This window comes from Pseudopodoces humilis, chromosome 14, assembly GCF_049639895.1.
Source record: "Pseudopodoces humilis isolate 2021_Gansu_Grassland_sample_001 chromosome 14, ASM4963989v1, whole genome shotgun sequence".
NCBI classification, from domain to species: Eukaryota; Metazoa; Chordata; class Aves; order Passeriformes; family Paridae; genus Pseudopodoces; species Pseudopodoces humilis.
This window is the reverse complement of record NC_142213.1, coordinates 6,396,734-6,498,836: the sequence shown is the minus strand read 5'-3', so window position 1 is coordinate 6,498,836 and position 102,103 is coordinate 6,396,734. Positions and strand designations below refer to the sequence as shown.

The 102,103-nt window shown below is 53.5% G+C and overlaps 11 protein-coding genes across 25 annotated transcripts in view; 4 read left to right on the top strand and 7 right to left on the bottom strand.

Annotated features, from left to right (window-relative positions):
* Positions 1 to 802, bottom strand: part of CETP (cholesteryl ester transfer protein) — an 8,140-nt gene extending 7,338 nt beyond the window's left edge. The window contains exon 1 of the mRNA XM_005526405.3: positions 605 to 802. Coding sequence (XP_005526462.2) covers positions 605 to 749 — 145 coding nt within the window. The 5' untranslated portion in view covers positions 750 to 802. The remainder of the gene's footprint in view (positions 1 to 604) is intronic.
* An 18,274-nt stretch (positions 803 to 19,076) lies between these two features.
* Positions 19,077 to 25,819, bottom strand: HERPUD1 (homocysteine inducible ER protein with ubiquitin like domain 1). Its single transcript, XM_005528216.3, has 8 exons — positions 25,679 to 25,819; positions 24,380 to 24,457; positions 24,218 to 24,292; positions 23,074 to 23,195; positions 22,485 to 22,607; positions 21,514 to 21,861; positions 20,707 to 20,812; positions 19,077 to 20,123 (listed from the first exon to the last, which is right to left on the bottom strand). Exons 1-8 carry the CDS (start codon positions 25,808 to 25,810, stop codon positions 19,956 to 19,958), a joined length of 1,152 nt encoding a protein of 383 aa, XP_005528273.2. The 5' UTR covers positions 25,811 to 25,819; the 3' UTR covers positions 19,077 to 19,955.
* Positions 25,820 to 26,126: 307 nt separating this feature from the next.
* Positions 26,127 to 34,842, top strand: PARD6A (par-6 family cell polarity regulator alpha). Of its 3 annotated transcripts, none has more exons than XM_088062245.1 (3): positions 26,127 to 26,251; positions 30,881 to 31,103; positions 33,832 to 34,842. In XM_088062245.1, the coding sequence occupies exons 2-3, from the start codon at positions 30,908 to 30,910 to the stop codon at positions 34,617 to 34,619; spliced, it is 984 nt and encodes a 327-aa protein (XP_087918371.1). In that variant the 5' UTR covers positions 26,127 to 26,251; positions 30,881 to 30,907; the 3' UTR covers positions 34,620 to 34,842. The 3 variants fall into 3 exon arrangements, with proteins under 3 accessions (XP_087918371.1, XP_005528272.1, XP_014112599.1); XM_005528215.3 differs by lacking the exon at positions 26,127 to 26,251 and adding an exon at positions 29,492 to 29,591 and having other exon boundaries at positions 33,835 to 34,842; XM_014257124.2 differs by lacking the exon at positions 26,127 to 26,251 and adding an exon at positions 29,492 to 29,591.
* Positions 34,843 to 36,424: 1,582 nt separating this feature from the next.
* Positions 36,425 to 48,164, bottom strand: ENKD1 (enkurin domain containing 1). Of its 3 annotated transcripts, XM_088062180.1 has the most exons (10): positions 48,058 to 48,164; positions 45,544 to 45,655; positions 43,910 to 44,038; positions 43,415 to 43,639; positions 42,127 to 42,299; positions 39,899 to 40,060; positions 38,676 to 38,845; positions 37,666 to 37,802; positions 37,006 to 37,180; positions 36,425 to 36,686 (listed from the first exon to the last, which is right to left on the bottom strand). In XM_088062180.1, exons 3-9 carry the CDS (start codon positions 43,992 to 43,994, stop codon positions 37,020 to 37,022), a joined length of 1,113 nt encoding a protein of 370 aa, XP_087918306.1. In that variant the 5' UTR covers positions 43,995 to 44,038; positions 45,544 to 45,655; positions 48,058 to 48,164; the 3' UTR covers positions 36,425 to 36,686; positions 37,006 to 37,019. The 3 variants fall into 3 exon arrangements, with proteins under 3 accessions (XP_087918306.1, XP_014112616.1, XP_014112617.1); XM_014257141.2 differs by having other exon boundaries at positions 36,425 to 37,180; XM_014257142.2 differs by lacking the exon at positions 45,544 to 45,655 and having other exon boundaries at positions 36,425 to 37,180; positions 48,058 to 48,148.
* Positions 48,165 to 49,308: 1,144 nt separating this feature from the next.
* On the bottom strand, positions 49,309 to 61,647 carry GFOD2 (Gfo/Idh/MocA-like oxidoreductase domain containing 2). 4 transcript variants are annotated; one of them, XM_088062179.1, is made up of 4 exons: positions 61,564 to 61,647; positions 56,215 to 56,554; positions 50,781 to 51,593; positions 49,309 to 50,062 (listed from the first exon to the last, which is right to left on the bottom strand). In XM_088062179.1, the coding sequence occupies exons 2-4, from the start codon at positions 56,471 to 56,473 to the stop codon at positions 50,040 to 50,042; spliced, it is 1,095 nt and encodes a 364-aa protein (XP_087918305.1). In that variant the 5' UTR covers positions 56,474 to 56,554; positions 61,564 to 61,647; the 3' UTR covers positions 49,309 to 50,039. The 4 variants fall into 4 exon arrangements, with proteins under 4 accessions (XP_087918305.1, XP_087918304.1, XP_087918303.1 ...); XM_088062178.1 differs by adding an exon at positions 60,379 to 61,236 and having other exon boundaries at positions 49,309 to 51,593; positions 61,564 to 61,592; XM_088062177.1 differs by having other exon boundaries at positions 49,309 to 51,593.
* Positions 61,648 to 61,867: 220 nt separating this feature from the next.
* Positions 61,868 to 68,005, top strand: LOC106628429 (uncharacterized). The gene is made up of 7 exons (XM_014257120.2): positions 61,868 to 63,985; positions 65,238 to 65,501; positions 65,871 to 65,921; positions 66,257 to 66,361; positions 66,837 to 66,883; positions 67,183 to 67,373; positions 67,479 to 68,005. Exons 1-6 carry the CDS (start codon positions 63,898 to 63,900, stop codon positions 67,366 to 67,368), a joined length of 741 nt encoding a protein of 246 aa, XP_014112595.1. The 5' UTR covers positions 61,868 to 63,897; the 3' UTR covers positions 67,369 to 67,373; positions 67,479 to 68,005.
* Positions 68,006 to 69,611: 1,606 nt separating this feature from the next.
* On the bottom strand, positions 69,612 to 75,167 carry CIAPIN1 (cytokine induced apoptosis inhibitor 1). The gene is made up of 9 exons (XM_014257131.2): positions 74,968 to 75,167; positions 74,500 to 74,681; positions 74,053 to 74,205; positions 73,119 to 73,195; positions 72,704 to 72,872; positions 72,428 to 72,501; positions 71,984 to 72,099; positions 71,376 to 71,445; positions 69,612 to 70,865 (listed from the first exon to the last, which is right to left on the bottom strand). The coding sequence occupies exons 2-9, from the start codon at positions 74,654 to 74,656 to the stop codon at positions 70,755 to 70,757; spliced, it is 927 nt and encodes a 308-aa protein (XP_014112606.1). The 5' UTR covers positions 74,657 to 74,681; positions 74,968 to 75,167; the 3' UTR covers positions 69,612 to 70,754.
* A 1,457-nt stretch (positions 75,168 to 76,624) lies between these two features.
* Positions 76,625 to 83,640, top strand: COQ9 (coenzyme Q9). Its single transcript, XM_005528211.3, has 9 exons — positions 76,625 to 76,746; positions 77,466 to 77,637; positions 78,218 to 78,353; positions 78,713 to 78,855; positions 79,117 to 79,201; positions 80,382 to 80,486; positions 81,656 to 81,811; positions 82,188 to 82,241; positions 83,530 to 83,640. The coding sequence occupies exons 1-9, from the start codon at positions 76,689 to 76,691 to the stop codon at positions 83,563 to 83,565; spliced, it is 945 nt and encodes a 314-aa protein (XP_005528268.1). The 5' UTR covers positions 76,625 to 76,688; the 3' UTR covers positions 83,566 to 83,640.
* A 49-nt stretch (positions 83,641 to 83,689) lies between these two features.
* On the top strand, positions 83,690 to 88,390 carry POLR2C (RNA polymerase II subunit C). 2 transcript variants are annotated; one of them, XM_005528210.2, is made up of 9 exons: positions 83,690 to 83,833; positions 84,039 to 84,088; positions 84,316 to 84,384; positions 84,553 to 84,605; positions 84,712 to 84,840; positions 85,474 to 85,525; positions 85,984 to 86,152; positions 87,146 to 87,220; positions 87,889 to 88,390. In XM_005528210.2, the coding sequence occupies exons 1-9, from the start codon at positions 83,748 to 83,750 to the stop codon at positions 88,031 to 88,033; spliced, it is 828 nt and encodes a 275-aa protein (XP_005528267.1). In that variant the 5' UTR covers positions 83,690 to 83,747; the 3' UTR covers positions 88,034 to 88,390. The 2 variants fall into 2 exon arrangements, with proteins under 2 accessions (XP_005528267.1, XP_014112605.2); XM_014257130.2 differs by having other exon boundaries at positions 84,493 to 84,605.
* A 1,228-nt stretch (positions 88,391 to 89,618) lies between these two features.
* Positions 89,619 to 94,933, bottom strand: DOK4 (docking protein 4). Of its 4 annotated transcripts, none has more exons than XM_088062225.1 (9): positions 94,879 to 94,933; positions 93,650 to 93,857; positions 92,678 to 92,785; positions 92,345 to 92,459; positions 92,129 to 92,248; positions 91,850 to 92,039; positions 91,409 to 91,547; positions 91,132 to 91,320; positions 89,619 to 91,053 (listed from the first exon to the last, which is right to left on the bottom strand). In XM_088062225.1, exons 2-9 carry the CDS (start codon positions 93,713 to 93,715, stop codon positions 91,009 to 91,011), a joined length of 972 nt encoding a protein of 323 aa, XP_087918351.1. In that variant the 5' UTR covers positions 93,716 to 93,857; positions 94,879 to 94,933; the 3' UTR covers positions 89,619 to 91,008. The 4 variants fall into 4 exon arrangements, with proteins under 4 accessions (XP_087918351.1, XP_005528266.1, XP_087918349.1 ...); XM_005528209.3 differs by having other exon boundaries at positions 89,619 to 91,105; positions 91,197 to 91,320; positions 94,879 to 94,925; XM_088062223.1 differs by lacking the exon at positions 94,879 to 94,933 and adding an exon at positions 94,764 to 94,807 and having other exon boundaries at positions 89,619 to 91,105; positions 91,197 to 91,320.
* Positions 94,934 to 95,673: 740 nt separating this feature from the next.
* On the bottom strand, positions 95,674 to 101,875 carry CCDC102A (coiled-coil domain containing 102A). Of its 4 annotated transcripts, XM_088062454.1 has the most exons (10): positions 100,152 to 101,875; positions 98,820 to 99,022; positions 98,596 to 98,704; positions 98,216 to 98,332; positions 97,923 to 98,132; positions 97,496 to 97,666; positions 97,204 to 97,307; positions 96,307 to 96,461; positions 96,062 to 96,179; positions 95,674 to 95,980 (listed from the first exon to the last, which is right to left on the bottom strand). In XM_088062454.1, the coding sequence occupies exons 1-10, from the start codon at positions 100,662 to 100,664 to the stop codon at positions 95,701 to 95,703; spliced, it is 1,980 nt and encodes a 659-aa protein (XP_087918580.1). In that variant the 5' UTR covers positions 100,665 to 101,875; the 3' UTR covers positions 95,674 to 95,700. The 4 variants fall into 4 exon arrangements, with proteins under 4 accessions (XP_087918580.1, XP_087918579.1, XP_005528265.3 ...); XM_088062453.1 differs by having other exon boundaries at positions 95,674 to 96,179; XM_005528208.3 differs by lacking the exon at positions 96,307 to 96,461 and having other exon boundaries at positions 95,850 to 95,980.
* Positions 101,876 to 102,103: the final 228 nt, after the last annotated feature.

Below are 102,103 nucleotides of genomic sequence, written 5' to 3'. Positions count from 1 at the left end.
CCAGTGCTTTGCTTTGTTGCTGCTTACTTGTATTGCAGTCAGCTCTTGGGTCTATAAAGAAAAAATTCTGAAAAAGTTTCTGTGCCCATTTTCCTAACGTTAGACAGCCCATTCCAGCCTCAGGCACATGCTTGTACAGGACATTTTCCTTCCAGAGATACCCTCTGTTAGTTCAGCCCAGCATGAATACATCTTTCTCTGCAGGTACCACAGTCAGATGGGACATGACAGAGCTGTTCCCACCCTCCACAGAAGAATTAAGTTCCTCCCCCATCTGCAAAGATCCCAAATCCTTGCAAATAAGCCCACAGCAGGAGAGAACCTGTTTCCCCTCCCCCTTCTGCATACCGGCCCCAAGAGATGAGATTGCAATGAGGAGAGAAATCAAACACACATTTTTTCGAGCTCTTTCCTCACGCCAAGCCCCAACAGGAACAACACTAAATCCTTGGGCTGAGAATAATTTTCTAGCTCCTTTGCCTGTTCATGTTTTAACCTGTGCTCCCAGGCAGGTGCTTACACAAGAGAGAAGCAAGAAACTCCCTCACTTGGCTGATGTGCCCCTCTGGGAGGGATGGGGCAGGCACAGCCCCAGGGCACTTACACAGCAATGCCGCGGGCTTGGTCATCCTGCAGACGATCCCTGTGGCTCTGTAGGGGAAGGGCCCAAACTCACAGGCTGCTGCTGCCTGGACAAGCACTAGCAAGATGCTGAAGGTCCCCAGCATCGTCCTGCCAGCCCAGCACATCCTCAGCCGGAGCAGAGAGCGCTGATGAGACCGAGTGGTTCTTGGCGGAGGCAGAGGCTGCTTTCATACCCCCAGCAGAGCCCACTCGAGGCAGGACATGACCTGCTTCCTCCACTTATCAAAACTCATCACACATTTCCTAATCTTCCTATAGCTTCCTTGACACCATTCACGTTGCACGCTGCCTTCCTCCCTCAGCAGGAGTTTGGGCTGCAGGGCTTGGTGCTTCTGCCAAGACTGCTTTAACTCAGGACATGCTCACACCAGGGCGGGTGGAAAAAGCTGGAGGGGGATGGAGAGTGGAAGAGGATAAAGACAAGGGAGCAGCCTCACATGCTGCCTCAAGCTACTTCATAATTTTTTTCCCATGTAGAAATATTCCTTATTTTGTATTCCTGCAGTAATTCCCTAGCAAAGCCCTGTTTGAAAGGCACATCATTCACTGCTCCCCCTTCCACTGATTTTATACACGCTGTGAGGAAACTGAGGCACGCTCCTGGGAAGGGGGTGTTTCCTGTTACCACTGGGTGAACTCACATCTCCCACACCCCTGGAAAGCTCCATGACCACAGACACCATATGTCTGTGGATAACACCACTGGGATGCTTTTTGCCTCTTGTCTGGGTTTGTGAACAATCTGGTTTGCCACCACGCCACTAAGGCAGAGCTTTTCATGCACCCAGACTCTCAGCTGCTGTTTGGGGAACATCAGAGAGCAGTTCACACCTTGTGCACACCTGCCCTGTGTGCCACTGTCCTCCTGCACCTCTGCTGTGCTGCTGAGGCCCATCACGACCCCAAAGCAACCTCCAGCACAAAACAGACTGGGGTTATTTCAGAAAGGAGGCTCACAACAACTCCCCTGAACCTTTTTGCCAGAAAAGACTGAGGGAGAAGGACAGGTGAGAACTTGGCAGTGCTGCAGGAGCAGCCCCAATGCCCTGAGCGAGACGAGGTGCCAGCCTCCCTCCTCTCCCTGGCAGATGCCTCATCCTCCCTGTGCAGGGTGAGCACATTTCCTGCGGGGTCCCCTCTGTCCAGCAACCCCTGCCCTGCCGTGCTGTTTTCTTCCTGAGTTGAGAAAGTGAACGGCCTCGGGTACCCCGGGGAGGCACTCACGGTCACTGACCCTGAGGGAAGCCGAGCATCTGCAGCTTCCTCCGGGCTGCTCCAGGAGAGCAGCGTGGTGGCCATGGACAGACTGCCTGCTGCCAGCCCAAAGGGCTTTATAAATGAACAGCTAACTGCTGGGAACACAACCTACACAGACAGCAGCCGCTTGAGCAGCAGAGCTCCCCCGTGGCATCACTTCAGCTGCCCCAGCATCCCCACTGCCCTGGCCAGGAGAGCTCTTCCCAGGGCAGCTGCACAGAGCACGGACATGTTACAAAAGGACTGGGATTCAAGAGGATTTAACCGTGTAACAGCTCCATTTTCTGTCCTCAGCTCAAGTGAGCACAGCGGCCAGCACCTGGCATAAAGGGAATTCTGCAGGCCCCAAGAGGGCACAGCCACCTCTTCGACCAGGACAGCAATTCACACCTGCATGGGAGAAAGGGAAAACCAGCACTTTGATACAGGGGTATTTGTCACCAGGGTAGATAAAGGCAGAAAAATCCAAGTCCCCAGACCCATTATGCTGGTCCTGGTAGATCCAGGGCATTCACAGCCCCCTTGCAGGCCAGCTCCCCTGCCCCAGCACGGCTGCTCTCAGCAGACAACCAGAGCTCAGAAAAGAACAGGGAACTGCCGGGCATTGACCTCCAGTGGGAACAGGAAAGCTGGAGACTTTCTGCCTACACAAGCAAAAGCATGTGGAACAGAGATGCTGTGAGCATCCTTCGTCCTGGAGTAACCAGGCAGAGGCCAAGGTAGCAGGGGCACCACAGCCCACCCTCCTCCCAGTGCAAGGTCAGGCTAGGACAAGTCAGGTCAAGTTTAAAAGCCTAAGGAAAGGTTAATTTTGGCTAGCAGGAGGCAGGGCAAGCTTTAACCCCCAAAGAAAAGTTAAACACCCAAACTGCAAAGGGGATGCTGGAAGATGTTTTGATAAATATTTGCTGTGTAAGGCTTTTTATGAAGGCCACGCACGCACACATGTACTCACCACCTAGCTGAGGACTGTCCTGTAACTGGGGTTGTTTTTCCCCACGCTGTCCAGGGCAGAGGTACATCACAGTGCCATTAATCTTTGTGCTACATTGACCAAAACAGTTGGTGTTACCCTGCAGATGCTTCCTGAGAGAGCCTTCCAGGTAAGCTGGCTGCACCCGTCAGCAGGATGGGCTCCAGCACCACTGCCAGGATGCACACAGCAGCTCAGCCCTGGGATACCAGTAGGGGCAGCCCAAAGATGGAAGCCCTGCTTCCATCTGTCCTAGACATTTATACAATTGAGACAAATAACATTCAAGTAAGATTTATTTTATAAACCAAATCAATTAAAGCTATGTGATATTTGAATACAGATTTGTGATGCCAAATGAAATTGGTATTACCTGAGCTATTCTCAAAATCTTAGAAAGCAGGAATAACCTGGAATCCACCATCACTCAATAAAGTGAGAGCTCTTAACCTCAAGGAGTCTCCTCAAGTGATGTCCTGACCCCAGGGGAGGGTTGCTTCACTGCAACTCCAAATTCTTCTGGAGCCAACTCAATTCCTTCTCTTCTGTACCAGTATCATCCATAACAACCTCTAAAAAGAAAAAATAGGCTGGCACACACAGGTGGCCCTAACTCAGCCCAGGCTTTTCACAGCTGAGGGTGCCCAGGGCAGCTGGGCTAGAGCTGGAAGTGCAGCCAGCTGTATTTCTGTGACCCTGCACCAGCAAATCCAGACTGAAAGAGCAGCAAATACAATTTTCAGTGCTACTGTAAGAAACTGGGGAGCTTCTTCTGCAGCACAGGCCACTGAGCAGACACAAGACATGAGCCCAGAAGCAGTATTTCCCAGGATTTGTCCAACCCCCCAGGCAGGCAGCTGAACATGAGCTGATCTCAAACCCCTCACCACAGGTTTGAGGGGCTGTCACACCAGAACTGTTCACCCCCATGATATCACCCCATTTGAAATCCACACCACATTACACACTAGCAGGCATTTCAAGAGCTATTCTTATGCAGCAGAAGGGCTGGAGAGAGGTGATGAAGATGCAGTTGGTACATTTGGTAGCACAGTGGGGATGTAGCTGGGATGGCCTCTGGGGAGACACAGTTTGTATGTGCTGCTTGCAAACCCCACCAGAGTCACAGCTAGAAATGGATCACAGGACAAAGACCAGAGGGAGGCTGTAACACTCAGCTGGGCACTTGCACAGCTTTTGGGATGTCCCTGGCTGCTGTGAACAGGGACAGCAGTCAAGCCAGTGCATAAATGAAACAGCTCTTCAGAGAAAAGGGGAAACTACACACAAACAAACACACCATCACCAGCTTATCTGCTCAGCAGCAACCTCATTCTCATGAGATTTACATTCCAGGAGCTGAGGACAGGACCATATCCATAGTTACAAACAGGACTTGAGTGGTTCCTCAAGTAAGCAGCCTGTTAGGAATTTCCACAGCAAGAACAAAAGTGTCTGAGAAAAACAGACTACATTTTTCCCTGACTTACTTCTCAGTGGGGACAGAGAATGGTCTCAGCTAGGAGCAGCTGTCAGAGTGTATCAGGGGAGACAGCAGCAGAGGAACTGGCTTTATCCTGCTGCTCACTTTGCCACCCTGTGGACCTTCAGAGGACTTTCACTGCCACAAGCTGCCTGCTCTCAGGAGCCCTACACAGCACATGCTGAACAGGTTGGGTGCTGCAGCTCACAAGAATGCAAAAAAGCTAAACCAGCAGCAGAATCAGCTTTAAGTGTGAGCCAAGGCAAACTCAGCCTCCTAAACCCACAAGCCTCAAGGCCCCTTCTGGTCTCTCAACTTGTGTCCCAGTAGAGACGACAGTCTTGCTCTGGAAGATTCAAGGCTCATGTTTGCCTTATGTCTAACCTGGAATCTCTCGTTTTCAGGGTCATGCTCACTGGCACCCAGGCTCTATCCCCTTCCTTGCCCTCCCCCTTACATACCTCACTGTTTACACTGACATCCCCCCAAACTGAGCTGCCTCAGTTGTCTCTGCTTGCTCCCAGGGTCTCAGGCAACAAGAGGCATCCACTGGGCAGGGCTCAGGGACAGGGTTAGGGCCACCCCAAACTTCCAGCTCCATAAATGCCAGGCTGGCTTAGTCACAGGTGCTTGGAGCCCTCAGGCAGGCACTGCTCCCTCACATCCCAGTGCTCCAGCCTGGGTACACACCATTAGCAGCTGCCTCTTCAGGATTACACAGGATTTACTTCCACATTATGTGTCCTCTGCTGCTGTCACTGCTCCCCTCCACCCTACTGGCAGAGGTTATATGTTTCACAGTACCATTAAGGAAATGTTCTCTAAGGTCCAGGACTCTGCAGTGGCATTAGCTACACTTCATTAGTTTTTCAACTAATTTTAAACCGATCTGCCTGCTCCTGGAAACAGCAAAAGCTGCAAGACAACATATGTTTTGCTGTCTCTGATAAATTGTCAGACTAGAGATTTCACAAGTAATCCAGCACTATGTGCTCATTAACTTAACCATATCAAACCAGTTTATTTCTGGCTGCCAGGAACTGCTCTCTCCTGCTAAAACTGAGCACAGGCACAGCTCGGTTAAATTTAGGCACTTTGCCAAGATACCTGAGTGATGGTTTGCTGCACACTGAGGGAGAAAAATCCACACTGCAGTGTGAGCTACAGCTGTGTCCAGGGTGGGGAATGGCTGTCACCAGGCACCCACCCTGTGCCTACCACAGGGACAGGGACACAGCCTGTGAGGGTGCAAAACACCTGGGGATGCCTTTTTTGGTGAGTGAAATTCCCAGAGCAGCACTGGACCATTAGTAAGGCAATAAAGAGTGGGCACCTCCTCCAGGAACATCCTCAAAGGCTTATGTGCAGGATATATCTAGGGTAACAAAACTGACCTCCTCTCAGATTATTTAATTTTAAATACTTTAGAAATATTTTACCTACCCATCCTCCAGCAAACTGAAGAAATGGCAGAAAAACAAGCGTGGAAAATAATTTGTTCAAATCAAAAACAGCACCAGGATTAAATGGCTTCCACAGGTAACACCAACAAACCCTGTCCAACATTAGTCTGACATGGCAAGATCAAGCATTACCGGCTACAACTGCTTGTCCCAACTGATGTGAGCTGGCCCTGCCAACAATCCTTAAATTGTCCAGCAATCCCAAGGGAGCAGGATGAGACCCGAAGGTGCTCAGCACCATCCCGAGGGTGCTCAGCACCATCCCGAGGGTGCAGGATGAGTCCCGAGGTTGCTCAGCACCATTCCGAGGGTGCTCAGCACCATCGCGAGGGTGCAGGATGAGTCCCGATGTTGCTCAGCACCGTCCCGAGGGTGCTCAGCACCATCCCGAGGGTGCAGGATGAGTCCCGAGGTTGCTCAGCACCATCCCGAGGCTGCTCAGCACCATCACGATGGTACAGGATGAGTCCCGAGGTTGCTCAGCAGCATCCCGAGGGAGCTCAGCACCCTCGGGACCCTTGACCCTGTTCCCTTTGATCCCAGTACCTTTTTTCCCAATTTCCGTTTCTCCCATCATTCCCTTTTTTTTTCTTTATTCCTGGTTTGTTGTTTTCTTTCCCGGGTTTTTTTCCCGATTTCCAGGGTTTTTTTCTTTATTCCCGTTTTTTCCCCGATTCCCGTGATTTTCCCGATACCCAGTTTTTTCTTTATTCCAGTTTCCCCCCCCCCCCCCCCGATTCTCGGTTTTTCTTTTCCTGATTCCCGGGCTTTTCCCTATTCCCCGTTTTTCTTTATTCCCGGTCTCTTTTCCCCATTCCCGATATTTTTCCCCCCAATTCCCATTTTCCTGATTCCCGCCTTTTCCCCCAGTTGCCGATTTTCCCCCGATTCCCGTTTATTTATTGTGCCGGTGTTAGCAGCGGGGCAGAGACAGGCGGGTGCCGTGTGCCGGCGCCGGGCGGCTTCGCTGGTGGACGCGGGGACGCGAAGACGCACGGCGGGGAGCGGACAGTGGCTGGGCCGGGCGGTGGCAGAGGCGACGCGGGTGTCAGCAGTTGTAGAGCCGGGGTCCCGTGCCCGTTCTCTTTCTCCCCCTCCGCGGTTTGAGAGGCTGGCACGGGGGGGTGGCACGGGGGGCCCGGGGACGGCGGCGGCAGGAGCATCGGCGCTAGAAGCGGTGACTGCGCATGCGTGGATGACGTCAGCGCCGCAGGGCAGCACGGGGGAGCGGTGGACGGCAGCGCCAATTTCGGATCGGCCCGCGCCGCACAGATCGGTGTCGCTGCACGGCGGCGGCGGGGCCGGCGGCCCCACGGGCGCCGGGAAAGCGGAGCCCGCGGGGCACCGAGGCGGCGCGGGCGGCACGGAGGGGGCGTAGGGGAGCTGAGCTGCGGGAACCGCGATGCCGAGGGCGGGCGGGGTGGCGGAGCCGGGAACCACGGTGTCGGCGGGGGAAGGCGGGACCGCGGGGACCGCGCCGCCGGGGGCCGGCGGAGCCGCGGCGGCGGCGGGGCCCATAGCCGCGGGGACGGTGGAACGGGGCGGGACCGCAGCAGCGGGGGAAGCTCGGACGGCAGGAGGGGGGCAAAAGCGGGGGGGGGCGGTGGGACGGGGAAGGCGGGGGGAGGGGTGGGAACGGAGCGTGCCGGGACTGGGGTAGGGGGAACGGGGGCCGCGTGCTCGGGGGGCGGGGGCACACCGGTCCGAGCGGGCAGGGAGGGAGGGGGGCCGGCGGCGGCCGTGGGTACGGGGGCCGCGTGCTCGGGTGGAGGGGTGGGAAGGTCGGGGGTCGCGGGCTACGGGGGGCTGGTCGCGCGCGTTCTGTATTCGCAGCACACATTTCTACCAGTGCTCTGCAGGCTGGCTGGAGTTTAGCGGCTGCCATATCTCGGCGGGAAATGTTATTAAAAAGCTTCTTACCGACTGTGTCCCAGAAATCTCTAGTGAAAAAATCTGAGCGTTTTGCCTTTGGGAAATTAACTAGAGTCCAGGTTAGGAGGGGTTTTACTTCTCGTTTAGGCAAATTACTTTGGCTGGCTTTCAGTAACAATTGGAGTTGCTTATACAGCTTTTTGTCTGGGGTTGAACAGTTCTGACCCGTGATAGACTGCTTTGTGACTCACCTCTTATTTAACTGATGTTGGCTCGTCTCTCAGAGCTCGGGCGATGGCTGCTGGCCAGGCACCTCCCGTCCCTTCTCGGGTGTCACTTAGTAATACTCGCACATAACCACGCTGCAGAGTCGTCGGAAAGCTACGGTTTGGACACTGCAGCGGAAACACTTTTAGAGAGATCGGGGTGCAGATGCTGTGGCAGCGTTTGCCCCTCGCTCGACCACGTAGAGGCTTTCCCCGCCGCTTAGCCCAGGTGGGCCGTCGCCTTGCAACGCCCCCCTGAGCTCCACGGGGGCTCCACGGAAACCAGGGGTGCAGACGCTGCTTGGCAACCTTCACCCCGAATAAACCACGCAGGGGGGGTGTCCCGTGTAGCACAGGAGAGACGTGGCTTCGCCACCCCTCTCAGTGCCACAGGGCCCTGCAGCAACCAGGGCTGCAGAGGTCGCTGGGCAATCTGCGCCCCGAATAAACCACGCGGGGGGGGATTCCCTTGTAGCACAGGAGAGATGCGGCTTCGCCACACTTCTCAGTAGCAAGAACTCAACCTGCACCCACGGGATGGTGCTGAGCATCCTCGGGACTCATCCTGTACCATCGTGATGGTGCTGAGCAGCCTCGGGACGGTGCTGAGCACCCTCGGGCCTCATCCTGCACCCTCGGGATGGTGCTGAGCACCCTGGGGATGGTGCTGAGCAACATCGGGACTCATCCTGCACCCTCGCGATGGTGCTGAGCACCCTCGGGATGGTGCTGAGCAAACTCGGGACTCATCCTGCACCCTCGGGATGGTGCTGAGCACCCTCGGGATGGTGCTGAGCAACCGCGGGACTCATCCTGCACCCTCGGGATGGTGCTGAGCACCCTCGGGATGGTGCGGAGCAAACTCGGGACTCATCCTGCACCCTCGGGATGGTGCTGAGCACCCTCGGGATGGTGCTGAGCAACCTCGGGACTCATCCTGCACCCTCGCGATGGTGCTGAGCACCCTCGGAATGGTGCTGAGCAACCTCGGGACTCATCCTGCACCCTCGGGATGGTGCTGAGCACCCTCGGGACGGTGCTGAGCAACCTCGGGACTCATCCTGCACCCTCGCGATGGTGCTGAGCACCCTCGGGATGGTGCTGAGCAACCTCGGGACTCATCCTGCACCCTCGTGATGGTGCTGAGCACCCTCGAGATGGTGCTGAGCAACCTCGGGACTCATCCTGCACCCTCGCGATGGTGCTGAGCACCCTCGAGATGGTGCTGAGCAACCTCGGGACTCATCCTGCACCTTCGTGATGGTGCTGAGCACCCTCGAGATGGTGCTGAGCAACCTCGGGACTCATCCTGCACCCTCGTGATGGTGCTGAGCACCCTCGAGATGGTGCTGAGCAACCTCGGGACTCATCCTGCACCCTCGTGATGGTGCTGAGCACCCTCGAGATGGTGCTGAGCAACCTCCTGACGGTGCTCAGCACCCTCAGTATGGCGCTCAGCACCATTGGGACTCATCCTGCACCCTCGGCACTCATCCTGCACCCTCGGGATGGTGCTGAGCACCCTCGGGATGGTGCTGAGCACCCTCGGGATGGTGCTGAGCAACCTCCTGACGGTGCTCAGCACCCTCAGTATGGCGCTCAGCACCATTGGGACTCATCCTGCACCCTCGGCACTCATCCTGCACCCTCGGGATGGTGCTGAGCACCCTCGGGATGGTGCTGAGCAACCTCCTGACGGTGCTCAGCACCCTCAGTATGGCGCTCAGCACCATTGGGACTCATCCTGCACCCTCGGCACTCATCCTGCACCCTCGGGATGGTGCTGAGCACCCTCGGGATGGTGCTGAGCAACCTCCTGACAGTGCTCAGCACCCTTAGTATGGCGCTCAGCACCATTGGGACTCATCCTGCACCCTCGGCACTCATCCTGCACCCTCGAGATGGTGCTGAGCACCCTCTGGATGGTGCTGAGCACCTTTCCGAAGGTGCTCAGCACCATCCCGAGGGTGCTCAGCACCATTGGGACTCATCCTGCACCCTCGGCACTCATCCTGCACCCTCGGGATGGTGCTGAGCACCCTCTGGATGGTGCTGAGCAACCTCCTGACAGTGCTCAGCACCCTTAGTATGGCGCTCAGCACCATTGGGACTCATCCTGCACCCTCGGCACTCATCCTGCACCCTCGAGATGGTGCTGAGCACCCTCTGGATGGTGCTGAGCACCTTTCCGAAGGTGCTCAGCACCATCCCGAGGGTGCTCAGCACCATCCCGAGGGTGCAGGATGAGTCCCGAGGTTGCTCAGCACCATCCCGAGGGTGCTCAGCACCATCGCGAGGGTGCAGGATGAGTCCCGAGGTTGCTCAGCACCATCCCGAGGGTGCTCAGTACCATTCCGAGGGTGCAGGATGAGACCCGAGGTTGCTCAGCACCGTCCCGAGGGTGCTCAGCACCATCCCGAGGGTGCAGGATGAGTCCCGAGGGTGCTCAGCACCATCCCGAGGGTGCTCAGCACCATCGCGAGGGTGCAGGATGAGTCCCGAGGCTGCTCAGCACCATCCCCAGGGTGCTCAGCACCATCCCGAGGGTGCAGGATGAGTCCCGAGGTTGCTCAGCACCATCCCGAGGGTGCTCAGCACCATCCCGAGGGTGCAGGATGAGTCCCGAGGTTGCTCAGCACCATCCCGAGGGTGCTCAGCACCATCCCGAGGGTGCAGGATGAGTCCCGAGGTTGCTCAGCACCATCCCGAGGATGCTCAGCACCATCCCGAGGGTGCAGGATGAGTCCCGAGGTTGCTCAGCACCATCCCGAGGGTGCTCAGCACCATCCCGAGGGTGCAGGATGAGTCCCGAGGTTGCTCAGCACCATGCCGAGGGTGCTCAGCACCATCCCGAGGGTGCAGGATGAGTCCCGAGGCTGCTCAGCACCGTCCCGAGGGTGCTCAGCACCACCCCGAGGGTTCTCAGCACCATCCCGAGGGTGCTCAGCACCATCCCGAGGGTGCAGGATGAGTCCCGAGGGTGCTCAGCACCACCCCGAGGGTTCTCAGCACCATCCCGAGGGTGCAGGTTGAGTTCTTGCTACTGAGAAGTGTGGCGAAGCCGCATCTCTCCTGTGCTACAAGGGAATCCCCCCCCGCGTGGTTTATTCGGGGCGCAGATTGCCCAGCGACCTCTGCAGCCCTGGTTGCCGCAGGGCCCTGTGGCACTGAGAGGGGTGGCGAAGCCACGTCTCTCCTGTGCTACACGGGACACCCCCCCTGCGTGGTTTATTCGGGGTGAAGGTTGCCAAGCAGCGTCTGCACCCCTGGTTTCCGTGGAGCCCCCGTGGAGCTCAGGGGGGCGTTGCAAGGCGACGGCCCACCTGGGCTAAGCGGCGGGGAAAGCCTCTACGTGGTCGAGCGAGGGGCAAACGCTGCCACAGCATCTGCACCCCGATCTCTCTAAAAGTGTTTCCGCTGCAGTGTCCAAACCGTAGCTTTCCGACGACTCTGCAGCGTGGTTATGTGCGAGTATTACTAAGTGACACCCGAGAAGGGACGGGAGGTGCCTGGCCAGCAGCCATCGCCCGAGCTCTGAGAGACGAGCCAACATCAGTTAAATAAGAGGTGAGTCACAAAGCAGTCTATCACGGGTCAGAACTGTTCAACCCCAGACAAAAAGCTGTATAAGCAACTCCAATTGTTACTGAAAGCCAGCCAAAGTAATTTGCCTAAACGAGAAGTAAAACCCCTCCTAACCTGGACTCTAGTTAATTTCCCAAAGGCAAAACGCTCAGATTTTTTCACTAGAGATTTCTGGGACACAGTCGGTAAGAAGCTTTTTAATAACATTTCCCGCCGAGATATGGCAGCCGCTAAACTCCAGCCAGCCTGCAGAGCACTGGTAGAAATGTGTGCTGCGAATACAGAACGCGCGACCAGCCCCCCGTAGCCCGCGACCTCCGTCTCTCCTACCCCTACACCCGAGCACGCGGCCCCCGTTCCCTCGGTCCCCGCCGGCCCCCCTCCCTTCCTGCCCGCTCGGACCGGTGTGCCCCCGCCCCCCGAGCACGCGGCCCCCGTTCCCCCTACACCAGCCCCCGCTCGCCCCGTTCCCACCCCTCCCCCCGCCTCCGCCGTCCCCCCGCCCCCGCCCGCCTTTGCCCCCCTCCTGCCGTCCGAGCTCCCCCCGCTGCTGCGGTCCCGCCCCGTTCCACCGTCCCCGCGGCTATGGGCCCCGCCGCCGCCGCGGCTCCGCCGGCCCCCGGCGGCGCGGTCCCCGCGGTCCCGCCTTCCCCCGCCGACACCGTGGTTCCCGGCTCCGCCACCCCGCCCGCCCTCGGCATCGCGGTTCCCGCAGCTCAGCTCCCCTACGCCCCCTCCGTGCCGCCCGCGCCGCCTCGGTGCCCCGCGGGCTCCGCTTTCCCGGCGCCCGTGGGGCCGCCGGCCCCGCCGCCGCCGTGCAGCGACACCGATCTGTGCGGCGCGGGCCGATCCGAAATTGGCGCTGCCGTCCACCGCTCCCCCGTGCTGCCCTGCGGCGCTGACGTCATCCACGCATGCGCAGTCACCGCTTCTAGCGCCGATGCTCCTGCCGCCGCCGTCCCCGGGCCCCCCGTGCCACCCCCCCGTGCCAGCCTCTCAAACCGCGGAGGGGGAGAAAGAGAACGGGCACGGGACCCCGGCTCTACAACTGCTGACACCCGCGTCGCCTCTGCCACCGCCCGGCCCAGCCACTGTCCGCTCCCCGCCGTGCGTCTTCGCGTCCCCGCGTCCACCAGCGAAGCCGCCCGGCGCCGGCACACGGCCCCCGCCTGTCTCTGCCCCGCTGCTAACACCGGCACAATAAATAAACGGGAATCGGGGGAAAATCGGCAACTGGGGGAAAAGGCGGGAATCAGGAAAATGGGAATTGGGGGGAAAAATATCGGGAATGGGGAAAAAGAACCGGGAATAAAGAAAAACGGGGAATAGGGAAAAGCCCGGGAATCAGGAAAAGAAAAACCGAGAATCGGGGGGGGGGGGGGGGGAAACTGGAATAAAGAAAAAACTGGGTATCGGGAAAATCACGGGAATCGGGGAAAAAACGGGAATAAAGAAAAAAACCCTGGAAATCGGGAAAAAAACCCGGGAAAGAAAACAACAAACCAGGAATAAAGAAAAAAAAAGGGAATGATGGGAGAAACGGAAATTGGGAAAAAAGGTACTGGGATCAAAGGGAACAGGGTCAAGGGTCCCGAGGGTGCTGAGCTCCCTCGGGATGCTGCTGAGCAACCTCGGGACTCATCCTGTACCATCGTGATGGTGCTGAGCTCCCTCGGGATGCTGCTGAGCAACCTCGGGACTCATCCTGTACCATCGTGATGGTGCTGAGCAGCCTCGGGATGGTGCTGAGCAGCCTCGGGACTCATCCTGCACCCTCGGGATGGTGCTGAGCACCCTCGGGACTCATCCTGCACCCTCGGGATGGTGCTGAGCACCCTCGGGATGCTGCTGAGCACCCTCGGGACTCATCCTGCACCCTCGCGATGGTGCTGAGCACCCTCGGAATGGTGCTGAGCACCCTCGGGACGGTGCTGAGCAACATCGGGACTCATCCTGCACCCTCGCGATGGTGCTGAGCACCCTCGGGATGGTGCTGAGCAAACTCGGGACTCATCCTGCACCCTCGCGATGGTGCTGAGCACCCTCGGAATGGTGCTGAGCAACCTCGGGACTCATCCTGCACCCTCGGGATGGTGCTGAGCACCCTCGGGATGGTGCTGAGCAACCGCGGGACTCATCCTGCACCCTCGCGATGGTGCTGAGCACCCTCGGGATGGTGCTGAGCAACCTCGGGACTCATCCTGCACCCTCGTGATGGTGCTGAGCACCCTCGAGATGGTGCTGAGCAACCTCGGGACTCATCCTGCACCCTCGTGATGGTGCTGAGCACCCTCGGGACGGTGCTGAGCAACATCGGGACTCATCCTGCACCCTCGCGATGGTGCTGAGCACCCTCGGGATGGTGCTGAGCAAACTCGGGACTCATCCTGCACCCTCGCGATGGTGCTGAGCACCCTCGGAATGGTGCTGAGCAACCTCGGGACTCATCCTGCACCCTCGGGATGGTGCTGAGCACCCTCGGGATGGTGCTGAGCAACCTCGGGACTCATCCTGCACCCTCGGGATGGTGCTGAGCACCCTCGAGATGGTGCTGAGCAACCTCGGGACTCATCCTGCACCTTCGTGATGGTGCTGAGCACCCTCGAGATGGTGCTGAGCAACCTCGGGACTCATCCTGCACCCTCGTGATGGTGCTGAGCACCCTCGAGATGGTGCTGAGCAACCTCGGGACTCATCCTGCACCCTCGTGATGGTGCTGAGCACCCTCGAGATGGTGCTGAGCAACCTCCTGACGGTGCTCAGCACCCTCAGTATGGCGCTCAGCACCATTGGGACTCATCCTGCACCCTCGGCACTCATCCTGCACCCTCGGGATGGTGCTGAGCACCCTCGGGATGGTGCTGAGCAACCTCCTGACGGTGCTCAGCACCCTCAGTATGGCGCTCAGCACCATTGGGACTCATCCTGCACCCTCGGCACTCATCCTGCACCCTCGGGATGGTGCTGAGCACCCTCGGGATGGTGCTGAGCAACCTCCTGACGGTGCTCAGCACCCTCAGTATGGCGCTCAGCACCATTGGGACTCATCCTGCACCCTCGGCACTCATCCTGCACCCTCGGGATGGTGCTGAGCACCCTCGGGATGGTGCTGAGCAACCTCCTGACGGTGCTCAGCACCCTCAGTATGGCGCTCAGCACCATTGGGACTCATCCTGCACCCTCGGCACTCATCCTGCACCCTCGAGATGGTGCTGAGCACCCTCGGGATGGTGCTGAGCACCTTCGGAAAGGTGCTCAGCACCATAGGTGCTCAGCACCATCGCGAGGGTGCTGAGTGACGAGTGCACCATCGCGAGGGTGCAGGATGAGTCCCGAGGTGCTCAGCACCATCCCGAGGGTGCTCAGCACCATCGCGAGGGTGCAGGATGAGTCCCGAGGTTGCTCAGCACCATTCCCGAGGGTGCTCAGCACCATCGCGAGGGTGCAGGATGAGTCCCGAGGTTGCTCAGCACCATCCCGAGGGTGCTCAGCACCATCCCGAGGGTGCAGGATGAGTCCCGAGGTTGCTCAGCACCATCCCGAGGGTGCTCAGCACCATCGCGAGGGTGCAGGATGAGTCCCGAGGTTGCTCAGCACCATCCCGAGGGTGCTCAGCACCATCCCGAGGGTGCAGGATGAGTCCCGAGGTTGCTCAGCACCATCCCGAGGGTGCTCAGCACCATCGCGAGGGTGCAGGATGAGTCCCGAGGCTGCTCAGCACCATTCCGAGGGTGCTCAGCACCATCCCGAGGGTGCAGGATGAGTCCCGAGGTTGCTCAGCACCATCCCGAGGGTGCTCAGCACCATCCCGAGGGTGCAGGATGAGTCCCGAGGTTGCTCAGCACCGTCCCGAGGGTGCTCAGCACCATCGCGAGGGTGCAGGATGAGTCCCGAGGCTGCTCAGCACCATTCCGAGGGTGCTCAGCACCATCCCGAGGGTGCAGGATGAGTCCCGAGGTTGCTCAGCACCATCCCGAGGGTGCTCAGCACCATCGCGAGGGTGCAGGATGAGTCCCGAGGTTGCTCAGCACCATCCCGAGGGTGCTCAGTACCATTCCGAGGGTGCAGGATGAGTCCCGAGGCTGCTCAGCACCATCCCCAGGGTGCTCAGCACCATCCCGAGGGTGCAGGATGAGTCCCGAGGGTGCTCAGCACCATTCCGAAGGTGCTCAGCACCATCCCGAGGGTGCAGGATGAGTCCCGAGGATGCTCAGCACCATCCCGAGGATGCTCAGCACCATCCCGAGGGTGCAGGATGAGGCCCGAGGATGCTCAGCACCATCCCGAGGATGCTCAGCACCATCGCGAGGGTGCAGGATGAGTCCCGAGGTTGTTCAGCACCATCCCGAGGATGCTCAGCACCATCCCGTGGGTGCAGGATGAGTCCCGAGGGTGCTCAGCACCGTCCCGAGGCTGCTCAGTACCATCCCGAGGGTGCTCAGCACCATCCCGAGGGTGCTCAGCACCATCGCGAGGGTGCAGGATGAGTCCCGAGGGTGCTCAGCACCATCCCGAGGATGCTCAGCACCATCCCGTGGGTGCAGGTTGAGTTCTTGCTACTGAGAAGTGTGGCGAAGCCGCATCTCTCCTGTGCTACAAGGGAATCCCCCCCCGCGTGGTTTATTCGGGGCGCAGATTGCCCAGCGACCTCTGCAGCCCTGGTTGCCGCAGGGCCCTGTGGCACTGAGAGGGGTGGCGAAGCCACGTCTCTCCTGTGCTACACGGGACACCCCCCCTGCGTGGTTTATTCGGGGTGAAGGTTGCCAAGCAGCGTCTGCACCCCTGGTTTCCGTGGAGCCCCCGTGGAGCTCAGGGGGGCGTTGCAAGGCGACGGCCCACCTGGGCTAAGCGGCGGGGAAAGCCTCTACGTGGTCGAGCGAGGGGCAAACGCTGCCACAGCATCTGCACCCCGATCTCTCTAAAAGTGTTTCCGCTGCAGTGTCCAAACCGTAGCTTTCCGACGACTCTGCAGCGTGGTTATGTGCGAGTATTACTAAGTGACACCCGAGAAGGGACGGGAGGTGCCTGGCCAGCAGCCATCGCCCGAGCTCTGAGAGACGAGCCAACATCAGTTAAATAAGAGGTGAGTCACAAAGCAGTCTATCACGGGTCAGAACTGTTCAACCCCAGACAAAAAGCTGTATAAGCAACTCCAATTGTTACTGAAAGCCAGCCAAAGTAATTTGCCTAAACGAGAAGTAAAACCCCTCCTAACCTGGACTCTAGTTAATTTCCCAAAGGCAAAACGCTCAGATTTTTTCACTAGAGATTTCTGGGACACAGTCGGTAAGAAGCTTTTTAATAACATTTCCCGCCGAGATATGGCAGCCGCTAAACTCCAGCCAGCCTGCAGAGCACTGGTAGAAATGTGTGCTGCGAATACAGAACGCGCGACCAGCCCCCCGTAGCCCGCGACCTCCGTCTCTCCTACCCCTACACCCGAGCACGCGGCCCCCGTTCCCTCGGTCCCCGCCGGCCCCCCTCCCTTCCTGCCCGCTCGGACCGGTGTGCCCCCGCCCCCCGAGCACGCGGCCCCCGTTCCCCCTACCCCAGTCCCGGCACGCTCCGTTCCCACCCCTCCCCCCGCCTTCCCCGTCCCACCGCCCCCCCCCGCTTTTGCCCCCCTCCTGCCGTCCGAGCTTCCCCCGCTGCTGCGGTCCCGCCCCGTTCCACCGTCCCCGCGGCTATGGGCCCCGCCGCCGCCGCGGCTCCGCCGGCCCCCGGCGGCGCGGTCCCGCGGTCCCGCCTTCCCCCGCCGACACCGTGGTTCCCGGCTCCGCCACCCCGCCCGCCCTCGGCATCGCGGTTCCCGCAGCTCAGCTCCCCTACGCCCCCTCCGTGCCGCCCGCGCCGCCTCGGTGCCCCGCGGGCTCCGCTTTCCCGGCGCCCGTGGGGCCGCCGGCCCCGCCGCCGCCGTGCAGCGACACCGATCTGTGCGGCGCGGGCCGATCCGAAATTGGCGCTGCCGTCCACCGCTCCCCCGTGCTGCCCTGCGGCGCTGACGTCATCCACGCATGCGCAGTCACCGCTTCTAGCGCCGATGCTCCTGCCGCCGCCGTCCCCGGGCCCCCCGTGCCACCCCCCCGTGCCAGCCTCTCAAACCGCGGAGGGGGAGAAAGAGAACGGGCACGGGACCCCGGCTCTACAACTGCTGACACCCGCGTCGCCTCTGCCACCGCCCGGCCCAGCCACTGTCCGCTCCCCGCCGTGCGTCTTCGCGTCCCCGCGTCCACCAGCGAAGCCGCCCGGCGCCGGCACACGGCCCCCGCCTGTCTCTGCCCCGCTGCTAACACCGGCACAATAAATAAACGGGAATCGGGGGAAAATCGGCAACTGGGGGAAAAGGCGGGAATCAGGAAAATGGGAATTGGGGGGAAAAATATCGGGAATGGGGAAAAAGAACCGGGAATAAAGAAAAACGGGGAATAGGGAAAAGCCCGGGAATCAGGAAAAGAAAAACCGAGAATCGGGGGGGGGGGGGGGGAAACTGGAATAAAGAAAAAACTGGGTATCGGGAAAATCACGGGAATCGGGGAAAAAACGGGAATAAAGAAAAAAACCCTGGAAATCGGGAAAAAAAACCCGGGAAAGAAAACAACAAACCAGGAATAAAGAAAAAAAAAGGGAATGATGGGAGAAACGGAAATTGGGAAAAAAGGTACTGGGATCAAAGGGAACAGGGTCAAGGGTCCCGAGGGTGCTGAGCGCCTTCGAGAAGGTGCAGGATGAGTGCCGAGAGTGCTGAGCAGCCTGGGGATGGTGCTGAGCTCCCTCGGGATGGTGCTGAGCAACCTCGGGACTCATCCTGCACCCTCGGGATGGTGCTGAGCAGCCTCGGGACTCATCCTGCACCCTCGTGATGGTGCTGAGCACGCTAGGGTGATGGTGCTGAGTACCTTTCCGAAGGTGCTGAGCACCAGCCCGAGGGTGCAGGATGAGTGCCGAGGGTGCAGGATGAGTCCCAATGGTGCTGAGCACCATACTGAGGGTGCTGAGCACCGTCAGGAGGTTGCTCAGCACCATCCCGAGGGTGCTCAGCACCAGCCCGAGGGTGCTCAGCACCAGCCCGAGGGTGCAGGATGAGTCCCGAGGTTGCTCAGCACCATCCCGAGGGTGCTCAGCACCATCCCAAGTGCAGGCAGCAGAGGAGAAGAGTGACAAGTTCCAGGAGTGGCATCTGTTCCTAGACAGCACATTTCAAGCCAAGTTAAACCCTGAGTCAAGACTGTGCTGCAACTCCACCGTGAGTCTCAGGCAGGGTTCAAGAAGCCCAGCTTTCCAAATACCTACAGAATTACCCATTTCAAGATGCCCATGGCCTTTCTGTTACCAGCCTTCCATAAGCAAACAAACTCCAAGCTATTCAAGGCACTTTAGCTGAAGAACACACCTGGGCAAGGAACTGAGTTAAACACCTCCTCCCTTCATATCCCAACTCCCTCATCATGACTTTTCAATAAAAACCAGGCAAGAACACACCCTGTGCTTGACACAGGTACTCTTCTGATTGCTGTAGAGGACATATACAAATGTGGATATAAATGCCTGCAGATTTTATTGCAATAGCAGCCCTTAACCATACCAGAAATTAAAGGTAACACAATGAAGTAATACAAGAGGAGTTGCACTGGAGTGAGAACGCAAAGTTGAATACAGGAATTAGACTGCTTTAACTTTGCATCCAAAAGCAGTGAAGAAGTTTACATTTTGCATAAGTTTTTTGCTAAATACATTTAGACCTGAACACACTCTTCCCCCATTGTCTGACAGCAGGGCAGAGGGGAAGGAGGAAAGGCAGGAGGAATTAAATCTTGAATTTAAACTACCTGAATTCAGCAACATGAAATTTAGTGTGCAACTTCACTGAGGTAATCCTTATCCACATCACCATCTTACAGTCCTCCACTTTGTCTAACAAGGAGATTGCACAACACATTCTTCATAGGGAAGTATTTACAAAGAAAATCTAAAATATTGTTGAAGCAATTTAACAGTAGATCTTTCCTAAAAATCTGCTAATGCATATCTAGCAATTTTTGTTTGAGATCCTACACTCAGTGTAATTAAAATAGCATTAGAAACATTCCAACAGGAATCACATTGCACAGAAGAAGCAATTTGCTTCCCTAACATTTTTGCACACCCACTCAGAGTCTTGTGCCTTTAATGCACAAGTCCACAATGCCAAGCCTCTACACAGGTACCTAATAAATGCTATGGAACAAAGTTCTTTGGAATGAGGACAAGCATCTCAGTCTCTGAGCTGTAATGATGTAAGGCTTCTTGCAGCTTTATTTGCTTGGTCAGTAAAAGCCAGAGAAGTGCCATCCCTTTTCCATGCCTGGTCTGGAGTTGATATTCTTTTCTCTCAGGTGTCCACTGCAGTTTCAGACAAGCAGATTGGTGACAAATCAGTTGCGTGTCAGTCCAGGCCCTTCTGGAAGGAGGGATGCAAAGAAAGTCTTGAAGAAAACCCACACCGTGCTCACAAGTGAAGGGTTGGGCTGCTGCAGTTCTTGGAAAGCCTGTCCCTCATCAGGAGGTGTCTCAGATTCGTTTGCTCTGCCTCCATTTTCCCCCTGCCAAAATAAAGGATATTTGGTGAAGGAGAATTTCAGAAATGCATTAGAAAAATCAGGTATCAAATTGTGTTTTTGTTGCCAAAATGTTACTGTTTGAATACAAAATTTTTCAAGTAGCCCCAGATACAAAGTCAAAAACCCAAGCTTCACTCTGGTAACTCACACTGGTGCCCAGGACAGCCATCAAGCACCAGATCAGATAAATTATATATTTACAGCTAATTAACTTTCATTGATATCAGAACTGTCAGCTTGAAATGAAAGACTCAAACTGCTTACAGAACCAAATCCTACAGAGGTGTGGCCTGAACCCTGCCCTCAGTTACAGCCTGTGACAGACCACTTCCCACTACAACTCCCTAAAGGACAGAAGCAGCTAAAAGATAACCTTCATCCTGAAATATTCTGATGAACTAAGGAATTTACTACACCAATGGAGGACTCAGGTGGCAATTATTCTCCCATGGAAGAGAGCATCTTACAGAAGTTTCAAGAGGAGGTTTTTTTCTACTACACAATTATTAAACCAAAAGCAGAACTTCACAGGGTTTCATGGCTTAGAAATATAGCAAGACAATACCTGAAAGTTGTTGTTCTGGTCCTGGTTTAGAGCAGCTCGAGGAGGAACATTGCCTGGGAAGGGCTGAACTGGTCTTCGTCTAAAGGGGAACCATCCAGCATGGTGTCTGGGGAAGGCAACAGATTCATTCATTAATGCTGTTTCAACATTACTCTCATCCTGTTACACAACAACTGCATATCTGACTGCTCAGAGCTGCTGGAACCAGCAACAAGTAAAATTTAAGGACTTTAAATGGAAAAATTAACCTTCAGCTCTCCAAGTCTACAGAGATGCTGGAAAAGCTGCTCCACTTTTAACTCCTAGACCTACAATTCAGACAACTACATCACTTATTCCACAGGTGATCAAAGAATTTTGGAGGACAGATTATCTTTCTAAGATAAAACATCCCAAGCATAGCAGCTGAGGGTCCATCATAATGAAACAGCAAGTGTGACACCCTCTTCCCAGACTTCAACCACTTGCTTCCCAACAAGAAACTGTAATTTTCTATACTGAACCTACTGGTCTATCTGCTCTATGTTGCTGAGTTGCTGGAGCTTTACAACAGGTGCTACTTTGGTAGAAACTGCAAAACCCCAGTGAGATCAGCCACATTCTTAATTTAATCCAGATATAGGCTTAATTATCTTCATTATCTTTTTTCTAAAAACACTGAGCTACACCAGGATATAGAGGAGTGGTTTGCCCTCTGCAGGTCCAAGAGTCCTATGAAGCTCAACCACCAGGAAGCTGAGTACAGCACAGAACACAGTACTTCAGTGAGACCCTTCTGAACAGCAAATATTAACACCATACACTTACAGATACATCAGAACAGTGCCACCCATGACGAGGAGGAATCTGCTGATACTGGAGTAGAAATAGACCATGTTGACAAAAACATATAACAGTGTTGCTGAGTAGAGCCAGTCCAACCAGTCTCGATTGCCACCCTCCTCATCTTCCTCCATGAGAGCCCCCCCCTGGGCATTCATCCTCAAGTTCTGGTCAGCCACTGCATTAACCTGAGCAGCAACATTTTGGTTTCCAGGCTGGTTTTGGGCAGGAAATGGGTCTGGGAGAGGAGCTGGAGGTGTCACTGGTGCCACTGGTATCTCCTGAGAATGCCGTGCATGGGCTGGGTCAGCAGATGCAGAAGTAGAAGCCAAGCTGGAAGCAGAGAACAAAGTACAGAATGAGGCTTAATCAAATCCTTTCACACTTCACACAGGCCCTGTGTGTGAACCACAGAGTCAGATCACATGCAAGTAGAAAGCATCAAGTTTAGAGACTACAGAAGCATTAAAAACTAGTTCTACCCATAACAGTTGTATAGGGACTTCAACAAATCAAACCAGACACCCTCCCCTTTATCAACAGTAATGTCAATTCTTCACAAAAACAATTTAGAGCAATCTGCAGGTAGTCTAAAAGCCTTCTGCAAGTCTCAGCTTGAGCTATCACTGATGTCCAGTGAATGCTGTGTGCATTTTGAGCAGCCAAAAAAAAAAAAAAAATGAGCAAAGGCTCAACAGCAGGATCAGATTTACTCTCAAGACCCCTGCCCTCCCAATGAAGAGTCAAATAGGCAGTGGGCAAGATTCAGAACCACTGGCCTGAACAGCAACAGAGCAGCACAGTTAGGGGTACATTCCCACAACATTCAGCACAAGTCACGATGAAAAAGTCTCCATCTCTAAGCACCACTGAAAGAGGAAGAATTGCCAGAAGCTCTCAAATTTCTTGCATTACAGTTTCTACTTCCTACTGGCAGCTTGGAATAGAACACTTACTATTGCATGTAATACTGTCTTGCATAAATCTGCTGGAACCAGGACATCTGAAGCATGCTGTAGGTTGTGTAAGCAGAGAAACCAGGAGCCATGCTCTGGAAGGGATGCTGAGTTGTTTCCAGCCTTGGTTTAAAATTTGAACACATTCATTAGCAAACACAGGACTAACAGCAAGAGCAATTTATTACAGAACAATGTAAATAGCTTCTGCCATTTTGTGCACCCAAATACAAAATTAACTCTTCCTTCTAGACACCTCTTTGCCCACATGAACAAAGGAAAGACTTTCCTTCCTAATTAAAAGAACAAGGTGTTTTCCTTTAGATGCCAGATCCTTGGAAGCATTCAAGGCCAGGTTGGACAGAGTAACCTGATCTAGTGGAAGGTGTCCCTCATGGCAGAGGGTTGGACTAGATGGCCTTTAAAGGTCCCTTCCAATCCGAATTGTTGTATGTCCACTAAAGCTTTTATGTAACACCTCATCATATTTGGCCCATGTTCAATGGGCTCATGACAGTATATGTGGCATAAGGAGCTGGCATCCAACACAAACACACCATCTTAAATATGTACATGAAATTGTATTTACCCATTACTGGCTTCTGCTGATGAGTAGACACCTGAAGAGCTCCTCCATCTTCCACCATTTGAGGAAGACACATTTGATTCCTGCCTGGCTTCTGATGGTAACTTGGGCTGATCAGCTTTAACCTACAAACAGCAGTGCAGCCAGTGAGGTTTACTCAGGACACCACACACACTTGATGCAAAAAGGCTGCACCCCACAAAGTATGTCCTTGTTTTAACACTCATTCCTGCACAGCACCTCTCAGTGCTGCCCCTGCTCTTGGGGGCTACACTTCAAGCACCTCTATCAGTATTTTAAAGCTCCTAGAACCAAATGACTGAGATGCAAAACTGATTTGATGCTACTCTTCCCTTTCACAAGATCTATACTTTATTTGTTACTTCTTATGCACATATTCAGGGTCTGATTATAAAAATATAAAAGACACTTTGGCTTTTTCCTATGGCAAATTTGCACTGCTTGCACAAACTGCTGCACACAGAGTTCAAGAGCTGTTCTGTGGTGATACATCTGTCTAACACCCAACCAAAGCTGGCAACCACCAGGCATGGGTATGGTTAGCTCAAAGTGCCTTTAATGAGCAACAGGAACACACCTCTAATAACCTTTGCCCAGCCACTTTAAAGAAAAAATGGGTTTTGGCCATTTGTACTTGAGACCATTCCATACTGAGCTCAAGCACTAAGGCTGAGCCTGTAAGGGAAAAGCCAAAGATGAGTCATTAATGGAAGCAGTTAAAGTGTCTGCAGTTCTCAGCCTTCTTCCCTCCCCACACAGATCAGAATCACTTCCCTCTGTTCCTCTTCTGACCACAAGCTCAATCTGTCCAAGCGTGCCTGGCACATAGCAAATCACAGTTTATTTAATAAAACTGAATATACCAGAAAGCATTTCTCCCTTGAGCACAACTAGACCTTTCTTAATGGATGCCATGAGAATTTTTACTGATGAACTGTAAATGTAATTTTTTTGCTCAACTTAATCCAAATACATTCTCACATTCCCAAACAAATTACCACAAAGTAATACTGCTGTTGCACTAACAGGGAAAACCTGCAGTAACAGGGAACTTTAAAACAGTCATCCAACACTTCTTGTTTTCAGTTACAAGCCCAAGATTCAGAGTTAACTTATGTCTAATTACCTCTGATTTGGTTTCTTGCATATTTACAGGAGTCTTAGGGTTGTATACCAAATGAAGAGCATGCAGCTCCCCATGCTGAAATATAAGAGAAGATCTGTTAAAAAAAAAAAAATCCCTTCTCTAGATATATTTCAGCACATCACAAAAGATACTTTTTTCTACCTTTGGCAACAATTCTCCCAGACAGTGGTGATCAAGCAGCAGCTTCCCAGAATAAATCAGCTTTTGGTCCTCTTCAGGCTTTGAAGAAAGAAAGCAAAGAATAGAATTACTTGCTCTGCCAAGCATTAACTAATACAGCTTACAGCTGGTGGAGAGAGGCACAGAGCTTGAAGCATCCCACATACTAAGGTGCAGAGAGAATAATTTGAAGTTATGAGAACACCTGAATGCCCAAGTGGGATATTACTGAGGTGCAAGCCTGCATAAGAACCCAAAGTCCCTTGGGCAACGAATTTAGTTACACGCTGTATCTTTTACAGCCCTAACAAAAACATTTGTGTTTCTTAAAAACAACAGTTTGGAATTCCATCTAATCTGATCAAGCACCAGATGTGGTGTCAAGTAAATCTGTTACACCCCATCCCACGGGAGCCAGCAGCTCTTCACCAGGAGCTTTCCCATAGCAGCTGGTGGAAGCACAAGGAGCCTGCTTCTGGGTAATCCTCACACTCCCAGGGAAAGCATGGGAATCCAGCTTTCTCCCAGGCAACTAGTGACAGGACAAAGGGAAACAGCCTTAAGTTTGCAGGGCAGTCTCCAGTTGGATATTATGAAACATTTCTTCACCGAAGGAATGGCTAAGCATTGAAATTGGCTACCCTCAGAAATGGAGTCACTATCCCTAGAACTCTTCAAAAAATGAGTATAGACATGGCACTTCACAGCGTGTAGTAGGGATAGGGGCATTTGGTCGAAGGTTGAACTCCATGATCTCGGAGGCATTTTCCAAGTTTATGGATTCTATGCAGGCCAGGCAGCCTCCTGCGGGAGCACTGCCCTCACGGGGCACAGCGGCTCCGGCAGCCCTCACGCGTCAGCTCCCGTGTCCTGCGGCTCAGGGGAAAGCCGCACTCCTGCATTTCAACCCCGCCGTACCCAGCGCTGCGCCTCCCGTTCAACGGGAAGGCGCCCTCGAAGCGCCAGGACGGGCCTTGGCGGCCCGGCTGGGTGCGGTGCCCGGGCGCTGCTCCCGGGGCCAGCGGGCTCTGACGTCCCCACACAGCTGCAGGACGCGCTGTCCCGGGAGGCCGGTTAATGATTAACCGCGGCCGGGCCGCGCACGAGTCCCAAAACAGCCCAAGCGCGGCTGACGCAACCGGGACCAGGACACGCCGCGGGGCAGGTACCGGTCCCGGAGCCCCGCGAGAGCCCCACGGCAGCTGCCGCCGCTGCCCCTCGGGGAGCCAGCCCCCACCACCCACCCGGCGGGGCTGCGGGAAGACGGGATCGCGCACTCACCGGCGCGTCGGGCAGGAGCCGGCGCAGCTCGGTCTTGAGCCGGCGCACGGTCCAGGCAGCCCCGGCACTGAGGCGGAGATCGCGGTGCCGCTGTGCGGGGCTGCGGACCAGCAGCGATAGCGACTCCTCCATGATGGGTGCGAAGCGGGCGGTGACTGCAAACCCCCACCGGTGACAAATTTATAGGGGCCCGCCCCGCCGCAGGGCCGCGGTGGCTGAGGCTGATTGGCCGTAATGAGGGCAGGGGCGGGGGCTGCCACGTGGGCCAATGGGACGGAGCCTCGCGTGCAGCGCCGTGAGGAAATGGAGGCGCTGATTGGGCAGTGCCGGGTGAGGGGCGGGGCCATGCGGTCACCACGGCGACCGTGATCCGCCCCGCCCGGGCCCTGAGGGGCGGAGGCCATCGCCGGGCAGGTACCGCTGCCCTCGCTCCTTCCCTCCCTCCACCTCATCACCTCCGGCACCAACGCAGCTCTTAGGGATCCCTTGCTTCGCCTTCCCTTTCCCCTCCGTCCGCTGGAGCAGCACAGTTCTGTGGAGCCCTGCACGTGCTGAATCCACAGCCTGATCCAGGTGAAACATCCCCTTTTTCCCTAGGGTTATTTTACTAGGCCTGTGTAGCTACCTCAGCAGGTTTGCTGCAGACTTTGTGGGTACAGACCATACTTTTGGGTACAAACCATACTTCTGGGTGGAACCAAAAGAAGTATGCAGAGATGCTGGGGAAAGTTAATAATTAATGACATTAATAATTAATGACATTTTTACTAACAAAAAAAATTAAAAAGACATAAAAATGTGGACCAGCAGCTTCTGAGTGCTCGTCCTCATGCCCATCTTCCTGTGAGATGCGATCCAGCACCTAAACAGCCTGTGGTAATGATCCTGATGCACCAGGAGAGGGTTTTCGTGTCCTTCAAAACAAAGCTGTAGGAACGTGAGACTCCGGATTTATCTCTCAGCACCAGGTATTTACTCTGCGTGTTTCAGGAGCTGCTCAGTATTCCTTGGCAGCCAGACCTGTTGCCCAAAGGCACGGCTGAGTCTGCAGCCAAGGCTACATTTTGCAGCTGGGAAAGACACTCTGCCACGGGGATGCATCACCCTGCGGCTTCCCGGGGAAGAGCTGAGCCAAAGGGCAGCGCTGCCATGGCAGTCGACAGAACAAATTCACAGAGAAATGAGCTGAGCCTGGGTTGGGTGTACCCTCCACAGCTGCCAGGGTATGTCCTTGTGAGGGTGAGAATTCCGTCAGAGCCCATTCCTCTCTCACATCCACATCCCACAGCGAGCACTGGGGCTGCACTCCTGCCTTCTCTGTCCTTGCTGTCCCTGGGAGGGCTCAATGCCCAGGTGGGCTTTGCCCCCCAACCTCTGCTCTGTGACCCACCAACCCAAGGAAACACTGCCAGAGCTATTTGCTGCTCTTGCTCCATCAGCACAGATCATGATCCCATCCCTCAGCTCCTACTGGCAGTGAGGAAGGACAAACACAGTGTCCAGGGCTACCTTTGCCATTGTCAAAGTCAAGGTGACTTCTCTGCTCGCTTGGTTGCAACCTTTGCTGCAAGAGAGTTTCTGTGGGTGCCAGGGACAGGGTAAGCCTGTGCAGGTGTTGGAGTGAAACCAGGATCTTGGGCTCTGTGTGCTTTATCTGGGACTCCCTGTGCTGTTGCTGGCCCGTGGACCAGCTGCACAGCTGTAGCCACAGCGCTGGTCCTGCCTCGACCTCAGGCTCCTCTGCTTCTCCTTCACCACAGACAAGAGGGTTAGAACTTAACTGAGCTCCTCTCTGCCCATTCCTCGTTTGAGCCATTGCTGGAAAAAATGCCTGCTCACTGGACAGACTTACCTGAATCCAGCACTGATCTGGCTTGCAGCAGGGGCTGGAGGAATGACCTTCTGAGGTACCTGAGTGCTAAACCTCAGCAGCCCCCCTCCATGTCTGGGGGTGCTGGACCCCCCAGATAGCCAGGCCTTCACTGCCCTTACCCACAGCAGCCAAGAACTGGTGGATCTGGAGTCAGTGGACACATCTGGACATCGGGTAGCACATGCTCCAGTTCCAGAGGCTGATTCAGAGCTCCTGGGACTGAGGCAAAGAAAACACTTGTCCTGATACTGTCTGCTTAGCTTAGCTCGCTCTGTGGCAGCAGATAAGGGGCCACAGCACAAAACAGGTGTGACCAGTACATCACCTCACTGTCCTGCTGAACAATTAACTCCGATTTACCAAAATTGGAGATGAAGGGCTGCAAGCTGCTTTTGTCGCCTGCGTAAATATTAACCACGGTGTAAATCGGGATTATCTCTCTGACCTCAACACAATTACTCTGTTTGAAAAAAAAACAAAACAAAACTGGGGGGCTGAGCAGGGTATTGCTGATGAATTTACAGCTCTGTTTGTGGTCAGGCTGATTTTCGTGGCGTGGCAATCACTTGGCGCAGCTGGAACAGCCAGAGGAGAATTTACCAGCCCATGAGGAGATGCCCCACGTTCTTGCAGCCTGGCGTGCTCCTTTGCTCACCCAAGCACAGTGACACAGGGGACGAGCCTGCCAGGACCAGCTAACGCAGGCCTGGTGCTGTGGGGATGCCAGGGTGTGATGCAATTTTGTCCTGATCAAAGGTTGCTCCCTGGGCCAGGATAGGGAGAGGATCAAAGGGCAACAGAATCCAGACAAGCCAAGCTGATTCTCCAGGCTTGGTTCGATACGTTTATTCTTTTGGAAGCACTGTGCTTTTTAGGTGTCTGGCTTTAAAGACTGTTTAATGGTGCTGCTGTCATGGCGTCTTTAGCTCCAAATTTCCCCAGAATCCATGAACAAGACTTTAGTTTCGTTCAGGTGCTGGCAGGAGTGAGCTCACAGCTCTGGCATCGCTGGCAGAGCTGCACTGCAGCGGGGTCTGTGGGGAAGGGGTTCTCTGGCTGTCCCTGAGTGTTTCTGTGCCCGAGAAGAGCCAGTTCTGCCAGAGACACGTCCCATGGGCATCACCTGTGGACACAGCCTGGCAGCACCGAGGAGATAATGCACATCCTGACAGCCTGGTGCCTGGATGGGTCAGGAGAGGCTTTGCTGCACACCCGGTGAACTTGGTCAGTTTGCCTCTACTTGCTCAGCTGTTCCACTTCTCAGTAAAGCAAATCATCCCCGAAACAATGAACCTTCCCTGGCCCACACTGCTCTGGGGCAGCACGAAACTTCCCTGCCAGACAAGGGAGAAAAGCCAGAACGAACCTGTAACCAGGAGGAGGGGAACGAGGCGCACAGCTGGAAAACATCTCCTGCTACCAGGCTTGCCTCTGCCAAAGGCCACCAAACCTGTAGCATGGGAAGCCCCCCGCCAGCATGGGGAAACGCCGGGATATTCCCCGGCGGGGCCGAGGCTTCCACCGGTGACACTCGCGGGGATTCCGTGCGGATGCTGGCCGCACGGCGCAGCTCGGTGTCCCCAGAGAGGGGCCGCTGTTGGGTTTAATGTGTCGCTAATGAGGTTCCTGACAGCCATGGGATGCCCGAGGTTACCGGCGCGGTGCCCGGTGCCGGCAGCCCGACGGGGAGCGGAGCCGTGCTCGGGTAGACGGGGCCGACGTGGAGGGGATTGGGATGGGGAAGGGCATGGGATGGGGACAGGGATGAGGATGGGGGTCCTGCCGCCCGCCCGTCCCCACCCCCGTTACCACGGCGACGTTGTCAGCAGCCGCCCGGCCACGCCCCACGCCCCGCCTGGGCCAATGGCGCGGCGGCGCCCGGCCTGCCCGCCGGTGACGTCATGGCCGGTGAAAATCCCCCGTGGCCGCGGGAGCGGCGGTGGCGGCGCGGCCCCGCGGCCCGGCCCGGCCCGCACCATGGCCAAGCACCACCGCACACCGGCGCGCTCCGCCGAGCCCGTCATCGAGGTCAAGAGCAAGGTAAGCGCCCGCCGGGGACGGGTCCGGTGATGCCGATGCCGATGCCCGTGCCGGTTCCGCCGGGTCACGACCGAGCGCGTCGCCCCCGCGTCGGGCAGCGCACGTGGGGTGGCACCGCGCACCAGGGAGCGGCGCGGGAGCCAGGCCGTGCGGGCTTTCCGCTCCCTGCGCTGCGGCGGCGCTGACCGGGGCCTCCCCGAGCCCAGCCCGGCCCGGCGGCCGCGGAGTCCCGCCACCGTGGGCGCTGCCGGGCCGCGGGCCCGCCCGGCGCGGCCGTGGGAACGCCGCGGCGGAGCACTCGCCTGATGCGCAGGGCGCCGGTGCGCCGTTCCGGCAGCCCCGGTGTGCGGGGTGGCCCCGCCGGTGCGGGTGTGCGGGGTGTGCGGTCACCCCGGGATACACCTCGCCCAGATGTGCACTCATCCAGACGTGCGTGCTCGCCAAGGCATGCTCATCCCCGGCTATGCCATCACCCAGATGTGCACCCCCAGCAAGGGACGAGCCCATGCCGTGCATCCAGATGTGCACACCTGCATGACTGTGCGCTCACCCAGTTATGGTCTCCCCCAGACGTGTCCGCTTATCCAGATATGTGCTCACCTGGCACACCCTTGCCCAGATGTGTGCCGTCACCCAGATATGCACCATTATTCACCTGTGCCCACCCACCCATCCCTGTGCTCACCCAGATGTGTGCACTCCCTTTCTGCACCCTTATCCAGCTGTGCATTCGCCCAGCTGTGGCACTGCCTGCTCGGGACCCCCGGCAGGGTGCAGGGTGCCCTCCTTGTCAAGACGTGGTGGCCACCGCCTGCCCCGACAGCTGGGGTGTGACCCCCGCGGGCAGCGCGATCCTCGCAGTGTTCCTCAGCCTGTTCTTAACTGGCTTCCCCTTCGTCGTGACGGAAGGAGGCATTAATTAGCGCTGTTGCTCACCAGGTGCTACGGCAGCGCTTGTGTCGCAGGGAAGGGCCTCCCGGCAGCACGGAGTCTGCCACGGCTGGTGGTACAGCCAGAGAGTCCTTCCTCTGCCGCGGGGCCGTATTTCTGCCCCATCACTTCAGTGTTTGGGCAGAAAAATGGCTTCGCTTCTTTTACTTTGTTTTTGGGATGGTCTCTTCAAGACTGGCACTGCTGCCTTGGTGCTGCTGGGCTCCGGAGCTGGCAGCACCAAGGCTCTGCCTGCCCCAGGGCAGCTCTGTGTGGTGCCCTGCCTGCATCAGTCCTGCTGATGGGACACAGCCCTGCCCAGTCACCCTCTTCCTCCTCTTCCTCGTCCTCCTCTGCAGTTTGACGCTGAATTTCGCCGCTTTGCCATGAAGCGCTCTGGTGCCGGCAGCTTCCAGGATTTCTACCAGCTGCTGCAGACAGTGCACCAGATCCCGCGGGTGGATGTGCTCCTGGGCTACACAGACATCCACGGCGACCTCCTGCCCATCAACAACGACGACAACTACCACAAAGCCCTGTCCTCTGCCAACCCCCTCCTCAGGGTCATCATCCAGAAGAAGGGTAAGCAGGGCACTGGATGCATCCTCCTGTCAAGAGAGATGAGCCACATCCCGCGGTACTGCTGGTTCCACTTTTGGACTGTGCCAGCAGGGGCATGGCTGCTCACATACCCTCCAGCCACTGCTTTGGTGGATGGATGTGGAGATGGTGGCAACTGGGAGGCTGCCAGAACCCTGCCAGGGCTGTGGCACCCACACGGGCTCTCCCTGGCAGCCGAGGGCACCTGCCTCAGCCCAGCCCCATGCAAACCTGGTGAGCAAAGGCAGATACTTGCAATTCACCCCTTTGAAGTTGTGTTTTCCAGCCAGGCTTGCGTGGGCTCCCAGATAACACCCGTGTTGCTCCTGTGAGCTCTGTGCCAGCAGCCCCATCCAGCTCCCTGCCCTGAGGAGGCAACAGCCATCATTTTAGCAGACCTCTCAGGGTGCCAGGTGCTGCTGGATTTTTGGTGTTGGGAAAAGGCTTGGTGCCCCCCCTGGCAGACCAGGGGCTTGCCCTTACCTTAGTGGCATGTTCCCAGGGAGCCACTTCCTTGCAAAGGTACACCTGATGACATCCTGATAGCAGCATCCTGGAGAGAGTGACAAACACACCAAGTATTTCTCCTGTTTGCAGCGAAAACAAGCCCATCCCCTTCCACTCATTTTAGTAGCACCGAGGTTTTCTCTTTCATAGCATCGTCAGTCAGCAGTTCACACAGTGACCCAGAGCCACAGTTTTCCCTGCACAGCATCCAGAGTGAGTCTATGTTTCCAGCTCATGTTAGTGGTATGAAGTCTCTAGTGTTAGTGGTATGAAGGCGAGGGGTGATGCTGACGGCCAGCCCTAGCTGCTGTGTCAGTTTTCCTGGGCTTTTGCATCAGGGTGGTGTGGGATGCCCTGAACATGTTTCCTCTGTGGGTGCATGGTGTGGGGGCTGGCAGCAGTGATCCAGGCTGCTGGAGCCCGTGGTGTGCCTGCTGCTGCCAGCACTGAACCAACCATCCCTTGTTCCTGGCCCAATGCTTATACCCCGGCTGTGACATGGAGAGCCAGTGCAGGGGTGGGTGTGCCAGGGCCGCTGTGGGAGCATCACTCCTGCTCCCAAGAGCCACACTGTGGGCTGCTGGAGAAGCCTGTGAGGGCCCATGGCTGACTGTGCCAATACAGCACAGCGTGCAGAGGGAGCAGGCAGAGCCTGGCTCCATGGGCAGCACCAGGGAGCCCCAGCACCCAGCTGTGCCCGCAGGAGAGGGGCCGCAGGGCCTGCAGCACCACAGGGAGGTGAGCAGAGAGGCCAGGAGCAAGTCCTAGGTGAATCACAGCTGATTTAAAATGGATCCAGGTCATCCCAAGGCTGAGCTGTCGTTGAACCGGTCTGGGTCGCTGAGGAATGTGGCTGCAGAGCCTCTCACAGTGCCGGGTGCAGGGAGCTGTGCAAACACACAGGTGTGCTCCTGTCAGTGGGCTTCACAGTCCTGCCACAGCGGGGCAAAGCAAAGGCTGCAGCTGGGCTCCCCTCTGTGCCATCACTGCATTGGGTGAAGCCATCCCTGTGGGGCAGCCTGGCTGGGACAACGGCACTGGCCCTCCTTGGCTGGGCCAAGGCTTGTGGGAAGGACAGGGGAAAGTGTGGGACATTTCCAGGGCCACCAAAGGGCTCATCCTTGGTGTGCTGGACCTGCCTGGCCCAGCCACTCTGCACCCCTTGGAGAGGAGCTGTGTGCTGAAATAGCTGTGGGAAAGCCTCCGCCGCCCTTCCCCGAGCTAAAAATATGCCAGGGCTGTGTGTGCAGGGAGATATTTATAAGCCAGGAGCCCTGGCAGGCTGTCTTGGCTAGGGAGAAATCCCATGTCCCCTGGGCTTGGGGACATCCCTAGCAGCCCTGCAGCTGGAGCAGGGTCCAGATGCTGGTGGGGGACACCATGGAAAATGTGCCGACCATGGAGCATCCAGATCTGGGCTCCCACACGGAAAGAGATGGGGAGAAACCAGAGAGGAACCAGGGGATACTCCTCAGCAGCTGGTGGATGAGGCCAAGGATGATGGGTTGGAGCTGGGCCCCACAGAGCAGCCCCAGGCCACGGTCCAGAAGGAAGGAATCAAACCCTGTATGAAGGTGCCTGATGGTGGAATAAGAGATATGGGCACAAATCAGAGTTTGGGATATTTAGGGGCCCTGAGGATGCTGCAACCCTGGGATGAATTTCCAGGAGATGAGGCATCTCTGTACTTGGGAATGGCGGAGTTCTACAGGACACAGTGGTGGCTATCACCAACCCATGACAGCGATAGCCCTGCTCTGGTGGGGCAGAAGACTCTGGTGCTATCTCCTGAGGTTGGACTGGCCCTAAGGGAGTTGGCTGTCACCACAGCACACTTGTGTGGGGGGTCCTCTCTCCCCAAACCAAAACTGGGGCATAGCTGCAGCTCCCAGGCCATCAGGGCTGGCAGCTCTAGTGTTAAACTGCAGAGTTTGGCTTAAAGTGTGATTAAGGCTGAATCACTGCCTCGATCCCACTAATCCTGGCCTGTGTGCCTGTGTACGCTGGGTAATCCCAGGAGATGGGCCCCAGCGGAGACAGGCTGCAGGGAAAGCCAGGCTGATGATCTGGGGAGGAAAAGCCGGTGAGACCTGTGAGCAGGGCCCTTCTGCTGGCCGCTGCCACATCACCTGGGGCCAAGGGCACGCGTTCACATCCCCAGCAGCTGCAGTGCCTGACCTGTGTCCTCCCTTGCTCCCTACAGCAGAGTCTGATGCCAGCGTCTTCGCCTCCAACTCCTTGCAGCGGAAGAAGAAAGGGCTGCTGCGCCCAGCACACTACCGGGCCAAGCCTCACCTCCTCATCGGGATGCCCCAGGACTTCCGCCAGATCTCCTCCATCATCGACGTGGACATCCTGCCCGAGACGCACCGGCGCGTGCGGCTCCACAAGCACGGCTCCGACAAACCGCTGGGCTTCTACATCCGCGACGGCGTCAGCGTGCGCGTGGCTCCGCAGGGCGTCGAGAAGGTGCCCGGCATCTTCATCTCCCGCCTGGTGAAGGGCGGCTTGGCTGAGAGCACGGGGCTGCTGGCAGTGAGCGACGAGATCCTGGAGGTGAACGGCATCGATGTGGCCGGCAAGTCCCTGGACCAAGTGACGGACATGATGGTGGCCAACAGCCACAACCTCATCATCACCGTCAAGCCGGCCAACCAGCGCAACAACGTCATCCGCAGCAGCAAGGCCTCGGGCAGCTCCGGCATGTCCACGGACAGCACCCCCAGCCAGCAGACCCCCAGCCCGGCCTCGCAGTACCTGAGCAATTACAGCACGGCCGAGAGCGACGAGGAGGGCGACCTGGTCATCGAGAGCGACAGCGCGTCCCACTACATCCCTGGGGGCTGCCCCAACGGGGGCCCCGCGGACGGACCCCTCCAGCGGAGCCTGTCCCCGCACAGCTCGCGGGGCTCCCTGCAGTCCCTTGGCAGCCACGACGGCAGCCCTGGCAGGGGCAGCGGACGGGAGGATGGCACCCTCCTGACCCTATAGCTGCAGGGGCCCGTGCCACTCGGTGGCCGGCCGGGTTTCCGCTCATCCGGGCTGGGTGTGGACGCCAGGGTGATGATGCGGGCAGGGGTGGAGAGGGGCCGCCCACTGCCCTCTCCCACTCCCCGTGACCCTGGGAGCCCCACTGTGGCACCCACTCAAGCTGGGCACTGCTCCTCTGAGCCCCCTTGCCTCCCCTTCCAAGCAAGCGGGGGTTTTTAATTATTGAAATATGCATCATTAATATATTGCAATGGACAGTAAAACCTTTTCTAGAAAGCACCGTGCTTGTCCCTGGTTCATGTCACTGCAGGGAGGAGGGGGACAGCGGGTGGGTAGCCCAGCCCTGTGCACGGAAGGCAGTGCCTGGGGGCAGTGGCCTTGACCTTAGCACACCTTGGGACTTCGCTGCTGTGCGGGGCGACCCCACTGAGACCCATTGTGCCTGTCCCAGGACACATGTCCAGGCTGCTTTTGGCAGCCACCTGGCCTGATGGCCTGATGCAATCAGCCTTGCTTGTTCCCCCCCTTCCCACCTTGTTCCCGCTGCAGAGCCCTCACTAATGCAGAGGATGTCTGGTCTGGCAGCAGCACCTTAGCTGTCACTCAGCCCTGCAAACACTGCTGGGGATAGTGCAGCCTCATCCTCCTCCTTCAGCCCCAAGCTTGGGGCTTGCCCCTGTCCCTGCTGCTCTGCTGGGGCCCCCAAGCTGATGGTGGCACTCACTGCTGCCAAGGGCTTGTGGTGGGACTGGCAAGGAGGAAGACCTGCAGCTCTCAGGGTCTGAAAAGTCAGCACCAACTCTCCATTCAGAGCCTCCATTCAGGCCAGGGCAGGCAGGGAGCGCAGCAAGGGCTGAGGACACTCATAGCACAAAGCCAGAGCCCAGACAGACCAGAGAGCAGATTTGACAGCAGGTTGGCCCAGGCTTGTTTTGGGCAGGGAGGTGCCCAGGAGCTGTGCCCATGGCCCCCAGTCACTCTCATCCAGCCAGCTCAGCCTGGCTTGGGGTTTGCCCTGAAGTGGCCCCAGGGGCACATGGGGTGATTTTCCAGTTGGCATCTCACCTCCTCCAGCCCTCAAGTGCCAAAATATTCCCCAGCCCTTGGCAGCGGCATTGGCCCTGACATCCCAGGGCACAGTGTGCCAGGTGGCACAGGCATGGCTGGAATACGCCACAATATCCCCACCACAAAATTCTGCCCAAGATGGAGCAACCCCTGCAAAAAGGCAGCTGCTTGGGGGATCTGTGCACACCCTGTGTAGCAAAAGGAGACAGAACAACGGCACAAGCTGCAAGAAGGGAAAACTTGATGGGATTTCAGGGGAAAAAATGTTCCTCCTGAGGCCAGCACTGTCTGGAGACAGCCCCAGCAAGGTGATGGGGGCAATCCCATCCTTGGAGATTCTCCTAATTCAGCTGGATATGGCTCCAAGCTGTAGCACCATGCCTCTGCTGAGCAGGAGATGCACCAAGTCCTCCAGCCATCTCTTACAGCTTAAAATTTTCTTTGCTTCATTCAGCAAGATCCCTGCAAAGGTCTGCACAGGTTCCTGCATGGCATCTGAAGGTAAGGCAGTGAGTTCACTTACGTGGCACCTTCCCAGCCCTGTCCTGCCAGCCTGTGGATGGAGATCCAGCAGGATTTTGCACATTCTCCAGTCCATGTCCCACCACCATGCTCCAGCACCCAGCCCTGTGAAACCCACAATTCAGCCCCTGTCTGCATTGTGCCAGTGCTGATGGTCTCTGCTGCCCACACCATTCCTCAGGCCCTGCTGGGCCCACTGGGAGCTGCACACACACTGCAAGATGTAAATTATGATTTATTGGAGTATCTTCTGCCACACAGATAACAAAGGCTCCTCCAGACATCTGACTGGACCCTCCTGACAGCCCAGCCCTTCCCTGGACAGAAAACACTGAAGCTCTGTGCCTGTTTCTTGTCCCCAAGCTGTCCCCTGAGCTCTCAGGTGCCCAGGATGAGCCATGAACGTGGTCCAGCTCAGGAGAAAGAGAGTGGCAAGGAATACCACAGGCAGCAGCACAAGAGACCTCCTACCAGTTTCTAGAAGTAGGAAAAAAAGGGAAAGTAAGAGGTGATGCTACAGATCCAGAGCAGAGAGATGATCTGTGAGAAGCCAAGAAGGAGACAATTGTTCTGCAGACCACTGAGCAGGGCCTTTTTTAGGGCATCTCCCCCCCTTTCCTGTGGACAAGATACAGCACTGAAAGGTGAGCAGGAGGTGCCAGCTGCATATTGGACACTTATCGGCACCTGCATGGGCCCAGGGTCTGGAACTTGGCTTCCTCTCCTTCCCTCCCAAAAAGTGATGTCCATTCCTGCCCAGCAACAAAGGATGTTCAGGCAGAGCAGCACAGCACACCTGGGCCCACCAGCTCAGGAGTCCAACTTGATGAAGACTTTTGGCCTTGAGAAAATTCTGATCGCCTCGTCTATCTGGGAGAGCTTCCTCTCGAGCTCTACCCGCCTCTTCTGCATCTTGAGGCTGTCTCCACGCATGGGCAGCAGAACCAGGTCCTTTGTCAGCTGCTCCTGGCCTGTAAAAAGAGAAAAAAAAAAAGTTGTGTAAGTTGAAGAGCAAAGAAACCCATCCTTTTCCTGGTGCTATAACCATGAACACAATGGCAGCACTAGAACAAGGGCCTAGAATCCTTAAACTTAAAAAAAACCTTAAAGCTCTGCTGGGTAAGGATCTGAGGGACCTGCTCCAGCTTTGAGAACCAAGGATCAGACTAGAGACCTCTGAAGGTGCCTTTCAACCAAAATCTTTCTAAGATTTTAGGAGCAATAGCAATCCTAACATCAGGTCCACTGGACAAGTCTGCTGCAGAGAGCCAGTCCTGTAACCTGCAGGACATTGATTGCTCTTTCCATGCACACAGTTCACATCCTGCCTACATATGCCTTAATCCAGGCAACTCTCCAAGTGGCAGGAATCTGTGTCCCTGTGTCTCTTCTCCCTTATCCTGTCTAGGATTATCTGTTTTTCTGAGCTGCAATCCCTGTTTCCTTTTCCTCTCACTCTGCTTCAGATTGCTGAGGGTCTCCAGCCGCTGGCTCTCGGGCATCATGGTGTGACCGGGCGGCGTGTCGGGGTCTGGCAGGTTTCGCAGCCGCTCCTCCATCTGCTTGCGCCACAACTCCTTCCTCTCCAGCAGGCTGGAGGCAAAGGAGAGCAGGTGTCAGCACATCTGGCAGGAGTGGCCCAGGGGCACAGGCAGAGGCCAGGAATGTGCCCTTCAAAACCCACCAGGTTCCGTGTCACTGGCTGAGGGCCCCAGGGACCCAAGTGCTGGCACACACCCTCATGGTGGGGGATACACCATGTTTAAATCACACACGTGGGCCAGCAAATGTGCTCCACAAGGGGCTGCTGGGAGAGATGCACTCAGATGCATGTGACACAGGCTCCTTGCAGACAAGGGCTGCTGCTCCTTGTTTCTGGCTCACTGAGTCCTCACCAAACCATCTGTGGGTCAGTGGCAGAAGGAAGTTGGACAGAGCAGCTCAGAGCCAGGGATGCTTGCAGAAGACAGCACAGCCAAAGGACTGGCACCACAGTCAGTCCTAGGACAGGGTCTGTTTTCCATGCCGAGCCCCAAAATGTACAGCACTAGCTGGATGTTCCCTGGATGCCAGGCCCAAGGCAGGACGAACACTTGTGAGACAGAGCAAGCTCTCTGCCTCTCCAAAACGAGACTTTTTCATGCCAAAGCCACATCACATGGAACAAAACTTAGAGGGACAGCAGCACATTTCTCAAGGCACACAGAGCTTCCCCACATCAACATCATTGTACAACAGCAAGCAAGGGAGGAGGAGACAAAACTCCCTCTGAACCCTGTTACACTGGGCATGGGATGCTGGTTAGGTCAAGAAAGCAGGAGGGACAGTGTTGTCCCCAGGTGACAGAAAATGGCACTGCTGCACATTGTGAGTGCGCCTCTGTGCCCAGCCCATCTCTCCAGGCAGAAGCTGGGGAGTGCAGCTAAGGCTGTTGCAGTCTCATGGAGCAGAGAGGGGCACACATACTACTGGGGGACGTGGCCCTTTTGCTTGGCATTGTATTCCTCCTGCTCCCGCTGCTTCTGCTCCAGCAGCTCGGCCAGCGCCTGCAGGGACTGGGAGCGGCGCAGAGGGGCCCGCTTGGCACTGCAGGCATTGTGCCTGATGAAGTCAACGCTCCTGCCCTCCACCTGCACCTGGAAAAGAGAGAGAGAGGCATCAGGCTGGGCACGTGCACACAGCCAGCTGCCACTGCCCATGCAAGGGAAAAAATGCACCACACAAGATACTGAATTGTGTGACAGCAGGACAGACAGACCCTCAGCACAGCCCATCTCAGTGTGCAGCCACACACAGGAAGGAGCTATGGCCATGGTTTGGGAAGGCAGGCACCAAAAGCCAAGCCTAAACCTGGCCTCTGTAAGGTCCCCAAGATGACCACATACCTTAAAAGCCAGAAGGACAGAAAAAAACAGGCTTGACAATAGTCCCCATGATTCTTACTGATGAATTTTGAGGGCAGAGGAAAAACAGGTTGGGCGCTCACCAGGCCAAGAAATGCAACAGAAACCCTGGCAGAGCAGGAATTTTGCTGATCCTTGGGGCACTTCCCCAGAGACAGCACCTCCACCACAGCTCTTCTGCTGGATGAAACAATGGAGAAGGTGGCTGTGTTTGCATTTAAGATTTCCCTGGTATTTCTCCTTTGTAGATCATGTCCTGTTTAATTAAGTCATTCATGGCATTTAGGAACCAACAAACTGACAATCTCACACTCGCCAAGGGAAAAGGACATGAGTCATGGAGCTGTTTAGGACCTCCCAAACAGACTACTTGCAAGGTTTAACTACCAATGTTGATTTAACTCTCCTTACTAAAACGCACACCCATTTCCCAAATTTTTATCTAACATCCAGAAGCCACAGTTCCTTTGATTACATTGGGAACAGCCTCCAAATCCCCAAGACCTCCTGTAAAGCCCTTGGAATAGCAGATTTGAGATTGCTGGCATGAAGAGGTGGAATTTTCACAGGGAACTTCATGATCTCCCTAACTATGAGTGAGGATGAAGCTAGAATTAACAGACCCTGAATATCCATCTCACCACCCCAGTGACCAAGACTCTGTTCCTTCCCTTCAGCCAGGAACAGCATTTACAGATCTCCCTGATCATGCAGCACATCTGACCCAACGCTTTAGAAGAAGACATGAAGAGTTCAAAGCAGGAGCAATGGATCAGTGTAACTCACCTTGGTTTCAGCACCCTGTGCCTCTGGAGACTCTGTGTCTGCTCCTGCTTTTGCTCTGACAGGCCTTGGGGACAGTGGCCTGCATGGCTTGATCCCAGAGCCACAGCGAGAATATGCCCTCAGGAAATTCACAGCCTCGGGATTTGGAGGTGGGGAGGTCTCCTGAGAAAGGCAAGAAAAGATCCACCAGTGGAGGGAGGCTGCAGCAAAGAAAAATCCTCTAAACCAAGTTTGGGTGGTGAACCATGAGCTCAGCCACAGGTTTCCAGCAGGCACACGACAGCACAGGCTTTCTGCCATGGCCCAGCAGAAGATCTTGGGGGATCTGTAGTCAGTCAGCAAAGGCAACCAAACAGCAACAGATCCAGACCTGGCCACTGAATGAACCACTAAATTTTCTGCAGAAAAACATTTGGATCAAGCAGGTAGGGATGCAGCTGCTTGCTGAGGTGCTGTTCTCAAGTGCTGCTCTGCTCAGCACCTCAAATCTGTGGTTATATCACTCTAGAAAGAAAAAGGAGCAGAGAGTGAAGGAGTCTGATAGAACTGTACCTGAGGGGCATCTTCAAAGGCTGTGGCATAGAGTGATAGTACTTGATGTCTAGCAGGTGGTCTGGGACTATCTCAGACAGTCTTTTTGCAAACAAACCCTGAAAACTGAAAGTTTACAGTGTGGCAAGTGGGTGACCTAATGAAAAATGCAGCTGGGGCACTGCTCTGCCCTGGGGAGTGATGGGAATTGCACAGGGCCACCCCCAGATCTCTACAAATACCCAAGGTCTCAGCTGAACTGGAGCTCCCTGGGGAAGATTTCTTCTTGCCTGGCCCATTCAGCTGGGCAGAGCTGCAGACTGATGGGATTGGGCAGCCACACTGGTGGGTTTGGTGTGAGGAGCAGGGTATGGCATGCCCTCATCACTGCCCAGACTGTTCTTGCTCAGAAGATGATCAGCCTTGTTTCAAAAGGAGATCTGTGTCTCTCTGGTAAGTTAATGAGAATTGCCTTTACCCAACACAGCTGGCTCGAAGTTGTTTGAATCTGTGACCTCAGGAGCACAGAGCACAGCTTGCCCCATCTCCCCCTATGGAGCACTGGGACTGCCAGAACCCTTTCCAAGACAACTGCTACAGTTAACAGCCTCAGGGACAGATGACAGAGAAAAAGCTCTGCATTAGTCATCAAGATCCAGCAGAATCAACTGAAACTCTCAGCAGCAGTAGCAGCTCCACAGAAGATGGAGATTCTTCACAGGAACTACCTCAGCTCTAGGAGGGCCACAGCAACAGTTAAAGCATCATGAGTCAGTGCCAGGGCCTCTCTGGAGGAATACACAGAGCACAAGTAACGCACCACGCAGAAACTGCCTGCGCAGAGACCACCCCCTTTCCCCAAAACAAAGGAAGAAATGAGCTCAATCTTCCTCTGATCCAGAGGATTTGTCAAACAAGAGCGTAGGCTTGTGTTCTTGAAGCACTCGTGGGTTTGCTCCCATGTGTGGAAGGGTCACAGATATCAGAGGTTGGTGACACACCAGGAAGGGACACAGCATTTGGAACCACCGGCTTGGGAATCATCCTGCCAAATTTTTGCAGCTGTTATCAATACATGTCATTTTAGCACCGAAAGCTGGCCACAGAAAGGGAAAGCAATGCAGAGATGAGGAGGAACTTAAAGGCTCCAACTCAGCACCCACACAGGCTGTGCTGACTTATGAGGCCTCCACCTTGACTGCCTGGAGATGTCTGTGTGACCCCCCTGAGCAGTGGTTATTCACCAGGACAATCACTTGGGGAATAATGTGTGGAACACCCTGCCCTCTCACTGTGCATCCCCAGGGTGGGAATAGTTGGACTGGGGCTCAGTGCAGCCTGCAGATCTACCTCTGAGAACCACGATCCACGGGGTAAAACACCACAGTCTTTTGGCACAAACCCCAGAGAAGCGCTGCCCCAAACACAGGGAAGCTGAAAAGCCAGATGGGAGAATCTCTTGGTAGAAAACATGGCTGTGACGGAGAAGCAGGACAGGGATTATTGCAGCAATCACTCTCTGGATCCAAACCACATGCTCTCACTCACAGCCCCACTGCCACATTGTGCTTCAGCACTGAGGGGCCTCCAGATCCTGTGGACTCCAGGACTCCCTTGTCTCCATCATCCCCCCATCCTTCATGGCTGAGCCATACCCCAAATCTGGAGAGTTCAAGAGCTCCTCCACAGATACCAACCTGCAGCTTGGCCTTCACCTTTGACTCCACATTCTCGTATTTCTGGGATTTCCACAGAGCTTTCACAGGCTTGGGCTGGCTGTGCTCTTGGGCTCGCTCCTTCTCTTTGCACTTCCTCTGAATCTCCTTTATTCGCCTCACGTTTTCCTTCTCGTAGTCCTTGGCCTCTTTCCCTGCTCAGCAAAGGGAGACACATCTTCACCTCCCAGACACTGCCACAGGATAGAGGCTCTCGGAGCGCTGGCACCAGAGCCACAGATCCCTTCCAAAGCTGGTCCAACAGCCCACAGAACCAGCAAGTTCTTCCCTCCCTTGCAGACTAGACCATCTCTGCATCCTGCCCCTGTTAGATGCACACTCCCAGGCTGAGCCTTCTGCCAGAGGATCCCACCGTGCCCAGATGAGCACCAGACCAGGTCTGTGCACACTGCTGGTTCACAGACTCCCTTGTTCTCCCCTTGTCCCAGTATGGACTATGCCAGACAAGCCATGCCAACATCCTCTCAAGAGCAAGGTCAATTCCCAGTTCAGCTCACATGGTGTTTCTGAAGCACAGAGGGCTGCAGAGCCTTGAACTTGCACTGTTCCTGGTTTCAGGGTCAGCCACTGTCCCATGTTCAAGTGGACACAACCAAGATTAGGGATTAGGGATTGTTTTGTTTTGGAATCAAAAATTATCCTTCCTTGGGCTCTCCAAGACAGGGAATATCTCAGCTGACATAACCTCATGTTCATCTGTTCCCTCCCTGCTTGGGCACAGCAGTTGTGGCATCTACCACATTGGCACCAACCCAGGGCACTGCCAGCACATGAAGTACATTAAAATGACACACAGGGCTCAACCTTATCTCCTTCCTGGACCTCTGAATGTATTCTGGGTGACATCCCTGCCCTGGAGAAGGGAACATCTTTTGCAGAGATGCTCTCACATCCACATACAGACACTCTTCCAAGATCCTGCCTGGCTTCACCAATTAGGAACTTGCCGTGTTCCTCAACACATCAAGGTTTTGTTTGATTCATACAGAAGTTTGACTATAAAGAAGTCCAAATTTTTGCACCTTTTTTCAAGTCCCTCTTCCCATTCTAAACCTGAGACTGGAGCCAAAACATCACTGGCTCCAGCACAGGTGATTGCACTGCCAGGCCAAAAGCTGCAGGTGGGGTGACCAGTCCTATGAAGCTCAAGTTCTCCCCAGGCAGCAGATCCTGGGAATCCACCCCAAATCCCCAATGCTTCATCCCTGGCCCCAAAGGCAGCTGAGGCCAGTGATTTGGCTGTGCTTACTCTTAACTGGCATCCCCTCGTCAAGACAGACCCCTTGAAGCTGCAGTAAGAGGCTGAGTGTCCCTTTCTGTCCCTTCTCCAGGAAGTCCTTCCCACTGGGGCGAATGCGAGGGGCTGGCTGGGCCTGGTGGGCACTGCCCAAAGCAGGGTAGGGGTTGGGAACAGAGTCCAGGGGGCCAGAGGTTAAATACAGCTTCTGAGCATTTCCTTCCAGCCTCCCTCGAGCTGCAGAGAAAGAAAAAGGAGAACCTTGTCAGGAAATGATCTTACCTCAGTTTTCTGCACCCACAGCTCACAAACAATGTGAAGACCCCCCCTTCACCTCTGCCTTATGCTTTCCCATCTTTCAACCAGCTGTACCACTTTAGGATCAGCATCAGCAGCACCTTCATCAATATGAATAGAGACTGTCAAGGACACCAAGGGATAAGGACATCAAGCTGTGCCATGCCAAAGCACAAACCCCAAAACCTGTAACAAGCATCAAGGACTCACCTGAGAAGGGACGTTTGTAATACTCTGGAAAGAGTGTTGGGTCTGGAGGAATGGGTCCAGAAATCCTGGATGGCCCTTCACACATCCTGCCACACGTTGCTCTGCCTCTGCCACAGAAGCCAACCACCACTGAGAACAGAAATGAACAGGACTGACTGAGCCACTGAAAAGTCACATTATAGATATACATAGATATAGATATATACACACATATGTATAGGGGAATTTCTGACTTTTGTTTGACACCTCACCCCCAGCTCCAGAGATGTCCTGCAGGTAGCAACAACTCCAAAATGGACTTCATGCAGGTGAAACAAGAGGTCCACCAGCACTGTCTCTGCTCTGGGTCTTATCAGTGTTTTTACCAGTGCTGAAAATGTCCACAGTTACTGTAATATTTATTGGTTCCTTTGGTACAAAAATCCTTCCTGGCTTTGTTCTCCCATATGGAAGCATCTAATGCAGACACAGGAGTGAACAGGAAACATGAAGTAGCTGGCCATCATCTGACAGGTTTTAGCTTGAGATTTGAATTATCCTGTACCCTGGGCTCCCTCTAAATGGCTCCTGTGGTTCAAACACAATTAGTCCAGAGGAAGCTGAAGCTCCTGCCCTCCATGGCCATATCCTCCCTGAGAACACACCTGTGCTGTCACCATCCCTCAGCAGGCTGGGGCTGACCCCCAGAAAGACAAACACTTTACAAAAAGACCAAGCACTTCACTCCAGGACCATGTGGGGCAGAGACTGGATTTCTGGGGAAGAGCCCAGATGGTTTCTCAGGTCTTGGGGAGAACAGAGTTACTTTTCAAAGCAGCACAGATCCACAAGTCCCTGCCCTGGTCCACACAGGTCCCTGTTGCTTCTCTTCTCTCCATAACAGAAGCACAGACCCTTCCACCAGGAAGGGACAGGAGCAGCCAGCACCAATTTCCCTGCACTGTTCACCAAGACCTCCTGGACAGCAGTTTTATACCTACAATAAACCCACTCAGAACATGAGCATGCAGGATGCCACACCAGCAGGCACAGACTGCTGCTGAGCTCTCAGCAGATACCACAAGTGCCTCATCAGAGTCACACCACAATTTTGACAGGCGCCAGGGTAGCTTGGCTGGAGTCACTGCTGTAAGAGCTGGGGCTACAACCTGTACTCCCTGACTCCTGAGGCAGTAATTTAAACATTTCTGAGACAACTCAATGGGAAGAACCCCTTTCAGGATCCTTGGCATACCAGCACTGACAGGACGCAGCATCTGCAGTTTAATTTATAAACCAATAAATGATCAGTGCAAGGCTGAGTGAGTCTGAGTCATAGCAACTAATGCACTGCAGTCTTCCTTGCTAAATCACCCCTGTTGACATGAGACCCATTAGCAAAATGCTGTTATCCATCTCCTGGACACAACAGCAGAGGCAATGCAAGCAGTGTTCACTGCTGCACACCAGTGTGCATGTGCATCCTGTACCCAGCTGCTCTGGAAAAGCTGTTTCTGAGAAGCAGGGACAGACTCTTAGCCAGAGATAAAAGGATGCTGGCTTGGTATTATTTAATCTCCTCAATAATGGATCCAACTAAGCCAGAACAGCCTCTCCTATTCTAGAGGGGAAAAAAAAAAAAAGCGAACATTCACCATGAGATCACTCCAGAACAGCTACTGGCTTTGAAATGCACATCTGATCTTGATCTGAACTCGAGTCCCAACCCAGTGATTTACACGCAAAATGACAGGCTGAAATCAAGACCTGTAAGAGAGCAGACAATTATTGCGGGGGACTGAAGGAGGAAAGGCAAGTTGATGGGAGGTGGGGGATGGAAAGCTCGTTTTATACCTTCACATCCCAACTGCACCCTGCCCTGCTGCAGGGAATTTGCAAATGACACCCACTCCCTGATTTACAAGTCACACCACCTCTGGCTTGGGATCTTGCAAGATCAGACAACCTCATTACAATAGGGAGCATCTTGCCTATGCAGGGACCTAGGAGGGACACAAGCCCCCAGCAGCAGGGTCCCAGCCCTGGGAAGCAGCTGCCAAGCCTCAGTTACCAACCACTGGCACAGACTTCCCGAGCTGCTGCTGCTCTGCTCCTGCTGACCATGGGCCTATTTGGGGGACACGAGTGGAAGAGCCTCACGGCTCACTCCTGCCAAGAGGGACTGTATGACCTCTGCTGTCATTCCCCCCTGCTTCACTTCTCGGGACAGCTTTGCAGCACCAACAGTCCTCTGCTGAGCCAGCTGCACTCACTGCCCCTGCATCAAACAAGTCACTTCTTTCACTGGGCTTGTTTGCTGTCCGTGTAACCTTTTGTCCAAAAGGAACATGACTTTTACATCCACAGAGGGATCAGAGAAGCACTGGAGCAAGCACCAGGGAAACACAGCAAGAACACATACTTATGAACACAGAGGAGAGGGATGAGAGAACAGGGTCAGCCCTCTTGGGCAGTGACCTGATCCCTGCCTGCACCCAGGAAAGCATCTCCTTTGCCACCACATCAGAAACCTAAACATCAACAACTCAGTACCTGCTGCCACCAGACACACACCATTATTCACAGGCTGTGAGATGCAGGCACACTCTGCAGAACCAAGCTGAATAAATCCAGGGAAACAGATACCAGTGTGCCACTCCTCTCTCCCCCCAACCAGCCTGCGGGCTCCCTAGGGAAGAGTCACAGCTCCCAGCCACCCTACACAGCTACAGGGGACACAGAGCAGTTGCTGGAGTAACCCAACAACTTCAACACTGCTCATTCAGCCCAGTGTGCTGCTCCCTTCCCCACCAGGAACATGGCTTTATGCTGGCCCAGGAACCAAGCAATGCAGGCTTCAGTTCTCTCTCTCTCCCAGTGTCTGCAAGTTTAATAACCATTAACTCGACTCTATGCCCTTTGCTGCAGCTGACCAAGTGGTAAAAATGCTACTTATCCCCCTGGTAAACAGAGCCCTTTCAGAGCCTGTAAGAACCACAGCTTCCTTTTGTGGCTTGTTTTTGGCATCATAGTTAAGGTAACTGCAAACCATGGGAACAGACAAGCCTCAGGCAGGTGCATTTCACAGCCTTGAACCCTCGGCATCTGACTTTGAAGCATTCCCTCTCCTTCACAGATGACATTTTCACTGTGCCTGGGTCCCTGGCCAGGAAGCTGCTACCACACACAGAGCTGATGCCAGCCCAGCTTCTTGCCTTCATGAGCCAATCTCTGCAAAAAGCATGGGAAAAACATCCCACGGTTGTGATAAGCTGTGATAAGCAGAGCAAGTCATCTGCAGCAAATCAAAGGGCTAATCTCTGTGCAGCTGGTCTTGCATGTTTGATTCCTTCCTCAACAGTGTTAGCTGAAATGGAAAGTCACATCAGGATAACTTCCATGCCTGAGGGCTGCACCAAAACACCACCAATGGATCTGTGACTATTTCTCCTGAAGAACTGGAAGTCAAGACCAGAGGTCAATGTGCTGTGAACTTACCCAGTGGTTTTTGTCCCTGCCTAAGCCTTCTCCTTGCTGACTACTATGGGAGAAATTAACATTCTCCTTTTTAACGCTATTCTCCACACAGGTTTCCCCAGGTCTCATCAGCTCTTCCCCATCTGCCAGTCTCAAAGACCCATTTTTCCTTTTGTCTCTCTGAAAACAGAGGGACAGGTACAGCCAGGTGTGATAGCGGCATTTGTATTTCTGCAAGCTGGTGTCTACCAACAGCTCTTTAGGAATAAAGCCAGCTTGGACAGTCTTCCCAGGGAGTCAGACGGATTTCCTGCAGCAGCTGGGGCAGGAGCTGAACGAGGGCCGCGCTCAGCACTGGAAGGTGGGCAGAGGCTGATGCGGCTATTACAGAGCTGCAGCCCAATCCTCACTCCGGAGGGCAAGGATAGATGACGACGGAGGCCCCACCTCAACGCGTGGGATTCCTCTCGGCTGCAAGGACGAGCCCCGTGCCGAGAGCCGGCACCGCGCTGGGGACACCGCCGGGGGACGGGACACCCCTGCGGGCCCTGCCTGGCTCCCTTCGCCCGGGGCTCGCCGGGGTGCCGGGGCCCGCAGCCTTCCCCGCGGGCGCTGCCCCGGGCCCGGCGCTTCCCGGTCCGCCTCCCCGTCGTCCCCGGCCTGCACCGCTCCCGAGCCCCGAGAGGACTCACCGAGGGAGGCCGCGGAGAAGCGCTCCCGGCCGGGCCGGGCTGGGCTGGGCCCGCCCGCCGGCAGCCGAGGCCCCGGCCCGGGCCCCCCGCCCCCCGGCACCCGGCGCTCCCGCCGGGAGGGGCGGGCCCGGCCCCGAGCGCCCCCGGCGCCGCTCCCGAGGCCCCGCCGCCTGTGCCCGGCCAGCCGCAGCACACGGGGGACGCTGATCCCCCGGCCGGCCCCGGGCCCTAATGCACAACATCTGCACGAAACACGCAGCGATCGCACGGGGGAATCCAGGCTTCACGGCTGGAATCCGCCTCGCCCAAAGGGGCGCTCCTGCGGTCACCATCCCGCTCTGCCCGTGCAGACAGCTCCGGGCTGTAGCCAGCCCACCAGAGACCCCTTCCACACAACTCTCCGGTCATGTCTCTTTCTCACCCGGGAGTCTCGGCACCCTCCTTGCTTCACTGGGATCATCTGGAGATGTTTTGTGCTTTCTTCTTCTCCTAGAGAAGGAGCTGGACTTTAGATTTTTTTTCTGCCCAGTACAAACTCAGTGACAAAAGCACAAAGGAAGGTTCTCAGTTCCAGAAGGACAGCTTCAAAACAGACCCCAAACTGGCATGAAAACAGTCAGGGGTCTTCTATCTGAATGAAGGAATGAGACTGCCAGGTGAGCTCAGGACACATTATCTATTTTATACAGCATACAGATTCCACAGACATTAGATGCTCACATCCGAGGCAGGATCATTGAGTATATAATCCTGACCCTGCACCGGAGAACCCCAAGAATCCCACCCTGTGCCTCCCATTGCCCAAATTCTCCTTGAACTCTGGCAAGCTTGGGGCTGTGACCACTTCCCTGGGGAGACTATTCCAGTCCCCAATCGCTTTGGGAGAAGAACCCTTTCCTAATATCCACTCTAACCCTGCACTTCCTTCACACAGCTTACAGTAGAGATGAGATTGCACAGAACACAAGAGCAGCCATTTAAAAAAACCCTTTAAAACAGTACAGCAATAGACTTGTTTCTGTCAGTCTGGAAAGTAAATATCCAAAGCTAAATACCTAATTTACACACCAAGCAAAGAAAGTGGTCCCATCGTCCCATGCAGGGATTTGCTTCTTACTTGGTGTCTTCTGGCAACCTCTACAATAAGTAAGGAAGGACTCACTAGATGCTGAGTCCCAGCTCTGAGGTTCCTGCTCACTTTTATTAGGATGGTTTTAGATTGACCAAATCAAATACAAGCACACAGCTGCATAGAGAATTTCCTCAACAAACACAATTTTTTTATTTCTGTAGAAAACATGATACTTTTCAGGAAGGTCCAGCTTATGAAACAGCAGCGTGCATGTTAATATACATAAATACACAGGGTTACAATTTAGTGGGAAATACATTTAAAAAAAAAAAAAAGCTTTCAAGTACACAAAACAAATGTAGTAAAATTAGACTATCCTTTCCACATACCTGCCTCAGAGAGAAACATTTCTCAAAAGGAATGAACTCCCACTCCATCATCTGCCAACAAATCTCTCCACTGGACACCAGCTGCAGGAGTGTGAAGATGGGCTGGACAGAGGATTAACAGCCAGTGTCTGAGATCAAGAACACATTTACCCACGGCAGTTCAGTCCCTGTTCTCTCAGCTATCAGGATGTGTGTAGTGTGACAGTTACGCAGCCAGCACATTAAGAGAGCTGCAAGAGGTAGGAAATACCTCCTTCCTTCCACTTTCAGGTCCCTGAAAGGTTCATGCTGCACAACTTTGTTACCCACAACACTGTGGCAATCCTGTGACCCTGGGAGGCATTTATTTATTAACAGTCACAGAAATGAGAACGTGGCCCCACAGGCACAGCATCGGTGCTGCCAGGCAGTAAACACAACTGACATAAGCACAGAGCTTATGGAAAAACAGCTGCTGGATGCAGGCAGCCTCTTGAGTAGAAGGAATAATATCCACAGATATGGAAGAACAGCTCAATGCATCACAGACTTCCTGGAGATTTTCCTGCCAAGACACCATCAACAGAGAATTATAGTATAATTTAAATAAAACATCAGTTTGAATGAATTTGAAAGACATTTACCACATACAGGAAGCCAAAAGGCTGATCCTTATGTTAGTAACTTCAATCCTTTCCTTCTTTTTGTCCCGTAGGAGTTTAGAGACCGGTTACATCACTAAACTCTTTTCTAAAATTTTACAAACTGAGGATTAAAACATACATCAGTCTCCAAGAGAGAAGAAAAAGGCATCTGAACAACAGATACTCCCTGATCTTGCTCTACGTGCTCTCATGGTTAAATCAGCAACCTGTGCAACAGGGGTTGTGTCCCATTTCCAAGCCATGCAATGGCAGAGATCCCACAATTCACTTCAGCTACTGCAAGTGCAAAGGGCAATTCAAGTTTTCCTACCAGTCTCCAAGAAAAAAATTAAATGTTTGCAAAAAATAGAAACATTTAAAACTCTTTAAACAATTTAAACCAGAACCGTTCCTATAAGAACATATTTTACATGTTTAAAAAAACCAAGAAACTCAGGCTATTAAATAAGAATCTACATATCTTAAAAACAGGTATTTTTTTTTACATTACAGCCAGAAGTGTTAATTGTCCTATTTTCCAAGGTAGGAATGTTCATAAGTTATTTCTTTGAAGTGCCTCACAGAGGTTTTGGTTGGCATCTGGTTCCTCAGTCATCACCTCCACAGTCTCCCACTCACCTGACCTACTCGATTTCTTGATGGCTTCTACCACACTCTGCATGTAGAGACCATCTTCAAAAGAGGCTGCCATAGACACAGGTTTATGATCCCACGTCCGACGGTCTTCCTGGTCTTGGAAAGACTGCCGCAGGGCTTGCACCATGTACACCATTCCTTTCAGGTAAAGCAGCGGGATGTCCTTAAAGCCCTTATCCAAAAGGCCCTTGTTGACAGGCAGAGAGTCTGTAAACAGTAGTTCTTCCTGGAGCGCAGTGTTCTTCTGCCCGTACAAGTCTGTCCCACGAGCTACGAGGCGCCCGGCAGACCCCACGATCATGACCTCATGGATGAACGACCCGGGCATGTTGAAGTTGAGAGTCACAGTGCAACAGACGCCGTCGCTCATCAGCATCTGGAAAACGCAGAAGTCATCGCTGGTGACGTGGCGGATCCCGCTGATGGCCGTGTTCTGCTTCACAAAAGTCTTGAGCAAACCGTGGACCTTCTCTGCTCTCCTGCTGGTGAGGTGAGTCAGGAGGTCGATGATGTAGGTGCCCATGGTGTGCAGCCCACCCCCTCCCATGAGCTCGTCACAGATCCAGTTGTACTTGTGGCTGAGCAGGCTCCCCCCGTAGACTCGCACATCGCAGATGATGACGTTGCCCACGTAGTGCTCCTCTATCAACTGCTTCATCTTCACAAAGGCGGGCAGGAAACGCAGAACGTTGCCAACGATGCTCATCAGCTTGGGGTAATACCTGGCAGCTGTGACCATCCTGAAGGCATCCACAGAGGTAGCAGCTTTCTCACAAAGCACATTCTTCCCTATTCCTGCAGCACAAATGAAAAAAAAATACAATATTTAGCACACGTGAGCTAAACATGCTCAGATGCCCCAAAGGTTATTGAGAAGTGGTGTTTTTAAGAGTTGGGCTTTCCTGCTGCAATTTCTAAGGTAAAGGTCTGGGAATTGAAGTAGGAATGCCAAGTGCAGCAAGACTCAATAGTGTTTCCTAGATGCTCCGGTTGCAGAGCTGAAAAACTCTCCCAGAGGGAAGCTCCAAATAAAGAGAGGATTTTTACATCATGAAAGATAAATGTCCAAATGGCATCAAAACAAGACACAATATGAGTGCTGTAGTAAAGAAATTATTTGAATACCTGTATAATCAGAGGAGAAAAAAAAAGCCATGTACCCTGCAGGGAAGAGGTGGAGGAAGGGGAGATTTGATTTTCACTTTGTGTTTCACCATTACTATACAATTTTATTTTTTTAATTAATTAATATAAATGGGACATATAATTTACTTATATATAAAAGACATACATACAGGTTCTGTGTACAGAACACAAGAATTAGAAATAATGCTTTGGTAAGTGGACTGTTTTAAAACAACCCTCTCTAATTAGAAAGCAAATCATTTTGGTCTGCACATACAGCCTGTACAATCGGACAAAAGGTGATTGAGTTACACAGACAAGAGCTGCACCCCCAAGCTGACCCACTGCACTGTTATTGCTGCTGATGCACTTTACATCATGCTCAGCATAAGTCAATGGGAGAAGCCAATAATCCTCTTTCTTCCCCTAACTTTAAAGCAAAAAATGAAGTAAAACAAAAGAGCATGACAGTACAAGTCTTAATTCTTATATTTGGAGCTTTACTGGTGTTTCCCTTCTCATGGCAGGGCTTTACTTTTACTGTTTTTTGCTGTTTTACATCTGTTCTGATCAAATACTTATCTAAACATTTTTCAGTGTAATAACCATATTATTCCTAACACGGTTATTACAGACACTAACTGGGGATGCCAGACCTGAAGGTCAGTCATGGCACACTGCAGTTTCTGCCCAAGGATTGCATGAATCACTGCACACGATGGTGGGCACCTCTCTGAAAGCTCCTCTTTAGCCAGGAGCAGACTGTGCTTCCTGCTCAGAACAGCTTTTAACTGACTTCCAGTGAGAAGGTACCAGCACAGGCACCTCAGTCGGTCTGTGGCACGGGAGGGGAAGGCGGATCCCTCTGCGGGTGCCGCTCCCCATGCTCCCCCTCCCGGCTGCACCCAGCCAGCCCTGCAGAAACCCTCCGAGCGAGCCAGGGGCCAGCGCTCCTGTGACACAGCTCAGCCAGGGGACAGCCACAGGAGACTCAGAACCTCTGCTTCTAATAGACACAAGTGAAATCCTGTCAGAAAATGAGAAGACTACAAGTGAGAAATCCCCTATACTGATATGAGTCTACAGCAGCTTTAATGAACAAAGGGTCAGGTCAAACTCCCAGTGGACACCCTGGCTGTGCACTGGTAACCCCCCATTTCCGAGACCATTTCTGACTCCCCGTCCCCAGTCCTGCTGCCAAGGCAAGGCACAACACTCACTTCAGTATTTTTCAGGGCTAGCTGAAGCACCTGGACAAGCCTCTGAAGCTGCTTCAGTCCAGTTTATCTGCCTTGTTTAAATGGCACTTGTCTCCAGGTGGGTTACAGCAAAGCACCACAGGAGAAAGCAAAAGGATGCTCACAGCATCCCGAGCAGATCCACATCCTCAAATCTCACAGAAAACCCAAGTGACCCTGGCTCCATGTACAGCCTGGGTACAGCTCTGCAGCCAGTGCTCTGCGGTGCTGCTGCCCTGCCTGCCCAGCCCTGGGTCCCTGCAGAGGGCACTGAGAGCAGAGACAGCCAAGCCTGGGCACAGCCCTGTCACGCTGGGCAGCTCCTCACACCGGGCTGTCCTTGCTCTGCTGACCAGCCTCACCCTCACCCAGTGCTCTGCCTCTTGTGGCAGCCCAGGCTGAGCCACTTGAGGAGCTAAAACTGGCTGATGCCTTTTTTTGGGATGGCAGCCAGTGCAGCACACTGACAGCTTGGCACAGCCCACCGTGCACTGCCGAGTGCCAGGACGGAGACCTGGGAACACATAACAGCTCTGGGATAATCCTGCTGTTGCCTTCAGTGGAACATCCCTCCAGCTGTCCCCAAGCTCACAGAGATGGCCATGAAGCAAGGACAAGGGCCAAGTCAGAGATGGCTACAAGGTCCCTTACCAACTTAATGCTTTTTGTTTTTCAAGGCAGTGTAGCTTACATCCCTGGGATTGTTACTATTGTTTTGGTAATGAATAACCTGAACTTTGTACCATATTGTTTTCCTAAACCACAGCTGCAAAATTTTCAGTTGAGGCCATCATCAGCCAGGAGACATGAGAGCGTGGATGGGTGCATTTAACTGTGGGACATGAACCACAACACAGATATTTGGTGAAACTTATTTAGTTCCTCCGAGATCAAAAGAAGCACAGATTTAAAGACAGCTTCTTGCTTTGCCTGTTGTGGAGATAAACCATAAGATTATACTGATTTTAATATGAACTATCTCCTGGGCTTTGATCTGTTGTGTCTGGTTCATGAACTCAAACCAGTGTCACTGCTTTGTCCCCAGGCTTGTTCATGGATGCCTGTCAGCAAGAAACTTAGGCAAGGAAACTGCACCACCTAGAAAAACTGGGGGTTTTTCTCCTCTTCACCAGGAACAAAAGTGGAAGCGTAATTTTTAAAAAAAGTAGAAAAATGTACAAAAATAAGTGATTAAAGTGTCACCACTTTAAAACAAACAAACTAAGCCCAACAAAACACAACAGACAAGACCATTATTATTGCACCACTTCTGACATTTCCTAGAGCCCAGTCTCTTGGCAACAAAACACCAATCTGTTATAAACAATTCACAGCCAATAATTCTCTGATTATAACCATCACTGCATCTATCTTAACTTCCAAAGAAAATGTTCCCATCTTTGGCCCTGTCCTGGTTCTGTGTTCCTTCAGAACATTCAGGCACAGGAAACCACCCAACACTGGCTTTAAATAAGTCACGCTATACTGGGCAGCAGACCTGCAAACACCACTGCAATGAACCTGGAAAGCTGAAAGGCAAGATCAGCATCACACTGGGTCTGGGATGTCTGCATCAGTTTGCAGATCAGAACATCTCAGGACAGGGGAAGTGATTGTTACCCTCTCCTGCTACATCCATCTCCCTGGCTCTTTCAGCCTTCCACCTCCTCAGCTTCCATTCAAGCATATGTACAAACTCTGCGTTTCTGCACCAGCTTTGCCTCCCTTTCCTCCTCTGGATAATGCCATCTTATGGGTTCCCAGAGTTCAATGAAGGAATCCTGATGCCTTTTAGTTAATAAATCAGCAAAGAAAGTTCAATCCTCTCCTTTTTAGCCCACTTGATCATCAAGAGCCACAACACCTAGTGAAATGCATATTACCTAACAAGTGCTTTAAAGAGCTTTTAGCATAGTTGAAGAGATAATTTCTAGCTTACAGCTCAAATATTTAAAAATCAGAATACCTTAAAATTCAAAGGACAGTACTCTAACAAGGTAAACAAACAAATCTAACAATGTAAAAAAGAAAAGGAAAAAAAATCCTGAAATCTCTCTCTGCATATCTAAGTGGCATTACAAATGTTTGTGCAGGGACTTGTTTACTTCCAAAAGAAATTACTGTAGAGAAAAGAGGCACAACAAACCACCCTGGCTCACATGGTCTGAGATTACCTGTCCTAAAATTAACTCCTGTATCTCCTGTAAACACAGTAAAAATATCACCCTTGTTATTTACAGAATTACACGCAAACTGACACCCACACTGCACTAGAGGAGAGGACATTAACACTACAAAGTCACACACTGGGGAATTAAGAAATGTCAGGATGCCTGGGCAGTTGGCTCCCATCTCCCTGCCCAACCAGTCTGGGGTGTCATCCCTTCTTTCTCATCTAGTTGGATTCCTCCTGCTGTCCCCAACATCTGCCCTCCTGAGTCAGGTAGAAGGATTCCTCCACCTGGGACCACATCAGCCTGCTACGGACACGGATTTGCCAAGATGGTCCAGGTAGTGGCCAGGGTCACAGCTAAAACAGCATTTCGAATTCACAAGATTCTACTGAGTGCATACAAATATTTTTTCAAAGGCTTTCAACTTCCAAGCTTGATTTTACTTGTGGTGAAAACAAAGAGCTGAACAACCCTCCCCTTCCAGACAAATCTCAGTTTCCTAGTATAGGAAAATCTAAAATGAATTGAACAATTTAAGTTGTTTTGGTTTTGGTTTTTATTTTCTGTTGCTCTGGGTTTTTTTTTAATGGGCATAAAGCCATTTACACTCTCATTACTATCTCTAATATAGCTGATTTTTATTACAAACTCCCTACCATAACTTCAGTCTGAACTGAACAAGATATTTTAGCCCAGTTGCTTCAAGCAGAGCTATAAGCAATTATAACCCCAGGTAACCTTTCTCACAAATGCCACACAAAACTTTCAGCACTTCATTTGCCCATTGGTGCAACCAGAATTGTGCTGGGTAGCAGCTCCAAATTTCAATCTGCCAACAGCCTACGGATTTTTGGTCCAACTGCAAGGATAAAAAGGTACCTAGAGCCTTCACAGCAATTTGCCGAGTTAGCGGTGGAGGGATGTTGATGCAAACCAAATCTACGTCCTGATGCAGCAAGACATCGTCAGTCCTACTCGTGTAGAAGGAGATGTTCATTTCCTCTGCCAGCTGCTTGGCCTCCTCTTCAGTTTTCCCCCAAAGAGCTTCAATGGAGAAGCCTTCTGCCCTCAGCAAGGGTACCAGGACCCGGGCAGCACTACCAGTTCCAAACACACCCACTCCAGGGAGCATTTTCATTCTTCATTCAAGCATCAGGGTCTACACATAAGCCTTCAATAAAACGTCTGGCTCCTCAGCTTGGTGTTCCATCCACAGTTCCTAAAATGTGAAAAGGTAAAAGGCATTATCAGGAAAAGGCACATTGTGATATCAAACACACCTATCCTGAATGCCACCTTCTGTCCCTTGTATGGCTTTCAACATTCTCAAACATCCTTATGACAAAAACCAAAACTCTCAGAAGGTGCAATCTATAAAGATGCAGTATTAAGGGACAAGTCTGACTGACCTATTGCAGAAGAATGGTAAGAAAGCAGCTTGACAGAGTCACTTCCTCAGCTTCAAAACTCAGCACATGGGCAGAGAAACACACACAAGAATGCAGGATAAACCAGACACAGAGAGGCACAAACTGGGAGTGACAGGAAGCAGCAAGAGAACAGGACACAGAGTCTGTCACACCGACAGTAAAAGCAGTGCTGCTCCATTTGTGATGATGTAAGTCCCTAAATGAGATAAAGGTTTGTGAGATGAGGTAATATCTTTTATTAGACCAATTGAAATAGCTGGAAATAATAAACATGCTTTGGGACACATAAATCTTTCTTCCAAATTAAATACACAAACTGAAAACAACTACTTGGATCTTAACAATTTTATGGCAAATAGATAAGTCAGTCTAGAGAAGATACAGAAAATATGTCCTGTGGGGAAAGCCTGGATTCAGTGAGCTTGTTTTTCCTGGGGAGGAGAAGCCTACAAGGAGAGAGAATACCAGTGTTGAAATACACAGAAATCTGCTTTTTGAAAGGAAAAGGGAATTCCTCTGTGTCCACTGTGGGTAGTTAAAAGCTTAGGACAGTTAAAAATATCTCCTTCTGCTAATGCCACTTAATCTCCAGGGATGCAGGGTTTGCACAGAATTATTATATTCCCTACACACAAACATTTGGTCAAGTCACACACTCCTTTTGTTCTTCCAAATATTTCCTGGTAAATCAATTCCTTTGATCCCTACCTGCCTGTCTTAGCACAGCTGCTGTCCACAACTGGCCAAACTGCCTTTAGCACTTGCTTTAGCACCAGCTTCAAGGAGAGATGTCAGAAATGTCCTCCATCTCTGACACCACAGAAACCTACAATCCAGCTTTTGTTCCGTGCCTTTCTGAATTCTCATTTACTACACCCACTTGACCTTTTTTGAATTTTTTTTTGAGGGAAAAACATGACTAATTCAGTTTTTGTTAGAAGCTCATAATAAAAAAGCAAAGACCATATCTAAAAAGAGAACTGATACCAGCACCAGATCAACACCTTTGAAAAGACACCTATAAGCAGCAAGAATCTTGGCCTGTTTCAGCAACAGTGTTACTCATCTCCCCATCCCAAGACACTCACATTAAGTTATAAGACATGAAAGCAAACCCTGACACAGCAGTGGGCAGTACCAGCACAGAATGAAACTACTCCCAGTGCAAGTGCTTTGTTTGCAATCAGCATCTCATTAGTCTGGGGGTGCCTACACTGCCCAGCATGTGTTATAAAACTGAACCCTGACTGAATTCTTAGATACTTTTATAGTACAGACATTAAACTAGAAAACAGAAATGCTTGAGAGTATTTATCTTGCAAAATGCACAAATGTTTACAGATGCTATAAAATAGCTTATGAAATATTTACTTAATTCAGTATGTTTTTCCTTATTCTCTGTGATGTAGCATTTCCAGTGATACTGTCACTGTCATTCTTTGTAAGGATGAACAAAGTTCATTGGCATAAATTCCTTTTTATCCAACATTTAGCAGAACACTCAAATAAGGCAGTGACAAAGATCAAAAGGATCTTGAAAATATTTACTAGTCTACATAAAAGGGTGGGATCCTGGGATACTGGCAAGGAGGATGGCTTCTACCCAGGCTTGCTTTATATAAATCAGAAAAACAAAAAAAATACTCCTTGCAACTGGATGGACAGCAGGCATAACTATTGAAGTCTCCACAAATCTGTTTAGCAGTTTATGGTCTGGAAGAATTAAAAATTCTCACAGCAGAAAGAATATAATCTTCATTTGAAGGGACACAAAGTGAGGTGGAACAGAGACCAGGTGAGTGTGTGTGCCTGCTTGCACCAGATCACACAGAGGTGTCTAACTTACACAAAACCACAATGGTTTAGAAAAGGCTGAATTCGCTGAAAATGCTCTAGAACACCACAGTATGTGCAACAGGAAACTCCTGGTAAGCTCATTTCTGATAAGCTGATCTCTGCAAAACTCGCTCAGTTTGTTACTCTTTCCTGTCTTCCATCTAATTGCCTCTTAAAAATAATCTCGGCCAGGTGGAATTATCTTAAATTCATTTATCCTAAAACACAGTATGCCTCTACACGGGTATCACTAGGAGCTATTGGCACAAACCTACAAAATCTAGTGATTAGCTACCATGCACCAGATCCTGATGCTACAAGGACTTTGGGTCACCAGAAAGAAGAACTAGTACCACCAGAAAGCAAGAAGAAGCCAACCCAGCCTCACGAATGACTTCCAGCAGGGCAGCCCCAGCTCTCTGGGTATGGAGACACAGCTCGCACTGTCAAAGGGCCCCACAGGGCTGGAGACCCCCAACACTGCAGCCACCAGGCTCTGCAGAGTGGCTCTGAGCAGAGGACAAGCTCCTCTTCCCTTCCCTGACAGCCACCTGCAGCCTCCTCTTCCCCCACCAGACTTTTACCAACTGGAAAGTCCTGGTTTGGCAGGGCAGGCACAGCAGGATGGATGTGGCTGCTGAAGGACAGCAAAAAGACTATCACAGGGCAAATCACAGAGCACATGGAACATGAGCAGAACCGAGCAGATGCTGAAAGACCTGTAATGGGAGCTTTTAACAAGGGCTACATGTGGGTACTGCAGTCTTCACACACACACTGCAGACACTCCAGTGCTGGCAGGAGAGGGATTCCAGCCCAGGCCACCCTGAGCAAACAGCCTAAACCCTCAGAAAAAGGCCACTGCTGAGGAGAGGCAGCTGGAATTAACAGTGTAGGAAGAAGGAGCAGAGATCTCAGAAGAACAGCACGGCTTCTGTGCTGCCACAGAAGTCCCCAGAGCACCATCATCTGGAGCTCTATGTGCACATCTGGTGCTTTTCCTCTAAGCAGGGGGGGAGCAGAACTGGAAGTGCTGCAGAGGTGATCAAAAGCACCAAGATCTTCTGAAAAGGAAGACCTAAGCAAAGAAAGATTCCTCAGTTTGGAAGAGACATCACAGGTAATAAAGTCAAGAGTGAACTTAGGCTGGAGAAAACCAAAATTTTCTCTGTTCTTCACCATGTAAGAGCACATCAAATGGAGCTCAGAGAAGGCAGGATCAAAACAATCTGAAGGAGATGGTTCCTTGCAGCAAACTTTTTTAAGCTGTGAAGTGCCCTTGCCACAAGACAGTGCAGACATTTGTCATTTACAGGGAGTGAAAAGACTCTTGTCTATCCACTGAGGCTCACTGAATGCACAGAAATCACATCTAGCACTGAACAGAAAACTAGAGAAAACTGATTTTGGCAGATCATGGGAACAGCTCTGAGAAAGAAGTGCCTGAAAATGGTACTAGCATCAGCTTATTATCAGGTACAATTTCTACATATTTACTTTAGAACTCACCAAGCCTCAAACCTTCAAACAAACCTCAGCAAATTATTTACAAAAACTAAAATCTTTAGTGAGAACCCACCCCTGGAAAACCCAAAATTAACTTTTATGGGCAACTGAAACCAGACTGCAACAGATATCTTGCATGTCAGGAGATAAAAAATCAGTCTCTTTTTAACAGAAATGAAATAATCAATCCTGCAACATCATTCTGACTTAAATTTTCCAAGAGAAGCTCTTGAGAGCTCTGCCATTCCTTTTTTTGGTGGCCACAAAGCACCTTCATTTTTGCTGAATTTCACGGTGATTCTGAAGTCACATCCTGGTCATAGAAAGGAGCTTTTGACTCTTTTGGTATGCATAGCAACAAGAGGTTTGTGATCCCATGCAATGAAAAACCTGATGGTTCCTACAGGATCCCATTCAATCCCATGTTGAAGCAGTCTGGGAGCTCCAAATGCAGAAGTCTCAAAAACAAAATAGTACAGTAAAGGATCACAGGGCCCAGAAACTGTTGTGGACCATTACAGATGGCCAAAGGTGGTGAAAGAATAACAACCCATGTTCAGAAAGGTGCTGGCCAGGGTAGCACTGGCTCTGTGTAAAGAGAATGCTTTTCACATCTCTGACTTATCCTAAAAAGTTCCATTTGGGTTCCAAGAAAGATGAGGCACATGGTGGAGGAGCACACCAGCAAGCACTTCTGCCCTTTGGCACAAATATACTTGAGGCTCTGTATGGCATGGTTCACGTGTTGATGTCAAAAGTGACGTGCTTTTTTTACGAAACGTGCTTTTGATTCAGTGCCAGCGGGTTGTGGGATAACCCACAAGTCCACACTCCCACCACACCTCGAGACAAGCCCAGCACAGCTCTGTGTCCTTCCTGGTGTGGATGTACTGCAGCGAAGGCCCCGTTCCAGGCACAACACTTCCCACAGGTGCCGCCCGAGGTCGAAGGTGCCAATGAGAACCGTGCCGGAGACAGCAGCACCTGGAAAATCCTGGAAACCAAACCGGCCTTCATGCAAAGCTCATGGCAGCCCCGGGGATGCCTCTGGCATGGTCCACGATGCTCTGCGCTGCCCGGGGCTGCGGGGCTTGGGCTGCGGCTCTTCGTGTGCAGGTTCCTCACAGGGCTGGACGGGACAGAGCTCACCTCACCTCTGGAACAGGGCAGGGCTCACCTCGCCTCGGCTCACCTCGCCTCACCTCACCTCGCCTCACCTCACCTCGCCTCACCTCACCTCACCTCACCTCACCTCACCAGATCTTCCCCCTTCAGGGGTCTGGACGGGACAGGCCCCACCTCACCCCGCCGGCCCACACGGAGTTGGTACCCCCGGCCCCTTCCCAGCCTCTCCCGGCCCCGCGCCCTCCGGTAGGACCGCGATCCCCTCGCCGCCCAGCGGCCCCGGGAGAGCGGAGGAGCCCGGGGGGGCTCGAGGGGTCCGAGCCGCCCTCACCTGTGCCCGGCCGGGCCACCGGGGTTGTCCCGCCTGGCGCATCCTCGGGCCGGGCGCGCTCCCGAGGCGGCCGCGCGCTCCCGGGGCGGCGCCCCTGCCCGGGCCGCGCATGCGCGCTAGCCCAGCGCCGCTCCGCCCCGCCGCCGGGCAGCGGCCCCAAACATGGCGGCGCCCAGGGGAGCCTCACGTTCCGCGTGCAGTGCGGCCAATCCTACGGCCGAAGATGGGCGGAGAGGCGGAACTCATAGTGACGGACAGAAATAATAACCAATAGAAGCTCAGCACTGAGTGGCGTCATCCCCGCAATGGGGGCTAAGTGAGGCGCTCTGGGCTTCAGAGGGGTGCCGGGTTCGGAATGTCAGGGCCGGGCGCCTCGTCCTGATGATGCTGGGCCTCAGGGAGTCCGGGACACCGGCAGTGTCTGCTGCTCCGTGTCACCTCCTGCTCCGTGTCACCAACACCGGGGGCTCTGACGCTGGCTCGTCCGTGCACAGCTCGGTGAGGGCTCAGGGGCCTCAGATCAATGTGCCCCCGAGCCCCGTCAGCCCCACAGTGCTGTGAGGTTCGGGCCGAGGGCAGGATCGCTTTTGACGACCCTGCGAGGGCAGAGCACCGCGCTACCCAAGGAAGAGCCACCACGAACCGGCTGAGGACAGCACTTCTCACATCTCTCCTCATCCTTCCCAGCATCGGTCAAGGTCAAGGAAGGCCTTGGTGGCACGTTCTGTTTCCCTCGTTTCACTTCAAGGGAGTGGGGAGCTCCTGAGGAACTCTGTAACCTCCCTATTGGTGTGGACATTGCATAGTGCCTGGTGTAGCTGCTGCTGACCCTGTTATCAATAGCAGCATTGTCATTTCCTGCTCTTTTCTCCTTGGCAGAGAGCACCGTGGAATGTGGCTGTGGAGCTGGAAGGGGCTGTGGTAGGGGAGCAGCTCTGTAGAGTCAGCAGAAGGCAAGACATTAACCTTTAGTCCCACCAGGACCACAGCTGGGAACATGGAGAAGGCACTTCCTGGTGGAGAAGGTCTTGGGTTCATCAGTGCCAGGAAACGTGGGAACCAGAATAGAAATGAAAAGGAAGGAAGCAAACAAGTACACATCATTATGCAATAGTGAAATGAGAGAAGACAAATATTCGAATGCAGAGAGGAACTGGACATCAGAAAGAGCATGGGAAGAGATGAAGAGGTCCAGAGGGGAGAGCAAGAGGGATACAGAACCTCTCACTTGCCATTCTTGTGGATCTTGTACCCTCTTATCTGCAAATACCATGCTGGTGTTGCTGTTTTCTCGTGTGGGTTGGTTTGCAGTTGAGACCTCAGCTTCAACCAGGAAGCTGAACCACTGGCTGGTGGAGCAGAGCTCCAGTGAACACCCTTTCTTCTGGAGACATGTGTGGCTGGACTCGTGTGCCCAGCATGGTGTGGAGGGTGGTTACTATGGGTGCTGATAGAAACCAAAGGGGAGGAAATGGCAGATGGGAGGAGGTTTTGCTCTGAGCATGAAGAGGAAAAGTGGTGGCAGGCAGTGAGGAGCAGCAGAGATTCCACCCACAGAGGCTGGGGAGAGAGAGGGGCCTGCACCTGCTGACTGCTGCACATGTCCCCTTGGTGGCAGGGGTGACACAAGCTGTGTCTGGCCTGGTGGGTGTTCATGTCCTAGTGTCCCTCATGCCAGAGGTGGCAGGGAAGTACAGGGGCTGGGCAGGAGCTGGGATCTGGGTACTCATGGTCAAACTGGGGACAGGGCTCTGCAGGGCCGTGTATGTCCCACAGCCAGAACACTCTGATCAAGCCCATCCCCATGTCAAACCACAAGTCCCTGGGGACTGGCACAGTGTGTGTGTCCCCACCTGGGCTAAGTGAGCACACCCCATAACCAGATGGGTGTGGACATCTCCCCATCCCCCTGCCGTGACAGCAGCACCGCTTCCTCCAAGCGATCCATTCCCTGGTGTAAAACAAAACAGACTCGGGTGGTATGGGGAGGTGGTGCTGTAGGAAACTTGGAAAGTGGCAGGGAGCTGCTGGGCTGGGCCCTGGAGTATTGGGAAATGGCCATCAGCAGCTCCTGGGGGCATTAGTCAGGTCTCTGGGCCGAGAGTATGTGGACAGGAGGAAACCGGAGGAGGAATCATAGAAGAGAGGAGATAAGAATTGGGCTGAGGTAAGAGGAGGAGAAGAAAGAGGAAGCCTGTGAGCACAGAGGGAACTGCCTGGTCCAGTGGTGAAGGGGTGAGGCCTCGGCAAGGCTTCAGCTCCCCTTGGCTGACCAGTGACCCTACACTTCAGGGAGAGACAGAGGCTCCTGGCTGATCTCACCAGGCACCCAGCATGGTCACCATAAGGCTATTGAGAAGCATGGAGCTCTGGCAGGCCAACACCTTTCTGCCCCTGCTGCTCCTCACCTGGCTGCCAGTTGGTGAGTCCCCCAGTGCCCTTGCCTCTGCTCTGAACTCTTCCCTCTTTGCTTATGTGTGCAGGAGGTGTGGAAAGTGCCTGCTGCTGCTTTTGTCTCTCCTCTTGCATAATTTAGCCCCTCTCAGCAGCAGCAGCTTGCCATGTGCCTTGCAGAGGGGTCCCCCTTGCAGCTGTGCATGCACAGGCTGTGAGCTCTGGGGCTTTGAACCAGCTCTGCCTTCAGCAGCAGGGAGAAAAGACAGTGGCAGGGAAGGAAACAGAAATGCTTATAAGCCAAATTACTGCAGAGGGGGGTCAGCTTCACATGGCAGATGTGGGTATTCCTTAAGACAAAACCAGTCCTCCCATAGGATTTTTTTTTCCCCATCAAGACTTGCTCACCGGAATTCAGCCACAATTGATGTGTTGGTAGGGTTAGATCTCATCTTGCAGTGTCTTCCTCAGGCAGGCTCAAGCAGTACCACCAGGGAGGTGAAGTGGTTTAGTGTCACCTGAAACAATGGAAAACAGCAGAATGGAGGGGGTGTGGAGAAGAAAAATGATCTGGCCCAGCTCATCTTTGCCAATGTGAACAAAGCAAATGCAGGAATGTACACATTCAGGGTGCTGAACACAACGAATGTGTCCAAGAGCAGATGTTCTGAACTGAGCAAGGGTGGTAAGGGGCAGAAGTCCACTAACACCCCTCTGAGTGGTAAGAAAGGACTGAAGAGAGGTGAGAGAGGGAAGACTCAGCTGAGAACGTGTGAAGTGACTTCAGCTCAGAGAGTGATTCTGAAGTACTCCAGAGTGAGCATTATGGGGTGGGATGAAGCCAGAGACACTGCAGGGAATCTGTTTACTATATTTTCTTTGCTTCTCTAGGGCTGACCTTTCTCCACTGCCAATCCCCCAGTCCCACCTCATGCTCCATGAAATAGTGGAGCCTGAGGCACTTCCTGCTTGGGTGCCTATGTCACAGGGGGAGGAGGTGCCTTCTCCCTGATCCTCATGTTTCCAATCCTTCCTGATGCACAGAAAAGTTTGTGCTCTGCACAGCATCCAGTGGCACAAGTCAACAGGCAACATTTCAGTGTTGAGTGCTTAGCATGGTTAGAATGCTTAGAATTGTTAGCAGCTAGATTTAGAAAGGATCATCAGCTGCTGCAGAAAAGGACAGTCACTTCATTGTGTCTTTCATGAGTGACACATGGGACATGACCCTGTAAGATCATATATATTTCAGCTATCACTTCTGGTTTTGTTTCCTTCAGGAGCAGTCAGTCAGCTGGTACAGCCAGGCACCACTGTGCAGTTCGAGATTTGTTTGGAAAATCTCACGGTGCAGGTGAAGTGGTGCAAACCTGAATGTCTGGAGGGGGAGAATCAAACCAACACTGTGATTCTGGGAGAAAACTGTATGAATTTCACCAGCTCAAGCCCGTGTACAGCCCACACAGGAATCTGTGCATGTAGGGTCTTCATCACAAGACCAAACTTGACAGACACTGGAAACAGCACACAAGCAGCAGTTCACAGTAAGTGGCTGTGGGTCTGTTTCCATGGGGGACATGAGGGGGCAGAGAAGGATGCTACATCCAGCACTCCTCTGGTTCTTCCATGCATTGTTTCCCCTGAAAGCACCCTGAGAACTGGAGGAGCCAACCTGGAACAGCAGCTTTTGGCAGATTCATCCCCCATGGAGCTGCTGGGCCATTGGTTCTTTCCTAGGACAGGCCATATCCTCCAGCTGCAGCACATCAGCCAAATACTGACATGGCTGGAGCTGTGGTGGCAGGAGAGGGACATCCAGGACTGTGGGGTCAAGACTTCTGCTGCAAAGCAGAGCAGGGTGCAGGGTGATCTCTGCCTCTGGACAGTCTCTCACTCATGTTTCTGTCTTTCAGGCTGTGGCTGTGCAGAACCTCCGACTGATGTCACAGGGAAGATCTGGACAGGTGTGTCCTCACAGTCCCCTGGCTGCAAGAGTGGAGGGCAGGAGGAGACCTCAGGGAAAAAGAGGGAGGAGCAGTAAGGGAGAAAACAGCCAGTTGTTTTCCCATGAGTGGGTGGGACCCACTGCCAAACTGGGGTAGGGACCAGAGACTGTGGTGCTGGGAAGGGGCTCTATTGCTCCAGCTACCCCCTGGATGGGTTTGGAGACCATTCCCCACAGGATTTTGTCAGCACCTTGAAGCTATAGGTGGTTCAGGGTCTGGAAGCCCAAGTCTGGGAAGAAACTGACCCTGGGGGAAGGTAGCTCATGAGTGCCTCTGTGATGTTGTGTGTGCAGGACTCAACCTCCTCCTGTGCATCCTCCTTGGCTTAGCGGTCGGGACACTCCTTTACATGCCGGTAATTGGCTTCCTGCTGTGGCAGTGCACAAGGAACAAAACAGGTTGGCATTTCTTCCTCAACTGCTGGTCTGGACAAAGCCAGGCTTGGGAGATGTCCATCTTTGACATCCTACTGCTCTTGCTTGCTCCATGTTCCCTTCACAAGTCCTCCTGAAGAAGGTGTCCTAGCATGGTGAGAAGGTTCACCCCACTCCCTTCCTTCTGGCCAGTTGCTGGTGGGAGTCTGGTTATGGCACAACCTGTTGTGTGATTGAAACAGGTCTTTCATATCCAGAAGTGTCCACCTCGGGACAGAAGGGCTCTTCTCCAGCCCCTTCAAGGGCTTTTAAGCCCTTGCCAACCCCTGCAGCCCCTTGGCCATCTTCAGAACCACAGAGCCACAGTGTCTTATCCTCTCCCACAACAAAAGCAAGACCGATGCAGATGTTTTCTTGATTCTTCCATTATTTTCTTAATTTAAAATAATGATCATTGTCACTATTTTAACTACTTTTTAAACTAAGTTTCCTTTTTCAGGAGAGCTCATGAGCGGGGAAGTGGCAGAGAGGAATCAGGTCAATATGGTAAGCCAGGGAGGGCTTTGCACATATGGCTTCCTCCTCCCTGTCAAAAAAAAACATTGTCTGTTGAATACACACGTAAGGATTTCATAGTAAAATCAGCTTTGCTTTTCTGAAAACATGGTCCTAAACACTTATTAACTCCTATTAAATAAGGGCTTATGAGTGTTCAAGTAGGTGGCACTTCTGAGTAATCTGGGTAATGCTTGGGCAGCACAAAGAGTAGTGCCAGTGGAAAAATATTAGCAGGGGAGACACAGAAAAAGAAAGCCAAGGCTCTACCTATTGTTCTCTCCCTGCAGGCAGCCCCAATGACAGGGACTGAGGACCTGACCTATGCCAACCTGAATTTTGGAAAGAAGGAGACAGGACCTGCCTCTAATGTCATTTACACTGAGATCAAGCCATCACAACAGAAGCAGAGTGCTGGGGATGGCAGTGCTGCCAGCACAGAGATGGATGTCTCCTCCAAGGAAGAGGGCAAATGAGGGAGGTGAGCAGCTTGTTGTCCACCTGTTGGGGTTGTCCTCCTCAAAAACTAGGTGTTTGTTCATACAGCAGTGCAGTCATGGTGACCAAAGACACATTTTACCCCCAGGTGGCTGCAGAACCCTGCTTTATGTTCCTGTGGAAGAAGCCATGGCTAATGGTGACGACAGAGCTTTTGAGCCTGTTTTCCCCTTGCCTTCTGTGGCTCCAAACAGTGCCAAGCCTCAGCAACTCTTTTTCAGTCTGCAGTCACTGACAGGCTCCTCTAGCTACTTGCTCCATGTTCAGGAATGACACTGTATACTGTGTGGCCAACATGGTGTTCAGGAAGAGCTTGGTCCTGGATGTGCTGGGTGGCATGGCCATGAGAAGTCCTGAAGCAATCTTCTGGATTTTCTCTGGAGCAGGCATCTGCTGTGATGTGGGTTGACCTTGCTCTCATTCACTCACTTGAAACTCAAGTGGCAAGGATGGAAAAGCATTGCTTGCTTCACAGAGATGGTGCTGCAGTGATGCACATGGATCTGCTTTGTACTGGGAGTGGCTAGGTGTTTTTGCTGGTTTGCTGGTGAATACCCTTCTCGTGGGTAGAGCACTCTCTTTTGTGCCCTCTTTTTTGATAATGTTGAGTTTATTGTGAGTTTTTCAGTAAAACTATGATTCCCACTTGTGGTCTCGCCTGGTGTTTCCTCTGCTATTGGAAGAGGATGGGGAAGAGGAGCAGCTTGAGTGGAGTTAATTTTCCCACTGAATTTGAAACCAGCACATAGCTCTAATGATTTAGTGTTACAGCCACAACAGATGCTGAGGTTCAGAGATGACCCCAAAAAGCTTTCAGCTAAGAGGTACAGACACCTGAGACTTGTACTAACAGCCTTGGCAGCCACCTATTATTTACTTAGGGAAGGGGGAAAGTTTCAGAGGAGGCAAATATAGCTGCAGAGTTCTTCAGAATCCCACTGGTCAAAATAGAAGGCCATGAGGAAAACCACAAAGGACATGAACAGAATGACATGTTCACTAAATTGCAGAGGCAAAATTGGAAAGCTGAGGTACAAATCAAATTAAGACTAACAAGGGCTGCCAGAGGCTCTGCGTTTGCTTAACTGCCTTAAAAGAAGTGGAGGGAAAAACATGGCTCATTGCTTCACCAGGGAAGAGTTATTGATCAATGAAATGGAGGAAGCTGGGACAATCATAGTGCTGCATTTGGATACTCCTTTATGCCCAAGGTTAGTGGGGAATCAGATCTGGGATAGCATTTTTAACAGGGATCCAGACAAGAAGCCATGAAATAGCCTTGGAGCAAAAACACCAGTGAGCAAGAGGCAGGGAAAGGCTGCTGGAGGAACTAACTGAGGCAACCTCTCTAGTGCAGGCAGGAAGGGTGGGGGCAATCATTGCCCACTGGTTATTTTTAAAAAGTGAAGCAGCTACTATAGCCAGAGCTGGGCCTCCAAATTTCACTTCTCAAAGATGCTATCACAAGCAGTTAAGCAAATATGTGAAGATAAAGCAATGATAAACACAATGCCCTCCTTGCCCCAGACTGCTCCATTTGGAGAGGGCTCCCTGTCTCTGTGTGCACCCAAGGCAGATGAGTGAAACATCCACGATGGGTTTTCCTGCCAGGAGCATGAAGCGTGTCCTTGCTGCCCCCCCAGCTCTGCTGGCCATAAAAAGGAAGGCTGACTCATGCAGAGAAACAAAAGTGAAAATGCTGCTTCTCCCTGTTTGGGCAAGAGGAAAGCAGAGTTCAGGGTAAGGGCTGCCTTTATTGGGGGCCTCATAAAGAGATCTGGTCTTCTACCAGTGGGGCTGAGAAAAGGCAATAAAACTCTCAAAAGCCCCAAGTGTGCTGAGGCTTTTGCCCATTCCCTTACATCACTAGCTAGGAGCAACAAGGTGGTTGGACAGGTGGTTTATCACACAAATCCTGTCTCCCTGGGAGCTGTTCCCACTTATGACAAAGGCAGGGAGTGACAGAGGGGTCTGGGAAAGCCTTGCTCTGGAAAGAAGGGGCTTCAATCCCACCAGTGACAGCCTGGGGCAGTGCAAGCATCTGAGCAGTCAGAAAGGAGTTTTCTCAAGTTTTCCTTAATATCTGTTGTTTCCAGTGCATATCACATATTCAAGTCAAGTTTTCAGAGGAACAATTTATGGAGAACTCCAAGATGCAACCTAACATTTGAAGAGTTTAAGAAATCATTGAGAGGCTGCACAGAAGGAGACACACTTAGAATACCACTAATACCAGCCTTAAAACAAAGGCTTTACTATTGGTCACTTTTATTTCAAGAACAGAACAGCCTCTCATCCCAGCCCCCTCCATGAGTTTAGTAACTCAGGTAGCACACAACAAGAAGTCACATCCTGTAGATCAAGAGCTTCAAACAAAGCAGTCCCCACTGAGACACTGGGTGTGGGCTTTCCTCCTCCCCCTCCCTGGGTGAGAAGCAAGCCTGGCACAAAATGTGAACAGCACCCTCATCCCACACCTGCAGGATGCTTCACTAGCAGGAACTACAGAAATAAATAGTATCTCATGGAGAGGGAGCAGAGGGCCACCACAGATCATCTAGAATTAAGTTATTGCTATGTTCTTATGTATTTGACACTGCAGGTAACTCATTTGGGTAACCACCAAGAGAGGTGACAGTCTCAGATTGCCCTTGTGTTATCTGTTCGTGTTGGACTGAAAGCAGTGGGAAGACAAGACAGATCTTGTTCCATCGGCTCCCTGCCTTAAAGGCAGGAGTCCTTGGTAGGACTGAATCTTGTCATTTTGCTGAAAACAGCTGGGGGTAGGGGCTCCCAATACACTTGGAAATTCATCATGCCTGTCAGCCTTTCCCATGCACACTGCTAAGAGTACATATTGCTAAGTGTACTCCCTGCTCCTGACTTGCCACAGGAGCTGCTGAACCACCTTCACATGACAAAGGGCTGCAGGTTCAAATTTCAAAGAGAGCAGGAGCCCAGTCACCCCGGGGGCTGAGCCAGAGCTGCAGATTCACGGGGGAAAATCAGGACTAATTACAGCTGTAGGACACGGGCATGGGAAATGCCACAGGCACACAAGGACAACACGTGACTGTACTTCCCCCTGCTGGTGGGACACGCTGTGACGGCCAGCGTCCGGGATCAAGTCAGGTCAGCCAAAACAAGGTGTAACATAAAGTCTAATACATGACTTGTCACCAGAGGATCTGGTAGCCCAAGGCTGATGACAAGTGGTGAGCTCACAGCAGTGTCAGTGCCCGCAGTGTCCCTCCCCACATGGAGTATTGGCTGGAGAGCATGAGTTGGAGAGGATGAGGAGGACTGCAGGAAGAACCTCAGAGTGACAGAAAAGCAGCAGAGTCCTTGGCAGGACACATCTTTGTTAGGCATCGTGCAGCTGGTTCTCTTGCAGGAGAATCTTCTCCCCAGGCTTGAAGGCAGGCATCCCCAGGTAAGGGCAGCTGGCACAGCGGAATGCATCCCCCAGGTAGCACTGGCAAGGGAAAGAAAAGCACTGTCTGTAATCAGGTGCCACTTTCAAGTCTCTTCCTCTATGATACAGCTTCTCCAGGTCAAGAAACATCATGCTTCTCAGCATCTATGAGCATAGAAACTGCTTCCCTTCTACCCCCTTCTCAACACATCTGGTTAGTGTGGATGGCAGAGCTGTGCAGGCATTGGGCTTGCACAGAAATGAGTCACCACCCCACTTGGTGTGCACAGGCTGAGGCAGCCCCCTGAGCTCCCACAACACAATCCTCCCTGGGCAGATCCCTGGTTAGGCCATGAGCAGAGAGGGAAATTCTCACTGCTCACTCTGATTCCCCCAGGGAGTCAGAACAGACTGCATGGGCACAGGGCAAAGGCTAAAACTCTGTAGAAGCTGCATGGGCAGTGTGTGGAAGCAGTAATCCAGCTCAGGCAGCAGTGACTAGGGAACACAATTCTTACATAGAGATCATATACTGCAGACCATAGTATAAAGACAAAAATTACTAATTACATTTCCACAGGCAGATTTGGGCTGTGAGCTCTTCTTCTCCTGTTCCAGTTCTTCAGCCAGGCCACATGTGCTGCAGAAAAACAAAAAAGTCACCTGCATCTTCCTACTTAAAGGTCATGAGTCATCAACACTTGTGCCAGCCCTACTCACATGCAACAGTGTCACATGACAACTGTCACACGACACAACTAACTCTGGGACTCACCCTCCTCACTTTGTTCTTCAACACCACGGTTTGTATAACAAGTGTTGAAACATCCCTCAAGTTTAAACTGAGTGGGAAATGACACTACAGCACTTGCTACATGTGCTGTTTCTCCTTACAATGTGAGAAACCAGGGTTTTAGGCAAGCTGCACAAGCTATGCAGCCACCTCCAATGTGGCTGTTGATAATATACACCATCGTGATCATTTGTAACAGTCACAGGTCAATTATCACTGTTTTTGAATTTACATTCCAATAATTAAGATAAGAAAGGACACGAACCAAGAGAGTTAGGCTCTAAAGAACAGCAAATTGCCTACAATCTTTTTTAAATCTCTCTAACTCTTAGGAGTTCAATGCTGCAGTTGAAAGGTCCACTGATACATGAATTCCAGCACTGACCAGTTCTTGCAGGCTTTCTTTTTGCCCATTTCTTTGCAGGATGGAGCTCTGAGCGACGATGGATCTGGCTTTTTCAAATCCTCTGAATCCAACAGCTCATCAGAGTCCAAAAGATCCTGAAAATACACCATGAGAGACAAAATGCAGGAAATGGACTTTTCAGTAGGGAATGGCACTACTGAGTCATCTTCAAAGAAATGGTGCTATCTGTACACTGGCATGAAAGTGCTGCAGTTCTGTCCTCTTATCCCTGTCTCCTCTCTGTCCTCACCACATCACTGAGCTCTCCAGACCCCATGGAGATAATGAGCTATTTTGCCTTAGGGAGGTTTTTCTACCTCTGAAGTTGTAAAGCCTCCCAAGAGACATCACTGAAAATATTTAGAATAGGAAAGAATGGGGAGAGAGAAGGAACAGCAGAGCCTCACAAAGAAAATCACTTACCATCTCTTCATCATTCATATCATTGGCAGACAGTGTCCACAGCTTGGCAGCAGCTGGGTCCACAGAGGGTTTTCCTGGAACCAAACAAAGGAAGAAATAGCAATTATTCCAGCCTTTGTCCCATCTACTCCAAACAGAGTTCAAGCAACTTTAGGAAGCCTCACTTCATAGGTTTTCACTGTAGCACTCCCTACTTGGGAACTGTCCCCCTGTTGCAAGTGATACCTGTCACTGAGAGCCACCAAATCCAGATATTCAGCATGCATCATGCCTTACCTGAAGGACCAGGTCTCTTGGCAAAAGAGAGCTTGAGCTGACTTGATGATCCCACTTCGAAATTTGGCTTCCTCCCTTCTATCTGAATAATGAGAAGGTCATTGCCTTGGTAACCCAGATGTTCTCCGACAGACTGGGCCTCCTCTGGGGTCGGCGCTTCCTTTTGCAGCTGCCAGGTAAGATTTTAGGTTAACCTCATACAGAACCCCTTCTTTTAACACCAAGCCCAGCATTCCAGTGAACAGACAGTATTTTCAATCCTAAAGAAAAACACTATGCTGACAGTAACTAAAGTTTTTGCCAGGCAGTGGCCATGTACATTTACAGCAAACAGGGTTGCTAAAAACCTCATCACCCAGCAAATCCCCAGGTAACTGCCCAAAGGCATTTCTGGAGATGGTAAACACATCCCTACCTCCTTCACTTCCACCAACCCAGAGAGAGTCAGAGTTGTGAGGAGCTTGGCTGCTGTCTTGATTTTGCCATTGTCTCCTGCAAGACACAAAAGCAGAGAGTAGGAGAAGGCAAGAACAAGAATGGACCTCACTGAAAAACCTGAAAGAGCAAGAACTTTAGAGGGAAGCATTCAAGCCAAATTTCTGCACCAAAAATGGGCCCTTTCTAGCCGACAGCAGAACAAATCAGAAAAAGCATCAGCAGCTTGTTCATTAGAACAGTGTGGGGTCACAAAGCTATTCTAGATTCAAGTATGTTCTATATATGCCAAAACATTTCTCAATCCAATCAATACCCATCAAAACCAATTTTTAAAAAATCCCGAAACCTGAAACAAACTCCCTCCCGAACATTTTTACTTATTAAAACTACTCATGAAGTTTTCAAAACATGGACTCCTAAACGAACACACTACATTAAGAAATCATCTTCTGTTCACCTTCTCATGGCTCCTCCAGCAGTCCCATGGCAGGTGCTCTAGCTTTTCTCCTAAAATTCAGTCCAAACAGTTTTAACCTTTTCTAGATAACTATTTCTCAATTGACTTCTGAGGCAATCTCTTCAGCCTCTGTCATCTGTTTTTAAAAACATTTTGGAAGCTCCTCAGAAACACAACACTTGTGACTACTTAGCACTGCACCCTGAAGAGAAAACAGTGGTCACTGAAGCTTTTCCATGCAGTTTAGGAACAAGCTATCCTGCATTTTTGATAGGAGAGTGACTGCAAACATCTCTAATGGGTATCAGCCTAAGCACAAGATAAAAACCTTGTGATTTGGGTTAGTGTGTCAGGAGAATGAAAATCTCTGTGTTAATCAGGGTTCCTGTCCTTTCTATTTCAGTCTAATCCTCACAAGAAATGCTATGTTACCATGGAAGCAAGATTCTCTCACCTGATTCAGTAACCACTGGTTCTTTCAGGAGGACACGTCCCCCTGGCTTAAGTATCCGAGCTACCTCTGCCAGGAGCTCCACACTGTGCTGTGCTGTACTGCCTGGTACCATGCCAGAGAGGATTACGTCAAAACTGGACTCCCTGTGAGCCGCTGTGGAGAAAGAGCAAGATGGTACAATCTTACATGTACACACACTGTTTAATACACCAATTCCACTTCCCTCATCCCTCATGCTTAAGTACAACAGCAGTAACTGATTAAAGACACCAATCATAGAAGCACAGCCAGGGTGCATCACTTTCCCTGCTGTACTTAGTGTAAGGGTCAGCAGCAGGTGCTGTCAATGTTCTGAGCGCTGACTCTCAAAGTGGGAAGGTGTTGGATCACACAACAGCAGAACTCTCTCCCTTTAAGGAAACAGTGAAAAATTAAGCTCATTCTTACACTGAGGCAGCTGGTTAACATTTTCCACGGAGACACGATTATCAGCTCCCACCAGCACCTGGACTTTATCCACCAAATCCTTCAGGGCTTCGACCGGCGAGGAGCTGTCCCAGACGATGGCCACGCGCTGGCCTGGAGCGACTCCGTACTCCCCCATTTGACAGCAGCAAACCTGGCACTGGCTGGGGGAGGAACAGGGCAGGAGAGAGAGAGAGGAAGGATAAGTGCCAAGCACAGCACAAACCTCTATGGACTGTGACTTAATCAGCTGAGTTGTTTTAATAAATGGGGATAATTTTCTGGAAATGAGCAACACAAAGTTTCCACAAACTAAGCATTAGCAGGACATGAAAAAAAGAGCTACACTTCAGGGTATAATTCAGTTTCCCTCCAGCTCATGCACTAGTTTTGCTGGGAGACTGCAAGCCGTGATTTAAAGAAACCAACAAAATAACAAAGAAAACATACCTGCTTTCCTTAAAAATCTGAATATGACAAACAGAGGATTTCTGGATTTCCTGAGCAGTGACAGTTATTTGACATTAAATACTGCCTTGTCTTTCCTACTCCAAACACAACCTAGCAGAGTTTGCTTACGCAGTACATGAGAAGACAAAAGTAACTTTCAGCATTCCAGATTGAGGCTCTTCCCACTGTTATGATTGGTAGCACTGGGTGAGCAAATTACAGGGAGGGAGGAGTGGAACAGACTGTGCAGGGACAGTTTTGAGAAAACTCTCTCCACTGAGATTGCATTCCTTGTATGGAATAGTATTGCATCATCACCTCACAGCAGCATCAACTACTGAACCCGATTACCTCCCCTTTTTCCTCTATCCAACACAAACCTATTTTCTTCCTAATTTAACATGACCACAGAGAACAGAGAGCACTGTTGACCAGAAGAGTTCCCAGTGTATCTTCAATTAGCTGCAAACGACACACCTTTCTGGACAGTTGTAAACAAGGTCTTTACCAGGAATCACTACATCACACATCCTGGGTAATTCCTTACTGCCACCACTTAGTCACTAAAGCACAGCTCATGGATATGCTACACCAAATTTAACTGCAGTAAGGTGAGGAGTGGATTTTGACCTACAGTTCCTCTGGCTCTGTGTGCTGTGGACTCCCCCTCTCTCCTGGAAACTGCAAACAAGTTCAGAATGGGATCGATGTCTTTCTGAGGTACTGTGGTAGGAATTCACACTGAAACAACCACAATGCAAACCCAGTAGGGAATGTACACCTTGAATGTACACTGCAGGTTGTAACATCTCACAGCTGTTTTTGCATGTGTGACACACACTAGGCAGCTACAGTAGCATTTATAAACACACATACTAATCCCATTAAAAAGTCATCTTTCCCAAGAAGGCTGAAAATCTTGAAACATACCTAAGCTTCTAGGCTAAGGTGGGGAAGATAAACCCGAAATCACACCTTCCTCTCCGAACAGCAGGTTATGACTTTGCAAGATCAGTTAGAGCCCAAACTGCATCAACAGCAACACCACCTCCCTGAGGTGCGGGGAGGACGCTGAGGATCCCGTGTGGGTGGTGTGAGGAGGGGCCCTTATCTCCATGTCACACACATTTAACAGTCCCTGAGGAACAGGGCAAGGGAAGGGGTTAAACAATAGCGCAGGCTCCGCTTCAGGAGATTAGAAAACCGCTGTGCTGGAATGGGATGATCGTGACGGTCCCTTCCAACCCAATCCATTCCAGGGTTCTAAAGCACGTCAGGGCTGTAAACCGCAGCCTCCTGACGCAGCACAGCCCCAGGCTCCCGGGAATGCCGCAGCTCCCGGCGGCCGGGACTGCTCCGGCTCCCAGCGGCGGCGCAAGGCTGCAGGCCCTATAGCAGGTGCACCTTTTAAGCACACGGAGAACGGGCGGATAAACCTCTCGGTCATCGAGCAGGGACGATTCAGAGGGAGCAAGGACAGGATACGTGAGGAAATTTCGTGAAGGAATTACTTAAATACACCCACACACACACACACAAACACACAGAGCTCCTCCCCAGCGCTTCAGACTATGTCTCGGAAAATAATTTTAAGGGGAAGGAAGGGGGAGCGCCAGGCCCGTCCCGCGCTCACCTCTCGCGGCTCGACCCGCTCGGCTCCGCTCGCTCGTCCCGGTCTGACGCCGTCACCGTGACGTCATCGCGCTCTGCCCGCTTCCAAGATGGCGGCGGCGGGCGGGCTGCGGCGCGCGGGCTGGCGGCTGTGGCGGGGCCGCGCGGGTGAGGGGCGGGGGGGCGCGCCCGGGCCCCGGGGCGGGGAGAGGAGGGGAGGGGGGGAACTGTGCCCGTGCGCGCCCCCGTGCGCGCACCCCGGCGATCGGGGCGGGGCGGGGCGGGGCGGGGCAAGGTGAGGTGAAGGGCACGAGGGGTGTGAGGGGACCGGGGTCGGCCCCGAGCGGGTGGGTTTGAAGGAGGGGTTGATGGGTGGTGGTTTTCTTTAGGCGCGTGGGTCGTGAAACCCAAATTTATTAAAAAAAAAAAAACACAACCCAAGCCCAGAAATCAGCAGCTGAATGAAAAGTTACCCCAGAGTGTCATTGAGTAATCGCTCAATGATCAGCATGTGGTGTCTGTCAAGGCTCTTCGGCTCCCGAGTCAGACTTTCCTTATATCCCCTGCTCAGACATCTGCACCTTCCTCCCAAATCCTTATTCAGGGACCAAAATGGGGAGAGGGCATGTTTGGGTGCCTGGTTTCCAGTGCAAGATTGGGAAACTATTTGCTATATGTGCCATTTGCACCATTCTTTCCCTCACAAAACACTTTTGCTTTATTCACGTAGACACGAGCTCAGCTGAGAGCGCCACTTATCAGAAGCGTAAAAAAAGACACTTTGAATTTGTGTTCTTTTCAGCTGCATTCACCACAACTCTCTTCACCTTGATTTTCAATGCTTCCTGGTGTTGGAAGGAGGTGCTGACTCCTGGTTTCCCTTGCAGTGGTCAGGTGCCAGCAGTACCCACCGCTCCGTGCTCTCCAGGCCTCGGCCGCGCTAAGGAGAGCCTCCGATGAGCACAGGAAGGAGCCATTGACATCTTCCTCTCAGCAGCACTTTGATTCACCTCCAGCTGGTCACCAGCCTGAACAGGAACCTCAGGGACCTCGCCCCAGGTAACTCATCAGCTCCTTCTAGCACTGCCCCACCAACAGAGGGATCGGAGGGCTTTTGCTTTCCTGAACCTCACATCTGAAACTTGAAGACGAAGAGATCCAGAGTTAAGGAGCCCCAAACTACAGCAGCTGAAGAGCTGGTTTGCTGTGACAGTGCAAATTCCACCATGGAAACAGTATGGCACTTGCTTTCAAGAGGGAAACTCTCTTGTCTGCAAAGAATAAGTCTTGGCTTCTGGACTTTTGTGTAAATCTAAAAATACAGGGACCATATATTGTCCATGTGCCTATGTTGGAAAAGGTTATAGTTTAACTTTCTGTAAGGGAGGGGGAATTTGGAGCTGATTGGTCTCCGTGTAGGCATCTCCATTGAGCCCTCCTTCCCATATTTTTCTCTTCTCTCACAGCAAAGGTTCATTAAGAATAGTTTTTCTGGACAGGGAAAGATATTACTGGAGGAGGCCAGATTTATACTAAGCAGGTCTCAAAATGTGCCTGGTGTCAGCGTGTGAGTGGCAGAGCCCAGGGTTCTGATGTTTGGTGGTGACATTCCCCTCACTGTAACAATACCTTCTCATAGTTACACTGGCCAGGGCGGCCAGGAGTCTGAGGACTATGAGAGCGAGGAGCAGCTGCAGCATCGAATCCTCACAGCGGCGCTGGAGTTTGTGCCTGAACATGGCTGGACTGCAGAGGCCATTGCAGAGGGAGCCAAGGTATGTGGGGAGAGAAGCAACAAACCAGTTGAAAACTGGATGGAGCTGAAGTGCAGAGACAGCCAGGCCTGCATGCTTCCCCCACATACTCTTGGGCGATGCACCCTAGTCAGCAAATGCTACTGGGCAGGAATGAAACCCAGCTGCTACAGGATAACCCCTTCAGAGTAAGACTAAGGAACAATGCAGAGTATTGAATCCTAAAGAGAGAAAAATATGTATAGGAAGTGCTTTGTAATGCAGTGTTGCTTTGTTTAAATTCACATAATGTCTTTCACAAAATAAATACAACTTTTTTCTAGCTGGATCCTGCTTAGCAGTGTCTGACCTGGTCTGTGCTTCTCCCTTCTTCCCTGCAGACCCTGGGCCTCTCTGTTGCTGCAGCAGGGATGTTTCACAGTGATGGCAGTGAACTGATCCTGCACTTTGTGTCTGAGTGCAACAACAAATTGTCCAAGTTGCTGGAGAAGGAGCAGAAACTAGTGCAGCTGGGTAAAGCAGAGTGAGTAATGTGTGTGAACAAATATCTTCCTTTGCAGATTTTGGGAGCTGGGTAGACAGGCCACCTGGAACACAGATACTTAAGTTAAAAGTATAATTTACCCAAATAAAACCGTCTTCCCAGATTTAGACTAGGATAAAAGACATGAAGGATATATAATTCCTTGCTTATCTATTGCTCAGCCAGGTGGAGATTGATCTTTCAAGATTAGAATTGAGTTTAACTTGGATAGTCTTCCTAATTTTTTTTTTCCTTACTCAGGAAGAAGCCTATAGATGAATTCCTGAGAGATGCTGTGGAAGCCAGACTGAGAATGCTGATTCCATATATTGAGAAATGGCCCCAGGTATAAAAGTAATATCAACGTTGACTCTTTTGCATGCATGTATTTTAAATACCCTGTGACTTTCAACATAGTTTCTCCACCAGATTAGTTCAAGGTTGTAAATGAAACCCTGGCTGGTTTCAAGTGATTAGTAGCCTTCAAGAGGAGAGCAGTCTTGGAAGGAGGCAGTTAAAAGTGACCTTAGAGCAACTATTTCTTGCAGTTCTGGAAAGGCAAAGCTCTCTGTTGTTCACTCCACCCATCTGGCATCCCCAGGGGATTACCTGTGTCTCTGCTCAGTCCTATTTGCAGTGTCACTGCAAGTCAGGCTCCATGCAGCATTGTTGTGGCTGCACCAGGATCACCTCCCACCTGGAAACGCAGAACTGCTTTGCTGCAGGAAACTGTCCTGTGACGGTTTGTCAACTGACAAACCCCTGGCAGCCTGAGGGTAGAGCTGTGAACTGAGAGGGCTCCATGCTTCTAAATTCAGATTTAACTCTCAAGTCATTCTTCCCACGGTGGGGAGGGAATTCAATTGTGGCTACAGTGACAAGCAAAGAGTTCCTAATCTTGGGCTGCAAAGGTTGCTGCGAGGTCAGCCTCTGTCCAGAACCACTGCTGGCCTCTGGGCAGCTGAATCCTGCACCCCATGCACAGAGAGAGAGCACAGGCTATGTGCTCTTCTTTCAGATTAGCATAATTTGCCCTATGAAGGATGTGGGTGGTTTGTGTCTCTCCTGGCACTGTGTGATTACATTCAAAGGCTGCAGGATCCCAGTAGGGCCATTATGGCTGGCGCTGTTCTGCCCTTGTTTGCCGCTCTGAGTTCAAAGTCAAATTCAGAGAAATGAGAGATGTGACTCCTTGCCCACAGGGGCATAGCACAGTGTGAGTCAGCTCAGCCTCTGATGTTGCCATGCCAGAGAGGGCTCAGGAGAGACAACACGGGGATGTTTGAACTGAGCAGGGATTTTTCGGCTCCAGTACAGGCTGAGGCCTGAACTTATGAGCCACATTGTGTGTTCCCTGCATATCCTGCAGCTTGTAAAGACTGCAAAGAGTTGGGAAGACTTGTCACTGGGAGCTGGAGGCAAGGCAGCAGCAAGAGGGAAAAGATAACAGAGCAGAATACTGTTGGTCTCCTTTAGTTACATCCTTCTCTCTTTGGCTCCCATTTCTGTGTGTGTTTCCTTTGCAGGCCCTGAGTGTCCTGTTGCTCCCACGTAACATCCCTTCCAGCCTTAACCTCCTCACCAGCATGATCGATGATATCTGGCACTATGCTGGGGACCAGTCTACAGATGTGAGTGCTTTTGGGACAAGCTGGTTCTACCTCTCGGCACTTTGGCAAAATCATGGGTTCAAGTAGGAGTGGGGCTGAGTCCCTCAGCAGATGGCCCATTTATTGAGTGAAGAAGGCATTTCAGAGGCACCCAATGGTCTTTATAAACTACAGTCTAATTTCTAAAGAGACTTAAGAGCCACTGAGACTAAATGCAAATTACTGCCAATGGGATTAGTACAAATTAAAAGGACCTATTTTCTTAGGCTTTTAAGTGTTCTTCTTTTTTCTTTTTTGAAGACACAGACAAAATTGTTGAGATTTTGAGACTAAGAAGTTGATCCAGTTTTCAGTGAGTGAGCAGTGGGTCTGTCAAACAGCTCTCTTCTACCAGCAACAGCATTTACAGACTTGACTTGAAAACCTTTAAAGAACCTACCTAAAAATACCAGTAGCTTATTAAAGCTTTCATCTTTCTGGCAGGAAATAAAAGAAAATTATAACCTTAATTATAGCAATTAATAAATTACTTTAATTCTTATAGATGTAGGGAGAGATGGAAAAAGCTAAATGAACCATTTTAACAAACTACTTTAATAAGCTTCTTTTATCTGTGTATAAAGAGAAGGTACTGCAGTGAAAAATAAATAAGACAGCAGAAAAATTAAAGGAATAAACTAGAAGACAACTGAAAGAACACAATTGCTTCAGGAACTGAAAGTCCCTTAGAGTTATGCAAGTCAAATCAACATGTTGGAGCCAGTGTCTGCACTGAGCTGTTCCTAAAGTCTCACTGATGGAGGGATTAGGAGAGGTTCTAAAGTTGGTGTTTTGTTTGCACCTCCTGACTGGTTACATGAGTTTTCTGGGGAAGCTGTGATGCTGAGCTTGCTCTCTCTTTCCAAGTAATGGGTTTTTAACTCGCTCACAGCAGATACCTCTTCCCAACATAGGAGCCAGGCAGAGTATTCTCATGCCTCAGAGACCCCTTCAGGCAGGTTTTTAGGAGCAGAAAGAGAACAGAAAGAGTTTTGTCTCAAGCCCTGAGAGATCCAGCTGCAAGTGGCAAATTCCTCTATATGGGAAGGAACATGCTGTGGGTGTGGGATTTTCCCTTGCTGTTCTCTGATAGCTGCACTCCTGATGTGCATTCAGATCCCAGCTTTCTCTCTCCTCCTGTGCCCCTGCAGTTTAACTGGTACACTCGCCGGGCTGTGCTCACTGGCATCTACAACACCACTGAGCTGGTGATGATGCAGGACTCGTCCCCTGGCTTCGAGGATACTTGGCGCTTCCTGGAAAACAGAGTGGCTGACGCCATGACCATGAGCAACACAGCCAGCCAGGTAAGCTTAGGGACAGGTGTGCATGCAGAAAATCCCTTCTCCCCAAGGATATATGCAGGCATACACCTGGCTTTTCCATCATGCAGATCCCACGTCTGCTGAGACTCCCTCGTTGCTGTCAGTTCAAAACCAATACATGATTATGTGTTTTTTGGTAAACTGACATGTAGGTGCCCTCTTTGTCAGACTGTCACAGTGGTCAGGAGACATTGCAGGAAAACCCTTCCATGTGCCCTGTCTGTGGCTGTCACTTGTCTGCAGTGCTGTCAGCACCTTTCTGTAGCAAATACATTTTTGTTGTGCATTTCCTCAGTGTTTGGGGGCCACGAGTGCAACTGCAGGAAGCAAAAGGTTGTGTTCTCCCTGTGTCTTCCAGGTACAATCCACTGGAGAAGCTGTTGTCCAGGGCCTGATGGGAGCTGCAGTTACTGTGAGTAATGCTTAAACCAGCAGGGCTGTAAAAGCAGAATTACTTCTGAATGTCGGCATGTGTTTTCCTCCCAAATCTAGAGGACAACATGGAAACACATGGAAAAACTCATCTTTCTTAACATAGATTTATTTAAGGGTGATTTCCATAGTAATTTGAGGTTAGTTCACTGTTTTGTGGTGAAAGAACTTGGATAGAGGATGAGGAAATTAAGTCTGAAACTGCAGGGTGAGCTTTAGGGATGAGAGACAGGTGATCAGAATAAATACAACAATAAATCTCCACTGCTTGTCACGAGATCTCTCCCTGTTCCAGGCCCTGTGCTGGAAATCTTGACTGAGGGTCAATGGCCCCATGGATACTTGGGAGGTGGCACCTGTCCCTGAGCCACAGGAGGGTGACTGTCTTCTGTCCATGCAGAGGGAACTGCACTTCATCTGGGATACAAAATAACCCTTTGTGTACCTAGGAGTGACTTTTGAAGGTTTTCAGGGCCTCGCTGTGATTCTATTTTTGGACAATGCTCATTGCATTTAGCAACAAAGTGATTTCCTTGTTATCAGAAATATATTACCTTGTATCAGGACAAGACAAGCAGGTTGGAACATAAATTAGACATTGTTTTTACTGATGAAGCACTTCTCAAGAATTTCTCCCACCTCCTTCCCCCTACAGTTGTGGAGGAATGTATTGTCTCTCAGCCTCTCTCCTCTCTCATACCTGCATATGCCAAAAGGCTCCTCCACCAGAGAAATCCCGGGCTCTGTTTTACATCCACATGGTGCTCTCAGGTCCAGGATATCTCCCACTGCTGATGTTTGGTCTGTCCCTGCAGCAGATTCACTGCACAGATAAATGGGAGGACCTGGATGGATTGTAGTCAGATGTCTTTAGGGCAGAATCATCCCAATACATAACTGTTAGGGGAACACATTCCAGCCTCCCATGTCCAGGGTGTCCCGAGGTGTACTCCTTTACAGGAGTGCTGAGATCTGCAGCTCTCTGCCAAGTGGATGAGTGAGCATAACGCCCCAAAAGCATAAACTCGCTGTCGAGGTCTGTGTGACTGCAGAAATAAACCCAAGCTGAGACATACTGATCGGGAGAGCGGGTTCCGATCAGAGGGATGGCCAGACGTGGCTCCAGATTGATTTTTGCCCATCCCCGGACCACAGAGATGCCTCTCGCTCCCGCATCTCTGCTCATAGCACACGGGCCTCCCCTCGGCACCTGCTTTGGCGGCCGCTCGGGACAGGGGCACTAAAGCCCGTTCTCCCTGTGTCCACAGATCAAGAACCTGGCGGGGTTGAACCAGCGCCGGTGAGGCGGCAGCGGCGGCGAGCACCGGAGGGGCCGCGCCCCCTCCTTCCCCGGCACCAATAAAGTCGTACTCAGCCTGGCACGGACTCTTTTTGCGGGCGCACCCGGGCCGGGGGGAGCGGGGCGGGGCGGACCGGGCGGCGGGATCGGGGCCGGGGCCGGGGCCGGGGCCGGGGCGCGGCAGCCATGCCGTACGCCAATCAGCCCACCGTGCGCATCACCGAGCTGACGGACGAGAACGTCAAGTTCATCATCGAGAACACGGACCTGGCGTGAGCACCGCCGCGGGGCCGGGCCGGGCGGGCCCGGGGGTGAAGCGGCCGGGGGTGGCCCCGTGGACCAGGCCTCCCCGCGGACCGCCGGTGCGGCCGGGCAGGGTCTCTGAGGCAAAGCCCCGCAGCAGCCTCGGCCAGCGTCTGTGCGGGCCCGCAGCCTCACTCCCCCTCATGCCTAAACACGGATGTTTCCCTCCCTCAGGGTGGCAAATTCCATTCGAAGAGTGTTCATCGCAGAAGTCCCCATCATAGGTGAGGCCTTTTGCTTGCCTGTGGTCCCAGTCCCTTGCGCTGCCCTCCGTGTTCTCCCACACGTCCCCTCTGCTTTTGGCTCTCCTTACCCGCATTCAGCCAGTACTGTACCCTGCAGATGCTGCCTCAGTGTATCTCTCCAGTCTCTGTGATGTTTTCTGTGCCCTCACAAGCTGGCTTTTCCTCACATGAATATTTCTCAGTTTGTGACTTTCTCTTTTCTGAAGCCATTGACTGGGTCCAGATAGACGCCAACTCCTCTGTGCTCCACGATGAATTCATTGCACACAGACTGGGTGAGTGCTGAGGTGGGGAGGAAGATGAAGGTGTGTTGTGGGCAAAAGCAGAAAGCAGAGATGCTGAAGCACCTTTGTCAGGTGCTGTTCCTCCACCTGTCTTGGCAGGAGGGTTAGGGGTTCTTGTGGTCTCACTCAGAAGTTCCTCTGGTTTCCTGCTTGGCACAGGTCTCATCCCGCTCACCAGCGATGACATTGTGGATAAGATGCAATATTCCAGAGTGAGTCCAGCGAAATGCTGTGGGGAATCATTCTGAGGGTGGTGGGTGTTTGATCTGATGGGGAGCTCTGGCAGTTTGTTGTATAAGGAACCTGTGTGTGTGCCAGGACTGCACGTGTGACGAGTTCTGCCCCGAGTGCTCCGTGGAGTTCACGCTGGACGTTCGCTGCAACGAAGACCAGACTCGGCACGTGACATCCCGCGACCTCATCTCCAACAACCCCCGCGTCATCCCGGTCAGTGCCATCCCGCTCTGCATTCCTGCTGAGGCGGGGTGCAAACACACACAACACAGATACGCTGAGCACATTTCATGTTGCCTAAAGCTCCACTTAAACCATGGTAGGAGAGCAAAGCAGGAATATCAGCAGAAGCAATGTGTGTGCCAGTGCGCTCCTTGTCTTTGCTGCATTGGCCTTCACTTGCTGTCTGGTGAGGTGCAAAGCAGTGTGGCCTCATCCTGCACCCCAAATCCCAAACTCTTCGGCTACCCTGAGGCCTCTGGCTTGCGGACTGTGAGGAGCCTGGGCCAGGGCAGTGCTGCCAAACAGCTCCTGTGCAGGCATCTTGGGGAGGGTTGGTGGTGCCGAAGTGGGACAGAGGCAAAGGGACTTACAGAGAATGTTCTAGTACACTGTTGAGGTGGATCCAGATGTCACCACAACCTGGGCTGCTCCTGCTGCCTGGTGACAGTGCCCAGCTGGAGCCTGCTGTCTGTTACTTGCCTCTGGCTGAGGTGCTCTGAGCACTGTGTGTCATCTGTAGCAGTTGTGGGAGTGACTTTGGGAACCAGGCAGATGTGCTGTGCTGGAGCACTCATCCAAGCTGATCCTGTCCCTAATTTGCTTGGTTTCGTTTGGCTGCTGCAGGTGACATCTCGGAGCAGAGACAATGACCCCAATGACTATGTGGAGCAGGATGGTGAGTGGTGGGTCACTGGGAATAAGAACTGTAGGAGGAAATTAACTTTTCTCTCAGGTTCTGTGAACTCATTCTTCCTTTACTGGGTGGGCAACTGTAAAATGGCTGTAAATATGACACTTCTGAGCAGCTGGTGTCACTGCATGAATGGGGTAGCATTTTGTCTTAATGCCACTCAGATTGCCCCAGAACTGAAGTCCTGTGTCAGAGGGTGTTTCTGTGTCTGCTTGTGAGAGCTTAGAGACAGCAAGGAGGTGAAATGATGTGTTATTGGGGGCCTGTGTAGCTCCTTTTTACTTAGCTGTTCTGGGGACACAGCTGAGCCCCTCTAAGAATCCAAGCAAACCCTGGATGCTGGTGACCTCTTCCTGGGCACCAAAAATCTACCTTTGCTGCAGCGTGATCCTGCACATCATTTCTCCTCTGCAGCCTTCTCAGACAGGCACATGCTTTTGCAGACATCCTGATTGTGAAGCTGCGGAAGGGGCAGGAGCTGCGGCTGCGAGCCTATGCCAAGAAGGGCTTTGGCAAGGAACACGCCAAGTGGAACCCCACAGCTGGCGTGGCCTTCGAGTACGACCCCGACAACGCGCTGAGGCACACGGTGTACCCCAAACCAGAGGAGTGGTATGTCCTGCTGTCTGTCTGCAGGGACTGGGAAAGGTTTTCCAGCAGGCGACAACTTACACTTCAGCCCTGGGGATGATGTGGGTCAGTAAGTGATGGGGACCATGCCTGCCACATCCTCTCACACAGACTCTGCTCCTGGGGTTGGGTAGCAAGGCCAGTCGTTTATTTGCAGCTGCACACAAGGTGGACTGGTTTGTGGTCATCTGTTGTCCTCCCTCATGTACCATCACTGCTAGTTTGACTCACTTTCATGCTGTTTTTCACCACTTGTTGATTTTTTTTCTTCCCTGTGCAAGTGTTTTGTAGGTCAGAATAAGGTCTGAGGAAGGAACAGATCCATGTGAGATGAAAGAAGTTGCTATGAGAGCAAAGAGTGGAAGGTTGGGTTGTCAGATTTTTCAGCCTGGCTTGACAAAGCCCAGGATTGCTGTGATTTAACCCATACATCTCCTCACTCCTGGAGCCTGAGCTCTGGCAGGGTTTCCCTATCTGGCCCTTTCCTCTCCTCTGAAATACCATTCTGCACAAGTTGCACACAGCTTGTCATCCAAAAGTGACATGGTTTTACTTTCAGAAAGCTGCTGCCCTGCTTTGGCCTGGGTGAGGACTTTATCCAGCATCACTTTTCATGAATGGATACCTGAGCTGCTACTGGCTCTGTATCCTAGTGATCATCTAGCAGACATCCTGTCACTGAGAGCACACTGGAGCTAGATGGATGGAGCCAGAGCACAGGGCTTACTGAGTTTGGGGAGAGCAGGGCTGATTTCCTTCTTCCAGTGCTACTGGATGACTCTGTGGCATTAATGAGGAGCCAGAAAGCGAAACGTGTGACTGAGCTTATTTCTGTGACTTGATGTTTGATGCCCACCCTGTTTGCTGGACGTGAGCCCCAGTGCTCAATCTGTGGGGCCAAGCTGAGTGCCTGGGCTCTGTGGGACCAGGCTGGGGCAGGGGCTCTGTGTAACCTCTCCTGCTCTCTGATTCCAGGCCCAAGAGTGAGTACTCAGAGATTGACGATGAAGATGCTCAGGCTCCCTACGACCCCAACGGGAAGCCAGAGAGGTAGGGAGCTGAATGCAATGCTGCAGCTGGAAGATGGGGTGACTGGCTGGGTGCATCTCACGGGCTCTCATTAATAGAAGAGTGTCTACACTGTGCTGAAATCACCAGCCCAGTGAGCTGACATTCCCTGAAAAGCAGGGCAGGAGCTGGTGTTTAGTGGTGATATACCCAGATGTGGCAGCTTTTCCCCTCTGGGAGATACTAGACAGTTCTCCTGAGTTCATGTTGCCAGACAGGGCGGTGCACACTCAGTGAGGTGTGAGGCCTGTGGGGAAAATACCCTGGCTTAAGGTATTCATTCACCTGTATGTGTCTCATGCTCTGATTGCTGGTGTTATTTGCACTGCAAAAGAGCCTCAGCCAGCCTTAGTCCCTGGCTTGGGGCTGCTGGCTCACAGGTCACAGTGCTGAACAGAAACCAATCTCAGAAGTGCTCTTGCAGCCAATGAAGTTGAGTGTTGGTGTGATGGTTGTAGAGGGGCAGCACTGGCTGTTGCCTGCTTGGGAGGTGAATGACGATGGTGATGGTGATGATGATGATGATGATGGTTGGGATTCTAGGCAGATCTCCCTGCTATGGTTGTGGATGGGCTGGAATGATGTGCAGTCTGGGTTTGCACCTCCTTGAAGAGGTGATGGTGACTTAACCCCCTGCCTTGTGACCTCAGGTTTTACTACAACGTGGAGTCCTGTGGTTCTCTGCGCCCTGAGACCATTGTCCTGTCTGCACTGTCCGGCCTCAAGAAAAAACTGAGCGATCTCCAGACACAGCTGAGCCACGAGATCCAGAGCGATGTCCTCACTATCAACTGAGGTGGCCCTTGCAAGAGAGTACTGTGAGCTGAATGACGCCTGACTGAGATCTGGCTTTTACCTCCCCATCATCTCCCTCTGACTTTCCTGGCCCAGCACTTGGTTGGTGACAGCTCTTCCCTGGCCCTCCTTCCCAGGGAAAGCCATTATGGTGTGTAGGATAAAATAGGAAGGGAATCAGTCAGTGAGCATCTTAGCTGGGACAGGCTTTGTCTCCAAGTGATCCTGGAGTTTTTGTTCTGGTGTTGGATTTTGGCCATGTGATGTTTGGGATTGGGAAGTGTGTACCTTTGTTACACAACCCTACTTTATTTACATGCGTATTCTTTACTGTGCTGAATAAAGCCTTACCCCCAATTTTTTCTGTCATCCCTGAAAGCTCATCCAAGGCTGCTGGAGGAGATGTCACATCATTTACTTCTCTCCAATAGGCATTAACTTAATGAGATCTGCTTTGGAGGGAGCACTGCTCGCTGCTGCTGATTGCTGCTTGTGACATTATCTCCTGAGGAGAGCAGCACCCCTCCTGCAGGCAGCCCGGCGTTCATTGATCCAGTGATGTGTTTAAAGCAGATGTTTGAGGCCAGGGTGGGCGAGATGCTGCAGAAGGCAGCGCTGCAGGGGAGCCCAGCTGGGCCAGGCAGGCAAAGCTGTACTTACAGAATCCTCTGGAAGAGACTCCACCCCTGTGCTGTACAACCCTCTTTTCAGGAGCTGGGTGGCACATGGTCTGTCAGTAATGGCTGCTGGCTGATACCTTTCATTGTGCCCACAGTCCCCAGCACGTGCTGGGCTGGAGTTTGGTGCAGGTCCCATGCCCTGACCCCCCTGGCAGTGGCTGAAAGCAATGTCACCCCTCCTCTTCCCCTCCATCACTGCCCAGCATGACTTGGGATGTGCTTCTTGATGACGCTTTCCTGGGAGACCTGCAGCTCCTGTACCATGGGGCTGGGAGGGCGGGGAAGGCCTGTGTGCCCTTGTGCTCATCCCGGTGTGGATGGGGATGGTGGTAGGGTCATGCTGAGCTGGGGAGAACAGCCCATGTCAGCACTGCCTTCCTCTCCAGGCTGCTGCTTCCATTTCCTTGCCATGGCAGAGCTGGCTGCAGCGTGACTGCCCATGTCCCTGTCACTGGAGGGATCACTGTGCTGGCTGCCATGGCTGTCTTACCTTGAGGCCAGTGCTGCCACACAGCCATGGCATGGATAGCTAACCTGGCACAGCTCTGGGAGAGCTGGGAGATTGTGTGCCTTTAAACTCCTTCGAGCCACTACTGGCCTGGCACATCCCCAGAGCCACGGGCAGCTGGAGGCGAGGATGACACTGGGATGCTGGCATCCTGTTCCACTCAGGGTTGTTTGATGGAGAGTGGCAACTCACTCCACCCTTCTTCCTATCCCAGTGGTTTTAAGGCTTCATTTGAAATGTCCTGGCCCTGGCTGGAGGCAGAACAAAGCCCTGAGCCAAGTGTGCTGCCAGGAACCTCAGGAAATCTCCCCCCATCCATTTTTCTCTCTGGCATGCACTACTCCCACTTGCGCTTCCCGAGCATGCTTGGATGGAACAGACAAACAGGAAGGGTGGATGTGGATAAGGGTTGTTTATTCATTGAGCAACTCCTTAAAAAAAGAGAAAACCCAAACATTTTTGGTAACAAATGTTAAATCTTTTCCGGATGAGGTGTGTAGCCAGGAAAAGAGAGCAGGTTCCACCTCTCACCCCAGGGAGGACACACTGCTGGGCAGTGCTAGGGTCCAGAGCCCCTCTGTGCCCAGCCACGCTGCGAGGAGCAGCCTTTCTCTGTCCCCATGTCCCCTCAGCCACAAGCTACACCACCCTGAAACACAGTATTTACAAACCACAGAGTCCCACATCACAACACTCCCTGTGCCCAACACATGGACCCGGAGCTTTAAAGGGCAGAAATAAAACCATCAAGCATCCAATCCAGACAGAAAGAAGACTCCAAAGAAACACCAAGGTTTGCACGGCAATAAAAAGATAGCCCTTCTAAAGGAGGTCAATAAATAGGAGAACTAGAAAAAATCAATTGCTTTTAAGTTCAGCACATAAAGCCCAGTTCCACCCCCAGTGGGTGAGGAGGGAGTGAGGGCTAAGGGAATGCACAGAGGAATGTGGCTCTCTCCCCATCAGCATGGGTTTCTCTGCCCTGGGGCTTCTCATATCCACAAAGCTGTCCCTTGAGAGACAGATGCTACTGGCCAAAACCAGTCCCATGGTTGCACACCAGCAGATAAACCAGGGGCATGGCAGGGGGACACAGCTGTGGGAGGAGTGAGGGGTGTTGGGGTGGGAGAAGCCAGGGAGCTTCTCAGAAGCCGCTCACCCCAGCCAACCCCCTGGAAGGAAAACCAGTTTCTCCTGAGACATCTCAATTCTACAGCGAGTGTTTAAATAGCTTGAAGAAGTGCAAAAATCAGCTCAGAGATGTGAGCAGGGTGTCCTCAGGAGCACCCAACTTCATGGAGGGGTGGGACCCTGCACCATCAGCCTGGCACAGCTGCATCCTCCGACGCTGCTCCATGGCCATGGCAGAGTGATGCTCCAGCCTTCCTGCCACGCAGAAAACTCCCTATTTCTTGACCCCCCCACCTCTCTTCACCTCCCAGTTGGATCCCCGAGAGTCAAAAACCTCTGAGCATCTGCCCAAGGGCTCTTCAGCAGCCACCACATTTGCATTCATGTGAGAAGGAAATACCTCTTACAATACAGATATTCAATATATATTTGAAGTCAGTTGAGGCTGAGCCAGCCATCGCCTCCACTAACGCCAGACCAGGGCGTGAGCCAGTGCCTGCTTCCTAAGGTCTCGGCCCTGAGGTGCCCCAGCTCAGTCTCCTGGAGATTCTGAGGAGTGACTGCCTGTGTCCTTGCCATCCCTCAGAGAAGAAAAAGGGGACCCCTGCCACAGTCCCTCCACACCAGCTCACGGGGATGATGTGGGCTCCCTGCTTTCAGGCTTGTCGCTTTTGGAGGACTTTGGCTTCAGCAAGATGAACCTGTTGAGGAGGTCGGTGTCCGAGCTGGCCTGGGCGCCTGCATACGCCTCCCCTGGGGACAAAATAGGGTGGGCTCACCTGGTGGGGAAAGCTCTGGGGGTTGGAGGAGCAGCATCTCCTTGGGGTGGGGTGCAGAGACTCACCAGCATAGCTGGAGGACTCGGCCATGTTCTGGGAGCCAGTGATGTGGTGCCAGTAGGCGCTGCGGGGCAGCATGGTCGTGGGGGTGCAGGGGTAGGAGAAGTGCTCAGTGCCCTTGTTCAGCAGCTGCAGTGGATGGTGGGGGAGGAGGGTGACACAGGGCCCCCAGAGTCTCCCCCAGCTGTGTCCCCCCTCAGCATGGGCTGGAGCTCACCCTGACGTTCTTCTCCATCTCCAGCAGGACCTTCTTGTGCTGCTCAGCAATGGCCAATGTGGCGCTGTGCACACGCTGGTAGATCTGCTCACCCTCCTGCGTCTGGAAGGTGTAGAGACCTTCTCCTGCATCACACATCCTGTAGGGACAGGGCACAGCACGTCACCAAGGTCTTCAGGCCAAGGGATGATAAACGAAACCCACCCCAGATGGCAGCTGGTGCAGCTTCCCATACTGTTACAGCTGTGCCTATGTCCTGCCCCCTTCACGGTGTTGATCTGGGACCAGAACCAGCTCCAGGCCCTGCCTGCCATGGGCACACTGTACAGGCCATGGCCATCACCCCAGCCTCAGGCCTGCCCTGTGGTGATGCCAGCAGCGCCACAAGCTGGATGAAGGTACACAGCCATGATCCCTGTCCTGGCAAGGGTGACATCTCACCGTCCAGCCTCGAAGGTGAAGCGGGTGGCGTCGCGGCCGTAGCGGCGCAGGGAGCAGAGGGGCCAGGAGACCAGCTTCACCCGCGGGTTGTGCGTGTCCCAGAGGTAGATGTTTTCGTGGGTGATCTGCAGCTTGCACTCGCCATAAACGTCCAGGTTGGGGCAGGGGAGGAGGAACACGTTGAACCGGTCTGGAGAGGGGAAAAAAATAGAAAATAAAAGAATCTGCTGGGGGTGCAGCGAGGCGGAGCCCCGGGCGAGCACCCGCCGCCGCGCTCACCCGTCTGCTCGCACTGCACGCCGGGCGCCAGCAGGTCGGGCTCCCCCAGGCTGATGTCGTTCAGGCGGGCGCCCAGGCACTCCACCGACAGCGTCTTGTACCACTCCTCCGCCTCCAGCTCTGCAAGGCACCACGGCAGCCCCTGGGCGACCCTGGCCACGCTGGGGTGCCCCACCCAGCACCCCCAGCCCGGCTGCCCTGGGCGCTGCCCCGTACCTGAGTCGCAGGTGAAGGTCCGGGCGGAGTCGTCGGTAAAAACGATGGCCACCGCCTGTCTCTTGGTCTCCTTGGGCAGCCGCGTGATGCACTTGACATTGCTGATCTCGGTGACCTGCAGAGGAGTTGGAGGGTCACCGAGGGCTGATCCCAGACCGTGTTCCCAGCTGCTCCCAGACCCTGACACCTGTAGCACCCAGACCCAGCTGCATCCCCCTCCAGAGCGCATGGGGTGGCAGCCACCCGGCGAGTTTAGGCAAGGAAGGACCTGCTCTGGCACAGGTCCCCAAGCAGCGGGCAGCACCCCAGCACCCCTCCAGCACCCCCCCTCACCTTGGGGCACCCCCGCAGGCACGCCGACTTCTCATCCGGGTATTTCTCCAGGCGCTGGGGCCCTTTGCTGGAGGATTTGCGGAAGACCAGCCAGCACCGGCGGTAGATCTGCCGGACAGAGAGCGCGGCGGCGGCTTGGTGCAAGTGGGCGTCCCCGGCCCCCTGTCCCCACCGCATCCCCCGTCCCCATCCCCAGGACCCGTGCCTGGTTCGGCTGACCCTGCTGGCCTGGGGACAGGAGGGGATGCTGGGGATAGGGGTTTGCCGGGGCTGCCATCATCTGCCCCCGCCAGTGCTAATTACAGAGCTTAATTAATGAACACAGACAAAGCTCCCAAGGGGACCGCTGTTCTGGCATTTCCCAGTCCCCCCTTCTACATTCCCTGCCTCTGAGGGTGGTGGGGGCACCGTCCCCAGGCATGTGTCTCCCCCCCCTCCACGAGCCCGCTCCCTCTTTGTTCTCCCTAATTAGCATGAAATTACCCAGCATGCTCGTTGCTGCCGACTCCAAACCATGGAGATGGGCGACCAAACCCCCTGACCCCCCCACCTATGGGTGCTGCACTCCCACACCACCCTAATTTGCACCCAGCAGGTCCAACCCCTCCCGGTATGGGGCATCCCCCGTGCCAAATTGTGTTTGCAGGGAAACTGAGGCACGGGGGAAAGGGAAGGCTCACAGACATCCCCCAAACCCTTGGTGACCTGGGACAGGTGAAGGGGTGTTCCTCGGTGCAGGAGCTGGACCCCTGGGGCTGGTGGGTGATTTGGGCACCAACAAGTGGCCTGTCCCTGCCATCCCCCACTCCTCTGCCTCCACAGCCCTCAAAAGGCTGCATATTCAACCCCAAAATTTGGGGTGCCAGGATGGCGCAAGAGGGACCTGTCCACGTCACCTCACTGGGAAACCAGCACCCCAAACCCATGGGTATTTCCCCCCACATCTCCCCATTCCCCAAGATCCCCACTCACCCCCAGCTTCTTGCTCTTCATCCTCACATAGCCCTGCTTGATGATGTCGTTAAAATTGGTCGCCATGGCGATGGCTCGATAGGGTAGGGGATCTTTTGGGAGGGGGGGGCTGCCTTCACCTTCGCCCCCCCCTCTCCATCCTTTTCCTCCGTACCCCTCCTGTCTCACCACCGGCCCAGCTTGGTGCTAGCAGTGTCCCCCATGCTGGCTGGAAAAGAGAAATGACAGATCGACGGGTGACATCTTCCTCGTCCTCCTCCCCCTCCTCCTTGTCGTCCTCCTCCTCCTCCTTCCCCTCCTCCTCCTCCTCTTCCTCCTCCCTTCGCTGCCTGAACCATCCGAGTGGAACAGTCCGGTGTTAACCCGTGCCAGCACGGTGGAGCCAGGGTGGCACAGACAAGTGGTCAGTCCCCTGCCGCCAGCTCCAACATGTGTCCGAGGGGACACCCACACCAGACCTCGCCCACAGGTCTCCATCACCTCTCGCACTCCCCTCCTTCCTCCCAGGCTGCTCGCTTGGGCAGCAACATGGCCCCGGTGGCAGGGACGCTTGGCTTCAGTGGTGACGGCCAGGCCAGTTCTGCTGTGGGCTGTTCCGGCCGGCACCGGGTGCCAGAGGGACCCCGGCTTCCAGCCTCGCACCCCCTGCTGTAACCCAGCCTCTCTCCAGCCCCACCATGAGCTCGGGCTCGCTCAGCCTGGTCCCTGCTGCCTCCCCCAGCCCCGATCGGTGGGACCAGCTGGGGACCAGGTTCCTTTCCCAGATGGAGAAGTCCCAGGCAGAAGGCAGTAACCCAGGAAACAGAACAGCACCCTTCCCGGGGATGCTCCTCCATGTCAGCGACACCCTGGTCCCCAAAGCCCAGCGCCCAGGGGAATCCGACTGGGACAGCATCTTGGGGACCTCCCGCTGTCTCGAGAGAGGCCGGGGACAGCGCTCCCTCTGAGGGGAATATCCTCCCCATTCCCCCATCCCCATCACCCCACGCACGTGAATACCACAAGGGAACTCAGAGATGCTGGGGGGCACCTCCGGCCCCCTATCCCCGACCTGCCACTCCCACACCGGACGCCCCCCGACCCCTCATCACCCATCACTCCCAGGTCTCCCCACCGGGACGTCTCTCCGGGCGTCGTCACCTCCCGGCCGTTCACCCCCGTCAGCCCAAACCTCGGGCAAGCCCCGTCCGGTGTCACCCCCTCCGCGGGTCCCCGTTCCCCCGCCTTACCCGGCCTCCCGGTGCGAGCGGACCCGCCGGAGCCTCCGCGTCCTGCGAGCCCCGGAGCCGCTGGGCCCCGCCCGACCCCGCCCCGCCCGGCCCCGCCCCGGTGCCCCCCCTCCACCCCCGGGCCGCCCTGGAAAGAGGTTTCCATCATTAGGCTTCAGAGTGAACGCCCCGCAGCGACTGACGGGCGGCGGCAGCAGCTTCTCGTCTGTCCCCAGCTCAGGTGTCACCTCATCCCCGCTCTGTGCCCCCCAAACTGGTTTCCAAGCCTCTGACTAAAACTGCCCCCAGGCACCCCCACCCCCGCGGCCTCACTTGTTGGGCCATAAAAATATGAATAATCGCTGGAAATAAGAGGGCATTAAAAAACCCCATGAGCAGCAAAGAGCTGCGCTTTTAGCCAATCAATTAAAAGGCAGAGTGAGGGGATTAGCTCACCGAAATATTAATTTTTAATAAGGTTGTGTCTGAGCGCCTCCAAAGCCCCCAAGGCCCTGTGCTGGGGGGCTGGGCTGAAAGGGCTGTGCTGGGGTGATCAGCAGCCGCAGGTGAGCACCTCTGCACCTCCCCAGGGTGAGCACCTCTGGGTGAACACCTTTCACAGCACAGACCCAGGGACAGGCTTTACCCCCACACGGGGCTGGTCTCCAGGCATGGGGACAGCGATGCCAGTGGGTGACATCCAGGCCATGCATGGCTGGTGAAGAAATGCCCATTCTCCCCGATGTGTCCCCTCCCCACCCTCACTCCTTTGGGGAACAGACCAGCAGCTCACACCACCATCAGAGCCTGGGCCCATCTGGGCTCTGTATTTATAATAAAAAATCATATACAAATACATACATATATATAATATATATAAAAAGAAGTGGGCAGTTTGTGGCTGCCAGGCTTGGTGCCTCTCTGCCCGCGCCTCCTCGTCCTGGGCTGCTCAGTGATGCTGGCTTTGGTGGCCACACCAGTGTTCCAGGAGATGCCTGTGGCGAAGGGGCATCCAGTACTGTCCAGGAGGCAGTGGGATTTGGAGCACCCCTGGGCAAATTTCTCCCCACCGCTCCGTGCCTCAGTTTCCCCATCTATACAAGGATCACCGCACAGCTGGGCCCTGTGGCGACAGGCACTTGAATGCAGAGGACTGATGTGGGACATCCTGCGGTGGTGGCACTGGCCCTGGGCTCTAGGGCACCTGTATCTGCAGGTCCTCATCCTCGTCGGGGTCACTGGTGCCGTCCCCAGCGTCGTCGGGGCCGAAGCGGGCGCTGCGCATCTTGCCGAAAAGCGGGGCACTCTGCTGCCGCCGCAGCCTGCGAGGGACAGCTGCTGGGGTGGGGGTGGCAGCATGGCCCTGGGAGGGCCCTGAAGCTGAGCCCACTCCCCTGCACCCCTACAGCATGACTGCACCCCAGAGAGATTCCTTCCTGCAGCCCTCACCAAGCTCTGAGCGCAGGATGAGCCCCCGCAGCCTGGGACCAACACTCCAGCATGGAACTGGGGAGCTGTGGAAGGTGCTCGGCACAAGTGGGGCACACGCTAAACCCCTCCATGGCTGGACATCACTGTGCTGGGCAGCACAGACCCAGACAGGACTACAAGAAGGTAGATGTCATCCCCTGAAACTGAGGAACCCCCAAAAAACCCTGGAATCCCCATTCCCAGGAACATGTGGTGGTTTTAGCTCTTTACTTGCCCTTGCGTGAAAATTTATGAATCAAACTTGAAGTCCGAAGGCCCAGGATCCAGTGAGATCCAACCAGTGCACTACACTTTACTGGAAAGCATGCATTATTTAGGGCTGAGCACACAGGGAGTCGGGGGTGGGGTTGCAATAAATCCTCCATTATGCTTCCATGATTTAATGCAGATGTCCCAATAAAATAAAGGATGATTACAAACACCCCCCCCAGCGCCTCCTGGAGCCATGGCATCGATCCCACAGCCATTTCAGCTCTTTACTGCTGGAGAGGCAAAGCAGGGCCAGGGAAAATTTTAAGGGCAAGAAAACTCAGCTCCCACCTCCCCAAACTTGTGTGGGATGCTAGGAGCCTGCCCTGGCCATGGGTACCAGTGGGTGCAACCCTAAGCAGCACAAAACTGGGCTGGTCTCTGGGCAGCCTTGTGCTGGTTTAACTGGGAGGTGAATGCCACCCAGCTCAAAGTGGGGTGAAGACTGCTCAGAGGACGGCTGTGCTCCTTTTGAGGATGTCAGAGGCACTTTGGCCGTGCTTAGCCCAGGATTCAACCAGGCGGATGCTGGTTGAGGGATGGTGACAAGGAGAACATCATCCCATCCTTGCTGGTCCCTAGGTGGCTCACCCAGCCCCTGCTCACCGTGACTGCAGGTGCTCCAGCTGCACCTGGAAGCTCTCGCTCTGCTCCGTCTGCTCATCCAGCGACCGCTGCAGCTTCCGCGTCTGGTTGTGGGCCTCATCCAGCTGTGGGATGGGATGGGATGGGATGGGATGGGATGGGATGGGATGGGATGGGATGGGATGGGATGGGATGGGATGGGATGGGATGGGATGGGATGGGATGGGATGGGATGGGATGGGTGGTGCTGTTGGCAGCTGTGTAGGGAGCAGAACAGCTCCCTGACCCTCTCCACCAGCATGAGCTTTCCCACCTCATCCTCGGCTTGGGCCAGCTCCTTCTTCAGCTCCTCCACCCTCAGGCGCAGCTTCTTCACCTCTCCCTCGTGCTGCTCCACGCGGCGATTGGCATGGGCCAGCTCGGCCATCTTCTCCTGGTACTGCTTCTTCAGCTTGGTGTGGATGTGCTTCAGGTCGGCCAGCTCCTGTGGTGGGCATGGGGAGGGAGCTGAGCATGGGACAGCCACCCCCACCACTGGGTGCCCCCTCCTCCCTCCCCAGGGACCTCTCCCATTACCCCACCCCATCACCCAGGAGCTGATGGAGCAAGAATGGGGTCACCACCATCCCTCGAAGGGTGGTGGCAAAATTAGGGCTTGAGGGAGTCCTTGGGGAGGCTGAGCCCCACAACAGAGTCACCCAGGGATGTGGTGGTGGGGGACAGCACCACCGCTATGGCACCTTGTTCTTCTCGAAGAGCTCAGCCTGGATGGTTTTGAGGTCAGTGTCCAGGGCACTGGCCGTCTGGCGCCGCTTGCGAGCCAGCACCTCCTCCAGGTCCTCGATCTGCGCCCGCAGCTTCTTGTTCTCCCGCTCCAGGTTGAGCTTCTCCGTCTCCAGCCGCTCCCGCCGGCCCCACTCAGCCGCGTTCTCTGCCTGCAGCCGCTCCATCTGGGACAGGGCAAGGGGTGGCTGGGGGCAGCAGGACCCCCCTCACCGCTCCCTTTGCCCCCCACGCTGGGCTTTGGCCTCACCTCTGCACGCAGTTCAGCCAGTTTCTTGTCCATGCTGGAGCGAGCACCCAGCTCATCCTCCAGGTCCTCAGAGATGCGCCCCAGCTCATCCTGATGAATCTCCTTCAGGATGTTGAGCTGTGGGGGGACATGGCACCAAAGGGGGCTGTGAACACCCACCTTCCACCTGAGCCCTGCCCACACCCATCCACCCAACCTCTACAGAGAGTCCCACTGCATCAGTAGCACTGATGAATGGATGAATGAATGAATGAAGACCCTTAACAAGCGGCCTGGAGTTGGGGAAGTGGCTGTGGGCCACCATGTCCATCAGGATGTGCCATCCTGTGAGGGACAGGCTGTGCCTTGGGGCAGCTCTGTTCCCCAAGCACCTCACTCACCTGCTTCATCACCTCCTGCTTGTTCTTGTTGAGCTCCTCATACTTGATCTTCCACTGGCTGAGCTCACCCTCCAGCTTCTCGATGTTCTTGCTGAGTGCCAGCTTGTCCCTGGGGAGAGGCAATGATAGTGACAGACTGCAGGACCCCACGGGACATGCCATCCCAGTGGGGACCAGGCTGCTATCAGCTGGCACCCTGCAAGGATGATGCTCCAAGCACTCACTCCCGCTCCTTGAGCAGCACTTTTTGGGACTCATCCAGCCTCAGCTTCAGGGCGGTGACTTTGGTGGCATCCTCCTCCACGACACTGACGTCCTCCCAGAGCAGGCGGCTTCGTTCCTGGCGGCTGAAGGAGGCCCGGGGGCCCCGCTGCTCCCAGCTCTCATCCTGCTTGCTTGTCAAGATGTTTTCCATCAGCTCCAGCTCCTGTGGCACCGTGGGTGGCCCAGCACAGGGGACAGGGTGAGAGGGCTTCCCAGCCCCTACAGCACCCAGTCCTCACCCCCTAACCAAGAGCACCTCTCCCTCCATTCCCCAGGGATCCTCTAAGGCTGATGAAATGGACTTGCCCTCCCAGGGGAGCTCCCATACATCACCACACTCTGCTGCCAGCTCTCTGCCATGCTGGAAATTTGGTATAAAAAAATTTAGAACCAATTTATGACACTGATCTCACCCAGATCTGCCACATGTGTGACAGTCCACCAGGCACTCTGACCACACTGTAAATGAGCTGCAGGGGTTTCCAGAGGACAGGATGTCCCTGGGGGCCAAGTGTGGAGCCCGTGGGGGATGCTCACATTAGTCTCCGATTTGTCACTTGGCAGCTGTGCTGTCAGGTGGACTGAAGTGTCACAGCATGGCACCCCAAGCAGCGACTTCTGTCCTGTGACAGAGCCAACAGCAGCAGAGCAGGGATGGCTGGAGCAGCTGGGAGCATTCCTGAGTTTGCCCTGGTGCCTCCTCCTTCCTCCTCCTTCCTTCAGCAGAAACCCCTGCCAGAAGCCTGTATGGACACCCTGACAGTCAAGCTGTGGCTGGGAGATGCCACCAGCACTGCCAATGCCACCATCCCCTCTACTGGCACAGTGATTTTTGCCTAGTGACTCCAAAGGGAAAGCCCCAGGAAAGGGACTGGTGCCAGTGCCAATGTGATCTCACTGCGTGAGGCTATGATGGCTCTGGATCTCCTCATGACACTGCTCTGAGGAATCTGATCCCCTCCAATGCTGTTCCAAGAGGGACCTGACTGCCCTGCACTGCTTCAAGAGGGGTCTGCCCTTCCTATGCTGCTCCTAGAGGGGTCTGAGCCCAAAATCCTGCTTGGAGGGGTCTAACACCCCCCATACTAATCCAAGAGGGATCTGATCACCCTGTACTGCTCTGAAGGGGTATGGCCCTCCCAATCCTGCCCCAAGAACAGTCCCTCCACACTGCCCATCTTTACAGGACAGGCAGTGGTGGTTTGGGGGTGGACATGGGTAGCAGACAAGGATGAGGAGCTCCCCCGTTCCCCTGCCAGCCCTGCTCGCCCGGGGCAGCCCCGCACCCCCACCTTGGCTTTTTGGGGCACCTCAGCCCCCACATCCCGCACAGGCTCTTGCTCAGGGCCGGCGTCCCCCTCCGCTCCGTCAGCGGGTGGGCTGCCGGCGCTGGCCGGTGGCGGTGGCCGCGGCAGGCGCTCGTCCGGGCGGTCGCGGTCGCGGCGGAGGGTGGCCAGCTCCTTGGTGAGGGCCTCCAGCCGGTGCCGCAGCTGCCGCACCTCCTCCCGCGCCCGGTTGCGCTCGGCTCGCACCTTGCTCCACTTCTCACGCCAGTTGGCCGTGCAGTCCGACCACCACCGCATCGTCTTCTCCATCTGCGCCGCCCGCGCCCGCGCCTCCTCCAGCTCCCGCAGCCGCAGCTCCTCCCGCCCTTCCCAGTCCCCTTCCAGCAACGCCGGCGGGGGCCCGGGCGAGGGTGTCCCGCTGGGGGGAGACGGGGAGGGCTCGGGGGCCAGGAGGGCCAGGAGAGAGCCCCCGGGCAGCGGCGGGGAGCCGGCCAGGCGCGAGGCCCCGCTTTGGCTCATGGTGGGGCTCCCCTAGGGCATGGCCCTCTCCGTCCTGCACCCAGGGACCTGCGGGAGACAGAAGGGGTCAGCTGGGGACCACGGTAGGTGCTGGAGGGAAGGGGGGCAGGGGCATGGTCCCTGGTTTTGGGGAGCGGCACACTGAGTGACCAGATCCCTGGGATGGATCCCGGCCAGGTCCCCAGTGAGGACTCTGGCAATGTCCCCAGCCAGGTTCCCAGGAGGCAGCCGAGTGATGGCCCAGGTCAGATGCCCAGTGAAGACACCAGTGAGGGTCCTCAATTAGGACCACAACTCAGAGCCCAGCCATCGGGATCTGGTCTCAGCTCGGCTCTGCAGGCACTTCTGCCAGCGCACCACAACGAAGGGAAAACATCTACATGTTATTGGCATGATGTCATCTGCATCATGTCATCTGATGACATCATCCAAGACCATCCCCGGTGCTGGAGCCGGGGTACTCTGCAGCACCCCAGCAGCTCCATCGAGGGTTACAGCCCGGATCCAGCGCCAGCAAAGCAGGAACAGCTCCGGAAGGAGAGCCGGAGCTGCTGGATTGGCGTGGCGTGGCAGCAGGACGCTTGTTCAGGCAGCTGGATGTGCTCTCCGATGATGCCCCAACAAAGGGCCGGTGCTGAGTGTCTCCATCCCGGCATGGACTTCACATCCACAGTCATAGATCTCACATCCCGTCCTGGATCTCACATCCCGGTGCGGCCAGGCAGGCAAACCGCCCCAGGAAACCTCAATGGGAGGCTGCTGTGCGTCCTAATGGGATAAGTACAGGGTCCAGCCGCGGCTGGCCGCAGCCCCGGCAGGTTTTTGGGACGGTGCAGCCCAGACCTGCTACCAAATCCGGCTGGGCTGGGAGAGCCAGTGCAGGAGCAGCGGGAGCAGAGGCCGATGGCAGTTCTGGGATTTGCATGGGGGAAAGAACGAATTTTTCTGGTGATATTTGCTGAAATGGTGAAGTTTTGCTGAAACTCAGCGGCAAGCCCAGGCCCGTGCTCTCTGGGCTGCTCCTGGAGGAATCCCAGGCGTTGCCAGGACGCGGCACAGGCAGCGCCCACGGGAGCACAGACGGTGCACAGGCACCCACGCAAAACCCACGGGAATACATGCAGAGAACCGGGAACCGTGCAGCGCCCGCGGCGAGCACGCGTGGAGCCCTGGAACACCCACGGGGAGCGCGTGTGGAGCACGAGCATCCATGGGACACCCGCGGGAAGCACGCGTGGCTCACGGACACCCCCGGGAAGCACGCGTGGGTCACCGGCAAGGCCGGATCGCGCCCCCTCCCCGCGGGATCCCGGCGGGGGCGGCCCCATCCGCCCCCCGCGCCCCCGCATTGGCGCCGGGCTCTGTCGCTCACCCGCCGCGGCCCGGGCGGGGGGGGCCCCGCATTCCTCCGCTCCGGCGGAATTCCTCCCGGTCCGCCC

Coding starts and splice junctions, on each gene's coding strand:
- HERPUD1 (XM_005528216.3), bottom strand. CDS start 25,810: ATGGAGGAGTCGCTATCGCTGCTGGTCCGCAGCCCCGCACAGCGGCAC. Junction 24,293..24,379: donor TGGGAGAATTGTTGCCAAAG/GTAGAAAAAAGT, acceptor CTTATATTTCAG/CATGGGGAGCTGCATGCTCT. Junction 22,608..23,073: donor TCAGCAGAAGCCAGTAATGG/GTAAATACAATT, acceptor TTTTAAACCAAG/GCTGGAAACAACTCAGCATC.
- PARD6A (XM_014257124.2), top strand. CDS start 29,529: ATGGCCAAGCACCACCGCACACCGGCGCGCTCCGCCGAGCCCGTCATC. Junction 29,592..30,880: donor TCATCGAGGTCAAGAGCAAG/GTAAGCGCCCGC, acceptor CCTCCTCTGCAG/TTTGACGCTGAATTTCGCCG. Junction 31,104..33,831: donor GGTCATCATCCAGAAGAAGG/GTAAGCAGGGCA, acceptor TGCTCCCTACAG/CAGAGTCTGATGCCAGCGTC.
- ENKD1 (XM_014257141.2), bottom strand. CDS start 43,994: ATGTGTGAAGGGCCATCCAGGATTTCTGGACCCATTCCTCCAGACCCA. Junction 43,640..43,909: donor TTACAAACGTCCCTTCTCAG/GTGAGTCCTTGA, acceptor CTTTCTCTGCAG/CTCGAGGGAGGCTGGAAGGA. Junction 37,803..38,675: donor AAGGGCCACGTCCCCCAGTA/GTATGTGTGCCC, acceptor CTTTGCCTCCAG/CCTGCTGGAGAGGAAGGAGT.
- GFOD2 (XM_088062177.1), bottom strand. CDS start 56,473: ATGAAAATGCTCCCTGGAGTGGGTGTGTTTGGAACTGGTAGTGCTGCC. Junction 51,594..56,214: donor AATTGCTGTGAAGGCTCTAG/GTACCTTTTTAT, acceptor TTTGTGCTGCAG/GAATAGGGAAGAATGTGCTT.
- LOC106628429 (XM_014257120.2), top strand. CDS start 63,898: ATGGTCACCATAAGGCTATTGAGAAGCATGGAGCTCTGGCAGGCCAAC. Junction 63,986..65,237: donor CCTCACCTGGCTGCCAGTTG/GTGAGTCCCCCA, acceptor TGTTTCCTTCAG/GAGCAGTCAGTCAGCTGGTA. Junction 66,884..67,182: donor AGAGGAATCAGGTCAATATG/GTAAGCCAGGGA, acceptor CTCTCCCTGCAG/GCAGCCCCAATGACAGGGAC.
- CIAPIN1 (XM_014257131.2), bottom strand. CDS start 74,656: ATGGGGGAGTACGGAGTCGCTCCAGGCCAGCGCGTGGCCATCGTCTGG. Junction 74,206..74,499: donor TGTTAACCAGCTGCCTCAGT/GTAAGAATGAGC, acceptor CTTTCTCCACAG/CGGCTCACAGGGAGTCCAGT. Junction 70,866..71,375: donor CCAAATCTGCCTGTGGAAAT/GTAATTAGTAAT, acceptor TTCCCTTGCCAG/TGCTACCTGGGGGATGCATT.
- COQ9 (XM_005528211.3), top strand. CDS start 76,689: ATGGCGGCGGCGGGCGGGCTGCGGCGCGCGGGCTGGCGGCTGTGGCGG. Junction 78,856..79,116: donor GTGCAGCTGGGTAAAGCAGA/GTGAGTAATGTG, acceptor TTCCTTACTCAG/GAAGAAGCCTATAGATGAAT. Junction 81,812..82,187: donor TGAGCAACACAGCCAGCCAG/GTAAGCTTAGGG, acceptor TGTGTCTTCCAG/GTACAATCCACTGGAGAAGC.
- POLR2C (XM_014257130.2), top strand. CDS start 83,748: ATGCCGTACGCCAATCAGCCCACCGTGCGCATCACCGAGCTGACGGAC. Junction 84,841..85,473: donor ACAACCCCCGCGTCATCCCG/GTCAGTGCCATC, acceptor TGGCTGCTGCAG/GTGACATCTCGGAGCAGAGA. Junction 85,526..85,983: donor TGACTATGTGGAGCAGGATG/GTGAGTGGTGGG, acceptor ATGCTTTTGCAG/ACATCCTGATTGTGAAGCTG.
- DOK4 (XM_005528209.3), bottom strand. CDS start 93,715: ATGGCGACCAATTTTAACGACATCATCAAGCAGGGCTATGTGAGGATG. Junction 92,249..92,344: donor GACCTTCACCTGCGACTCAG/GTACGGGGCAGC, acceptor GGTGCCTTGCAG/AGCTGGAGGCGGAGGAGTGG. Junction 91,321..91,408: donor AGATGGAGAAGAACGTCAGG/GTGAGCTCCAGC, acceptor CATCCACTGCAG/CTGCTGAACAAGGGCACTGA.
- CCDC102A (XM_088062453.1), bottom strand. CDS start 100,664: ATGAGCCAAAGCGGGGCCTCGCGCCTGGCCGGCTCCCCGCCGCTGCCC. Junction 99,023..100,151: donor AGGTGCCCCAAAAAGCCAAG/GTGGGGGTGCGG, acceptor ACGGTGCCACAG/GAGCTGGAGCTGATGGAAAA. Junction 98,133..98,215: donor TGGCTGAACTGCGTGCAGAG/GTGAGGCCAAAG, acceptor GCCCTGTCCCAG/ATGGAGCGGCTGCAGGCAGA.